General features: G+C 52.7%; 3 protein-coding genes and 2 pseudogenes across 4 annotated transcripts; 1 reads left to right on the forward strand and 4 right to left on the reverse strand.

The window, feature by feature from the left end:
• Positions 1–7,406: 7,406 nt before the first annotated feature.
• On the reverse strand, positions 7,407–7,783 carry LOC127682445 (40S ribosomal protein S24-like; annotated as a pseudogene).
• Positions 7,784–19,805: 12,022 nt separating this feature from the next.
• LOC127682456 (high mobility group protein B1-like) lies at positions 19,806–20,873 on the reverse strand (annotated as a pseudogene).
• Positions 20,874–37,003: 16,130 nt separating this feature from the next.
• Myh14 (myosin heavy chain 14) lies at positions 37,004–97,827 on the forward strand. 2 transcript variants are annotated; one of them, XM_052164097.1, is made up of 42 exons: positions 37,004–37,055; positions 42,073–42,468; positions 46,929–47,085; positions 49,698–49,725; positions 49,913–50,015; positions 50,534–50,557; positions 52,422–52,514; positions 52,857–52,920; positions 54,075–54,173; positions 55,890–56,030; positions 63,309–63,404; positions 65,800–65,918; positions 67,612–67,764; positions 67,870–68,043; positions 68,572–68,745; positions 69,167–69,281; positions 72,357–72,544; positions 73,239–73,360; positions 73,794–73,863; positions 74,256–74,416; positions 75,066–75,174; positions 75,866–75,997; positions 76,595–76,801; positions 77,342–77,479; positions 77,776–77,899; positions 78,024–78,195; positions 79,208–79,420; positions 80,681–80,825; positions 81,019–81,225; positions 81,787–81,891; positions 81,982–82,134; positions 82,976–83,224; positions 84,045–84,257; positions 87,433–87,645; positions 88,282–88,443; positions 89,357–89,485; positions 90,041–90,129; positions 90,239–90,362; positions 92,001–92,209; positions 95,134–95,242; positions 96,815–96,987; positions 97,271–97,827. In XM_052164097.1, exons 2-42 carry the CDS (start codon positions 42,076–42,078, stop codon positions 97,425–97,427), a joined length of 6,006 nt encoding a protein of 2,001 aa, XP_052020057.1. In that variant the 5' UTR covers positions 37,004–37,055; positions 42,073–42,075; the 3' UTR covers positions 97,428–97,827. The 2 variants fall into 2 exon arrangements, with proteins under 2 accessions (XP_052020057.1, XP_052020064.1); XM_052164104.1 differs by lacking the exon at positions 50,534–50,557.
• A 1,319-nt stretch (positions 97,828–99,146) lies between these two features.
• On the reverse strand, positions 99,147–112,560 carry Kcnc3 (potassium voltage-gated channel subfamily C member 3). The gene is given in 7 exon segments (XM_052164116.1): positions 99,147–102,739; positions 104,605–104,710; positions 104,712–104,731; positions 104,962–105,156; positions 105,906–105,935; positions 107,233–108,340; positions 111,679–112,560. Coding segments are annotated over 7 exon segments (2,358 nt in total). The 3' UTR covers positions 99,147–102,722.
• Positions 112,561–116,443: 3,883 nt separating this feature from the next.
• On the reverse strand, positions 116,444–128,265 carry Napsa (napsin A aspartic peptidase). The gene is made up of 9 exons (XM_052164127.1): positions 127,987–128,265; positions 121,537–121,672; positions 121,332–121,455; positions 121,073–121,191; positions 120,279–120,478; positions 118,483–118,605; positions 118,243–118,387; positions 117,776–117,874; positions 116,444–116,745 (listed from the first exon to the last, which is right to left on the reverse strand). The coding sequence occupies exons 1-9, from the start codon at positions 128,064–128,066 to the stop codon at positions 116,506–116,508; spliced, it is 1,266 nt and encodes a 421-aa protein (XP_052020087.1). The 5' UTR covers positions 128,067–128,265; the 3' UTR covers positions 116,444–116,505.
• Between the last annotated feature and the right edge of the window lie 6,597 nt (positions 128,266–134,862).

Here is a 134,862-nt window from a genome sequence, read left to right on the forward strand (position 1 = left end):
TGGTCTACAGAGTGAGTTCCAGGACAGCCAGGGCTACACAGAGAAACCCTGTCTCAAAAAAAAAAAAAAAAAAAAAAAAAAAAAAAAAAAAAAAAACAACCAAAAGCCAAAAAAAAAAAAAAAAAAAAAAAAAAAAAGCAAAAAAGCAACAGGTGTTCTTGCCTAGGGATCTGAATTTGGTTCCCAGTATCACAAGGCAGCTCTAGTTGCAGGGGCTCTGACGCCCTCTTCTGGTCCTTCTGGGCACTACACCCATGTGCACTTACACATCATTTAAAAAAAAATTTTTTTTTTGGGGGGGGGCGTCCCTTTTGAGACAGGGTTTCTCTGTGTAGCCCTGACTGTCCTGGAACTAGGTTTGTAGACTAGGCTGGCCTTGAACTCAGAGATCTGCCTAGCTCTGCCTTCCAAGTACTGGGATTTAAGGCATGTATCACCACTGCCCAGCCTTAAAAATAAATTTTTAAAAAGTAGACTTAGATTCTGTGTTGTAGAACTTGGTGTGTTTGGGACACCTGGAATATGTGAATCTGCTTCAAGTGAGAATGTTACAAGCTAAGAATATGGACCACAAGCTTTTATGACAGTGTGGTGACATACTGACACACAGAAGAGCTGACTCACAGGAAACAAAGTAGAGCTATGACAATCCCTCTGCTGGCTACTCTATAAACCTAATGACTGCAATAGCAATGTCCTGAACATGATATATTTAAATAATTCTGAGAACTGATGTTACATTTTTGAGTTTTTAAAACTAATTTTCATTTACACCTCTCTCTCTCCTCTCCTCTCCTCTCCTCTCCTCTCCTCTCCTCTCCTCTCCTCTCCTCTCCTCTCCTCTCTCTCCTCTCCTCTCCCCTCTCCTCTCCTCTCCTCTCCTCTCCTCTCCTCTCCTCTCCTCTCCTCTCCTCTCCTCTTTTAAGACACTGTTTCTCCTTGTAGTTCTGGCTGTCCTGATACTCTGTAGACCAGGATGGCCTCAAACTTAGAACTCAGAGATCTGGCTGCCTCTGCCTCCTGAATGCTCCGATCAAAGGCATGTACCACACGCTTTTGTTAGTTTATGTGCACCACCTGCCTGCAGTGGCCTCCAAAGAGGTCAGAAGAGGGCACCATATCTCCTGGAGTTGGAGTGGCTGTGAGCCTTGCAGTGTGAGAACCAAAGTGAGACCTTCAGTGCAAAAGCAGTGAATGCTCCTATCTGCGGAGCCCTCTTTGCAGCCCGCAACCCCATCCTGCTTCCTGAGGGCAGGGCTTACAGGGCTGGGTCTCCACATGTCCTGTAGCATCCTAGCCTGGCGTCAAGCACTCTATTGACTAAGGTGCACCCTCGCCTCCAGACCCTGAGGGATTTTCCTCCCATTTTTTATTTTGTTTTAAGACATTGATTTGTGTTGGGAGAATCTATTTTGTACACTCTGTGAAGGTGTTTCTCTGTCCGTCTAATGCATTCTACAATTGGTTTAATAAAGCTTTTGCAGCAAAGCAGGGAGGATAGGCGGGACTTCCTGGCAGAGACAGAACTCTTGGAAAGAGTATGGAGGAAGCAGGGAGGAGAGATTTGCCAGCCAGACGTGAAGTGTAGCCTTCAGCGGCTACAATCGAACCGAGTACCTAGGAAGGAAGCTGGGGATAACTAGGAAGGCAGCGAGAAAGAGACGGAGACCAGGACAACGCAATTGCTGTTCGAGGCCCAATTTTAATGGGTGGCTGAGAATTTAAGGTTTGGGGGCGAGACCCTTCTCCCCAAGGTTCAGGCGACTGCTCAGGGGTCAGCTCCACTGCTCCACAATGCTCGGCGGGGAGCCTGCTTAGTTCTGGAAGAACAATGGGCCTCACCTTGGTCCCAGCGCTCCGCCCCAGACGGGAGAGGCTTGTGGCTAACTGAGGTCTGGAAATCCCCGCTCAGAGGACTGGGGGGTGGGGGGGGAGGGCACAGTGAAGAAGCAGGTGCAGAACTGGAGCTGTGACTGACTGCCACATCGCGGGTTTGCTTAGATGGTTAGGTTTCCGCAGTGAGCAAGTTGAGAGGCTGCCAAGCTGAGGCCTAAAGCGTTCATAAAGACATAAAAGGTCTCTGTGACATTATTTGGGGGCTGGTGAGCCAAGAAAGTCACGTCATAAATTTGTGTTGTGGATTGCCCTGGTGCTGTTTGTGTTTTGATGCTAATTCTGCTTTCCCAAGAGCAGCTGTCTGGGATGAGTGAATCACGTACTCAGGTGACGTCATGTGAACCTTCTCCCATTTTGTAAAAGAAAGGCTAGAACTGGTGACTGGGCAGTGGAAGGAAGGTGGAGCTGAAAAGTTTTAGGGAGAGCAAGAAGAGAGGGAGAGAGAGAGAGAGAGAGAGAGAGAGAGAGAAGAAGAAGAAGAAGAAGAAGAAGAAGAAGAAAAAGAAGAAGAAGAAGAAGAAGAAGAAGAAGAAGAAGAAGAAGAGGAGGCCCGGAGAAACCACGTTACAAGGGGTCTGTCTCATAGCTGGGGAAGATGGTAGTGTAGAGGGGGATCTGACCAATCTAGGTGCGCAGCTTGTATTCATACTAATTGAGTTGTGTTTTCCTTGCACAGGCTTATTTGGGTTGGAGATTTAGCGCAACAATTTGTTTTAAGAAAGTTTTAAGTTTGAGGCCAACCTGGATTTCTAAGTGAGTTCCAGGACAGCTGGAAAACTACACAGAGAAACCATGTCATAAAAAGAAAGATAGAGGAGAGAGAGAGAGAGAGAGAGAGAGAGAGAGAGAGAGAGAGAGAAAGTACAAGTACTTTTCACAATATTTATTATTATTATTTATTTATTTTGTTTTTTTTTTGAATTTGGTTTTTTTTCAAGACAGGGCTTCTCTGTATAGCCCTGGCTGTCCTGGAACTCACTCTGTAGACCAGGCTGGCCTCGAACTCACAGAGATCCACCTGCTTCTGCTTCCTGAGTGCTATGATTTAAGGTGTGCACTACCATACCCAGCTGTAAAATTTTTATTTATTTTTATGTGTGTAAGTGCTCAGTTGTATGTATGCTTGTGTGCCACATGCATGCAATGGCCACGGATGCCAGTAGGGGGCATCAGATACCCAGACCTGGAGTTACAGTTGATTTTGAATTGCCACGGGGATGCTGGGAATTAAACCTGGATCCTCTGCCAAGAGCGGTCCATGCAGGCAAGCCATCTCCCTAGGAACTACTTTATTTTTCTTTAAAAGTTAAACACTTACAGAGCCGGGCGGTGGTGGCGCACACCTGTAATCCCAGCACTCTGGGAGGCAGAGGCAGGCAGATTTCTGAGTTCGAGGCCAGCCTGGTCTACACAGTGAGTTCCAGGACAACCAGGGCTATACAAAGAAACCCTGTCTCAAAAAAACCAAATCCAAAAAAAAAAAAAAAAGAAAAAAGTTACATTTACCTGTCTTTGAGTTGGGAGGTATGCCTGTGGAAGTCAGAGGGCAAATCTGGGAAGTCAGTCCCCTCCTTCCACCTGGGTCCTGGGATCAAGCTCAGCTCCTGAGTCTTGGTGGCCAGAGCCTTCGCCCACTGAACCATCTTGTCCAAACCCCGTTCACTTGAAATGGGTTTCACCCTGCAGCCCCGACTTGCCCGGAACCCTGGAACTCACTGCATAGCTCAAGCTGGCATGAGACACACAGCAACCCTCTTGCCTCCGCAACCAAGGGCTGAGCGGACAGACATTCTCTGCACCAGGCTTGTTTTCTTTTCCTAATGTTAGGAGACACTTTCCTGAGTCTAGACATCTTGGAAACAACTTCCATCTTGATGGCAGACTCAAAACTGAGTTCATGTTCTCAGTGCCTGGAACCCAGCTCCTCTCCTGCTTCTTCAGGTGTTTCACGTTTGTCTGCTAACCACTAAGGGATGTAAAGAACGAAGATGCTCTTATCCCGTTATCTAAACCAAGGCACACAAGGCACACATGTGCTGCCCGTCTTGATGTAACTGACTGCATGTGACTCGCCCACGCCTTTGTTCCCTTATCCGTCTAACATTCCACATCAGAGTCCAGGAGGGGACCTGACTGCAAAAGCTGAATAGAGGACCCCGAAACCAGGTGACCTGGATAAACCCAATCCCCTTGTGTCAAAATATGATTGATTGGTCAGTGCAACAGACCACCCTGATCCCTGTCTCTTTGTGTTCCCATCCTATACAATTGTTATACAGTCTCCCTTGGGGATGCGGTTCAGATCCCAAACTGGTTGCCTCCTAGAGTGCTCAGAAAATAAAGCTTTATTATTCTTTTTTCGAGACAGGGTTTCTCTGTGTGGCCCTGGCTGTCCTGGAACTCACTCTGTAGACCAGGCTGGCCTCGAACTCAGAAATCCGCCTTCCTCTGCCTCCCAAGAGCTGGGATTACAGGGGTGCGCCACAAAAGCTTTAATTTTTAAACTTCCATTTCGGAAGTGAGTTTTTGTAGGGGTAGAGAGTATGCTGAGATCCTCTTCTCCAATTGGTTTTTGATCTGTCAGTAAAGAAGCCATAGGCCAATTTCTGGACAGAAGGATTTAGTGGGACTTCTGGGCCCTTGGAGGCAAGTGGAGAGACACAAGGGAGGAGGGACAGAGTTCGTCGTGCTAATGAGGAAGAAAAGTTGACCAGCGGCTATGTGAGATCTTGAAACAGAGGCTGCTTCCACAAGCGGGTGGTCAGGGATGCTTAGCAGGGACTAGGTCCAACCGACCAACCAGAGTTAGGTCAGGTGTGAGGTGCAGAGATAAGGATATTGGTAAGGGCAAGCTTTTCCAGGTAGGAAGAGCCCACTATCGGAGCCCAGCAGCTGTGCCATAAGGCAAGTTGAAACTGAATAACTGTGTGTCTAGGTCATTTATCCATGAATTCAAGGGAAACTGTTTTCCCTTGGGGGCTGGTAGTGCGGGGGGTAGAAGGTGGGGGGCAGGGGGTTGTTCCCAGAGCAGTGGTGGGGCAGCAAAGCTACACACAATGAGTTTTCTTGGCTCCGGCCCCATACCCAACACCAATGTGGCTAGTGAACAGTCTGAAGTTACAGATGTAGCTGCTATAATATTGTGAACTGTGAAAGAATTATATATTCTAGCCAGCTGGTATAAAAGACACACAAACCTGGTATTTTATTTACAAGCCCAGATCGGGCATATTCAATGCTATTCTCATCTATATCCAAACCATATGTCCCTTGGTACCTGGTGGTTTTAGTCTCACCCTGGCTGTTTTGCTCCCTCAGTCTGTCAGGATGCTCCTGTTTTCACATCTTCCTTCTCCCTCTCCTTCACCCCTCATTCCATCCTCAAGTCCTGCCTTCCTCCACTGCCCAATCACAGGTTCTAGCCTTCTTTTAACCAATTAACTTTAAATCGGGGATCAAAGTCCTCCCCACCATATCTTGGGGTTCAGAATTTAACATTTAGATACATAGCAGCAGATCACCCCCTAACAGTGAACAGATATGGCTGGTTTAGCACGAGCTGGTGAATTGAATTAGATGTGATTGAGATAGCTAAGAAAATGATCGAGGACACCCAGGGTGTCATTGTGCCGATTCACCACTAGAGGGCGCGATCACACTATCTAAACTTTATCCCTCCTGCGCTAGCTAACTCGGCTTGCTGCAGCCTGCACTTGTGGGTCCCAGGATTACCTAGCAGAGTCGCAAACGTGAGACCACTCTCTGAGATAGAAGCCAACCTGCTGACTTGTGGGCGCTTTTCCTCTTACGCCGTCAAAGTCCCCCTTTAGGACAGTGAGCTGCACAAAGGCTACAGATTGCTTAGCTTCTAAACCCGGAGCTCTCAGATCCAGGGATGAGGCTGGAACTGGTTTGGTTTCTCTGATGTGGCTACAGCAGAGTAACTTAGTACAGCACAGATGAATTAAATATGATCCGATATCACACCCTAGGATTTTACATTTCAATAAAGAAGGCTGAAGGATTTCCCACACTGAGCTAGACCCCAGCCAGCATCAGGGAGGCTGAGGCAGAAAGATGGCCAGTTCTGTGCCTAGAATCCCCCCAGTGAGGGGCTGGGGCGGTTCAGTGGTAGAGTGTTTTTTAAGCTGGTGTGAGGCTCTAAGTCAAAAGAAAAAACAAACAAGCAAACAAACAAAATAACAGCCGGGCAGTGGTGGTGCACGCCTTTAATCCAAGCACTTGGGAGGCAGAGGCAGGTGGATTTCTGAGTTCAAGGCCAGCCTGGTCTACAGAGTGAGCTCCAGGACAGCCAGGGCTATACAGAGAAACCCTGTCTCAAAAAAACCAAACCACCACCACCACCACCACCACCACCACCACCACCACCACCACCAAACCCCAGACCTTCATGGTCCTGAGGCTGCTCAGGGGGCCATCTCTAGGTCGTGTGCAATGTGCCGCCCCTCACCAGTGTGCATTCACTCAAATGCACAGTGCACAGTGATCACACGCAGTGTACCTCACGTCCCTGGCCCAGTGGGAGGATTTGTTTGTTTTGTGGATAAAGTTCCCTTCCAGGATTCTTTCTGTGCCATGCAAGTTTTTAAAACAGACTTTATTTATAGTTTTGTGTGTGATTGTCCTTTTGAACCACACAGCTGCTACTTGGAGAATTCAGCTGTGGCCCCTCCCAAAAGGATCGGGACAGCGGGCTTGCTGACTCATGGAGGGGTTGGGGAAGGTCAGGAGCCCCTCACCTGAGTGCCCAGCTGCCTTGTACCACTCGTTGTATGTGATGCTGCCTTCACTGCATGGGACCCCAGGGAGTGGCTAGAGGGTTCAAATAGATGAGGATTTGGGGAATCTCTGTTTATGGAGCTGTGGGACAAATCTCATCCTTACTGGGTAAAGGTTTTTCAGGTGCAGTCTGTTAGGGGAGGAGCACCCACATCCCTAAAGGCAACTCCTCACCTGTGCTTTGTAAGGAAAACCAAGGTTTAGCCAGCGTGACCGCAGTGGAGCCATGCCTCAGTTTGTCACTGTGAACCTTAGGAAGGTTGCAGTGGCTGATTATCCCTGCTTCTGAGAAGGAATTTTACCACACACATGTACGTATATGTGTGCCTGACAGCTGCCTGAGGGTGCCCATGGAGACCAGAAGATGTGGGATCCCTTGATATCGTAGTTATGGATGGTTTATGTACTGCCTGACAACATGGGTGCCGGAAATTGAGACCAGGAGTTTTGCAGTGTGTGCTTTTAACCACTGAGCCGTTTCTCCAGTTGCCGTCCCCCACCATCAGTAGATTCAACTTTACAAAAGAAATACCTATTTATTCATTCATGCTAGTGCTTGTGAATGTATGGACTCCTGTGCGTATCTGTGTGTGTACAGTGTGTGCAAAGGCATGAAGACGCTGGATGTCGTCTGACACTCTGTCTCTGTCTATTCTTTTTTTTTAGTTTATTTGTCCTCTTAGAAATATGCACATGTATCCAGTCTCCACTCACTTTTTGCCAGCACGGACATCAGCCTTTGCAGTTCCCCTGACCGTCTTCATTCTGTTCTTGCGTTCCTTTTGCTGTTTTCGGGAGGTCTTTTTCTTCTCTTAGAGGCCATGTCTTGTAAGCTCATTTGTTTAGAATGTTTGCACAATGTAAAGAATCATAGATCACTGGTCACCACTGAAGTGGGTTCTGGATCCAAATACAAAGATCCAAATGCATCTGGTGTGGTTTTGTGCGCTTTGGCTAGCTTTTCCTGCATTTCTGTCTTTGGAACTGTTGCCTTCCCAAGACAAAGGACATCAGTGACCCTCTGTTTCCTGTGAAGCAGATGGTTTGCCAAGAACTTCCTGGTCCGGATGGTTACCGTGTCATTCATGATGGCTCCTGTGCTGGAGCAGTAGAGGGGGCAGAGAAGTTTGCTCACTGCTGACCAATCACATCAACGCGACTCTGTTCTCTGAGGCGGGATCTCTCCATAGACCTGAACCTCACAGTTTCCCAGCAGGGCTGAAAACAAGTCCCAGGGGTCCTCGAGTCTCCTCCCACTGAATCCTGGGATTCAGGCTACCTGGCCAGTCACACAGTGGTGTAAGCTGAGCTCTGGCCCTCACATGTCACCTGCAACTCTCCCAAATGCTGAGCTATCTCTCCAGCAAGTCACAACATTTAAAACCTTTTTGTTTTTACACTGGTCAGTGGCATCACACACCTTTAGTCCCAGAACTTGGGAGGCAGAGACCAGGGGATCTCTGAGTTCCAGACCAGCCTGGGCTACATAGATGGAGAACATCCAAGGCTACACAGAGAAACTCTGTCTCTGTGCAAGGCTCTAAACAAAACAAACAAAGAAAAACAAAAACTAAAACCTAACAAACACAACAACAAAAACATTTTTTGACCTTTAAAAATGTGTGTATTTTGTGTGTGTGTGTGTGTGTGTGTGTGAGGTGGGGCACGCGTGGTGTCACACAGTGTGTGCTCAGGTCAGAAGACAACTATAAGAGCTGGTTCATTCCTTGAGGGCTCCAGGAATTGAACTCAGGTCACCAGGCTTGGTGACACACTCCTTTACCCACTGAGCCATCTTCCCAGCACCCGGATCATTTTTAATGATGTCCCTAGATGCCACGTGGTGACAGTGTCCCCACCACCTTGGAGGGCAAGAAGGCAGTTCTGTTCAGTACAACGCAGTAGCTGCTGCTGGGTTCAGTTTCAGGACTTTCACCTCAAGTTGTTTCTTATAAGCACATTTAAACACAGTGAAATTTAGTGAAGAATTTCCTGGTGATAAATAACTCTACCACGTGTGGGGCAACCTCTATGTCCTGCAGGAGGACCTAATTGAGGACTGCCTGAGAGAGCAAGGATTGCTGACGCAGACAATGCCAGCCAATCAGGAACGGCTGTTTAGAAGAGACACTTTCTTGGACCAATGAGGCGCGGGCAGAGGGTATTAAAGGAGCTCCGGCCGCGCTCAGATAAGCTTGCGTTCTCACCTGTTCACAGAGTCCGTGTCATGGACTCTTCACCAACTCTCCTCCAACCCCCAGGACAGGTAGGGTCACAGGTCACAGACAGCAGTAAAGTACATGTGACACCTTCCATAAAGATATTCTATAGATTAACGGAGAGAGCGAGCCAGGGGTCGGCTAGTGCAAAGGTCACCGGGCTGCTAACCATGTCCGTTCCCAGCCTTCTGGGTGGAAAAGGCTTCTATAGTCAGTCCTCCCTTGGAAGGGCCGGCCCTGTGTTTCTCATTCCTCGGGTGCTCCTCTGTGAGCACCAGGACCTCTGCTTCCCTGCCCGGGCATGCCAGGCAGTTTCATCTAGGGAACCTGCCGAGGACGGAAATACAGGCTCCTTCCTGCAGGCGAGGCTGGAGGCTCCGAGCTGTGCAGCTAACCGCCCCTGTGTCCCCGAGGGAGGGCCATGGCTCAGGGGCACCCGTGGAGGACATGCGCACAGTTGATGCACACAGTTGTTTGGGGGATTTATTTCACTTTTTTTTATTTTCTTTCGAGACAGGGTTTCCTCTGTGTAGCTCTGGCTGTCCTGGAACTCACTCTGTAGACCATGCTGGCCTCGAACTCAGAGATCCACCTGCCTCTGCCTCCTGAGATTAAAAGTGTGTGCCATCACTGCCTGACTTTTGTTTTATTTTTCAGTTACCACAAAAAGGGGGAGGGGTTGCATTATGCTCTCTGCCTGCACACGTCACAGTTACTTTGCTGAGTCACCTCTCATAACTCTCCCACAGACAGTTCCTTCCTGGCCCTTTGGCCCTTTTCTGTTGACACAGGGTCTTTTTCGGTAGCTCAGACTGGCCTGAAATATTGGCAACTCTCTTGCTGCGGCCTTCAAAGAGCCTCCTCATTCCACCTGCCCTCTCTTTTTGCCTTTTGTTGTTGCTGTTGTTAAGACAGGGTCTTGTGACCTAGGCTAACCTAGAACTGTCTTTGTAGCCAAAGATGACCTTGAATGTCCCAGAAGCACACCCATTTATTATATAGAGTTGAGCAGGGGGCGGGGTTGTAGTATCCAGCTGGGCCAGGGGTCAGGTAGGAGTGATCTCTGCAGGGCACAGTCTGCAGGCTGTAAATACCCAAGGAAAGAAAGCTGTGGTAGACACTTTCTGCACACACTATCAACACTGGCATCCAATCTCCAGAAGAAGGATTTGCCGTTTCCCTCTGAGCCTCAGCCCGGCTCTGAGGAAGGCTTGGTCTTTCCTTCCTGGTGTGAGGCTCTGGGGTCTTTAACATGGCCACGCCCATATGGATAGCACCTGTCCACTCAAGGGCTTCTTGTGCTCCCTAAAGACTAGTGTTTGGCACCTACCCAAGGTGGACCCGAGCGATGGTGGAATACAGTTCCCTGGCACCAGGCCGTCCGTCCGCTGCAACCCTCTCTCCTTGCTGGGCTGCAGGCCAAGCACCTCTAACCGCCCCACATTCCTTCCTGCCTACCTCACACCACCACCAAATGCCTTGAGTGTCATGTTGCCCTGACCCTGCACCTGCCTCTGTCTCTAGCTGGGTCCCAGGGAGACTGCCTCCATTCAGCCTCAAAAGGGATGAACGGGAAAGACTGCTGTGTGGATCGAGTATGCAAAAGCTGGCCTTCCTTCCAGCGGCCCACAAGGTATTCTATGACTCGGTATGCTGCGGCCAAGAATCTGCTAGGGCTGCGAAGGCCGGTACACTCTCTGGGAACTGAAACATAAACAGGAGAGACACAGAAATGCAAGGAACAGGAGTTGTTTGTTTACTTGCCCAGAAGCTGTGGAGGGAACCAGAAGTTCTCAATCTCTCCCACCGAGCCAATCCCCTGCCCCTTGCTGTGGGATTCTAGGCCTGGCCAAGGTAACTACAGCTGAGCTATGCCTTGTACCACAGTCTGAGTGTAGATCAGAGCAGGACTGGTCATGGCCTTCCTTGTCTCTTGCTCAGGTCTGCCTGTGCCAGGCGGGCTGACTTGTCAGCTTTAGGTAGTTCCTGTCTTCACCCCGCTTCCCCCAGGAGAGCCCCACCCCCCCCAGGTTACAGATGTGAGCGCCTCCACTGCATCCCATATATGTGAGGGTTGTGGGGACCCAAACTGATTTTATCACATATGCGCTGCAACCTACTGTACCCTTCACCAGCCTCCCTCCCTCCCTCCCTCTCTCTTTCATGTGTGCGCCACTATATGTCTGTGGCAGTCAGAGGACAACTTGTAGGAGTCTGATTCTCTCTCCATTTTGGGGTTCCCAAGGACAGAACTCACTCTGTTGGACTTAGGGTCAGGCATCTTTATACAGCCATCATTTCATTATTTCTTCTTCTTCTTCTTCTTCTTCTTCTTCTTCTTCTTCTTCTTCTTCTTCTTCTTCTTCTTTCTCCTCTTCTTCTTCCTCCTCCTCCTCCTCCTCCTCCTTCTTTCAGCATTTCACTATGAATCCCTGACTGGCCTGGATAGAGCTCATTATGCAGACCAGGCTGACCTTGAACTTACAGAGATCTGGCTGCCTCTGCCACCATCCGAATGCTGGGATTAAAGGGGTCCATCATCATATCTTGCCCATCCTCATTTTTTTTTACTCAACAAAAGTTTTTTTTAAGTGTGTGAGTACTCTGTCACTGTCTTCAGACACACCAGAAATGTGCATCAAAACCCATTACAGATGGTTGTGGGCCACCATGTGGTTGCTAGGATTTGAACTCAGGACCTCTGGAAGAGCAGTCAGTGCTCTTAACCACTGAGCCATCTCTCCAGCCCCTTGACAAAAGTTTTTATTAGCACACATTAGTCAATGTAGCCCTGGGTCTCATGATGTCATCTCTGCACATGTATGCAGTGCCCTGTGTGACCGTGGTCACCCTCATTTCCCTCTCTTGTCCTTGAACTCTGCAGATCCTCTTCCCAGAGAGGCCACCCCTACTCTCAGGTCCTTGTTATTTCTTGGAGACCCAGAGAGTCCAATTCTTCTGGACATTGGTGAGGGGTTAATTAAAGGCCCCTGGGAACCCTGGGGCGACTGCACCATGGAGGAAATGTCTCTCCCCTGCCAGCAGCCATTGCCTGTGCAGAAGACCTCAGCTAGAGGCGGGCCTTGTGAGTTCTCTATTTTGTTGGTGGTCTGAGACAGAGTCCCACACTGTAGCTCAAGCCAACTTTGAACTTCATGTATGACCCGGGCTGGCCTCAGACTGTGACACTCTTCCTGCCTCAGCCTCCCACATCATGGGGCCACAGGTGTGGGGCCCCATGCCTGGCCACTCTTCTGAAGACTTCCCTTCTGAGTGTCTGCAGCTGTGGGCGTGGCTCTCTCTCTCTCTCTCTCTCTCTCTCTCTCTCTCTCTCTCTCTCTCTCTGTGTGTGTGTGTGTGTGTGTTCTACTTCACAGTACAGAGGCCTTGAAACCACAACAGTTTACTGGCTGGAGCCATGGGTCTGGGAGTGATCCAAGGTGGAGGTGAGACCTTGGCCTGCCCTTAGACACTTCACCCCTACTTCAGATAGGGACTGGAGGCCATGCCCTAGTCACCCATTCCAACCCTGGGGCATCACCCAGCCCTGGGGTCACAGTAGCACATGCCTTTCCTGGGCCTGGCTGTGTGGCCAAAGGTTTCTGAGAAGATTAAATAATGGGTATAAAGGCCTGCTCTGGTGCAGTCACCACTCAGAAAGCATTTGTGTTCAAGGTGGCATGGGTGTGTCTGAGAGAAATAGAAAGGCCATGGCTACTAGGTATGGATGCCGGAGAAGGCTTATGGAGCTAAAAGGAGGGCGTAGCAGAGGCAGAGACCAGAGTGAACAAGGCCCCGAGCTGGGCCATGTCGGGAGACGGGAGAACACTGCCCACTGAGATCGACGGCCTGGGCCAAGAGGCCAGGAGGGTAAAGGGCAGACAAAAAGACCATGGAACCAAAATGGCTGGATTATATAGGGAAGGAGCAGCCCAGTCCCTGAGTTGGGGAAATTTAGGGGTGGGGGTGGGGTATGCCAGCCACAAGGACCCTGCAACACACTGATTCTCAACCTATGGGGTCGCAACCTCTTTGGGAACAAAATCACCTATCACAGGGGTCGCATGTCAGATACCCTGCATACCAAGATATTTACATTATGATTCATAGCAGTAGCAAAATTATAGTTATGAAGTAGCAGAGAACATAATTTTATAGTTGGGTGTCACTGAAACACGAGGAACTGTGTTAAAGGGTCACGGCCTTAGGAAGGTTAAGAACCACTGCTCTAACAGGCAGGACTGATGGATGCTGGGAGAACTTGGTGCAGGTCTGCTTTGATTATGTTAAATATGCACCTCAGCCATTTGTCTAGGGTTTGAGACCTAACAGTGTCCTTGGACCACAGCAAGCTTGTGAATGGAAGGTTCTGGGGGGGAGCACGGAGGTCGCTTCTGCCTGTCCCTTAGATGGGGACATCCAATTGGGGCTCTTGGTCCAAATTCTCTGATCTTTGTCTTTGTCTCTTACTTTCTCTGCTGCTTTGGGCTCTCTCTCTCTCCCTCTCTCCCACTCTCTTTCTTTTTCCCTTTCCCTCTGTCCCTCCCTCTTTGGTATGTGTGCATGTCTCTCTGTCTGTCTGTCTGTGCAGTTTCTCTCTAGTTTTCTGTTCTTCCCTCTCTGCCTTCCAAGATGAGTCATGACATTGTTCCCAGCTGACAGATGAGCACATCGAGGCACAGAGAAAGCAGTAAACATACTTGGAATCGGTCAATCAGGGCAGCACCTGTCTTGAGCCCAGCAGCTGGTGGTCTGGGCCTGAGCTTAAGTAGCATCCCTGTGGTGTATGTGAGCCCCCCACATACACTCTGCAGGCTAACAGCCTCAGGGCTGCTATGTTTGGCGGGGGGGGGGGGGGGGGTGGCCAGCTGCATCTTCATGTGTCCTGCGGGCTATTAAACTTGTCTCCAGACTCCTCCCTTAAATGCTGGAACATTCCTGTGAAATCCCAAGTACTTATGTTAACCTCCCCCCTTCCTCCCCCACCCGGCCTCCTGAGCTGATAGGTGGCCTTTGACCCCCTCCCCCAAGATAACAGGCAGATAAGGCACTGCACAGCCCAGTGAGAACTTCTGGTTTTGCTTTCGAGTTTCATCCTTTGGCCTTGAGAAGAGACACACACACATGTCCCATGGGAGTACTTTCAGGAGTTGGTACTGCATTTACTAATAGGTAAAGAAACTGGCCTGGGGCAGGAGGATTGCTTCAAGTTCAAGGCCCTCTTGTGCTATAGAACTAGATCCCATCTCAAAAAACTTGAACCAAACAAGGCTGGCAAGTGGTGTTAGACCTGAGGGGAAACCCATTTCCATGACTAAGTGACTAAGCAAGCTTTATTCAGAGGTGCACGCGGGACAGGCCAGAGGGCTGCCTCACCCTAAGTGGGGATTTCAGAGGTAAGCCTCTTGACAGCTCTTGGGGTCCCTTTTATGGGGTAGGGGTAGGGTTGATAGAAAACAGCTGTCCAGATGACTGGCTGTTAGCACCTGCAGAGAAGAGTTGAGGGCAAGGGGGAGCGCAGGACTGAAGGCTACCTGTGGGCCAGGTAAATGTAACAATAACATCATGTGGTAGGAGCATCATCAAGGAATCTGGAAAGACACATTTCTACAAAGCAAAAGGGAGATCTTATATCACGGATTCAGGAGTTTAGCAAGGCAGAGGGGTGGTCATCCATCTTAGGATCACAAGTTCAGTGAAGGTTGAAAAACCACGGTTTGCAGGATACATGAGGTTTAGGAAACAAAATGTTCTTGGAAGGTGTGGCGACTTAACAATGTATAACACTATATAACATTGTATAACACTATATAACACTGTGTAACAATGTATAGCGTTATATAACAATGTGGCTCCTCTTTTGGTTTCACAGTGGCTCAGTTAGTAGAGTGACTGACTGACTGAACGCCTAACATGCAGGAAGCCCCTCCCCCCTTTAGTCTTCAACATAGAACAAACCAGGTATGGTAGAGGCAGGAGAATCTGTAGGCCATCCTTAGCCACATTGTAAGCTTGAGGCCAGTCTGGACCACATGAGACCCTGTCTCAAAATAATAACAGCCTTGGGTTGGTGGCACACACAGTTAATCCTTAACATAGTTAAGGATTGGAGATGTGAAGGTAAACAGAAAACCAAAATAGTATAATATGGGTTGGAGAGATGGATTCAGTGGTTAAGAGCACTGACTGCTCTTCTGAAGGTTCTGAGTTCAAATCCCAGCAACCACATGGTGGCTCACAACCATCCGTAGCAAGATCTGATGCCCTGTTCAGGACTGCCTGAAGACAGCTACAGTGTACTTACATATAATAAATAAATAAATATTTTAAAAAATTAGCAATAGAAAGAGTATAATAGTAAAACCCAATAGTCAGGTATGATGTCAAATGCCCACAAGTATTGTTTGTCATACATTAAACAGAATGGCTTAAAAAAAAATCACTGCCAATTCCAAGTGTTGGCAAGGACATAGAGCAGTAGGAATTCCACAGTCCTTCAAGACTCAATGTAGCTGGACAGTGGTGGCACACGCCTTTAATCCTAGCACTCAGGAGGCAGAGGCAGGGACAGCTCCGAGTCTGAGGACAGCTTGCTCTACAGAGCTAGTTTCAGGCCAGCTAAGACTACACACAGAAACCTTGTCTCAACAAAAACAAAAACAAAAGGCTCAAAAGTGTGACAATATCACAAGCTCTGGGCCTTGCACCCGGTCCTTAAGTATTCTACCTCCTTTAACATCAGACAAGGTCTTGCTAAGTTTCCCAGGCTAGTTTCAAACTAGAGATCCTCCTGCCTCAGCCTCACAGGTACTGGGATGACAGGCTGGAGTTTTACAGCTCTAACCTGCACCCAGGAGGACGAAGCTTCACTTCAGAAGCAAAGCTCTAGGCAATTTCACAACCAAACCCCCAGTGAAACTTGAGGCCATGCTGGGTAGTTCTCCGTGTGCTGTAAGATGGGGGTGTAGCTTAGTGCAGGGGTGAAGAGGGGGAGGAAAGGAGGGAGAAGATGAAGACAGGAAGGTAGGAGAAGGAGAGAATGATTGGGGGAATGTGGTGTGGCTGCAGCAGTCAGAATAAAGTAGGTTGTGCTGCAGTAACAAGCAAGTCTTAAAACCCTTAGAGTGGTGTAGACAGGGCCTCCTCTTGTCCATCCCTAGCACAGTGGGCTGAGGCTGTGATCTCACCTGCTGAGCCCAGGAGGCTGAACCCTCTCCTCTCAGAATCTTGCCTCATTACTGAGCAGAACAAAAGAGAAGCCCTTCCTCCTCACCCACACGGGCTGGGTGGTGCTGTGCACCCATTCCCAGGAGATGACGATTTTATATGGGATTACTACCACAGGACTGCTAAGAACATTCTAGAAAAAAAGGCTGCCAAACGATTTCTGCATATGTAGGTATTGTTCTCCAGGTGCAGTCTCCGTTTTAATTTGAAAAGTACTAATGTTCTGTCTGTCCGTGCGGCCTGTGTGTCCAGGCACGGGTGAGGGTGAGAGGCAGAGCATGCGGAGAGATGCACGTGGACATCTGCGTGTCAGAGGACATCTGCGTGTCAGAGGACGCCTTTGTGGGATCTGTTTTTCCTTTCAGTTTTACATAGCTTCCAGGGATCAAACCCAGGGCTCCAAGTTTGCATGACAAACACCTTCACCCACTCAGCCATCTTGCCGCCTGCCCCCTTGCTTTAAGACAAGGACTCCCACTCACCTAGAGCTGGCTGAGAAGACTAGGGGTCACCAGCATATGCTTTACATATGGGTGTTGGATCCTCATGCTTGGGTCAGTGCCATCACAGAGCCATTACATCAGATCCCATTGCAGCTCTTTAACCGGCTATAACCAGTATTGACTGAATGAATGTGGCTGGGTGACAATAAATCTTTATTGACACAAATATCTGATCCACCAGATCTGGCCCTCAGGCTGTAGCTTTGCAGCCCTGTAGCATAATGGTGATAACACATACTCACTGTACACCTGTGACCCACCTCTCCTTAGAGGCCTGGACAGAGGTTAAGAAGGACTCAGCATTGTTAAACTCTGTCAAACCATTACTAAGGTGAGTGAAGGGCCTTTCCTTTAAAATAGGCTAAGATGTTGGAGACCAGGAGAGTTGATTTCTAGTCAGTGCTCATCAGACCCTTCCTTGGTACCCAGACCTGGTTTACAGGTGGTTAAAAGCTGTCGTGTGTGTGCTGGGAACCCAACCTGGGTCCTGTGCAAGACCAGCCAGTGTTATTAACCATTCCCACACCCACATTTTAAAATATGGGATCTGGTGCAAATACCTTGTTGAGCTACCTTCCAGCTCCCCAGCAGCACCACGCCCTTAGGGCCAGCCAGGGTCTGGGTATGTAGACCTGACTGGTCTGGAAAGTATGGAGAGTCCTCTTGCCTTTGGCTTGAGACTGCTGGGATCCAGATGTGTGCTCACCATGCCAGGTCTTTCTGAGAGCATCTCTACCTCTCTGGTACATTAGACCCAAGAATGGTCCCGAACCGTCTTTTCTTCCCAATTTTTATTTTATTTTATTATTTTTATTTATTTATTTATTCTCAAGACAGGGTTTTTCTGTATATCTCTGGCTGTCTTGGAACTCACTCTATAGACCAGGCTGGTCTGAAATCTGCCTGCTTCCGCCTCCCAAGTGCTGGGATTAAAGGCATGTGCCACCACTGCCTGGCTTCTTCCCAATTTTTAATTGGATGGGCTGAACTGGAGAGCAGGCAGCAGCAACAGTGGCACAGCGGCACTGACAGCAATAGCAGAGGCAAGAGGCGATCTGAAGGACCCCAGACAGCAGCCAGGGACAGAGAAAGGGAGCAGAGAGGGTGTGCAGAGGAGGTGGAGATGGTGAAGCACAGTGGAAGCAGACAGACGTCTGTATGAGCTGGGGAGATGGCTTAGTGGGTAAGAGCACCTGTGCATGAGGTTGTAAGTTCGAATCTCAGCACTCCACCCCAGGACCAGGCATGGCTGTGCATGTGATTACAGATAATCATAGCACTGGGGACAGGGACAAGCAGGTGGGTTTTGGCAGCTCACTGGACAGACAGCCTGACCACAACAGTGAACTAACAGTTTAGCAAGAGCCTGTCTCAAGGGAATAAGGTGGAGAACTGCAGAGAAAGGCCCTGAATGTCTGGGCACACACCGTATATATGTGTAACACACACACACACACACACACACACACACACACACACACAGTGGTACCCTGCTACTAGAAGGGGATCTTACCACCCTACTAGGAGCTCGAATCCACTGGCAGCACAGTTCAGTCCTGTAGCAAACACCAAATGCAATTCAGCAGCTGCAGACCAGTCCTCTAGGCAGGCAGACACCAGGCATGAACCAGCAGCTGCAGTCCAGTCCTTTCAGCAAGAAGACTCCAGGCAGCTGTAATTCAATCCTGAAGAAATCACCAGGCTCGCCAACCAGCCTGAGGCAAGGCCGAGGAAGCAGCAAGCTGCTGCAGGAACCTCACGAGCAGTTCTTGGGAGAGTTCTGTCAATGGCAGCGTTACCACAGGTTGAGCTCAACAACGCTATGTAAGGTGAACCAATACATGCGAGCCTTTAGCAAAGACTAGCGAGGCGGAACAAACCAAACCAAAGCTCATGCTCACCTCCCACTGACTGTGGGCTCATGGTTATACTCCATCACAGGTCCTTACACACGTCTGCCGTATCGAAACATCCTTTCACCCATGTCTGCTTCAGGAACACAGTGCTTGCTAGGCTGAGGCAGGAGGATAACTAATTCCCTCATGTTGTCCTCTGACCTCCTCGTGTGTGACATGTGTGTGCCCCTTCCCAATAAATATGTGTAAAACATTTTTAAGCTTTATTAATGCTTCAGACAGTGCTGCACCATGGGTGAGTGGCATCAGGGGGCTGTTGGCCTCAGCGGTCCCATTCCTGTGACGTCAGCTCAGTCACTCGCTCACAGACCATCCTACCCACACGTTCCTCTGCAGCTAGTTTTCCTTCCCTACACTGCTCATTGATGCAAATAATGAACTGTTGTTTTTGTTTTTGTTTTTTCTCAACACACATTTGACAAGCACTTTGGGCTGTGGGAATGTGTGGTCTGTAGGACAGCACTTGGTAACTAGGAGTTAATGACCAGTGTTCATGGAGTAATGAGAACCCTGGGTTGAGAAATTGCAAACGCAGGAAGTGATAGTTTAATGGGTGTGAAGACACCAGATTACGGGGGAAGGCAGCAGGGCCTAGAGGCTTCAAAGTTCCATTGCTTTTTTAAAAAAAAACATTTATTTATTTATATGTAAGTACACTGTACCTGTCTTCAGACACCTTTTCTTCTCTCTCCAGCCCTGCTCACTCTGGCCCAAAGATTTATTTATTTATTATATTTAAGTACACCGTAGTTGTCTTCAGACACACCAGAAGAGGGCGTCAGATCTCATTACAGATGGTTGTGAGCCACCATGTGGTTGTTGGGAATTGAACTCAGGACCTCTGGCAGAGCAGTCAGTGCTCTTAACCACTGAGCCATCTTTCCAGTCCCATTCCATTACTTTTTAAAAGATTTATTTTTTTTAATAAAAAAATTGTAGGGGCTGGAGAGATGGCTCAGAGGTTAAAAGTACCAACTGCTCTTCTGAAGGTCCTGAGTTCAAATCCCAGCAACCACATGGTGGCTCACAACCATCCGTGACAAGATCTGACACCTTCTTCTGGGGTATCTGAAGACAGCTACAGTGTACTTACATATAATAAATAAATCTTTTTTAAAAATTGTATTTACTTAGAAGCATTCAGAATGTCAACAAAACAGCCAATTTTTCTTATTTTTATTTTTGCAATTACAAAGTGGTATTCAGTTAACAGAACAATTATCTTCATATAACTGCATCAGAGACAACTGAAGATGAAAAAAAATATAAAACCCAAAAATAAAACCAAAAGGAAGAAAAAAACAAAAACCAAACTACTGTCCCCATATATCACTAATTTGAGCTGTGCATCAACAAGAACCTGCTTTAAATTTCCATGCCAATTTACAACCTCCAGACTGTACCAGGCAAGGCTATTGAAAATACCACCAGGACAGGGCTCTCTAAAGACACATTCGGTAGTGTGTTAACTATACAAAAAAAAAAAAAAAGGACACGTTACAGTTTAAAAACAAATCTTACACAGCCTTACATTTCAATTTTTTTCTTTAAAAGGAATGAGTTGTGTCCAGGGTAAAACGCTTTATAGACAAGAAAAAAAAAAAAAAACTGTGCTAGAACTAACTTCATCATCATCTTCTTCATCTTTGTCTTCCTCCTCTTCCTCCTCCTCCTCCTCTTTCTCTTTCTTCTTTTTCTAGATCTTCTCAGCCTTGGCCGCCCCCTCTTTCACTGCTTCCGGTTTTCCTTTAGCTCTGTGGGCAGCAATCTCCTTCTCATACTTTCCTTCCAGCTCGGCCGCCGTCTCACAGGGCTGCTCATCAACCGCTGCGGTGCTGCTCCACATCTCTCCTGGTTTCTTCGCAACATCACCAGTGGATAAGCCAGGACGCTCGCCTTGATTTAGGGGCGGCGCTCAGAACGGACCGAGAAGGCGGCGAAGGAGGCCTCCTGGGTGCGTTGGGGTCCTTGGACTTCCTTTTGGTCTCCCCTTTAGGGGGGATGTAGGTTTTCACTTCTCTTTCATAACGAGCCTCGTCAGCCTTTGCCACGTCTTCCAATTTCCCCTTTTCTTTAGCAGACATGGCCTTCCGCCTCCCTGAGCACTTCTTGGAGAACTCTGAGAAGTTGACGGAAGCATCCGCGTGCTTCCTGTGCCCCTCCCGGCACGTTTGCGCAGAGAATACTTATGAGGACGTTTTGCCTCTCGGCTTCTCAGGATCTCCTCTGCCCATGCTTAGTTGATTTTCCTCCGCGAGGCACAGACTCGTCCGGTGCCCGTCCAGCTCCCACTTGCTGTGGAGCTCAATGTACTGCAGTGGCTGTCAGATTTACTTTTTATTTTATGTGTGTGGGTGTTTTGCCTGCTGAGCCATCTGTGCGCCATGTGCATGCAGTACTCACTGAGGCCAGAAGAGGGCATCAGTTCCCCTGCGGCTGCAGTTACATGGGTGCGAGCCGCCATGTGGGTGCAGGGGACTGAACCCAGGTACCCTGCGAGAGCAGCTGGTGTTTTTAAATCCTTGAGCCTCATACTTCCATTTATTTTTAGTCACCGTCTCATGTAGTCCAGGCTGGCCTCTGAATCTCCGTATAGCTCAGTGGGTAAAGCTGCTCACTGCCGAGCCCAGCCCTGGGTTTCCACTTGCGAAGGAGGGCAATAGTGCAAGTCGCCCCCACCCCGGTTTTTTTTTTAATAAATAAATGAACATATTTTTAAATTTTATTTATTTTAAACATTTTTCACATTTATTCATTTCTATTCGTGTTGAAGGGGGTTTGGGGGAGGCAGACAGACCAGAAAGTGTGTGGAGATCAGAGCCGTCCCACCAGCCCTAACTCAACATTTCCCAAGACAGCACCGCCCAATGGTGAGCTGAGCGCTCCGTCACCTGCCCGCTGTTCCCCTCTTTTTAAAATATTTTTTTATATTTGGATTTTGAGACAGGGACTCCTTATGTTGCCCAGGCTGGCCCCAAACTTACAGCAATCCTCCTGCCTCAGACACCTAAGTGCTGGCATGAGAGGCCTGAGCAGTACACAACGCTTATACTTTTTTTTTTTTAATGTTAGCGCAGTCATTAGAAGGATACGAGTTCAAATCCCAGATATGACGCTTAGTTGGCTCTTTGTGAGCCGCCATTACCTAGGTCTCCTGCCACATGTAACTAAGTACCTACGCTGTGTCAGGCCCTTTCCAGGATGCGGTGACTCCATCAATTAAGAATTTCCCCTGTCAGGGGTGGTGGTGCATACCTTTAATCCCAACATTTAGGAGGCAGCGGCAGAGGCAGGTGGGTCTCTGTGGATTTAGGGTCAGCCTGATCTACATAGACAGTTTCGGACCAGCTAGGGCTACACAGCAAGGCCTTCTGTGTATGTAAGGCGGTCACGCTTCCGTAAGGAAGACTGGCAGGTGTTGGAAGCTACCCGCAGACAGGCTGGCGTGTGACCCACAACTTGGTGCCGACGATCAGAAGAGTCCTGGTGGGGGCTTCTCAGAAGGAGGGGTACGGTGTACGCTGAAGGTTGGAAGGAGGCGAAAGGGTCCGGCAAAGGCAACTGCTTCTGTAGAGACGAGCGTGTTCCCAGAATCAGGAGAAAGCGCCGGGGCAGTGCTGGGTACCGGGGAGCCGCAGGAGGCTGGACCCACGAGGCAGGATCAGGCCTGGGTTTAGAAGGACGGAGGCTGAAACCAGATGGGAGAGTCTTGAACCTGAGAAGGGAGCAGCAGGTACACTTAGTTACCGGGCTGGGCAGGGAAGGGCAGGAGGAAAACCAGACGTGTTTGTGTCCTCCACACTGACGGCCAAGAGGACACTGGCATTGAGAAGAATGGCCGGGGTCCCTGTCTCGGCAGGAGCGTGCGCTTCCGAGAAATTGTCCTAGGGATGCCTGGGGCCCAGGGCCAGGGCTCAAACGGTTAACGCCTCTGCGGTCTGGAGAAGGGGCTGTGGGATCGTGACAGGCAGGTGCCCGGCTTAGTAAACACTCATTACCGGGCAGGCAGCCATCTCCGCCCTGGCCAGTTAATCTCCTTCTCTCCCGGGTCCTCCCCCTACTCCAGTAATAGGAATGCAGGGTTTTCCTGTAAAACCTCATCTGTGTCTTCTCAGGGCAAAGTGGTCACTGCAATGGACAGGCCTCTCCTCACCCCTGCTCCCCAAGACTGGTGGAATATCCGTGAGGATGGAAATGTAGGATATCCATTCTACCAGCATGGAAGCTACCAGCCTTGCGGGGCCCTGGGTGACCTAACAATGTGGCTGATAAGACTGGGGATATCGGTCCACACCCCTCCCCCAGCCAGGTCTCATACTAGGACGGAACCACAGGCGGCTGGAACCAAGGACAGCTCACACCGGTTTCCCCTGTGTCCGCAGCTGCTGCCGTGTACGGTCTGCTTTAGATTCGTTAATTACACACCCGCCTTATCCACACACTCCACCTGCATTCCATCCAGAACCCGGGATCTTCTAGAGGCCCTGGGAATGCCAGCCACTGTGCCAAGCCACGGGGGAGCCCAAGGCAGGCTACACTTGAAACGGGCATAGACATAAATAAACAAGACTCGAAGCTGAGCAGTCCCAGAAGGCTTCCTGGAGGAGAGGGCCTGCAGCCAGGTCTTCCCAAAGCTCCGAGGCTGATCGCAATACAAATGGAGTTGGAAGGGCTGGAGAGATGGCTCAGTCGTTAAGAGCACTGACTGCTCTTACAGAGGTCCTGAGTTCAAATCCCAGCAACCACATGGTGGCTCACAACCATCTGTAATGGGACCCGATGCCCTCTTCTGGTGCGTCTGAAGACAGCTACAGTATATATATGTAAATCTTAAAAAAAAAACAAACAACTCCCCCCCAAAAATCCCAAATGGAGTTGGGGATGTGGCTCAGTGGGTGGAGCACTCGCCTAGCAGGCACACGGCCCTGGGTTTCATCCCGATGCCCGCGTAAACCAGGCGTGATGGCGGACATCTGTCATCCCAACAGGTGGGACGTAGAGACAGGAGGATCAGAAATGCAAGGCCATCCTCAGCTGACAATCTGAGGCTATGAGACCTGAGCAAGGCAAACTGAAGGACAGAAGCAGAGACAAAGGGGGCGTGGCGGGGCGTGGCGGGGGCGTGGCTAGGGAGAAGGCTCCATGAGTTAGGAGAGAGGTTGACAAGCCATACACGGACTCCGTGTTTGCAGTGCCTCGGACCAGATGTAGATGGATCGATTAGCTTTTTGACAGCTCTGTCTGTGTGATGGATGCTTTTCTAATCACTTCTGCACTTCCGCCTCCTGGGGAGCCTAACGCACCGCTCTATTCCTGTCACACAGGCCCTTCGGGGAAGGACTGGAGTCTGGGATGCATCTGAGCGAGGGGGGGGGGGTCTGTGGTGCGGAGAGAGCAGCGGCAGGGAACTGCATGGGTGCAGCTCCTGCCACTCGTCCACCTCATTCTCTTCCTCTGTTGTTTATGGTCCCCAGTGAGACTCCCTCTCTCCTCGTGCGCTCCCCAACGTGCGGTCCCCTTAGGCCTTCACTGTGCCCTGGGCCACACCTAGCTTGTGAGCCACAGCATCTCGTTGTATAATTCCAGCACCTAGGTTCTCCTAACAGCCTATGTCCTTAAACTTGAGCTGTAGGCCTGCCCAGTCTCATGTTGTTGCCTGTGACAGTACATTTTCACGAAGCCTTCAGGGGACTACATGGAATTTCAACTCATTCAATTATTTACTTGTTCGTTGTAGAAAGCTGAGGATCGAACCCAAAGCTCTGACATAAAAGCCAGGAGCTCTACCACTGAGCCACGCCCCCAGCCCCTCACTGGGGGATTCTAGGCAGAGGCTCTACCACTGAGCCACGCCCCCAGCCCTTCACTGGGGGATTCTAGGCAGGGGCTCTACCACTGAGCCACGCCCCCAGCCCTTCACTGGGGGATTCTAGGCAGGGGCTCTACCACTGAGCCACACCCCCAGCCCCTCACTGGGGGATTCTAGGCAGAGGCTCTACCACTGAGCCACGCCCCCAGCCCTTCACTGGGGGATTCTAGGCAGGGGCTCTACCACTGAGCCACGCCCCCAGCCCTTCACTGGGGGATTCTAGGCAGGGGCTCTACCACTGAGCCACGCCCCCAGCCCTTCACTGGGGGATTCTAGGCAGAGGCTCTACCACTGAGCCACGCCCCCAGCCCTTCACTGGGTATCCTAATCAGGTGATCTACGGCTGAACCAAGCCCCAAGCCTTCTTTATACTTTCTGTTTTGAGACAGAGCCTCGCTAAGTGGCCCTGGACTTTGATTCTCTCTGTAGCCCAGTCGGGGATTAAACTTATGATGCTCCTGCCTCAGCCTCCCAAGTAGCTGGGATGTCATCCTTTGACACGTGACCAGCCTATGAAACTGGCGAGCAAAGCTTATTAACTTGTTTCTGAGACAAGGTCTCTGAAACCTTGCCCAAGCTGTTGTCCAAGCTGACTGAGTGCTGGGGTGACAGGTGTACACCTCACATGTGACATCTATTTGATTGTGTCACTTCCCCAAGGAGCTGAACCCAAGCTGCCTCCTCACCCACAAGGCCGCTTGAGCGGGGCTGCTGTCCCAGAGTCCTCCTCCTCCTCCTTTGGAAGCTGCTGCTGTGTCCTGGGACGCATACGTCGTTCACGCTCTCCTTGCCTTTCATTGTTTACAGTGGATTTTGAAACCTTAGCAACATTCCGGCCCCAGAGAAGGGTGGAGGAGGGGACAGCGGCCCCAAGGGCCAAGAGTCCAGAGACATGAAGGACAGGTGAGCCTCTTGAGGGGCGGAACCTCTCCAGACTCACGGCGCCATGACTGTTCTAGTGTCTTCTCCCTCAGAAGGAGACAACACTGTGGGCAGCGTTAAACGACACCTATTAAGATCGTAACTGCCTTTGGCCAAGCGTTGGCCCTGTTTCTTGTATCAGGACATAGGAAGTGGGGTGTTCGCCATATTGCCATCTGTAAAGGAAATGAAATACGCAAAAGCCACTCCCGGCTCCTCCCAAGTGAGACATAGAGATGGAGAGAGGGACGGAGGTCACGGAGTACTACGCAGGGAGGAGGGGAGGAGGGGAGAGGTGGTGCACGCCTTTAATCCCAGCACTCAGGAGGCAGAGGCAGGCGGATGTCTGTGAGTTCGAGGACATCCAGGGTTACACAGATGTTGTAATTCCGTAGCTGCCTGCAGCTACTGCAAACTGTTCTGGAAGAGAAGCTGAGGGACGGATGGGGAAACGGTGAAAAGAAGGAGGCCAGGACGATAGTTTACCGATCGAGGCCCCAACTTTAATGGCGATCAGACCATTTAACAGTCTGGGCAGCCCCTCCTCCCAGACTCAGGGCTGAGTTCCGGGGAAGTCATCTGGGGATTCTTGGCTCCACTGCTCAGGCAGCTGGGTGGGTCACCTGCTTAATTCAGGAATTGGTAGACCTGGAGGAACAATGAACTTCACCTTCACTCTGAGCCCTGCACCCTAGGTGGAGCAGGATCCTGACTAGCACAGGAATCCCTGCTCAACAAAGTCTGGGAGAGGACGTTCACCTTGATCAATGTGGAGTTCCTACCAAGTGGCATGACAGCCCGTTATGGCTCTGTGCATACAGAGAAACCCTGTCTTGAAAAAAAAACAACAGAACCTTGACCTAGCCGTTTCACAGCCAGGAGCCAGCACAAGAGAACTGCAGACTCCACTCAGGTGATGGAAAGCAACAGAGGTGTTTTCCTCAGCCATTCCAAGCTTCAGTCCACGATTCTGGAGAAATTTTGTCAGGAACTCACAGATAGTCACCCTGGTTCACAGTGGAAGGTAGGGAGAAGCGAACGCACCCACCGCCTGCTTGTTTGTGCACACCCAGTTTTCATCACTCATACAGGTCAGGGTTCCCCGCCTAGGGAACAGCGCCACCCACAGTGGGCAGGGCTTCCTGAACCAATTAGCAAGCATAAGAACCGACCTGCTCTGGACCATTCCTCAGCCGAGGCTGTCTTCTCAGGAGGCTCTGGCTTGTGATGTTAGAGTGAGACTTGCGCCACAGGGATGCTGGCGAGAGAATGTGCTCCAGGTAGCAGGGATGGGTCTATGCAGGGGCCCTAGGTGTGTGTGAGGAGGAACTACAAAGAGGCCTGTGTACTCACGGCAGAGCCAGAAGGGGAAGATGGCAGAGGTGAACTTGAAGATGACCGTGGGCCGTGTCCAGCGGGGCCCTTTGGCCTGACTGAAGACTGGGGCAGAAGGAGGACTCAGTAACTAGGGTGTTGGGCAACTTGGGTTCCAACAGGACAGCTCAGAGTGCCTTGTGGGGAGCAGACATGGCCAAAGGCAGGTGCAGGAAGTGACAGTGGCCTGGAGGAAGGATGGGTAGAAGTGACAAGCAGGGCTGGGTGTGGCTGTGTGGTGAAGGTCAACTGCGGGTATTGTAGACGGGCGGACATAGGGGCTAAGGTATTAAGAGACATTCAGCATGACAGGAAGGGGTCTCTGTTCCTTGTTTATTGCTATAACAAATAGTCACAGGCCAGGGGAATCAAGCGGAAAGGTTTTCCTCTTCATGGGGTTCTGAGGGCAGGAAGCCCAGTATCACGGTCCTCGGTTTCAGTGACGCCATCACATGACAGTGTACAGTGCACCACATAGGAGCCAAGGCTGGAAAAGAGTGTGTGTGTGTGTGTGTGTGTGTGTGCTGTATGACAACCCCTGCATGGGCTAGCCTGCTCTTTCAAGATGACTCTAGGCTATCCAACCTGGAGAAGTGGCCTACTCACAGAAAATGTGATTTCCTTCAAGCTAATTATCCAAACTCGCATGATAAGTAGTTTTTTGCAGGATAATTAGTTCTCTCTGAAGATGACTTATCTGCCCCTGTGATTGTTAGCCTGCATGATCCATACGTAGTTTGCTGGGAGGCTAATCGGCCCACTCCTTTGATCAGTGTGATCCTGAGACAAGCAGCCTCGGTTTCTCTACAATTAGTCCACTCTAGTGATAGTGCATGTTCCTGGGATAGCTGATGGGCCTGTAGGATGATTTGCTCAAGTGACACGCCCTGCTCCCCGAGGTACCTGACCATGGTCTGGTGTTAATCCAGCCCCGTGAGTGTGTTTCTTGACACTTCCCCTGATATCTTCAGCGAGGAACATCATCTGGATTTCAGGGACGGGCCAGCAAAAAGGCTCAGCAGGTAAAGGTTCTCGCCTCCAAGCCTGACAAATATCCAGGATCCACAGCGTGGAAGGAGAGAGCGGATTGGCTAGAGTTGTCCTCTGACCTCCACACGCATGTGCTGCACACACATGGACACATACATAAATAAGTAAAAGCAATAAAAATCAAGCCAGGGGCTCTAGAGGGAAGCTTTAGTGGTTGGGAGCACTGGCTGCTCCCCTAGAGGGTCCTGTGATTCCCAGCCCCACGCGGCTTATATCTGCCTGTCACTCCAGTCCCAGGGGCGCCGTCAGCCTCTTCTGGCCTCCATAGGCATCAAGCAACAGGCAAACCATCCACATTAAAAAAATAAACCATTTTTTTAAAAAAAAAATCTTTTAAAACACTAAGTTTAGCCAGATTGGTGGCACATACCTTTAAACCCAGCACCCAGGAGGCAGAGGCAGGCGGATTTCTGAGTTTGAAGCCAGCTTGGTCTACAGAGTGAGTTCCAGGACAGCCAGGGCTACACAGAGAAACTTTGTCTTGACAAACAAACAAACAAGCTTCAGCCTGGGTTTGGGGAGATAATGAAACCATAGCATCCAGGCATGTGGGAAGACGCAGATTCTGTGCCCGGAGCTGTTCATCTGATCCCTCTGGGCAGTGTTTAGGGGAGCCAGGATTTTATGCCCACAGACCACCACCATCAACTGCGCTGGGTTCTCGCCTCTAAGGGCAGAGCTAGTAGGGTCTTGAGACTCCCTGGTTACTATGCCAACCCCGCCTGCCACTCCACCTATGAAGGCTGGTCAAGCCTTGTGCTCCACCAACACCCTTGTCTCCCGTGACGTAGGAGCCTTCACACGCCTGCCTTCAGGCAGCTGAGAGCTCCCAGTGAGCTAGCTCCAGAGCATGAAATATTTAAGACAGCCTGCACTCAGGATCTCCTGGTACAGGATGGCTATCACCAGCTTGCTCTGCCTCAGATAGTAAACACTCAACAAGCCCAAGGTACTATCAGAGGCCCAACGTGCTGGAGAAGCGGGGCGTGCTGGAGAAGCGGGACGTGCTGGAGAAGCTGGACGTGCTGGAGAAGCTGGACGTGCTGGAGAAGCGGGACGTGCTGGAGAAGCGGGACGTGCTGGAGAAGCGGGATGTGCTGGAGAAGCAGGACGTGCTGGAGAAGCAGGACGGACGTGGGAGCGTCACCCACAGGCAGCTAGGTTGCCTCATTGACTGAGGGGGGTTGGGTTTTGTTTTCCTTTTTGTTTGATTTTTGATCCTATTCTGTTGCCCAGTCTGGCTTGGAACTTTGGCTCCTTCTGCCTCCTGGATTTGGGGACTGAAGGTGGGACCACTATCCCAACTTACGCTGTTTTAATTAAGGACCTGGTGCTGGGAGCTGGCTCACACCATGTGACTGGGAGGATTTGACTTCAGATTCTTCAGCACCCATGAACCCAACCAGCCTATTATTCCAGAGCCTGGGAGGTGGAGGCAGGGGGATCAGAATTTCAAAGTCATCATACATTGCAAGTTCGAGGTCAGCCTATGCTATTTGAGATCAGTCTTACGAAACCAAGCCAGTTGTCCAGGCAGTGGTGACCCACCCCTTTGATCCCAGAACTTGAGAGGGAGAGGCAGAGGTTCTCTATGTTCGAGACCAGCCTGGTGTATAGAGAAAATTCCAGGACTACCAGGGTTACACAGAGAAACCTGTCCCCACCCCACCCCCCCAAAAAACCAACAACAACAACAACAAAAATAAAAACATAAAATAAACCAAACCAGTCAAACCATAAAATGAGAGCAGGCAAGGGGTGTCAGGTACTTGGAGGGTGTGTGCGTGTGAGCAGACACTCAGGGAAGATCCCCCAACCCAGAAGGGAAGGAGTGGGGCACTCCCTAGGAGGAGAAGGCAGGTACAGAGGCTCTGAGAAGAACAGAAGCCTGGTGTGTGCGAGGAGAGAACCAGAGGCCAGTGGGGCTGGAGCAGGGTGTGTTCGCGTTTGCTTTCTGTTGCTGCTAGGGTAAAACACCGACCAAAACCAACTTGGCGGAAGAAAGGGTTTATTTGATCTCAGTCCTGTGCCATAGTCTATCATGCAGGGACATCAGGGCAGAAACTCAAGGCAGGAACCTGGAGGCAGGAGTTGATGCGGAGGGCATGGAGGGGTGCTGCTCACTGGCTTGCTCCCCAGGCCTTGTTCACCCCAATTTCTTATGCAACCCAGGACCTCCTGCCCAGGGGCGGCCCCACCCACAGCGCCCAAAGTCCCCTCTTCTCAGTGGCTCAGGTTGACAAGAACTAGCCAGTAAAGGGAGAGAAGAGGCCAGCGAAGGTGAGGGGCACGGACAGCACTTGGTGGCCCCAGTGGAAACCCTGCTAGCTTTCTCAGTGTGACCAGATGGTCCCCGAGATACGCATCCAGAGTGAGAGATGAACAGGACGCGGCCAGGGGCGACCTGCATCCTGACGCCTCGCAGGTAGACAGATTAACAAGGCTTTGTGCTTGCCACCTTCCGAGAGACCAAGACTAGGCTTTCCAGTCTGCGCCCCGAGGGCCATGGTCACCCTGTGTGTATGAATAAAGCTTTATTAGGACGTGAGCTCACCCATCCATTCACTCACCTCTTGTCAGAGCCAGATAGTTATAGGCCAGCTAGACTTATTATGAATGTACTGTCGATAGACATAAGATCCAACAGCCCCCTGCCCCAGCAAGGGAGTTGAAAAAAAAAAACATTAACAAAGACAGCATATGCTATATACACTGGGGAGTCAGAAATCCTGTGACACGCTGTCTCTGCTTTGGTACCCAGAAGAGAGTGTGAGACTCTTCATGGTTTCCAAAGCTTTGGGGAGTCCAGGGTCATGTTGGGAGGAGTCCTTGGGGTTCTGCTTGGTAGAACCCGATGGGTATGAATACCTTTCCCAATCCTTGTGTCAGAGGCTGCTCCCTTGACTCCAGCTCAGATGTGTGGGCCTCGGACAACTGCCTGATCTCCGTCTCACACCTTCGATGCAGGAACCAAATCCTAATGTCTCCTTTTGTCATTCTGAATGAGGTAGCCAAGGCCTCCAGAGTCTCCTCGTTAGAGTCAGGGTCTGTCTTGAAGTGCCGTATTAGTCCCAGGAGCTGCTCAAGGGTGAACCCAGAGTTGCTCTCCGTGGAAGACAGACTTGGACTTCTCTCCATCTCAGTTTCTTCTGTCATGGCTGCGGCTCACTGAGTTCGCTTCGCAGATTAGCTGGGGAGTTTCTAATATCTTGCTTTATGCAGGAAATCTAGTTATCCCCAAATGGGAGCTGTGCCCAGAACATGGTAGGCACTCTAAATATTTCTCTTCGCAGAGCAGGGCCTGCCACTTGTCCCTGAATCACAGGAGGCTGCCAACTCTCTCTGGTCCCGGGGCTACTTCCAGCCCAGAGTCACATGGGCCAGAACAACAGCCAACAACAGAACAACTGTGATCAAAAATAATGCCAGCAGCTCCCGAGCCTTTGCCTTGGAGACCCTTCACAGGTAGAATTACAAGCTCACCCTCAACTCTGTGGGGTCCAAGGCCCCCCACTTTTCCTGCTCATTCAAAACTTTCTTGCACCATGGAATAGCCCATCCACCCCCGACTCCCCATCTTTTCTCCTTTCTGCTTCAGATTTGGGGTGGAGGGGGGCTGTACCAGTTCATCTCTCTAATTATATGTTTTAGTTTCAAAATTAGAATTGATAGGGGTTGGGTTAATTATGATATTTTCAGAAATATTTGAGGCATGCTTGTGTCATATCTAACCTGTGACTCTTGGTTTTTCTGCCCTCTTTCCCTGCACAGAGACCGACTCCCCACTCCCTCCACTCCCCCCACCACCACGCGGGTCCCTGGATGAGGTCTAGGTTATTGAACTGGGCAGCATGGACTTTTCCTCAGTGAACTGTCCTTCTCTTTACTTGTTGAGACAGGGTCTCTCACTGAACCGTCAGTTTAGCTCTCCTGGCTGACTGGTGAGCCCTGGGGACCCTCCTGCCTTTGCCTGCAGGGATTACGGGCTTGCTTCACTACAACTGGCTTCTTACATGGGTGACAGGGGTGTGGGGGAGGAGGAGGGACTGAAAGCCAGTTCTTTGTGTGTGTACTGGAAGCACTTTACTTACTGACTGAGCCATCTTCGCAGTTCTTATTTTTGCTTTTCCTTCCTTTCTTTCTTTCTTTTGTTCTTTCTTTCTTTTCTTTTTTTGCTTTGCTTTCTTTCTTTCCTGTTGTTGTTGTTGTTGTTGTTGTTGTTGTTGTTGAAACAGGCTCTCACTATGTAACCCTGGCTGTCCTGGAACTCACTATGTAGACCAGGCTAGCTTCAAACTCACAGAGATCTGCCTATTGCTGCCTCCTGAGTGCCAGGACTAAATGTGTGTGCCACCACCACCTGGCTGTTTTTTTTTGTTTTGTTTTTTTTTGTTTTTAGGAGCAATATCTCACATAGTCCAGGCTGACCCAGCACTTCCAGGAAGCCCAGGTTGGCCTTGATCTGAAGGTCTTCCTGGATTCACCTCTCAAGTGCTCGAATGGCAGGTTTGAACTGCAACACCCGAACCCTGTCTACTTTTTGTGCTATATAAGATAGTGAAACATATCATGTATGATTCTTATTTGTAATATATCTTCATCTAGAGTCTACCTGTGAGATAGAGCATGCAGCATTTGGTGTTTTGAAGCTGTCTGATCCTTTAACATGATCTGCAGTCCCATCTGTCTTCCCAGAGAACACGATTCCAGTCCTCTTCACAGTCAAACAAAGGTTCATTGTCTATGCCGCATTCTCTATCTGGTCATCTGTCGCTAGACATCCAGGCTGCTTCCACTTCCGGGTTTTTGTGACTGGAGAAGCAGCGAGCATGGATGAGCAGATGTGTCCGAGGTGTGATACTTCACGTGTGGTAGAGCTGCTCGTGTGGGGCTTTTAATTTTGGCTTAGCTCTATGATATAAAAAAAAGTTATTATTTTAAGTGCATGGTCTTTTGGAGGTGCCTCCGTGTTTTGCCTGCATAAGTAAAATCGCTTTATTATGTTATGCCTTTTGTCTGTATGTTTATAAGACATGCCTTTGCTGTGTATGCATGCCTGGTGCCTGCAGAGACCAGTAGAATGTGTTCATTGCTCTAGAATTGGAGTTACAGATGGCTGTGTGCGTCCACACAGATGCTACAATAGAACCCAGGTTTATACAAGAGCAGCTAGTGATCTTAACCTCTAGGCTATCTCTGTTGCCTCTGTTTTTTGTTTTTTAGATTTATTTTTTTTATCTTTATGTGACCCACTCATAACAATGCACACCTTTAATCCAAGCAGAGACAGGTGGATCTCTGTGAGTTTGAGGCCAGCTTGGCCTGTATAGAAAATTCTAGGACAGCTATGGCTACACAGAGAGACCCTGTCTCCAAAACCAAAGCAAAATGTTATGTGTATACGTGTACACATCCCTGTATTTATGTGCACCGTGGGAGCGCAGTGCCCTTAAAGGCCAGAAGAGGGCGCCAGATAACCTGGACTGGAGTTATAGGTGTTTATGAGCTGGAACCCAACCTAGGATCTCTGCCAGAGCAGCAATCATCTGAACAGCTGAGCTATCTCTCTAGTTCCAAGTTTTAGTTTAAAAAACAAACAAACAAACATTTGGGGGCAGAAGAGAAAACTTGGTGGTTAAGAACATGCACTGCTCTTGTAAAAGACCCAGGTTCAATACCCAGGATCCACTTGGCTGAGAACGGTCATTTGTAACTCTAGTTTCAGGAGAGCCGTGTTGTCTCCTGGTCTCTACAGGCACAGCACAAATGTGCTGCAGACATACACCATATACAAACCCGGGCATGCATAAAAATAAGGTTTTTTGGTATGTTTGTGCAGGACAGCCACAGCGACAGTGTATATGTTTAGGGCAGAGAAAACCTTTTAGGAGTCGAGCCTGCTCTTTTACTGTGGGTCAGCAGGCTTGCCAGCAGATGGTTTTCCCAATGGAGTATGCCTGCCTCCCCTCTGTATCTGTGTGTTTGCGTGTGTGCGCATGCGCATTCATGAATGAACGCAGGTTGCAGCGGCGCAGTGTGGAGGTCAGAGGACAGGGTGGGGAGCTGGTCCTCTCCTTCCACCACGTGGGCATCAGGCTTGGTGACACCACGTGCCTGCCCTTGACACCATCTCAGTCCTCATTGCTTTTCTGACCAGGCTTCAGTGTGTAGCACTGTCGGGCCCAGAGCTCACCGTGGGGACCAGCGGGTCTCACTGTGGTGGCCCTCTGCAGCCTTTGCGCCCCGGTGCGGGTGCAGGGGGTTGAACTCGGCCTATGGGGTTTGGCAGTGAGCACTTTCCCCTGGTAAGTCACTTTGCTGGCCCGGTGTTTGTTTCTTGATGAGGGCCATTCAGGGGTGACAAGGAATCTTAAATTCCAGCTCCTGCTGCCTCCACCTCCAACACGCTTGAATTACAGGTGTGTGCCGCTTCAGTTCGTGTGATGCTGGGGACCGAACCCAAGGCTTTGTGCGTGCCGGGCCAGCACTACACCAGTGAAGCCTCAGACCCAGCCCTAGTCTCTCACTTTTGTGTAGTATCTTAGCTCCTTGCTGGCTTTCCCTGAGCCTTCCAGACTACTGCCCAGGTTCTGCAGACCCAGGGCACTCTGAGGACTGGGGTTAAGAAAGCTTTCATGGTCTATTTTCTTCTCCGGCCACACATCTGGGTTTCACTCCCCGTTCCACCGATTTCCCTATTTCAGCTTCTCTGCCTGTGGGGAGCCTCGGAAGGAGAAGATCATCATCACAGACAGCCAGGGGCTCACAATATAACAGGGAGTATTCTGCAAATGATGATGATGATGGTGGTGTGTGTGTGTGTGTGTGTGTGAAGGTCTCTAAGGAGACGTGCTAGGACTTTACCACAAGCACGTATTCTGGCTGGCATGAAGATGGCTGGAGGCTTTAGAGGCAGGGGCATGCTGCGTTTGGACTTGATTCTTTGGTCTTGCCTTATCCCCAGCAGCACAATAGAGACAGGAAGTGATCTCACGGAGGCCGCTAGGTCTGTCTCTGTGCCCACCCCTGTAAAATGCATGTGGTAGCAGGACCAAATGCAGAGAGCCGGTGGGTCTGTGTTGTGGGATTTAATGATCATAGAGAGCCTAGAACTGAGTGTTCTCACTAAATATGAGCAGACATGACAGTAATACAGGCTTGCAGATCAGAGAAAGTCCCCAGCAAAGCGCAGCCCACTAAGCCGTGTGTCATTCCTACACTCTGAAGGTAAAGGCAGAGCGACCAGAAGTTCAGAGTCGCCCTCCCCTTAGGCTCAGCAAGCAGAAGGAATGCCACCGCAGGAACCAGGCCAGTGAAGACAGACGATGACATCACCGGTTGCTAGGTAGACTTAGCCTTGATCGGGTTGGTGATATCCGTACTTGGCAGGTAAGTTTGGTTGGCTAGACACCTGAGCTGTCATTTCCAAATGAACAGCAGAGTGCCAGGATGGCCGAGCTGCAGAACGAAACTCTGTCTCAGAAACAAAGAACCAGGCCTGCAGCCGTGGCTCAGTAATTAAGAGCACTGGCTGTTCTTCCAGGGGACCTGGGTTCAATTCCCAGTACCCACATGGCAGCTCTAAATCATCTGTAACTCCAGTTCCAGGAGATCTGACATCCTCTTCTGGCCTCCAATGGCACTGCATGCACATACATATATGTGGATAAAACAGCCATGCACATTAAAATCACATAACACACACACACATACACACACACACACACACACACACACACAGGAAACCAGCAAACTTAGGAGTCTGTTCAAAGCCTGGGGCAGATCCAAGTGATTTAGGGGCTATAGATCAACAGGAGCTGCGCAGCTGGGAGACAAGGGGTGTGTGTGGCTATGTGGTGATGTGTGTGATGTGTGTGTGTGTGGCTATGTGGTGATGTGTGTGATGTGTGTGTGTGTGGCTATGTGGTGATGTGTGTGATGTGTGTGGGTGTGGCTATGTGGTGATGGCCTTGGAGACTTTGGCATTTATTTATCATTGGTTTGCTGATATATTTATTTTTGCAGTAGTGTGATTTGAATTTAGTGCTTTACAGCTCAAGTGCCCTATAACGGAACCACGTCTTTTTTTAAAAATAGATTTAACTCTTTTTAAAAAATATTTAGTTATTTATTATATGTAAGTACACTGTAGCTGTCTTCAGACAGCCAGAAGAGGGTGTCAGATCCCTTTACAGATGGTTGTGAGCCACCATGTGGATGCTGGGATTTGAACTCATGACCTTTGGAAAAGCAGTCGGTGCCCTTACCAGCTGAGCCATCTCTCCAGCCCAATGGAACCACATCTTGATCCTTCCTTTTGTACTTTGAGACGGGGTCACACTAAGTTTTTCAAATTTAAACACTTTGTTTAAATCCATGACCTTGACTCATTGCAGTCCTCCTGCCTCAGCCTCCCAATGCTAGGATGGTAGGTGTGGTCCTCCAGATGAGGCTGGGGCTTTTGCTTTGTTTTCTGAACAAACAATATTTATAATCTAGGTTGGCCTAGATTTCTTTACATAAGAAGGTTGACCTTGAACTCCCGATCCTCTAACCTCCAGTTCTCCAGGGCTGAAATGATTCGCAGGTACCATCACTCCTGTTTTGCAAGGTGATGGGGTGGAACCCATGGCTTCGTGCATGTTAGGCAAACCCTCTACTGACCATGCCCCAGCCTTAGCCTCAAGATAAGGTCTCAATCGCACCAAGTTCAAGGCTTTATTGAAATTATGTAGTGGAAACGCTTCACACAGCTTTGAGCTCAAAAATGATGATTGTGACCCATCCGCCTGCATTGGGTCTGCTCACGGTCTGCATTCTACAAAAGCGGCCTCTTGGTGTACGTCCGCACGCCGGCTCCCGGGGGACCCAGGCATTCCGGCCTCCCGCCGCCCCCTACGGGTGCGCACAAAGACCTCCATTCATGCCTGTTTACAAAGCAGCCCATTCACCCCGTCCCCTTGAACCGGCAGCTGCTGGACGCTCCCCAAGCCTCTCTATTGGTGCTTCCTGCTGGCCATCAGCCCCGGGCCCCGCCTACTGCCGCACACTCTCGGCCAGGTTCTTTTCCCACGCCTGGCACGCTTTGCCAACTTCTGATTGGTCAGGCGCGTCAGGCGCTCTTTTTGATTGGGCAACACTGAGCCCCAGGGGCGAGGTCGGAGCGGGCCGCAGCAAGTGCTGATTGGCCTGTAATGCCCACCTGTGGGCGGGGCCGTGCAGCGCAGGCCCCGCCTCCTTTTCTGTCCAGGCCGAGGCCTCTGGACCGCCCTGGGCGCCGGTGAGTGTCGGGGGCCCTCCCCCCGTGGTGCGCCCCAAGGGTTGGCCATGATCTGCCAGACCTGGGGAGGCCGGAGCCGGTGGGCCACAAGGGGGAATCCTGGAGAGGGGTGGGTCAAGAATTCAACCTGGGTGCAAGCGACCCCGGGGTCGGGGAGGGGTAAGGGGAAGGTTGTAGTCACCCAGCCTGGGTTCCTTCCTACCTTGTGCCAGGCAACCTGGGGTCATCTCTGAAAGTGTCGCACGGTCTGTTGTGCAGAAGGGGAAACTGAGGCAGTGCTTGGACCATTGCATGATAGAACACCTGAGTCATGGTCTCCAGTGCCCAGCTCCCAGGACTACCCGTGTCAGATATCAGAGGCGGAAAAAGCTGTGGACCGGAGAGAGGGGTCGCGACAGGCAGGGCCAGGGACAAAGAAGAATGTTTGGCTGGGTGTCCCAGTTTGTTTTGGTTTGACTTGGTTTAGTGAGTGTTTTGGAGATAGCTTCTGAACTCACTGTGCAGACCGAGCTGACCTCAACCCCAACCTTCCTGCACTGACAACAGGAGTGTGCCACCAAGCCCAGCCGAGTCCTGTTGGCACACCCTCACGACGGACATGGGCACTTTAAGGTGTAACTAAGCTCCGCTCCAGCGTAGGAGAATGGATTTGAGGCGGGTTGTGTGGTTTCTGTTTCACAGGGAGTGAAGGGCACAGACTGGACCGAGGTGGGGATGCAGGGACCTGGTGTGCCTGGCCCTGTGGGCTTGTTTTTAAAAACATCATAATAGTAATCAAGAGTTCAAGACCAGCCTCAGCTACATGATGAGTTTCAGGCGAGCCTGAGCTACTTAAGACCCTGTATCAGAAAAGCAAAACAGAAAAATAAATTGTTCTATAAGTCATACCTCTTAACACCTCTTAAGCCACAAGTTCATCATAGACAAGGCCACCCTGTGTCTCCTCCTCAATGACCCTTGAAGAGAAGACCCCAGCCTCTGAGGTGAGGCTGGCATAGCCTTTTGACATTTTATCTGAGGATTGGGGTGTCCCACTTCCAGGGTTGAGGAAACTGAGATTCTAAGATTAAAAAAAAAAAAAAAAACCAAAAATGATAGAGATTTTTGTGGATTTCATGAGCCTCAGTTTCTAGCGAAGAAAATGAAGGTTCTGACGGCTACAGAGAGATTCGAACCCTAGTCCTGCTCAGTCGGGCTCTGTGCCAGGCCTTCCCCTTTGCCTACAGCCGCCCCCTTGGCAACAGGCTCCATTTCTGCTGGCTGCGGTGCCAGGCCCCGCCCCCGCCGAGCCTGGCAGGTGTCAGGGGACGTCAGAGCCCGGTCCTGCCTCCCGACGGGAGAGGCCCCACCTCTTGCTGGACCGCAGAGCCGGCCTCACCTGGGTGCTGGAGAGGATCTGGACTCGGAGGCCTCCCCATCTTTACCGCCAGGCGCCCAGGTAGCCTCGGGGTCCGCGGGATAAAGGAGCTGTACCACAGGGCGCTGGGTCAGGAGGAGAGGGCGTTAGGATCCAGGCTCCCGGAGCTCTAATGGCCCGGGTACCCCACATCAGAGGGAAGACGCTGAGCATGGAACCCAGTGTCTGAGGGAGGAGGGCTGAGGTCTGGACCCTAATGTCTGAGGGAGGAGGGCTGAGGTCTGGACTCATGTGGCTGAGGAAGGAGGGCTGAGGTCTGGCCTTCTGTACCTGAGGGAGAAGGGCTGGGGCCTGAACCCTGGGTCTGAGGTAAAAGGACTGGGGTCCTGACCAGTCTAGGTCTGAGGGAGGAGGCTGGGCTGGGGTCAGTAACCCTGGGTTTGTAGGAAGAGGTTGGGTCCTGGACCCCTGAGTCTGAGAGAGAAGCTGGGGTCAGGACCTCTGTGCCTGAGGGAGGAGAGCTGGGGTCAGGACCCCTGTGTCTGAGGGAAGAAGTTGGGTCCTGGACCCTTGAGTCTGAGGGAGAAGGCTGGGGCAGGACGGGATCTCCCCCATTAGCTGAGGTCAAACGCTTGGTGCTGCCGGCCTCTGCCCAGGCGGGCGGGGTCCTGGCTGCTTTCCTTTACCACACAGCTCTGCCTGCTCCTCCCAGGTGCTCTCACCTGCCTAAGTGACACTAATGAGTCCTGGCAGCGCGTTCCTGCTGCCTGAGGGAGGGGTGTGTGGCTGGGGCTCAGCCATTTGGGGCCAGGCCCCGGGCCCACCCTCTTGGCTCGATCGATTTTCCTGAACCCCACATCCCCACTTCGAACCTCTCAGTAACGTCTGTGTCTAATGGAGACAGGGCTGGAGATCCCTCTCTGGGCTTCTGGGCCTGGATTCCTGGTCTGAGGAGGCTGAGGCTGCTCTTAAGCCGTTGGGAACAGTGGAACTGAGAGGTACAAAGCCACTAAACCCTTCCTGGTCAAAGGCTACGAGGCTGGAGAGGAAGCAGGTGGGTGGGGTGGGGTAAAGTCCCTGGGATGGGGCTTGGCTCTGGGTGTATCTTTACCGCACCAGAGCCTGGGGCGATCCTTGGCCCTTTGGGCTGACCATTTGTAGAGCACAGGGGGCCAGAGTGACTGGGAACCAGGCTGCTGGGGCTGGTGGTTGTGAGGAGGGTGGAGAGGGGCCCGAGACAGGGAGTTTGCCTGTGGGAGAGGTTCCTGGGGCATGCTTGAAGTGACAAGATCTGGGAGGACACCCCTTGAACACGCTTAGGGCTTCGATGGAGGTCCCTAAGGGGTGTGTTGGAGGTGCCATTGGCCTGGTGCCCAGAGGTGCAATGGAAGATAGAGGTGTAGGTTTCTTCAGGTGTTCTCTGATTGGGGACGGGGCAGTGGGTCAGTAGGGGCAGCTTGCGGTGGGACATTTTCTGTGGGATATGGGACAACCCTGAGATGGCTGACTTACCTAGTCAGTAGCCCTGGAAGTAGGGGGAGAGGCCCAGACACCCTGACTGCCTCCTGGAAGCTTCCTTAAACAGTCTTAGCTGGGTCCATACCCAAAGACCCGCTGAAAGCAGGCCCCAGGGACTCGTGACAGGTTTCCAGAGCCGGGGCTCTGAAAGGCCTCCGAGAATGTTGAATAGACGTGAGAAAGAGTGACTGCGTGAAGCCCTGGAGACGGCGACCAACCTGTAATTATGGGGCAGGCAGGACCAGCGGGGCACAAAAACGTCAGCCATGCCCCGCCTGGGCCCCATCTCCGAGTGTGAACTGTGGTGACAACCTTTATTGTCCTCGCTGCCTCACCTCCTGCCCTCTTCTCGATTCAGCTGCAGACACAGGGCACATTCCTGCCCCAGGGCCTTTGCTTTGTCCCAGCACCCCAGTAGCTGTTAGAGTCACTCAGGTCTTTACTTTGAAAAGCAACACACTAAGGAAGGACTCTCCAGTCAGTCCAGTTAAAAATGTGAACGGCAGCCCCAGCCCCAGCGAGAGGTATAGTTCCCCTGCCCGGTACCTCCGACAGCCATTTATCACCATTTAAACCACTTACATGTTTAGAACAATGTATCGTTTTATTCTGTTTCTTGAGATGAGAAGGGTACTCTCCAGTATAAACAGCGCAAGCCAAGAATGTATCTAAGTTTTATAGTAACCACACTTGGGAGTGCGCAGGGGAAAGGCGGCTGTGTGGTTAACAGCTCCGACTGCTCTTCCGGAAGATCTCAAGTCCCAGCACCTACATGGTGGTTCAGAACCAGCTATGTGTGTGTAGCTGCAGTTCTGGGGAATCCCTCTTCTGGCCTCCATGGGTACTGGATGCTTGTGGTGTAAACATACATGCAGGTAGACACCCTTACACATAAATATGTTTTTTAAAGTGGGGTGTAGAGACCACTGGCATTTTGTAGCACTGGTTGTTCTTGGAGAGACCTGCAACCATAACACATTACTCCGGTTCCAGAGCGCTACTGCCACCTTCTGGCCGCTGTGGGAATTTGCATACGCATGGTACATATAAACTCACCCAAGCACACACACAAACACACAAAGAATAAATCTGTTACAAGATCTATTTGTATTACTTTAAACTTGTGTGTGTGTGTGTGTGTGTGTGTGTGTGTGTGACTATGTATAAGTACAGGTGCCTATGGAAGCTGGAAGCACAGGATATCCAGGAATTACAGGCAGTTGTGAACCCCCACTACAGGGACTGAGAACAAAACTCAGGTCCTCTGAAAGTGCAATGTATGCTTTCAACTGCTGCGACCTCTCTCCAGCCCCATAACAAGTGGTTTTTAAAATGTATGTATTTATTTTTAATGTATGTATTTACTTCTTTATTTTGGTTGTTCAAGAACGGGTTTCTCGCCAGGCAGTGGTGGCGCATGCCTTTAATACCAGCACTTGGGATGTAGAGACAGGCAGATTTCTGAGTTCGAGGCCAGCCTGGTCTACAGAGTGAGTTCCAGAACAGCCAGGGCTATACAGAGAAACCCTGTCTCAAAAAAACAAAAAACAAAAAACAAAAAAAAAGACAGGGTTTCTCTGTGTAGCCCTGGCTGTTCTGGAACTCACTCTGTCCACCAGGCTGGCCTTGAACTCAGGGATCTGCCGCCCTCTTCCTCCTGAGTGCTAGGGTTTAAGACAAGGGCCACCACACCTGCTTTAATTGCATTTTTTTAAAAAGTAAGGCTGGGTCAGTTGGCACAGTCTTGTCATCCCATCCCATCTAAGGCTGGAGCAGGGTGGGTTGTAAGTTCAAGGCCATTCAGAATTGACTTAGCAAGACCTTGTTTTAAAATAAAAAGTTAAAGGTCAGTGGTAGCATGCTCCTTTGATCCCCGTGCTTGGGAGGCAGAGGTGGCTGGATCTCTGAGATCAAGGCCAGCCTGGTCTATAGAACAAGTTCCAGGACAGCTAGGGCTACATCTTGTCGAGAAAAAACCAAACCAAAACCAAAACAAACAAAAAGGTCTAGGGACACAAAAAAAAAAGCCTAGGGGTACAGTATTTCTCAAGCATGCACGAGAGGTTTAAGCCCCAGTCTGACCAAAGCAAAGAAATTGGAGAGGGGACAGTCCCAACTGATGTGGTCACTCTCTTCCCACAGACCATGGCCGCAGTGACCCTGTCCGTGCCTGGGAGGAAGGCGGCCTCCAGGCCAGGCCCGGTGCCTGAGGCAGCCCAATCATTCCTGTTCACGCCCCGGACGCCAAACGTAGGTGGCCCTGGAGGGCCACAGGTGGAGTGGACAGCACGGCGCATGGTGTGGGTGCCCTCAGAACTGCATGGGTTCGAGGCCGCGGCCCTGCGGGATGAAGGGGAAGAGGAGGCAGAGGTGGAGCTGGCGGAGAGCGGGCGGCGCCTGCGGCTGCCCAGAGACCAGATCCAGCGCATGAACCCACCCAAGTTCAGCAAGGCAGAAGATATGGCCGAGCTCACGTGCCTCAACGAGGCCTCGGTCCTGCACAACCTGCGAGAGCGCTACTACTCCGGGCTCATTTATGTGAGTGACGTTCCCCGGGTGGGGTGCCAGGTGTCACCAACCTGACCTGGATTAGCAGGGAGTGGTCTAGAGTATTTGCCTCATGTCCTGTGACTGTCCTCCAAGTAGTGAAAAATTATGCTTTTTTTTTTTTTTTTTTTTTTTTTTATGGAATGGGGCAGGAGGTGGAGTTAGACGGATGCGCTAACACTGAGCCACGCCCCCGGCGCATCACTCAGGGATTCCAGGCAGGTGCTACTGCTGAGTCCTAGCCTCAGCAGGATATGGGGATTCCGAGCTATACACCCTCACCCCGGCACTGAGGGATCCTAAGCAACGGGCCTGCCCCTGAGCTCTAGCCCCTGATTGGGGGATTCTAGGAAGTTCCCCTATGACTGAGTGACTTCGCCAGCCTGCTTTCTGGGTTGTTTGTTTGTTTGTTTGCCTTGAGATGGGATCTCCCTGGTAACTGCAGCTGGCTTCCAACTTGGGCCCCTGCTACCTCATCCCTTGAGAGAAAAGGCTTGGAACCTTAAGACTGGCCCGACTTATATCTTACTGGATGACAGGAGGCTGCTGCCACCTGACTGGAGTGGCCTATGTGGAGGGATACCTTTGTTATGTTGTAATAATAAAGAATGAAAATTAATTAACAATAAGCCTATATGAATCCCATTAGTTCATCTAATTCTGTTCGGCAAGGCAGTGGCCATTATTAACCCCATTTTACTAAAAATCAAGAGAAAGAAATGAAAACAAAAACCCTCATGTAACCCAGCATGGAGAAGAGAGGAGGATCTTTAAAAAATGATAACATTTATTTATTTGGGAGTGGGGGCATGAGGTCAGAGTCCAACCTGCTGTGTTGGTTCTTTTCTTCTAACCACGTGTGTCCTGGGGTTTGAGCTCAGGTCATCAGGCTTGGTGGCAAACATCTTTACTAGCTGAGCCATCTCACTGCCTCCTGGCAGAAGAATGTTGACTTTGAGGCTAGCTGGGTTATAGAGTGATATGCTGTTTCAAAACAACAGGACAAAATCGTGTGATGAGATTGATGATGTCCAGGTTGATTAAGGTGGTCTGCCAAGCTCTGTGATCCATTTTTGATGTCTGCATAGGACATAGGTGGTGTACAAGAAGTTGTTCCACATCCTGGCTCCATGCTAAGATCATTTGGGGCAGTGTCTAGAATGTCCGCTCACTGCTTCAGACCACTACCACCAACGTGGAACTCTGGGGTGAAGGTGGGCATGGCATGAACACAGGTTTTGGGGATTTTTTTTTCCCTCTCTCTTCTTTTAAATAAGCTTGCAGGGTGTGTCTCATGGACAGTCAAAGTGTGATTAGCTTCATTGAAGAGAGAGCAAACAGGATTATAGAGTCTAACAAAGAATGTTATAGCCATAATGAAAAAAACCTGAGACTGACTGGTAAATATTTATTAAGTACTTATGTTGTACTGGGCACTGTTCTGAGTGCCATTGTTGAGTTCTTGGCTGCGGACTGTTGATGTCACCGGACATTCCCGAATGTTAAGTGACCCGGGCCCAGGGCCCACAGCCACTGAGGAATCGGGGAAGCCCATGCAGCCCTGGTAATAACCATTAGCCGGCATGCACATAGCTTCCACTGCTTGGCTCAGTTCTGAGGTCTTTTCCTAAGGAATCCTGTTGTCCCCTCCTGCCCCTCCCCCAGGCACGCAAGCAGGCGGTGAGGTAGGCACCAGACTCTCCTTTTCCCCTCAGCTTGGCCTGACAGAAGCTGATAACACTGTCACACACCATGTTGCAGGGTCTGAGCCGGGATGAGTTCCCAGTAAGCCACATTAACTTGTGTCAGGCTTTCAGCCGCGTCAGGCGGGAAGCACAGTCCTGTCCCCACTGACGGAGACTGTGATACTTAGAGAGACTACTTACTCCGGTCGACCAGTAGGAAACCAACATTCAGGCTCAGTTCCTGACTCATGTCCAGTGCGTGATTTGTGTTCATTGACTGACTAAGTGACCTCAGGGAGAGCAGTGGAAGCTGAGGTCCCCAGGGACCTTGACTTAATAAGGGAATCGGTCCCTTCAGTGGGACTGTAGAAGTAGAGGGAAGAGTGTTGGTGTTAATGACGATGTAAGGGACTCTGTACTCCATGTGACATGGGACAGCATGTCACTGTTAGAGCCCTGCTAGGAAGAAGCTTCAAACCCTGTTGTTGTCCCTTTTTCCTACAGTATTGGTGATCAAACTCAGAGCTTTGTTCTTGGTGACCTAAACCCTAGTTGGGAGGATTCTATTCAGGGGCTGTGCCACTGAGCCACGCCCCCAGCCCTCACTGGATGATTCTAGGTGGGGGGGGGGTGTCTATCTCTGAGCCACACCCTACGCTCCTCACTAAGGGATTCTAGGCAGGGCCTCTGACCACGAAACCACATCTTTAGATCTTTTTACTTTGATACAGATTCTCACTAAGATGCCTTCTGATCCTCCTGCCTCAGTCTCCAGAGAAGCTCTGTTGGCAGGCTGGTGCTTACAGTCCTGGTTGCCACTGAGTCCTTAAGGGGGTCAGCCCTTCCTGGAAGTTGCACGCAGCTGGGAACCCCAGCCTCTGGCTTCCAACCCTAGACAGTTAAAGCGCGGCCAGTTTTGGCTCCTAGGTGGGAGTGGAACCGAGCATCCAGCCTGCTGTTTGGAGAGGGAGGTGGGGCCACCTTGGCTGGCTCGGGTTTTTATTCTCTCTTAATCCCTGGGCCTTTGTAATGAGGCAGGCTGTCTACCTTTTCCAGAGGAAGCCAGACAAAGGAATGTCCTCAAACGGTGCGTGGGGTGCGGGGAGGAGCAGGCTTGTCTCCAGAGCCCTCTGGGCTAGGCAGCCCTTCCAGACCCTTCCAGGGACCCTCTAGGAACTGTGGCCACTTCCCCTTTTCCCTGGTTTGTTGGCCAGCTAGAGTTTCCATCCTGGGTGATACCCAAGCTGTGTCTGGCTCGAGGGGCTGGCATGGGGCGTGGGCTCTGGCGCCAGCGGCCATGAGATACCCTCCAAGGGAATGCGGTACAGCCGCCCCACCCTGAGACCTCTGAGAGCCCAGTGGGAGCCGCCTGAGAGACTAGGGAGACAGATACCAGGTTGACCGGTTCTCCCGCTTGTGGCCAGCTGCCCCGCCCCCTCTATGAGGAGGTAATGCCAGGCAGCCTGGTGGCCACACCCTTCTGCAGCCAGGTGGGAGGGGAGAGCAGGTACCCACTAGAGGCCGGCTGACTGACTGACTTAACTAATAAGCAGTTGTGGCCATGAAGTGTGAGCTTTCTAGCTCCTGCAGCGGGCTGTCCCCAGCGCGTTAGGCTGGTTAGCTGTTGGGCCGACTTAGCCAGAGGACTAACTAGTTCTTGGCTATCTATCCACTTCTGTGGATGGTGAGTGTTTCCTGTCGATCTCGACACCACACTTGTGAGTTCAGCAGAATCTCAGGCTGACAGCAGTCCTCCTGCTTCAGCCTCCAGAGTGCAGGGATGATAGACTGTCCTGCCATATCTGACTCCTTCATCTCTTGTTTGTTTATTTCTTTGGTTTTTTGAGAAAACAGGCCTACAGGGTTTCGTGTAGCCCAGGCTAGTCTCAAACTCCATATGTAGTCAGATAACCTGATATTTCTGCCTCTACCTCCTGGGTGCCGGGATGATGTGTGTGCCAGGCAAACGCTCTGCCGATGGAGCTACATCTCCAGCTTTCTGTTGTTGTAAGATAGGCTCTGATTCTGTAGCTCAGGCTAGGGCAGAACTCTTAGCAATCCTTCTTCAGCCTCCTGAATGACGAGGTTATAGGCACACACTGTCGCCTCCACGGCTTCGTTTCTGGCCTTGAGGCTTTAACAGATGGTCACAGGTCTTCCTTCCACGTCATCAGGGAAGCCAGAGGCCTGGGATCTGAGGCTGCCATCCCTGGCCTCACCCATCTCTGTGGAAACCTCTGTACCATCTGGGAAGGCTCACATCCACTGTTAGCAGCGTTGGCAACATTCAAGGGGGGCAGGATGGCTCGTGCCTGTAATCCTATCGCTTGGGAGTTGGAGGCAGGAGGATTGCTGCAATTTCAAGACTTGCCTCAAATAGGGCCGCAGAGATGGCTTAGCAGCCAAGGGCACTCGTTCACACAGAGCACCATCTTCAAGTGCCCACACCGCAGCTCACAACCATCCGTGCCTCCAGCCGGGGATCCAGCGCCTTCTTCCAGCCTCCGTGGTTACTGTGTGCATGTGGTACTCAGACCCACGCATAGCGACACACACCCGTAATCTCACCCTCAGGAGGCACAGGCAGGAGGATTCCTGTAAGTTTCAATCCAACCAAGGCCATGTAGGAAGCCCTTTTGTAAACCAAAATAAACGAAACACCAAGAGGACAAGGTAGCTTTACGTTGTCAGGGTGTAGATATGCCTTAGCCTTCTACAGGCTTCCTCTCGGCCCCCTGACACACTCTTCCCTCTTGCCTGCCGTAGACCTACTCCGGCCTTTTCTGTGTGGTCATTAACCCGTACAAGCAGCTGCCCATCTACACGGAGGCCATTGTTGAAATGTACCGGGGCAAGAAGCGCCACGAGGTGCCACCTCACGTGTACGCTGTGACGGAGGGCGCGTACCGCAGCATGCTTCAGGGTGAGTGTGTGGTCAGCCCTGTAGGAGGACCGGGATGGGCTCTGGGTGCTGCTGGGAGCCAGGGCTGGGCCTGAATAATCGGTTGGTAATACACTGGAAGGTGGGCAAGGATCCAGTTCTTACTATGTAGGCCCTCTGTCGAGGTTTCCCAGAGAGACAGCAACTGTGTGACATGGCGTATCTGCTTCGCAGCAGACACTCGGGTAGGGTCACGAGTAATAATGCGTCAGGTTATGTGATCTCACTCCTTCCTTGGTTTTTTGTTTTTAATTTCTTTTCAAAATTATGTATATGTGCATGGGGGGCAGTCCCCATGGGAACCAGAAGAGGGCGCCAGATACCCCTGGCGGTTTTGAGTGCTGGGAATTGAACTCAGGTCCTTCCTAGGTTATCCACTGACCTGGACATTGCCAGATAGGCTGGACTAGCTGGCCACTGAGCCCCTGCCATCCGCCTGTCTCTGCATCCATAGTAGGAGGATTACAGGTGTGCCTCACCAGGCCCAGCCTTTTGTGTGGGGCGCTGGGGCTTGAACCCAGGTCCTCGGGATTTGTAGCACGTGATCAGCTAAGTATCTCCCCGGCCCCTCGTCCTATCTTTCTGTTGTTAATTTCTGATGAGTCTGAGGCAAACCGTCTTGCATTTGGAGTTTAGCCACATGAAGGCCCCTGAATGTGCTCCCTCTTGTGGTCAGTCCTCTGAGGGTCAATCTCTGGAAGCAAGCATTTCCACCAGGTCAGTCAGGGTCAGTCCGTTTCTGTGCAAGTTATACACGTTTCTATGTAGGATAGAAGTCTCTTGGCTACATTATTTAACTTCATAATAGGCCTGTGGTTTAGTTTCTTTTATTAGCACTCATTTCCAGATGGGGAAACTGAGGCAGTACAGTTACTGCCCATGGCCACACTGAAGGGTAGGTGCTGAGGTAGGACTTGAACCCAGGGTCCTGGCCACTGTTTCCCATTTTCACTCTGGGCTGGGCATGATGTTGGATGTTTGCATTTTTGAGATGGCCTCATGCAGCCCAGGCTGGCCCCTAACTCCTATGCAGTTGAGGATGACTTTGAACTCCAGATTCTCCTGCCTCTATCTCCTGAGAGTTGGGATGATAGGTGCAGACAACACCTGGTCCATGTGGTACTAAGAACGAAGTCTAGGGCTCTGGGCATGCTAGAGGGTCGTGGGGGGTTGTGTGTACTGTGTCACCACCATCTAGGTCCTGGGCCACTGAGCTTGGTAGCAGCTGCCTCTACCCACCGAGCCATCTAAATCTTGCTTTAAAAAAAATTATGTATTTCATCTTTCTGGGAATGGGTGGTTTTCCTGCATGTCTGTTTGTGCATCAGTTATCAGAATAGGGCATTGGACCCTCTAGAACTTAAGTTGAAGTTGTGAGCTATTGTGTGCATGCTGGGAATTGAACCTGGGTCCTCTGTGGTAGCAGTCAGTGGTCTTAACCACTGAGCCATTCTCTAGCTCGTATTGAATGTGTTTTAAACATTCCGAGACTCTGACTACAGCATTGTTAGACAAGGAACTATGATGAACCCATTTTTTGCATAGGCAAATGGAGGTACAAAGCAAATCAGAGACTGGTCCAGAGTCACTCAAAAGGAGACTGGCTCGCAGGGCTGGTTCAGACACACGTCACAGACACACGTCACAGACACACGACACAGACACACATCACAGGGTGCATCACAGCAAGTTAGACGGACACCCTTGCGCTGTCTGTAACCTGACTCTGTGCACACAACACTGCACACTCACCCTTGATCTGCCCACAGCCTTCACCCATGAACATATAGATTGTATGTGAGATTCTCTAATACGGTCCATGTGGCACCCAAACATGGACGCTTCCCCTGGGACTACGCCAAAGCCAGCTGTCATGTGGCTTAAGGATTTCCAGTCTGTGCCCTAAACGATGCTTCCTTTGAGGAGAAGCACTGGAGGCTCCCTGTCTTCTCGTCATGGACTCAGCTCTGATTCAGTGTTCTTTCTGTGCTGGCCACCTAGCACTTAGTAGGTGGTCAGAGTATATAATGAGATGGTGGCACTATGCCCAGGGTTGCTGGCAGGATAGTCTAAGCGAGGCTTCTGCAGTTCCAGACCTCAGTTTCCAATTGTTCTCTTTTTGGTTTTTCGAGACAGGGTTTCTCTGTGTAGCCCTGGCTGTCCTGGAACTCACTCTGTAGACCAGGCTGGCCTCGAACTCAGAGATCCACCTGCTTCTGCCTCCCAGAGTGCTGGGATTAAAGGCGTGCGCCACCACTGCCCAGATCACAGCTCACTTTTCAATTCTTGAGTCTGTGACGCCTCGCCTGAGATGGCGCACAGTAGGGGCTCAAATTGAAGTTGACAGGTGAACTGCATCTGTATATTTTGGGTTCTTTGTCTCCACCGATGAGGAAATAAAGGTTTGGAGAGGGACAGCTGCATCTGTGGGCCTCTCAGGGAGGTTTAGTGAGGAGAGGGTATTTGAACTCAGGAGGGCTGTGCGTCACAATTCTGCCATCTCCTTATGGTTCTGGAAAGATTGTGAGATACAAAGGGGCCAGGAAACTTTGAGATTCTCCAGGTGACATGTCATTGCCTTCTGTCCCCTACAGATCGAGAGGACCAGTCCATTCTCTGCACGTGAGTTATCTTAAAGGGCTCCAGAGCAGAGGCTCCGATGACTGTGGCTCTGCACAATGGGAAGGGTACCAGTGGGTGCGGCACTGCGTCAACTGTCGGAGTGCCAGGGGGCGTGACTCTGCGTCAGTGTGGGGCAGGGGCTGCCTGGTCTCCCTGCCCACCCTACCTCCCCTTACTCCCTCCACAGGGGAGAGTCTGGAGCCGGGAAGACGGAGAACACCAAGAAGGTCATCCAGTACCTGGCCCATGTGGCGTCATCTCCAAAGGGCAGGAAGGAACCTGGTGTCCCTGTAAGCCACACAGCCTTGGGACACTCCAGACATGCCACCGGCAGCGTCTCTTAACTTGGGATGCCCTCCACATTCACAGTTGGTGCAGGGCCCTATGTCTTCCTGGGCTGCCTGAGCACCTACTGTGTGCTCAGCATGAAGCCAGGAGTGAACAGGATGGAGATATGAAGCCGAGTCTTAGCCCTGTTGGTTTGAGAACAGCCCTGGGCACACAGTACATGCTTCATCTTGAGGCCTGATTTTAGGTTTGGAGGGCGGTAGAGGTGGTACCCTTGTCTCTGAGCCCTCAGGGAGTGGTTACCAACAAATCTCACAGGAAGCCCCAGTCATGTGGGCGAGTCCTGACAGGGGGCAGAGGGAGGTGGTACGATGAGATTTAAGCCGTGAGGTTTCCCTGCCCCGTACCCGTCAGCCCCTCAGCCCCAGCTCTGCCCTAAGACCTCCAGTTCACCTACACGTCTGTCCATGTTCCATGTGCCGTGTCCTGGTTCGTGTGTCCTGTCCTGTGACTTGCTCAGGCCTCCGTCAGCACCATGTCTTATGTGAGTAGTGGGAAATCCCCCTTGCCACCCCAGCGTCAGCTAGTGTCACTTGGGGCCACCAGCCCACAGCCATCCAGGGTCCAAGAATGGCATACGTGCCCCACAGGGACCCATCAAGCCACTGTTGACAGTTCTGTGCACATGCCCGTGCCACATGGCTGCCACCTCTCAGACACACTGTGTGCATGAAGCCAAGGTCGTCTACTGTGGCTACTCCTCCCCCCCCCCACTGTGTTCAGCAAGCCATGGAAAGTCCCTGTGCACACACAACCACACGTACCCTGCCCTCACGGCAGCCCTGGCATGTGTGCGTCCCCAGGCCCGCACTGCTATGCAGTTGGGTCTCCCTGTCTACAGAGACAGCTCTCCCCCAGCATTCGTGCCAGGCCTGCTGTCGTGCGCACGTGCAGAGCTCATTCTGGCATTAATGCAGCACATGTGACCAAACCCCCATCATTATAACAGCTTTACTGTATTCACATGCTGAGACCCCACGCTGTCACTTAGTGCAGTCCTACTATGTGCCTGTAATTTCTCCCCCCCCCCCAGTATTCATGTGCACAAAGCAAGAGTGTCTGCCACCACTCAAAGTGACCCTACTATGTGCACATGCCCGGACTCCACGCTGCTTCTAGTGCAGTCCCACTGTCTGCACAGAGCCATGCCCCATGGAAGCCCTACTGTGTCCATGCAGCTATGTCCTCACTGTCAGAGAAGCCATACTGTGTGCACACCCCAGTCCTACTGTATGCAGGCCTGTACTGCCCATCATGTGTACAGGGAGAGGTCACAGATACCATCACCCAGTAACCCGGGCACCCAAGCCACTCCTCCCGGGAGGGCTGGAGAAACAAGGCCCAAGCTACAGGACTCTTACTCTGCACATCATCTGTTTTGTTTTATTTTTTTTCTAGGATAGGCTCTTATTTTAAAGATTGATTTATTTTATGTATATGAGTACAGCATTGCTGTCTTCAGAGACACCAAAAGAGGCCATCAGAATCCACTACAGATGGTTGTGAGCCACCGTGTGGTTGCTGGGAATTGAACTCAGGACCCCTAGAAGGGCACTCGGTGCTCTTAACTGCTGAGCCATCTCTCCAGCCCAGACTCTTATTTTATAGCCCAGGCTTGCCCTGAATTTGCTCTATAGCACACGCTGGTCTTGAACTTATATCAACTCTCCTGCCTTCGCGTCCCCAGATGCTGGGATTGCAGGTGTGAGCCACGGTGTGGGGCTGCATTTGTTTTTTTGTTCATTTGACAAAGCCACTAACTGGTGTAGACTGAGCCACGTGCAGACTACCGTTTACTGAGCACGCGCCTGGCTCTGACGCCGGAGGAGCTGGAAGTAAGCTCAGAATACGGAACTGCCTTCCCAGCACAAAACTGACATTTATTGAATTCCACTCTGCACCCGGGTGCTTGAAGCCTTTTCTATGGGTAGTGGAATATATATTATTCTCTAAGCTCCTCTCCACCTGTGAACTGCAGCAACGAAGCCGTCAGCAGGCGGCGGTTGACAGTTTGGTGTGCACCCTTGCAGACTGCTCTCCCTATGTTTACTACCATGCATGTTTGTAGAAATAACCACGTTTTCCGTGCTGCAGTTTCTAACCTACTTTGTTTCTTATTCATGGGAACACGACTGGTTCTGCAACATTTTCCCCCTTTGTCTGGTTGTTTTACTTCCACTCGATAGTCAATCTCCAAGAATTTCCTCTGTTCCCCTCACTCTACACACATGGCAGGCAAGACTCTTCCACCCCATATAAAAGGCCCCACCCAGAGAAGCCCGCCCGACTCCCAGGCCCCGTGAGGAGGAGCCTCCCTTTCCTGATGCACTGCCTCTTACGCCCTGCAGGGGGAGCTAGAGCGGCAGCTTCTTCAAGCCAACCCCATCCTAGAAGCCTTTGGCAATGCCAAGACTGTGAAGAACGACAACTCTTCCCGATTTGTGAGTGTGGGGGCTGCACATCTTCAGTCTGGAAGACTGGGGCCTGATTTAGGGAAGAAGGGAGGAGACGGGTCCGGGACCCCTAGGATTTGAGAGAGAAAGGCTGTGGAGGATCGCTGGGTCCGAGGAAGGAGGCTGGGGTCTGAGTCCCCAAGTCTAAGAGAGGCGGTCCTACAACCTAGCTGCTTGTGGCTCAGCAAAGTTGTCTGTCCCCGAATTTCCTGCGGAGTCCCTGCTTGGGACTCACTGCTGGTGCGAGCTTGAGGTAGGAGGGGCTACGGACTTGGGGAGACCCCTCCCACGACTTAAGCCCTGCACCTTTATTTTTTCTTTTTGCTACAGGGCAAATTCATCCGCATCAACTTTGACATTGCTGGCTACATCGTGGGAGCAAACATCGAGACCTGTATCCTCTGAGGAACCTGGGAGGGTGGGCACCCTCCGGGCCTTCACCCACAAAAGATGCCCCATGGTGACGCCCAGCTAGGGTCCGAGCAGCCTCGGGAGGGCGTGCTTGCCTGGACCGTCACATTCTTGTGTCCCTGATGTCCTATTCAGTCCGTGGTCAGACTCTTGGCTGTGTTTTACGGAGGGGGCTGGGGGCCACAGGGGTCCAGGGAGAGACCGGAGGAGATGGGTCTGGGAAAGCCAGGTGAACGGCCAGTCTTTTCTTAGTGGGGTTGTTAGAGAGCGTGCTTAACTGTCTAAACAACAACATGGAAACTTGCAGGGAAAAGTCCCCTAGGAAATCTAGGCGGAGCCTCAGGGCTCAGTGTTATGGGGTGAGGTAACCCCACTGCTCGCTGGGTGGCAATCTCCTCCTGGAACAGCATGTACCACACTGAAGCAGCCTACAGCGAGGCACGTCTGTCATCCCAGCGCTCAAAGCTCTCTCTCAAAATACCAAACAAAATGAGAGGCCCAGGGCTGAAGACATAGCTCTCCGTGTAGGTTCTGGGATCTGAACTCAGATCTTCAGGCTTAGCGGCAATCACCTTTCCCCACGGAGCCATATTGCAATTTCCCACGGATTTAAATTTACTTTATTCTGTTATTTTGTGGGTGGTTTTGCCTGTGTATATGTCTGTGTACCATGTCCTTGGTGCTGGTAGAGGCCAGAAAGGGGCAATTAGGTCTCCTGGGACAGAGTTACAGATGGTTGTGAGTCATATCGTGGACGCTGGGTATTGAACCCTGGTCCTCCGTGTGAAAACAGCCTGTGGCACAGCCTGTGCTGTTTGATCCCAGCACTTGGAGGCAGAGGCAGGTGGATCTCTCTGCGTTCAATACCAGTCTGGTGTACACAGTGAGTTCCAGGACAGCCAGGGCTATACAGAAAAATGGAAAAGCACTGACACAATAACAACAACAAAGAAACAAAACCCAGCCTGCACTTAACCGCTGATCCATCCCTCCAGCCCCAGGTTATTTTTATTTTAACTAATTAATTTATTTATCTTTGAGAGGCTGGTCTGGAATTCATTATGTAGTCTAGGCTGATCCGTATCCCAAATACTGAGACCGCAGGTGGCAGGCTCCTTGACCCGCCCACCCTCCCAGATCTGCTGGAGAAGTCCCGCGCCATCAGACAGGCCAAGGACGAATGCAGCTTCCATATCTTCTACCAGCTGCTAGGGGGCGCCGGGGAGCAGCTAAAAGGTTAGCATCACTCTTTCCTAGCCTGCTTGACCCTGGGGTGGTTGAGGTCAGGTCTCCCGCTCTCCACACCCTCATCCATGCCCAGAACGGAGGCTTTGTGTCCAGCGCTGCCGTCCCTGTCCAGCGCTGCCGTCCCTGTCCAGCGCTGCCGTCCCTGTCCAGCGCTGCCGTCCCTGTCCAGCCCTGCCGTCCCTGTCCAGCCCTGCCGTCCCTGTCCAGTCCTGCCGTCCCTGTCCAGCCCTGCCGTCCCTGTCCAGCGCTGCCGTCCCTGTCCAGTCCTGCCGTCCCTGTCCAGCCCTGCCGTCCCTGTCCAGCCCTGCCGTCCCTGTCCAGCGCTGCCGTCCCTGTCCAGCCCTGCCGTCCCTGTCCAGTCCTGCTGTCCCTGTCCAGCCCTGCCGGCCCTGTCCAGCCCTGCCGTCCCTGTCCAGCGCTGCCGTCCCTGTCCAGCGCTGCCGTCCCTGTCCAGCCCTGCCGTCCCTGTCCAGCGCTGCCGTCCCTGTCCAGCCCTGCCGTCCCTGTCCAGCGCTGCCGTCCCTGTCCAGCCCTGCCGTCCCTGTCCAGTGCTGCCATCCCTGTCCAGTCCTGCCGTCCCTTCTCCAGCCCTGCCGTCCCTGTCCAGTCCTGCCGTCCCTGTCCAGCCCTGCCGTCCCTGTCCAGCCCTGCCGTCCCTGTCCAGCCCTGCCGTCCCTGTCCAGTCCTGCCGTCCCTGTCCAGCCCTGCCGTCCCTGTCCAGCCCTGCCGTCCCTGTCCAGCCCTGCCGTCCCTGTCCAGTCCTGCCGTCCCTGTCCAGCGCTGCCGTCCCTGTCCAGCCCTGCCGTCCCTGTCCAGCCCTGCCGTCCCTGTCCAGTGCTGCCGTCCCTGTGATGCGGGAACAGCGCAGTAGCGGAGCTGCACAGCTCTGGCCTCCCAAGCCCTGCTTTCTACCCTCTGCTTCCAGCTGCCTTCTGGCTTTTGCTCCTGCCTGCCCGGCCCGCGGCGTCTGTCTGCTCCGTTCCTGCACCCCTGTTCCTCCTGGCCCTATGGTGGCTCTGCCTTGCTGTGGCCTCTCGCAACTCCATGCTTCCAGTTGACCTTACTGTGTGCCGTTGCGCCTGCCAGCTGTTCCTGCCGGCTCCGAGGCTATGCCAGAGGTGGTGCGCTCCCGTCTCCTCTTCTCCTCTCCTCTCCTCTCCTCTCCTCTTCTCTTCTTAGGTTTATTTATTTTATATATGTGAATACTGTAGCTGTCTTTACACACACCAGGAGAGGGCATCAGATCCCATTACAGACGGTCGTGAGCCACCATGTGGTTGCTGGAATTGAACTCAGGGCCTCTGGAAGAACAGTTCTCAGCTGTTGAGCCATCTCTCCAGGCCTCCTCTCTTTCTTTTTGAGACAAGATCTCTATGTAGCCCAGCTAGTCTGGAATTCCCAGCACTCCCCTGCCCCAGGCTCCTGAGGGCTAGAATGGCCTTCGAGCCACCACGTCTGACTCGGTAGTTCCTTATTCCTCTGCCTTCTGTCCACAGCTTTTTCTGTCCCTCCTGGTTCCCGGGTTTGTCCCCTGACACCCTGGTTCCAACTCTGGCTTCTGGCAGCGTGCGTGTCCCCGGGTGCTGGCCCTGCCATCTTCGTGAGCACCTGCTCTAGCCGGCCTGCCCCAGGCCCTCCCAGCCCTCAGGAACAGATCTCAGTCCTGCCTCGGCACAGCTGAGCCCGCTCTCCCTCTGTCTACAGCCGACCTCCTTCTGGAGCCCTGTTCCCATTACCGATTCCTGACCAACGGGCCCTCCTCGTCCCCCGGCCAGGAGCGCGAGTTATTCCAGGAGACACTGGAGTCCCTGCGCGTGCTGGGCCTCCTCCCGGAAGAGATCACTGGTGAGCGAGCCTGGGCCACGCCTACCTGGGAATGGGGTTGTCATTGAGAGTGTTTGAGTGTGAGTGTGCAACTGTGTGTGAGCTGTGTTTGTGAATATGTTAGTGTGAGCATGTGTGAATGCAAGTGTGTATGTGAGAGTATATGAGTGCAAGTGTGTGTGAATGCAAGTGTGTGTGTGTGAGTGTGTGTATGAGTGTATGTGTGAGTGTGTTTGTGACTGTGTATATGAATATATGTGTGTGAGTGTATGTGAGTGTGTGTGAGCATGTGCATGCGAGTGACCATTTGTGAGTGAAAGTGTGTGAGTGTGTGCATGTGTGAGTGAAAGTGTGTGAGTGTGTGTGAGTGTGAGCATGTGTGAGTGAAAGTGTGTGAGTGTGTGTGTGTGAGCATGTGTGAATGTGTGTGTATGAGTATATGTGTGTGTGAGCTGTGTCCATGAATGTGTTAGTGTGAGTATGTGTGAATGTAAGTGTGTGTGAGAGTGTGTATGAGTACAAGTGTGTGTGAGTGCAAGTGTGTATATGTATGTGAGTATGAGTGTGAGTGTGTGTGTGAGCATGTGCATGTGAGTGTGTGAGCATGTGTGAGTGCAAGTGTATGTGTGAGTGTGTATGAGTGTGTGTGTGAGTGTGTGTGAGTGTATGTGTGTGCAAGTGTGTGTGCACATGTGTGTGTGTTAGCATGTGAGTAAAAGTGTGTGTGAGTGTGTGTATGAGTATATGTATGTGTGACTGTGTGTGTGAGCATGTGTGAGTGAAAGTGTGTGTGTGTGAGAGCATGTGTGAGTGTGAGTGAGTGAGCATGTGAGAGTATGTGTATGAGTGTGTATGTGAGTGTGTGTGTGAGTGTGTGTATGTGTGTGTGTGTGAGAGATAGAGAGTTTGTGTGTCAGAGGATAGATTGTGGATGCTTCTGTTTGTTACGAGCTTGGACTCCGGCCACCATGTGTGCGTGATAAGCACATTTGCTGACTAAGCCATCTCTTCGTCTTCACTTGAACTGATGCACTACCACGCCCACCCAGCCTACTGTTTAAGTATTTATTAATAGTACTGTGTATAAAAGCTGGAGCTCTTCCAGGGAGGAGGTGGGCAGATGTCCCCTCCTCACCTCATGGAGACTACGGAAGTAAGATCAACCAGCCATATAAATGATAGGAACCTGGTCAGAGTATGGGGGGGCTGTGTAGAGCAGGGAACCAGGGGGTTGGAATTGGGGTACAGCTCCACACAGGAGGCCAAACAAGGGTACCCGGGAGAAAAGGTGTTTGGACAGAGGCCTGAGGTGAGGACCGTAGGAAGAGTATTCTGGGATGGCCTGTGCAAAGGCCCTGGGGCAGGGGAAGTGTGTGCTTGCGAAGTTGGAGCTTCGGGAGTAAGTTGGGTCTTCTTTGGATTTCATTTGACATTTTATATTGTGATAGTAGGAAGAGCTCCTGGGGACAATCAGGAAAGGAAAAGTGATGATTAACGGTGATGTGCGTCAAGTTGACAGTGTCCTGGTTAGTTTTTATTATCAACTTGACACAACCTTGAACCACCTGGGCAGAGGAACAACTGAAAACTTGTGTGGTCAGATCAGCCTGTGCGGATGCCTGTAGGGGATTGTCCTGTTGGTGATTAATGTTGGGGAACCCAGTCCGCTGTGGGTGGTGCCGTTCCTAGGTGGGTGTTTCAACTCTGTAAGGAAGCAGGCTGGGCACAGAGCAGGAAGCAGCGTTAGCCGTGGGTTTGCTTCATTTGAGTTTCCGCCCTCCCCGCAGTGATGAACTGTGCCCTGGAAGTGGATGCAAGGTAAACCCTTCCTCCCCCTCAGCTGCTTTTGGTTAGAAGGGCTTGTCACCACAGCAGAAAGCAAAGCGGATCAGAAACTGAGACAGGGTCACTTGCTGCCCGTAAACTCCCTGTGTAGCCACAGATGACTTGAACTCCTAATTCTCAGGTGTGCACCAACATGCCTGGTTTATGTGGTGTTGGGGATGGAACCTGCAACCTCATGCATTGCTAGTTAAGTACTCTGCCAACTGAACTACATGTGCAGCCTTTAAATTATTACAATGATGATGATGGTGGTGGTGACGACGATGGTGGTGATGGTGATACTGATTATGTTTGTTTCAGAAAGAGTCTCATACTGGAGCCCAGACTGACCAGGGACTGGCTATGTAGCTAAGGAAGGCCTCAAGCCTGTAGCAGTTTTCCTGTGTCAGCCTCCAGAGTATGACACTGGAAGCACTGCCCCTTTACCCAGCTGGACCACAGCCTCTTTTGAGAGGTTTTGGTATCTTCCTCTTTGGATGGACTGGGCTCTCAGACAGAGACCTCTGGGTGTGTGTGGGTCAGCTGAGCTCCACCTCACAGTTTAGTTCTCCTTGGGAGCTCAATCTAGAGTGCTGAGTCCCTGAATGTCCCCACTCACGGCCACACCCACAGCCATGGCCAGATTCTCCCCCACCAGGCAACTAGCAAACAAATTCAGAACCTGGCCATGATCACCAGCCCAGCCTCTTGATACCAGATGGCCCGTGGGACCTTCCTGCTGGGCCTGCTGTGTGCTGGGGTCCAGTGGCAGATGGCAGTTTTCCGTCCTGCAAACTCAGTTTTCAGAGTTTGAATGTGCTTACATCCCAACCTTGGGTCCCTGCAACTTCAGCTACAGTTACAGCTTCCAGAGAGTGGACCATCAAGACCCCAGAGCCTCCTGGTTCTAGGTTCCCGGTGTCCGCCCATACACATTTAAATTAACTCATTAATTTATTTTGGTGCTGAGATTTGCATGCTGGGCAGGTGCACTACCACAGAGCAGCGCCCTCAGTCTGTCGCTGGGAGATTCTAGGCAAGGGCTCTACCCCACGGCCATGCCCTAAAACCTTGGATGGTTTTGGCAGCAAAGGAACCACTTCGCTACCATCCACAAGGTGGCGCCAGTTCTCCACTCCCTAGCTCCGGACTTGCGTGCCCTCCATCTCTCTAAGAAGTTTGTATATTTTTGTTGGAGTGGCAGACAGATGGGGTCATGTGACAGCCTCCTTGCGTCTCATTTGCATGGACTAGAGCCCAACATCTTCACATAGACTCTGTTTCAGATCAAAGATGAGACAGAAGGTCAGGAAGTCTTGCCTGGGTCCCACCTCCCTCCAGAGGTGGCAGAAAGGTGGTGGACCCCATAACCCTCAGCCAGAAATGCAGATGGACGTGTCTGAAGGCAGCCTGGGACAGACAGCATTTGGGACCCAACAAGAAAGGACCTCTGTGTGTCTGTCACCTCACCCTGTACCTCTCCCTGCTAACCCTGCGAATGCCAGGCTGGGAAGCTGAACAGTTAATGGACACAGGGAACCTGAGAGACTCTTTTATGAGTAAGAATCTTGAACTCATGACAATCCTCCTGTCTCAGCTTTTCAGTTTTCAGAACTATAGATTTGAGCCACTGTACTCCACTGTGGTCCCTGGGGCTATCTCAGGGTCAGAGTGACCACATACTGACTGTAAATTATTCTGTTTTATTTATCTATACCCATGGTGGGTGGGGCAGCCACACAGAGCCAAAACTGTGCTTCTGTCACAGAGGGGGACACTGAGGCCCCATTTCCTACAGACCTGGCTGTCACCCCAGGTTAGCTGAGCGTGGCGCCCAAGCCTGTTCTGCCTGGTCCCAGCAGCACCCCGCTTTTGCCAGTCGTACAGACAGATCTCCCAGCCTTGGTCGTGGGAGGCCCTCAGAGAGTCAGCTGCCTAACACAGGCCTCTCAACACTCAGTCAGAAGCAGTCATCTCTGTCTTGGGCTCCTAGCTCGCCAGCTCTCGGCTCTGGGACCTGGGACCCGGGTGGCATGGCTCCTGTCACCTGCAGAGCTCCCAGCATTCCTGGAACTCCTGTCTCTGCCCCACCCTTCACCATCTTCCACTCTGAGAGTGTCAAATGAGAAGAGACCAGTGAGTCCAGCTCCTTCCTACTGCCCAGCTGGGGAAACTGAGGCCCAGACTAACACTCAACATTTTTTGTGCCTTTGACGTATTTAATCTGTGTGGGTGTTTTCCCTCCTTATGTATACCTGTGTTATGCCCAAGCATGTCAGTTCCCCTGGCACTGGAGGTGCAGGTGTCTGTGAGTCAGCATGTAAGTGGTAAGATTTGAACCCTGGTCCTCTGTAAGAGTGCCAGGCGGTGCCCTTAGCCACCGAGCCATCTCTCCAGCCTCCAGTCAGCAAATTCTATCTTTGAACACTGGGCTTCTGTTTAAATATCTGGTATTTTTGTTTTGTTCTTTCCCAGATTTATTTGTTTAGTACTTCCAAATGCATGCATGTGGACTTGGAGGCGGGCACAGCTGAGGGAAGGCATTTCTCTCCTTCGGCAGTGCGGCTGCTGGAAGATGGACTCAGCCAGTCAGGCTTGGCCGCAGGCCCCTTCGCCAGCTGAGCCATCTCACCTACCTTGGATTGCTTTTTGTTGTTCAGTCTGTAGTGCAGGCTGGTCTTGAATTTCTGATCCTCCTGCCTCCACCTCCCGAGTGCTGGGATGATAAGCACTCACCATCACAGTGTCTGTGTGTGTACTCGTGTGTGTGTGTGTGTGTGTGTGTGTGTGTGTGTGTGTGTGTGCCTGTGTGTTTCTGTTGATGTGCTGTGTGCGGGTACTTATTTATTCCAACTGACTGCATGACGGGCAGGAAAGCCTGCATAACGTCAGCCGGAATCCTCTGCCAACTTATGAATTGAGTGATCCTGAGTTTGTGAGTTACCTGCCTCAGTTTCTCCATCTGTCACACTGGGCTCATAGGCAGCAGGGTCCATCTCTGGAGCCGTTTTTGAAGGGCAGGTGCTTGGATTGGATGTGGTACAGGGAAGAGAAAATAACTCACTTCTGTTGACTGTGTAAACATTGGAGACTGAGCAGCTGGGGGGGGGGGCAGCACTGCTGTGTTGCTCCTTAATGGTTCCATGGAGACAACAGACACAAACACAGCTGCCACAGTGCATCACTGACCCCTGTGTCCATGCTCAAAGGACAGAATGTCTCGAGTCGTGATAGAACTGAGTCAAACCTGCAGCAGGGGCTGAGAGGGGGCTCAGATAATCTAACACGGTAAACTAAAAGTAAAGGGAAAGTTAGCAACAGTTCCCAAGTTACACAGTGGTTACCCCTCCCCTTCCCTCCCCATAGAAAACACTCCTGTGGTAAGTAGGAACTCAGATGACAGTGCCTAGACACAGGCCTAGCTGCTCCTCCGCAGTGCCCCGGGTGTCCTCCAGGGGGCAGCACAACCTCTGTTCCCGGAGCACCTAGCATTCCGCATGGAAAAACAGTGCCCTGGGTGATCAGTGCCAAGGCATTTGCAAAATCTAAGTATTTTCTCCCTAAATCTATATGTAAACCAAAGCCTACTGTGGTCAGAGATCTCTGGGGTCTGGTTGGACACCTTACCAAAAAAACTGAGGAGCTGCGGTTGGGGCCTAGTTGGTGAAGTCCCGAGTTCCCATAAGTCAGGCATGGAAGTGGAGTCTTGTCATCCTAATACTAGGGAGTAAAGATAGGAGTTCAAGGTCACATATATATATATAAAATACACACACATATACATTTATATACATACACACACATATACATTTATATACATACATACACATATACACACACATTTATATATAAATGTGTGTGTGTATATATATATATATATATATATATATATATATATATATATATGTGTGTGTGTGTGTGTGTGTGTGTGTGTGTGTGTGTGTGTGTATCCAGGCCAGAAAAAAATCAAAATCAAATCAAAACAAAACAAAATCCTAGGAAATAGGAATTGGGCTGAGAACAGATTTATTTCAAGGACAGAATACTCCTTTGTTCCATTCTGCCAGGAAGTGGGCCAGCAAGACAGCTCAGTAAGTCAAGGAGCTTGCTACCAAGCCTCAAGACCAGAGTTCAGTTCCTAAACTCTGTATGGTAGAAGGAGAGACCCAACTCCTGTAAGGCGTCTGTCTCCATGAGAGAGACAGAGACCGCCAGTCAGGAAACACGTGTGTAGCTCAAGCTGTGAGGTGGCTTAGCACAGCTTTCTGGGGACTGTCCCCTTCAGTTCCCCGAGTTTCCGGGTATTCAGCTCTAGCAGGGAATCTTCCAGAGAAATCTTAGCCCTTCAGGGTCTGTTCTTTCAGAGTGGCCACTCACTGAGCAGAGTAGTGTGGTCTGGCTTCAAGAACACACAAGCCAAGGTCAACGCAAGATGGTCAGTCTGTCAGTTCAGACTAGTGTCCTTTCCGGGCTTTATTGGTTCCCTTATCCTGGGATTTTTTTTTTTTTAGATGTGTGTGCATGTGCATGTGAGTGTGCCTGGGTGTGTGTGCCTGGGTGGGTGTGCATGTGAGCATGCCTGGGTATGTGTGTATGTGCATGCATGTGTGTATGTGCGTGCATGTGTGTATGTTATGTGCATCTGAATACCTGTGGAGACCAGGAGAGGATGTAAGATCCCCTGGAGCTGGGGTTCCAGGTCGTTGTGAGTTACCTGGCCTGGGTACTGGGAACAGAACTTGCGTCCTTTGGAAGGGCGGCAATTGCTCCTCACCGTTCTTGCTGTGTAAACTGCACAGCGCTGAAGCAAAGAGGCTTTGGTGACCAACTTTAAAACAACTCACTTCACTGTGGTGTCAACTTTAATACCCTTGGTCACAAGCTCTCTGTGTCAGAATCAGCAGTAGGCTGAGGAGGTGGCTCAGTAGGGAGAGAACCAGCTGCCAAGCACAGGGACCCGAGTTCCAGTCCTTAACACTCAGGTCAAGTGCTGGGCATGGGACTGGCAAGACGGATCCGTGGTTAAAGGGGCTTTCGGCTAAGAACGGAGACCTTAGTTTTTGAAACATGTTCTCCTACTGAACTGAGACTTGACTTTTTGGCGAGGCTGGTTGGCCAGTCACTGACCTCTAGGATCTTCCTGTCTGTCTCCTCAGGCCTGAGGTTACAGGTGTGTACCCCTGTACCCAGCTTTCTATGTGGGTACAAACTTGGGACCTCATGCTCGTTCAGAGAGCACCTTCCCGACTGAGCCATCTCACTAGGGCAACATCTGGTTCATTCTGAATAGTGTTTACATCATGTTTGCAAAGCCTGAAAACAGAAAACAGAGTGATTCTGTTGCCCTTTTAAAGGCCTAGCTGGGGTCACAGGTGAGCGCTGAGCTCTGAGGTACTGGACATAGTTTTGGGTTTCCCTGCAGTATGATTAGACAGGCAACAGAGGCCCCCTGTGACCTTCCTCTCTGCCTCACAGCCATGCTGCGCACCGTCTCAGCGGTCCTCCAGTTTGGCAACATTGTCCTGAAGAAAGAGCGCAATACGGACCAAGCCACCATGCCTGACAACACAGGTAAAACCAGGGCCAATGTCCTCTGTCCTCGCCAGAGCGTCCCCTCCTACCTCTGCCCCTCCCCCAGCAGGACTTGGACTCCTGTGCTCTGTAGAGGTCATGCCCAGGCTCCCTCCATTTTAAACGCCCTGCTGAAGAGAACCCCAACGGGTTAGCCAACTCGGCCCACGCCTGAGAAGCATCTGTCTCCCTCCAGCCTTGGGCCCTTTTCTCCTTTTAAAAAATACTTTATTTATATGATGTGCATTGGTGTTTTGCCTGCATGCATATCTCAGTGAGGGTGTCAGACCCTCTGGAACTGGAGTTGCAGACAGTCGTGAGCCGCCATGCGGGTGCTGAGACTTGAACCCGGGTCCTCTGGAAGAGCAGCCACCACTCTTAACCACTGAGCCGTCTCTCTGCTTGCCACCTTGGGCCGTTTTAATTCCTGATCTTCCTGCCTCTGCCCCTCAAGTGCTGAGGTTTCCATCTGTGCCTCCACACCCAGTTTCATATCCCCCTCCTTGTTTTGGTTAAACAATGAAAATCACTAATTCTCGCTCTAGCTTGTGTCCACTGTTTGGGACTGGGCCACATGTAGCTCAGGATGGCGCTGAACTCCAGAGCCTCTTGCATCCACCTCTTTTTATTTTACTTTATTTTTTATTTTTGTTTTTCAAGACATTTCTCTGTGTAGCCCTGGCTGTCCCAGAACTCACTCTGTAGACCAGGCTGGCCTTGAACTCACAGAGATTCACCTGCCTCTGCCTCCTGAGTGCTGGGATTAAGGCGTGTGCCACCAACATCCACCTCTTAAGTGCTGGCATAACAGGCCTGTCCCGCCACACCCAGCTGAGATGTCGGATGCTATTTTCAAGCTCCTTGAGCAGATAGAGAAACTGAGGCTTTTGTACAGATGACCTGCCCGTGGCTGTTCAGCCAGCGAGTGGTGTCAGCTGTGGGCTCCGAGCAGCTCCGTGGCTTCCTGAGGTAAAGGAAGAGCGGTGTGGCAGGGAGCTCCCCGCTTTTCCTCTTGTGCCCCCCCCTTTTCCTTTGAGACAATCTATCTTTGTAGCACAAGTAAACTGGAACCTGCTCTGTGGTCCAGGCTGGCCTTGAACTCACAGAGACCCACCTACCTTTGCCTCGGAGTGTGATACTAAAGGCACTTAGTAACTTGAAACAAAGTAACACTTGATGTTTTTATGTTTGAAGCTCTGCGAGAGAGGATGTCACTGTAGCTTGAAGCCAGTCTTCTGCCTCAACCTCCCAAGTGCTGAGATTTGGTTGTCAAGGAAGCAGAGGCAATTGCCCACAGTCAGACTCCAATGATGTCTGCGTCCTTGGGCTCTCCCTGGGGGTTTCCTACCCTGTGCCTTTCTGGCTGGAGATCTAGATAGAAATAGAGTTCACAGGCTCCCTCTGGACATCTGAAGCTCTCTGTCCTGGTTATAAAAACCCTCCAGCTCACTCTCAACTTGCACAGCTCTGAAAATCTGGGGAACTGGGGCACTGCTCCCCACTCACTCAGCCCTGCAGCGCCCACTTGTGGCCACCGGGGGTGCTGTTCACCAACCCGGCACTGCCCTGCCCGGGAGCGCCTGTTTGCTTTACTTAATTGGGGACAAACATTACATGTTTTTCTTTTTTTCTTTTTGTTTTATATTTTATTCTTTTTGTGTGTATGTTGGGGGTGGGAGGTTCGAGACAGGGTTTTTCTGTGTATATCTGGCTGTCCTGGAACTCACTCTGTAGACCAGGCTGGCCTCAAACTCTGCCTGCCTCTGCCTCCCGAGTGCTGGGATTAAAAGCATGTGCCACCACTGCCCGCCCGGCTACACTCCTTTCTGAAACCTGCTTATTTCCCCTGAATGCCTTAAAGAGTAGCTTTATGTTTTAGCCAGAACCCGAGTGCTGGGTTCAGGCAGGATCTCATGTAACCCAGGTTGGCCCCCAGCTTGCTTTATAGTTGAGGACGACCTTGAATTCCTGATTCTCCTGCCTCAAACTCTCAAGATACTGGGATGGCAGGTCTGACTCTGGTGCCTTTTTTAAATGCATTTCTTTCTAGGTTTCTCTTTTTCCTTCTGTGGGGCTGAGCGCAGGGTGAGCCTTCCCTCCGTGGAGCTGACGGGTGCTTGGAAACGTGGCTTGATTCAGGGTTTAATTCAGAGTAGAAAGGGAAACACGCCTCCCACGCAGCCTTGGCGTGCTCCGTCGCAAACATCCATCTACTTAACGTGCTAGCGGAGAGGCGCTTTTTGTGCTCGGTATTCCTGCTGAAAATGCGCAGTGGTTAGCGCACGGTGACCCTGCCAGAAAAGGCTGCCTCCGCCTCTTTGCTCCAGCGGCGGGGTACGGTGCCCCTCCCCTCCCCTCCCCCGCACTAGCCCCTGTCACCTCCTCTCTCCCTCAGCCGCCCAGAAGCTTTGTCGCCTCTTGGGACTTGGAGTGACCGACTTCTCCAGAGCCCTTCTCACGCCCCGCATCAAAGTGGGCCGAGATTACGTTCAGAAAGCACAGACCAAGGAGCAGGTAGGCGGAATCCGGCGGGGCAGGGGCCGGAAGAACTGGTCATCTTGAGATTGGTCATCCTGGGACTTTTACATTATTATTATTACAATATCTGTTTATTTGTTGGGGGGGCACATACCACAGCATGCAGGCTGGCACCCGAGGACCGCTAAGAGCAGTTAGTTCTGTCCTTCTACCATGAGGGTCCTGGGGCATTGAACTCAGGTCGCCAGGCTTGGCAGCGAGCGCGCCTTTACGGGCAGAACCCTCTTCCTAGGTCTTTAAATAGCTTTCCCCATATCTCACGAGCCTGCCCCTCCCTACTCCGTCTCCAGGCTGGGGGCGGGGTGGAGCAGTAATGAGAAGACGGAGCAGGGCTGGGAGCTGGCTCCCTCAGCAGGTGGACCCGAGTTCGAAGCCCAGAACCCAAGTAAGCTGTGGCGGTGAGCACACAGCTGGTCACTGGTTTCACGGCTCAGCGCTCTAGCTGGAGGAGCGCGCTTCAGCGTCGGTGAGAGACTCTCTCTGAAAGAGCTAGATGGGAAATGGCCCTTCCTGAGGCGTGGCGTCTGGCCTCCACACCCCCATGTGTGCTCACACGTGCACACACAAACAAAATAAAGGGGCTTGGGGTGCACCATGGTGGTTGCTCTCACCCTTCCGAATACTTCCACCCGCCAACCACACACTGTGGGGACCCCTAGTCATAGCGTTATTTTATTGCTACTTTATAACTATAATTTTGCTACTGTTTTAAACGGTAGTGTAAGTATGTGATATGCAAGAGATCTTACGTGTGACCTCTGTGACGGGTCACAACCCATGGGTGGAGAAACACTGTGCTAGGGACATGGCGACTCCACAGGTTAGTGAAAAGGATGGTTCTGCTTAGCGATGCGTCTGTGAAGGAGGTTTAGTGATGTCCAAACAAAGGACAGATGGAGAGGGTCCCTGAAACCATGATCAGTGAGGGGCAGAGTAAAGAGGTACTGTGGGAGGCTGGAAAGTGACTTGATTTCGTTTGTCCTTTATATAAAGATTCTCTGGGCTATGGCAAGAACTGATTCCTTAGAATATATATAAGTGAGCCGGGAGGTGGTGGCGCATGCCTGTAATCCCAGCACTCTGGGAAGCAGAAGCAGGCGGATTTCTGAGTTCAAGGCCAGCCTGGTCTACAGAGTGAGTTCCAGGACAGCCAGGGCTACACAGAGAAACCCTATCTCGGGGGGGGGGGAAACCCAACACACACACACACACAAGAATATATAAGCAAAGAAACTCAGGGCCACTGACAAAATCCAGGCAAAGATGGTGGCTCAGACCTCAGTGACAGAGAGGTGACCACAGGTTGGAGCCGCAGGGAACAGAAAGGACCTTGGGAGTCCCTTGATTTCTGTCTCAGCTGCAGTTTCTATAGCACAGAGAAACTAAGGCTCGGAGAGGTTTGTTCAAGGCTCTGTGGCTACACGGCCTCTGAGTAGCTACACTGGGATTCGAACCCAGACTCTTGGACCCGGAGCTCCCACTGTGCTGTAGATATTGATTTAAGAGGTGGAGGAGGGTAGGAGCCTGATGCGCAGGAGGGCTTCAGTTAGGGCAGTACTGTTGTTGTGGAAACTGAGAGGAGCTCAAGGGCCTGAAGTTCAGGGCCACCCTGCTCGATCCACACCCAGTGTCACATGGGCTGGACCTCACTTTCCATCCTACCCTGCAGGCTGACTTTGCCCTGGAAGCTCTGGCCAAAGCTACCTATGAGCGCCTGTTCCGCTGGCTGGTTCTGCGCCTCAACCGTGCCCTGGACAGAAGCCCACGGCAGGGTGCCTCCTTCCTGGGCATCCTGGACATTGCGGGCTTTGAGATCTTCCAGGTGTGCACCGTTGCCTTGCGGTCCCTCTCCCCACCCCCACCCCCACCCCCGTTCTGGTCCCCTCAGTCCCCTCACTCATCACCCTGTCCTTCAACACCCTCGCAGCTGAACTCCTTCGAGCAGCTGTGCATCAACTACACCAATGAGAAGCTGCAGCAGCTGTTCAACCACACCATGTTCGTGCTGGAGCAGGAGGAGTACCAGCGAGAGGGCATCCCCTGGACCTTCCTAGACTTTGGGTTGGACCTGCAACCTTGCATCGACCTCATTGAGCGTCCGGTAAGGGGCCAGAACCAATGAGCGGGCAACCCAGACCCTCTCAATGCTCGGCCCCGCCTACCGCCCAGACCCTAAAATCTTGCCCCACCCACTACCGGCCACTCAGCATTCAGTTCTGCCTACTGCTTAGACGCTCAAAACTTGGCTCCGCCCACCACCTAGTCTCACAAAACTTTGCCCTCCCAATGCTCAGACCCACAAAGCTTGGTTCCAACTATCCAACCCCGCCCACCTGCCACATTGCCCTTCACGGACCCAAAGAAGAAATGCCCCACCCGCAGCCATATCCCTGTGACCAGGGAGCCGGTTCTCTGGACACGGCAGGTCCCACTTGAGATCCTGGCTACAGACATCGGGTCAATGAGTCTCGGTGTTGGTGCTAGAGCCTAGCGCTTTGCTTCTGCTGGGCATGCGCTCAGCTGCTCAGCCACGCCCCAGTCCCTCAACCTCGAGCCACTCCTACGCACTGACAGCAGCAGCCTGTGGCCAGACTTATGGAATCTGACTTCTGTTCCCCTTGCTGGTCAGGCCAATCCTCCAGGTCTCCTGGCCCTGCTGGACGAAGAGTGCTGGTTCCCCAAGGCCACGGACAAGTCTTTTGTGGAGAAGGTTGCCCAGGAGCAGGGCAGCCACCCCAAGTTCCAGCGCCCCAGGAACCTACGGGATCAGGCTGACTTCAGTGTCCTACACTATGCAGGCAAGGTGAGGAGCAGGCTGGCTGTGGAGCACCACCCGAGGGTTCAGGGGTCTCGATATGGCCCCAGGGTACACTGACTCATGTGACACACAGAGCGCAAGACCAACTCAGTCACATCTTCCTCCAGACGGAGGCCACCTGTGAAATTCTCCAGAGTCTCACGTCTGTGGCCCTTTGAGGGGAATGGACTGTGCTTGAGGAACTGGGGAGGCTTATGTGGCCAGAGCAGAATGTACTAGAAGAATGTTGTAGTTGTGGAGGGCAAAAGGAATGGCTACAGGAGGGTGGGGGAAGGGTATAGAAGGAAGGATCCCGCAGGTGAGGGACAGATCAGAGCTTGGATGCAAGTTGACCCCAGTGTTCCAGTCCATGACATGCACCCGTGCGGGGAGCTCAGGCCCACGGTCGTCTGTCTGTTCCGCGCAGGTTGACTACAAAGCCAATGAGTGGCTAATGAAGAACATGGACCCCCTGAATGACAACGTGGCTGCCTTGCTTCACCAGAGCACGGATCGTCTTACAGCTGAGATCTGGAAGGATGGTGAGGTCCCCCTTCCCAGGGTCTGTCCCCAGATGCCACGCCCCTCCCTACCCCCAGGGGAAGCAGGAGCTAGAGGCTAGAGGGGCAGGGAGGAATGGCAGGTACATGGGTGACTGGGGCTGCTGAGCCAGTGGATAGATGGATGGACATATTGACGGACTGACTGGTAGATGGTGGATGGACAAGTGGATCGAAAGGATGGGCTAGCGGATGGGTGGGAGGACAGATGGATGGATGGTGGGGGGGTGGAAAGCTAGGCGGGTTGACGAGAGGGTTGGGGGTGAATGTGTTATTATGTTAAATTAGCATCTTACAGAAGGAAGAAAATGATACAGGCATACCCATGGGCATATTAGTGTCAATGACCATTTTTAGTAATAGTCTACTATGCAATCAGACCAGAAAAAAAAAAGTGCAACCATCCCTTGGGACGCGCGGGTCGCTAGGCCACTCAAAGATTTACATAAACACCATAGTATTCACGTTTGACATACACACCTTACCAAATACTTTTTTCTCTCTATTCCTATAGGCAGAATCAGCCCTCATCCTATTTATTTAACATAATGCAAATGATATGTAAATAGCGGTTACACTACTACACAGAATACGGCAGGAAAAAGCCTGTGTTGTGTTATAGACTCTTTTCCTCAGAATATTTTTAATTAGTTGTTCAGTCGCAAGCGCTGAGCCTGAATATATGGAAAGCTGAATTTATATTGATATTTTTAGCCCAGCAGGGTAGCGCAAGCCTTTAATCCCGGCACTCGGGGGTGTGGGGGGGCGGGGCGGCAAGTGGATCTCTGTGAGTTTGAGTGCAGCCTGGTTTATAATGTGAGCTCTAAGGAAGCCGGGGCCACAGAGAGGCCCCGTCTCAAACAAACAAACAAACAAACAAGTTGAACCATCGGGGAACCCAAGTTCCGGAACGGCACAGCACCCTGTCATACACACACACATGATTAAAAATCATCAAAATAAATCCTTTCTAAAACTCAGCATAGTTCATGGGCACTGTGGACACATGACCCCTAACCCTTGTCCCAGCCCCTGTGCTTGGCTCTGAGTGACAGTCCTGATCTTCTGGAGCTGATGCTAAACTAATCTTCTCCCATGAGGAGCCACTAACAAAGCTAGTGCAAAGGGCAGGGACAGGGGAAGGGTAGGGCTTGGTCCAGTTTCCATCATCTCACTCAGGGCCACCTTGGTCCCAGAATTGGACACGCTGTGTCCTAGCAGCTGGGGGGGAGGGGGAGGCAAATGAGATAGTCCCTGTCTTAGTCTGTGAACAGACACCATGACCAAGGCAACTCTTATAAAGACAACATTTAGCTGGGGCTGGCTTACAGGTTCAGAGTCCAGTCCAGTATCATCAAGACAGGAGCATGGCTGGGCCGGTGGTGGCGGCGCACGCCTGTAATCCCAGCACTCTGAGAGGCAGAGGCAGGCGGATTTCTGAGTTCAAGGCCAGCCTGGTCTACAGAGTGAGTTCCAGGACAGCCAGGGCTACACAGAGAAACCGTGTCTCAAAAAAGCAAACAAACAAACAAACAAAAGACAGGAGCATGGCAGCATCCAGGCAGGCATGGTGCAGGGGGAGCTGAGAGGTCTACGTCTTCATCTGAAGGCAGCTAGCAGAATACTGGCTTCCAGGCAGCTAGGATGAGGGTCTTACATAGCCCACACCCACAGTGACACACCTACTCCAACAGGGCCACACTGTCTAATAGTGCCACTCTCTGGGCCGAGCATGTACAAACCATCACAGTCCCCTACAGGGGCAGTGGGTATGTCAAATTAATTGTCGCGCTGCCTGGCATCCAGGGCAAATAGGACTTTCTGAGACAACAGAAGCAGACTTGGGTTCTAAGGTGTTCTGTTCTTTTCTTTGGTACTGACTCCTCAGACGACCTTGGCACCGCTGTTGGGGTGAACAGGACTTGATTAGGTCACGGGCAGCATCTGAGTCCTGCCTGCTTGCTCTGTGCTAACTAATGCCCTCTCTTTCTCCTCCTCTCACCTCCCCCCCATCTCCATACATCTCTCCCACCACCACCATCCCCCCTCCCCCCCGCCCATCCCCAGAACAAGGGGCTCTCCAACAGTTCACTTTACTTGACTCCTTCCCATCGCCGTCCCCTGGACCTGCAGGGAGGCTCAGCTATGGTGCTTCTGCTCCAGGGGTTGGGTCTCTCTGTGCACCCACGGGTGAGGTTGCAGAACACAGTTGGGGGGCTGCGGGAGGGCCTGGGTGGAAATGTTGGTCCCCCTCCTCTCTGCATGAGGTCTCCCCCCCCCTTGCTGAGCCCTCAATGGTTCTAGAGCCTTCTAGCTAGACTACATATTAAAAATACAGCACGGTGGGTCAGCGCATAAGGGTGTGTGTGCTGCGAAGCCTGACATTTTGATTTCCATCTCCCAGGACCCACATGGTGGAAGCAGAGAACTAACTCCCACAAACTGTCTGTCCTCCACACATGCCTTACACACATGTGCACACTCACATGAGCACACACACACACACAGCATAATAACATTTTAATAAAGGCATTTCCTGAGCACCTAACATGCAAACAAGGAAACAAGCACAGAGAGATTATGTAGCTTGCTCAAGGTCACACAGCCAGAAAGTGATAGAGTAGGGATTTGAACCCAGAACCTTAGCTCTTCTTTATGGTGTAGAAACCTAATCGGTGAGATCTGTCATTTTGAAAATGACTGACAGCGGAGGAGCACCACAGAGACTTGAACTCGGGGAGGGCCGACAGTGACAGGTCACATGAGGACACATTACCGGGTTCTGGCACTGGGTCTGTACAGCATCTCTGGCTCTCTGTCTGCCTGTCAACTGTCACCCCCACACCCCAGGCCAAGCAGCAATGCTCTGCGTGGCATGCCAGTCTTGTAAACAGCAAGACACTCCTCCACCTTGGCTAACTCTATTCCTTAAAGATTATTCTAAGAAGCTGGGCGTGGTGGCTCCAGTCCAGCACTCTGGAGTCTGGGGCAGGAGGATGGCATGAACTTATGGCTGGCTAACCTTGATCCCTTTTGTGCACCTCTGTGCCCCCACAGTGGAGGGCATCGTGGGCCTGGAGCAAGTGAGCAGCCTTGGAGACGGCCCTCCAGGGGGACGCCCCCGCCGTGGAATGTTCCGGACTGTGGGGCAGCTCTACAAAGAGTCTCTGAGCCGCCTCATGGCCACCCTCAGCAACACCAACCCTAGCTTTGTCCGCTGCATCGTCCCCAATCATGAGAAGAGGGTGAGTGGGAGGGAGGGGACTCGCCGTGCTCTGTGAGTGGGCACAGGTGGCCGCCGCACCTGGGCACTCTGCTTCCGTGACCTAAAGATTTTGAGTATCCACTGTGGGCCAGAAACAGAACTTGGGGACACAGTGGCAGAGTCGACAAGACGAACCTGTTCCAGCTGCTCCTGTGTCCTTCGAGGAGTTAGCAGATGAAGAGAGAACGCGACGTTCTCACACTTGCCGGTTGACAGGGCAAAGTGGGTACTTAGTAAAATACACACAACCCAGCGCCCAGAGTGAGAGTTCAGGTGACTCTGAAGGCACGAGAAGAAGGTCATGTTGGAATTTACCTAGCCGGAGTCCTAGAAGGCTCTCCGGAGGGGAAGGGACTGACTGTGTAGCCTAAGCAGTTTTCCAAGCAGAAAATAGCTTGTGCAGAGGCCCAGAGGCATGTGGGAACATGGTGGGAGGGAGGGGAGGAAGAGGGCTGCGGGCACAGGAGGAGACACAGGCCTGTCTGTTCAGCACTAGGAACAACAAGACAGAACAACTAAGTTCAGGACCAATCTCTCTTACAGCACCAGTTCAAAGACAGTCTGGGCAACCCGTGGGGGGGGGGGCGGTATGGATCGGTGGTAAACCCCTGCCACAGCCCTGCTTGTGGTGCGCCTGGTGGCCACCCCTGAGCCAGCTTGCGTCACCCCTGCAGGCTGGGAAGCTGGAGCCGCGCCTGGTGCTGGACCAGCTTCGTTGTAACGGGGTCCTCGAGGGTATCCGCATCTGCCGCCAAGGGTTCCCCAACCGCATCCTTTTCCAGGAGTTCCGCCAGCGGTGAGCAGGGCCAGCAAAGGGCTCCAGGGCTGGGCAGGGTGGGAACCAAGTCCCTACAAGTGCTAGCTCAGATTGGGGGCTGGGGGCCAGGTTACTGAGCCTCAGGACCGAGCAGTGTGAAATGGGCCGAGGGTGCCAGCTGTACAGGGTCACTTCAGTGTGTGATCCTCTATACTTAAACAGAAGTCGGAGCTGGCTGGACATAGTGCTTTTAGGAGGCAAATACAGGAGGACCTTTTGAATTCAAGGCCAGGCCTGGTCTACATAGCGAATTCCAGGGCAGCCAATGTTACAAAATGAGACCCTGTCTCAAAAAAACCAAACTTCCAAGTGTCCCATCCCAGTGGTGTGGTTTGCATTCCTGAAGCCTTGTTTATCTGGTCTCTCATGCCACGGTGGCCCTCATCCTCTCCACCCTCCCCTCTGGTTGCAGCTATGAAATCCTCACCCCGAACGCTATTCCCAAGGGCTTCATGGACGGCAAACAGGCCTGTGAGAAGATGGTATGTAGAGGCGGGGCCAATGTCTGGGGGCGGGACTGTGGAGGGACAGGCCTTTGTGATCTGAGGTGGGGCCTGCTCAGTGGGTAGGGCCTGTGGCTGGGGTGGGGAGGGGTTTCTCGTGCTGGGGGCGGGGCCTGTAGATGGAGGCGGTGCTAACTGCATGGGCAGGGCCTTTGGTGTTGGGATGAGATGTATGAGAATGGTTGGGCTTTCAGAAAGATGTTCCGGTAGACCTGAGGGTGGGGTGAAGCCCATAGCGCGGGAGTGGGGTCTGTGGCAGGTGTAGGGTCTAGACAGGGAGCCAGGTGTTTGGGTGGGGGGACTGCCCCACTGTCCTTCCTCATACAGTTTCTTTTCCTCCATCTCCTTCCCTCTCCACTCTCATCCCCCAGATCCAGGCCCTGGAGTTAGACCCCAATCTGTACCGTGTTGGCCAAAGCAAGATCTTCTTCCGGGCAGGGGTCCTGGCCCAGCTGGAGGAGGAGCGGGACCTGAAGGTCACCGACATCATAGTGTCTTTCCAGGCCGCAGCCCGGGGCTACCTGGCCCGTAGGTGAGGAAGTCAGGCTGTGTCAGGTGTTGTAGGCCAAGGCAGAGCTGAGGGCAGCGAACACTCAGAGGAAGCTGGGGTGCTGCGTGCTGCAGAAGTTCAGAAGGTTGGCGGCCAGCAGGGCCCCAACCAACTGCTCAGGACCCCAGCTGGAGGGGTGGCCTGTCTTGATGCCTGGATGAAAGCGAACAAGGAGCTAATCTGTGTGAGGGCCCCGTGGCAGGGAACCCGGCCTGCCTCAAGATGCACACGGATGTAGAATAGTCTCCCTTCCGGTAGAAGGGACGGCCCAGCCCCAGGCTGGGGGCCTTGCCACGGAACCCTGGGGAATGTGGGGAGCTGAGAGCCCAGGGCAGGGTCCGTGTGTGAGGACGGACTGAGAAGAAAGAAGGGAGGCTGGGGCCTGTGCAGAGCCAAGAGCGGGATGTGTGCGGCTGATTGTAAAGTCTGTCGTGGTGGGCATTCAGCTCACCGGGTGTGCGTCAGAGAGGCCCTGGGTCCTGTCCTCAGGGCGACATACACCTGTCATCCCTGGACTGTGGAGGTGGGAGCATCAAGAGTTCAAAGTCAGCCTGAGCTACATGAGACAGACCCCTGTGTAGAATGGCTGCTTTCTGTGGGCCAGCCCCGACTCTCAGCGGTGTCCCCACAGGGCTTTCCAGAGAAGGCAGCAGCAGCAGAGTGCTCTGAGGGTAATGCAGAGAAACTGTGCCGCCTACCTCAAGCTGAGGAACTGGCAGTGGTGGAGACTGTTCATCAAGGTGAGGGAGGCTGAGCCTGGGCCAACGCCTCAGCTCCAGGGGGAGGGGCGCCTGTCCTCAGTGTCTGCGGTGGAGCCCGGCTGCCCGCCTGTTGTTACCCGGGATCCTGTTACCCAGGATTCTTCAGCCCGCAAGTAATTTAAACTGGACTGATACAGGACCCTGGGGTGCGGGTGGGGGTGGGACCTGCGTGCAGGCTTCTCACGCTGCGGGGGATGAGCTGAGGCCTTGGCTGAGGCTGTGTGCTTGCCCAACATGCATGAAACTGTCATCCCAGAACTCAGGAAACAGGGGAAACAGGAGGATCAGGAGTTCTAGGTCATCTTTGGCTACATACAGAGTTGAGCTACCCAGGGCTACATAAGCTTGTCTTAAAAAAAAAAAAAGAGGGAGGGGAGATAATATCAAGGCATAGCAGATTAAGGGTGCTTGCCACCAAGCCTGGTGACATGAGTTCAATCCCCAGGACCCACACAGTGAAAGGAGAGGAGTGACTTCCATCAAACAAGTAAAACAACAACAAATAAACAAATCTAAAGAACAGGCAGCTTCAGGTGCAGCTGGATCCAGAACAAGCCAGCGCTCTCCAGAGCACCCGCGGGTTCACAGTGTGGATAGTTCACATGAGCAAGCGTCACAGGCCGAGCTGTGGTGGGCTCCCCTTCCTGAAGCTGCTGTGCTTTTCCCCCAGGTGAAGCCCCTGCTGCAGGTGACTCGGCAGGATGAGGTGCTGCAGGCGCGTGCCCAGGAGCTGCAGAAAGTTCAGGAGCTGCAGCAGCAGAGCGCGCGTGAAGTGGGGGAACTGCAGGGTCGGGTGGCACAGGTGAGCGGGCCATGTGACAAAGAGCGAGGCCTAGTAGGAGAGTGGGTCTGTGTGGGTGTAGCCATGGTGTGAGGGGCGGAGCTTTTGAATGGAGCCATTTCCACCGAGGGAGTCGGTGTGTAGGGCAGTGGGTGGGCATAAGGGCATGGTCAAGATGGTGAGGAGTGTGGCTTGGGGTGGGGCAGTATATGAAGGGCAGAATGAAGAGCGTGAGGAGGTGGGGCCGTGTGTGTGTGTGTGTGTGTGTGTGTGTGTGTGTGTGTGTGTGTCAGTGTTGTGCCTGGAGGGTTCGTAAGGATACTAGGCAGGGCCTGTGTGATGGACAGGATTCCTATGGTGAGCGGCAGGGGCAGGGGTGGGGTTCAAGGTTGGCCTCAGGCCTTGAGATAGGGCTTTGATGCGAACAGCAAGGTTAGGGGTTGAATGGTGAGTGTGGGTCTCAAGGTTGGAGCTATGGCAGAGCTGTGTGGACGAGGGGACGAAGCCAGGGCTCAAAGGACAGGGCCTGGCCGCACCCGGGCTGGATGGTGGGAGGTAAGAGGTGGAGATGTGGGGGCAGCGCGAGAGGGGGCCCTGACTGGTCCCCGCCATCCACAGCTAGAGGAGGAGCGCCAGCGCCTGGCTGAGCAGCTGCGGGCGGAAGCCGAGCTGTGCTCTGAGGCCGAGGAGACGCGGTTGCGATTGGCTGCCCGGAAGCAGGAGCTGGAGCTGGTGGTGTCGGAGCTGGAGGCACGAGTGGGCGAGGAGGAAGAGTGCAGCCGGCAGCTGCAGAGCGAGAAGAAGAGGCTGCAGCAGCACATCCAGGTGTGGGGCGCGAACACCCCTGTGTGCCCCAGCCCATCCAGGTGTGGGGCGCGGACACCCCTGTCCGCCCCACCGCCGACCGCAGCTCCCAGGGAGAGAGCGAGCGAGCGTTCAAAGCACAGAGACTATCTAGAGTTCATTCAAACAGTGGAGGAACTAGAATCCAGCTTCAGGTACCGCTGGATCCCTCCATTAAGTCCCCTCCTCAGGATTCAGCCTCTGTCCCCTAGCTCTGAAGGCATCTGTCTTCAGCCCTGACCCCAGCAGGCCACTGTCCTGCGACTACTCTCCCTAACCTGTTTGCACCCAGGGAACAATCGAGTTCTTTTTCTGCACCAATAGAAATCGCTACCCATCCTCAGGGTCTATGATGGTGTCTGGTATACACGAGACACTTATTAAGTGTTTGTCAAGCCAATGAATGGACAGAAAGGGGAGACTAGGAAAAGCTTGCTGCTGCCTGTCACCCACCCCCACCCCCCGCTATGGACATGTGTAAAGCCACAGCCTTGGGGTCCCCCATCCCCTCCACCCCCACAGGAGCTGGAGACTCACCTGGAAGCCGAGGAGAGTGCCCGGCAGAAGCTGCAGCTGGAGAAGGTGACCACGGAGGCCAAGATGAAGAAGTTTGAGGAGGACCTGCTGCTCCTGGAGGATCAGAATTCCAAGCTGAGCAAGGTGGGGCCTGGGCAGCACCGCATCCTGGGTCGTGGGGAGAAGCCGCTGGGGGCCATGGGCACACCAAAGCAAGATATGGTAGTTGGGCTCCTGCTGGGGTCCGGGTTCAGTGAGCCGGGGGGAGGGGCGAGGGCGAGGGGGTGCTGCCCTGTGGGGTGGCCACGCGCTGGTGGCTGAATGCCATCGGTGAGCCCCTGTGAGGTGGAGAGGAGGGAAGGGCGGAGGGAGGGGCTGGGAAGGGCAGACACTGCGGAGATGGCAGGGAAGCCAGGGTCCTGAGTCGCTTTTGTCCCCAGGAGCGGAGGCTGCTGGAGGAGCGCCTGGCCGAGTTCTCCTCACAGGCAGCGGAAGAGGAAGAGAAAGTCAAAAGCCTCAACAAGCTGAGGCTCAAGTATGAAGCCACAATCTCAGACATGGAAGGTAAGTGGCCGCGAGTCAGGGTGGGCTGTGCGCATCCCAGAGACCTGCAGGCAGAGGGTCCGCGGGAGGAGGCGGATGCGGCCAGGCCTCGCTCTGCAGCCCTCCCCTGTCCCGGTGCCCGCAGACCGGCTGAAGAAGGAGGAGAAGGGCCGCCAGGAACTAGAGAAGCTGAAGCGACGACTGGATGGGGAGAGCTCGGAGCTTCAGGAGCAGATGGTGGAGCAGAAGCAGAGGGCGGAGGAGCTGCTCGCACAGCTGGGCCGCAAGGAGGACGAACTGCAGGCGGCCCTGCTCAGGTGAGGCCCCAGGCGCGGCCCCGGCCCCTGTCTCCACCGAGACACCACGTGAGGGACCTCAAGTGTGAGGGATCCACACTCCACGCACAGTTATTGAGCTACTACTGTATACAATCCATGGTGCCTATATGAAACACATACTGCATGTCTTCCAAGACACCTTGGCTTGTGGGTTCAGCTCCATTGCAGACGGGTTAAAATGTGAACTAGAAAGGCTGGAGATAACTCAGAGGTTAAGAACACTAGCTGCCCTTGTAGACTATCCAGGTTAGGGGCTGGAGATATGGCTCAGCAGGTAAGAGCACTGACTGCTCTTCTGGAAGGTACTGAGTTCAAATCCCAGCAACCACATGGTGGCTCACAACCATCCATAACAAGATCTGACACCCTCTAGTGTCTGAAGACAGCTACAGTGTACTTACATATAATAAATAAATACATCTTTAAAAAAAAAAAAAGAATATCCAGGTTCAGTTCCCAGCACCCACGTGGAGGCTCACAACCGCCTGTATCTGCAGTTCTATGGAATCCCACACTCTGTTCTAGCCACCACGGGCACTGAAGACCTGGCACACATATGCTCATTTGCATAAAATAAAAATAAACCTTTTTAAAAAATTAAGGTGGAGAAATGATTTGAGGGCACTTCTGGCCTCCACTTGTACACACAGAAATTAAAATGGCCCAGCACTTGGGAGGCTGAGACAGGAGCATTGCCATGAGTTCAAGGCTAGCCTGAGCAATTTAGAAAGACCCTGTCCTAGGAAACAGCAACAACAACTTCCCAAAGACCCACGTAAAGGACTGTGCATGTGGCAGGAGGGACCCAGTGTCACCTAGAACTGTGAGTAGCATTCTGCCCAGGGATGCGAATAGGAAAGATTTTGGAATAAGAATCACGTGACCAGTGACAGAGCCAGGACTTGAACCCACATCTGGTCTCTCCAGTCCCTCACCCTCAGCTCTGCCTGCCTGGGCGTCAACTCCTCTTTGGTCCTTGTCACACCCCCAGGGCAGAGGAGGAGGGTGGTGCCCGTGCCCAGCTGCTCAAGTCCCTGCGAGAGGCACAGGCTGGCCTTGCCGAGGCCCAGGAGGACCTGGAGGCTGAGCGGGTAGCCAGGGCCAAGGCGGAGAAGCAGCGGCGGGACCTGGGCGAGGAGTTGGAGGCACTGCGTGGGGAGCTGGAGGACACACTGGATTCCACCAACGCCCAGCAGGAGCTGCGGTGAGTGTGCTGGGCGGGACTGGGAGGTTAGTGGATGGGACAGGAGGGTGGGGCAGGTGGGCATATCAGGTAGAGGCTACACACACACACACACACACACACACACACACACACACACACACACACAGGTACCCAGCTCTGAAGACCCAAGCCCTGCCCTCAGGCGACCCCATTCTTAGGAATCTTTTCTTTTTTAGTTTCTTGAGACAGGGTTTCTCTGTGTAAAAACCCTGGCTGTCCTGAAACTTGCTTTGTAGACCAGCCTGGCCTTGAACTCACAGAGATCTGTCTGCCTCTGCCCATCAATGCCAAATCTCTTTAAAAGAAAATATTCATTCATTTTATTTATATGGGTACACTGTAGCTGTCTTCAGACACCCCAGAAGAGGGTATCAGATCCCATTTCAGATGGTTGTGAGCCACCGTGTGGTTGCTGGGAATTGAACTCAGGACCTGTGGAAGAGCAGTCACTGTTCTTAACCCCTGGACCATCTCTCCAGCCCCAATGTCAGCTCTTAAAGTGAAGTCTAGGGGCTGGAGACATAGCCCAGTGGTTTAGAGCACTGGCTGCTTTTGTAGACGATTCGAGTTCAGTTCCCAGCAACCACATGATGGTTTACAACTTCCTGTAGCTCCAGGAGATATGACGCCCCCCTTCTGGCCTTCTTGGGTACTGCACACACACACACACACACACACACACACACACACACACAAATAAAAGAGAATTAAGCCAAGTTTGTGCTCTGGGAGGCCATTGCTGAGGAGTGGCCCTTTGAGAAGGGATTGAGGAGTAAATAGGTGATACCTCCCCTCCTTTTGTATCACCACCAAGATACCTTGGGAAATGTATTTGTTACACAACCAAATGCCTGTCAAGAGGTGACTTAAGAGGTCTGGTTTAGCTCATGGTTTCATGCCAGGGAAGTGGCTTCCACGGTGGCAGACGTGTCTGCCTGCGGGAGCTTGCAGTGGGACTGGCTCCAATCTTGACAGAACAGCAGATGGTCTCCGGGAGGAGCCCAGGCTGGCTATGACCCTCTGCCTCCCCGTGTCAGCTGGACCCCTTTCCAAGCAGCGCCTCCGGCTGAGCACGGAGGCTGGGACTCAGGAGCCCCCGGCAGTTTTCCTAGGCAGATCCTCACAAGCTACGGGGCCCATCCTCCGAGGAGATGGAGAAGGAGATCGTGTCTGGTTCTCCTCACATCCCACAGTCCTCCGCTCTGAATTCCTGTCCCCTCTCCCCTGCCCACATCAAAGGTCCAAGAGGGAGCAGGAGGTGACAGAGCTGAAGAAGGCTTTGGAAGAGGAGTCCCGGGCTCACGAGGTGGCCATGCAGGAGCTGAGGCAGAGGCATGGCCAGGCCCTGGGGGAGCTGGCAGAGCAGTTGGAGCAAGCCCGGAGAGTGAGTGGATAGCCACCGGCCACCCTCTGGGATGCAGCCTTGAATAAGTGTTAATTGAACAGCTGCTTAAACGGAGTCCTCCGTGAAAAGAGGCTATTGGCTGAAAACCCTCGGGAGTGAGGGGTGAGCCGTGGGGGAGGGGGGTCACGGGGCGCTGGGTACAGCCTCAGCAGCTCCACCCTTTCCACCGCAGGGCAAAGGTGTGTGGGAGAAGACTCGGCTCGCCCTGGAGGCTGAGGTGTCTGAGCTGAGGGTGGAGGTGAGCAGCCTGCAGACCTCCAGACAGGAGGGCGAGCAGAAGAGACGCCGCCTGGAGTCCCAGCTGCAGGAGGTCCAGGGCCGCTCCAGCGATTCCGAGCGGGCTCGGTCTGAGGCTGCTGAGAAGCTACAGAGGGCCCAGGTGGGCAGGGGCAGGCGAGTCCTGAGACTGTTCCTGGGGGGACTGTGCATAGTTTCACTCTAAATAGGCAACAAGGACAGGAAAAAAAATGACTTCAGCTCAGTCTAGCTTGGCTCGAATGTCTTTTGTTTCTGAAGCCCTGGCTGTCCTAGAACTCACTCTGTAGACCAAGCTGGGCTTGAACTCATGGAGATCCTCCTGCTTCTGCCTCCCACGTTCTGGGATTAAAGGCTTGAGCCGCCACACCCAGCTCCCTCCCTCGTCCCTTTTCATTGCTGAATAGTGTGCCCCATTCGTGTCTGCTAGTCTCTGTCGTCCGCCTTGGTGACATGGCTGTGGCTCCTTCTTGAGCACAGCTGTGCAATTTCCCCGTAAGCACACGAGCCAGAAATTCCTCTCCTCTGGAAACGCCTAATCCGCGGCCTCTGTGTCGGTACTGAGTTAGACCCTGGCCCGGCACTGGCTTCCCACCGTGCATACAGCCAGGATTTGGGACGGAGGCTTCGGTACGGCCCACCATGTTGAACTAACCTGGCCAGCGTCATCGTCTCCCTCCCACAGGCGGAACTTGAGAGCGTGTCCACAGCCCTGAGTGAGGCTGAGTCCAAGGCCATCAGGCTGGGCAAGGAGCTGAGCAGTGCCGAGTCCCAGCTGCACGACACCCAGGTGACCCTGCTCGTCCCCCCTCCCCCTCCCCCCTCCGTCCTCTGCTCTGCACCGACTCCACCTGAGCCTCGCCATCCCTTCCACCCACAGGAACTGCTGCAGGAGGAGACCAGGGCTAAGCTGGCCTTGGGGTCCCGCGTGCGCGCCCTGGAGGCCGAGGCGGCCGGGCTTCGGGAGCAGATAGAAGAGGAGGTGGTTGCCAGGGAACGGGCTGGCCGCGAGCTGCAGAGCACACAGGCCCAGGTGGGCAGTAAGACCCGCCCGGGAACCTTGGCCCGCCTCTATGCTGCCTCCATCTGCCCCCCATGCTGGGTTCCCACTGCCACGTCTGCCCCTGACTTCCCCACCCCCGCCGTGCTCCGGGTGGGTGATGAACCCTGGCCCCCGAAGCTCCTCCCCTCTCCCTAGGTAGCACAAGAACTCTGCCCACCTTTCCTCCCAGCCTGCTCTGGCTCCCAGTACCCTGGACAGAGCCTCTGCCTGTATTATCTAGAGATGGCTGCAGACCTTTGCTAGTCCCGACTTCCCTCCCGTGTAGTCGGTTGCTTGTCCCAACCATCCTCCGTTGTACTCTGGCTAAATGTTGGCCACCTTAAGCTGTGACTATTGTACCCATGTGCCTCCCCACCAGATTATGAGTCCCTTCAAATAACTGACCCTGATATGTATGTATGGCCTTAAGAGACGTCAGCAGAATTCCACTGGCAGGCTCCTATGTGTACTTCAAAACCCATCTTCAATGGAGACTCTGCCATGCTGTGGACTCCCCAGATGATCTCCTCCTGTTCTTCCTCCTCGTCCTCCTTCCTTTCTTCTTCTTCCTCAGCCTTTATCACTTTCGCTTTAGTCTGGGGACCCAAAGGCAAATTCCATTTGGACTGAGTGCTGGGTCATGCCGAGAGTGCCAGTACCTGGAAGGAGCTAGGTTGATAGTTCTCAGGGTCTCGACTGCTGTGAGGCAGGAGCTCCCAGTGGTTAGGTCCTCCCTGCCTTTAGGCTTCAGTTTACACCCAGGACATGGGTGCCAGAAGTCCACACCACAGTCCCTCACAGCCATCACTCCTACACCCTTCTCCTCCCGCAGCTCTCGGAATGGCGGCGACGCCAGGAAGAGGAGGCTGCGGTGCTGGAGGCTGGGGAGGAGGCTCGGCGCCGTGCCGCCCGCGAGGCAGAGACCCTGGCCCAGCGCCTGGCAGAGAAGACCGAGGCTGTAGAGCGACTGGAGCGAGCCCGGCGGCGGCTGCAGCAGGAGCTGGACGATGCTACTGTGGACCTGGGGCAGCAGAAGCAGCTCCTGAGCACACTGGAGAAGAAGCAGCGTAAGTTTGACCAGGTGAGTGCCTCTGTTTACCCAGCGGGCCACCCTGAAGAACTAGAAACCCATTTGAATACTGGGAGAAACTTGCTAGGGCAGGGGCATTCGAGATAAGTTTTGAAGACAGTATAGGAGTGGAGTCACAGCCAGGTAGGTGCTGACTGTGAAAAAAACAAAAAAAACGAAAAGACTCTATAAAGCAGGCCACTCAAGTGTCCTGCTGGTGCCTGTCACCCATCACTTGAGTGTCCCAGTTTCATCCTGTCTCGTGTCCTCAAGGGTGCTTGCACCCTGACTCAGTTGTCCTGTGCATTGACGCACCCATCTCAGCCTCAGTTTACTCATCTAGAAAGCAGGAACCAAGTCAAGCATTCCACATCCCTGAGGATCAAAATACTCATTGTGGTGCCTGAAGTTCACGGCCTGGCAGCATTCTGATTCTGTAGCTACCACCAGAGGCAACAGGCCTAGGAAGTAGAGAGCATTATTTTGGCTCATGGGTTCCGAGGGTTTGGTTCTCAGCCGTTGGTGCCATTGCTGACGGCTCTGCGAGTCAGTGCATGAAGTGGGAGCACGTGGGAGGCGTAAACAAGTCAGGCTGCAGGCAGCTCAGCCTCTCTAGCATCCTTGTGAACGCTGGCCGGGTGTGGTGGCCCCCTGCGGCCTTGATAGCCAGCAGAGCAAGCCGGCCAGCTGTCTCTCCCCCCATCTATTTCTCGTGTGTCTTTGTGTGTCTATTTCTAGCTCTGTCTCTCTCAAATATCTCCGTCCGCCCTCCCCTCCTCCCTTCTCCACCCTCGTCCCAGTCAACCCATGTGCCCTGCATTTTCCTCTGCAGCTCCTGGCAGAGGAGAAGGCCGCAGTGCTGCGGGCTGTGGAGGACCGTGAACGGGTAGAGGCCGAAGGCCGGGAGCGAGAGGCCCGGGCCCTGTCGCTGACACGAGCCCTGGAAGAGGAGCAGGAAGCACGGGAGGAGCTGGAGAGGCAGAACCGTGCTCTGCGGGCTGAGCTGGAGGCACTGCTGAGCAGCAAGGATGATGTGGGCAAGAATGTAAGCAGGACAGGGCACAGTGGGGAAGATTTGGGAGCACGCGCATGTATTCACCTAGCAAACATTGAAGTCATGGGTTTGCACAGCAAACACTGCAGCCATGTGCTCACACTGCAGACACTGCAGTCATGTGCTCACACTGCAGACACTGCAGTCATGTGCTCACTGCAGATACTGCAGTCATGTGCTCACACTGCAGACACTGCAGTCATGTGCTCACACTGCAGACACTGTAGTCATGTGCTCACACTGCAGATACTGTAGTCATGTGCTCACACTGCAGACACTGCAGTCATGTGTTCACACTGCAGACACTGCAATCATGTGCACATACTGCAGTCATGTGCTCACACTGCAGACACTGCAGTCATGTGCTCACACTGCAGATACTGTAGTCATGTGCTCACACTGCAGACACTACAGTCATGTGTTCACACTGCAGACACTCCAGCCATGTGCTCACACTGCAGTCATGTGCTCACACTGCAGACACTGCAGCCATGTGTTCACACTGCAGACACTGCAGTCATGTGCACATACTGCAGACACTGCAGTCATGTGCTCATACTGCAGACATGTGCTCACACTGCAGATACTGCAGTCATGTGCTCACACTGCAGACACTGCAGCTATGTGCTCTCACTGCAGACACTGTAGCCATGTGCTCACACTGCAGATACTGCAGCCATGTGCTCACACTGCAGACACTGCAGCCATGTGCTCACACTGCAGACACTGCAGTCATGTACTCACACTGCAGACACTGCAGTCATGTGCTCACACTGCAGACACTGCAGTATGTACTCACACTGCAGACACTGCAGCCATGTGTTCATACTGCAGACACTGCAGTCATGTGCTCACACTGCAGACACTGCAGTCATGTGCTCACACTGCAGATACTGTAGTCATGTGCTCACACTGCAGACACTGCAGTCATGTGTTCACACTGCAGACAATGCAGTCATGTGTTTGCACAGCAGACACTGCAGTCATGTGCTCACACTGCAGTCATGTGCTCACACTGCAGACACTGCAGTATGTACTCACACTGCAGACACTGCAGCCATGTGCACACACTGCAGACACTGCAGTCATGTGCTCACACAGCCAAGAGTCCTGCTCACCAAATGAGAAATGGGCAATCTATGCACACTTGCAGGGTATGAACAGAATCTTCCATTGTAGCTGGACTTTGGTTACTTTGCGGGTTCTTCTTCCTCCCTTCCCTACCCTTCCCCATCTCTTTCAACCCCTAACACCAAGAAGGAGAGAGAAAGGGATGGAGGGAAAGGGAGTGACAAGATCATTAGACTGCTTCCTGCTGGCTAGGGGCATCGAGTTCCTTGGGACAAGTTTGGTCTTGGTAGTCAGGAAATCTAATGTCTTCTTGTTCTTGTTTCTTCTTTTGTGCACCACTGCTTAACAAACCATGACTAACAACCAACAACCAACAACTCACCCGGCCTCTCGGGCTAGCTTTGTAGGGTAGGTCTCAGACTCAGAGATCCTTCCAAATGCTAAGATTAAAGGCGTGTGCTGCAACAACCAGCTTTCCCATTTTTTTTTTTTAAATCCCAAGTTTATTTGGAACTCCTGGCAATCCTCCTGCCTTAGCCTTCTGTGTGTTAAGGTGTGTGCCACTATACCTTGCCAGGCATATGTCACGCACAGAACATGATTGCCCCTCACATATACGTAATAGGAATGCTGTTAAACACAAGCTCACGCATGTGCCCAGGCCTGCACCTCTAGGCCTGGCTGATGGGTGTCTCAGTGTGGGTGGGTGGGATAGGGGATAGATGGACGTGGACCCTGTGCTCTGCAGGCAGGAACCCAGGAGACGTTTGTTTGTTTGTTTGTTTGTTTGTTTGTTTGTTTAATGTCTGTGTGCTCTGCTGCATGTACACCTGCACTCCAGCAGAGGGCGTCAGATCCTTTGTAGATGGTTATGAGCCACCATGTGGTTGCTGGGAATTGAACTCAGGACCTCTGGAAGAGCAGCCAGTGTTCTTAACCACTGAGCCATCTCTCCAACCCCTTTGATTTTGCTTTTCTTTTGTTGTTGTTGTTGTTTAATCTATTTATGTGTGAGAGTATTTTGCTTGTGTATGCTTCTGTGCGCCACATGCATGCAGTGCCCTCAGAGGCCAGAAGAGGGCATTGGAGCCCCAGGAACTGGAGTCACAGATGATTGTGAGCCACCATATGGATGCTGGGAATTAAACCTGGGTCCCCTGGAAGAGCAGCTAGTGTGCTCAACTCTTAAGGCATTTCTCCAACCCCGAGTGCATTGTTTTGTGACAAACTGCATCCACGGCAGGCCACATACCAGTGGGTTGCAGGTACAACACAGATGTTAGGTTTTTTTAATTTTACTGCCCTCCCCCAAGCAGTTTTCTTTTTAAATTTAGAACTTTTGGATTAGTGGGTTTCTACCTGTGTGGTGCCCGCTCTTCTACCTGTGTTTCTGAGTCTGCTGCCATGGCGACATCCCAGCAAAAGCAATGGAGGGGAGAAAGGACTGTTTACCCGAACAATTCCAGGGTCTACTCCATCACTGGCCGGTCAAGGCCAACTGGTCCCATGCACAGTCAAGAACAGAGAGTGAATACACACACCCCTTTTTAAAATACAGTCCAGGACCCAGACTGAGGCCATGGCGCCACCCACAGTGAGTGAGGTCTTTTCTCATCAGTTAGCAAGTCAAGACAATTCTTACAGCCCGCCTTGATCTAGACAGCCCCTCACTGAGACTTTCTTCCTGGGTGATTCTAGATTGTGTCACAGTAACAATTTTAGAACCCAAGCAGGGCAAATCTCTGAGTTTGAGGCCAGCCTGGTCTACAGAGTGAATTCCAGGAGAGCCAGGAAGCCAGGACACTCAGAGAAGCCCTGTCTTCAAAAACCAAAAACCAGAAAAAAACAAAAACCAAACCAAACCAAAAAAAGCAATTAAAACCAATCATCACATAGAGAGTTTTGTAAGACTCACTCAGATCATTTAAGATGACGCCGGGTAGGTGCTCAGGAATTTGGGTGAATGAGAGAAATAGCTCACCTTGGCCACTCGACCAGCTACCACTCTGGTCTCCATCATGGCCACCCCTCTACTCAGGACTCCCTTAATCCCGGCCCTGGCCTCAGACTCGCTCCCCCTCCCCCTCCCCACCAGGTGCACGAGCTGGAGCGAGCCCGCAAGGTGGCTGAACAGGCAGCCAGCGACCTGCGGACACAGGTGACAGAGTTGGAGGATGAGCTGACTGCCGCAGAGGATGCCAAGCTGCGCTTAGAGGTCACTGTGCAGGCCCTGAAGGCTCAACACGAACGCGACCTGCAGGGCCGTGACGACGCTGGCGAGGAGAGGCGGAGGCAGCTGGCCAAGCAGGTATTGGAGGGCAAGAGGCCGCAGCGCACCTGCGCAGCCCTGGCGAATGCGTGTGGGACGGGAGTTCCCCTCTGAGCATTCTCACCAGGGTCCGCTTGCCGTCCACCCCTACCCACCCAGAGAGCCATCTTCCTGCTCCGCCAGGAGGCAGGGGCACACCCGTGCCACCGTGGGCAAATCAACATTCCCTAGCACACACCGCATCCACTAAGCTCCGTGTGCAACCTCGAGGATGCCCCTGCCTCCTGCCCCTCAGTGTCAGCCTAAGTGGTATGCACGTGTCGCTAGACTTTTCCTTGGGAAGTTTAAGTAGAATTTTACCTTTGCTAGGAATGGCATGGAGTGACCATAGAAAAGATTCCAGTTTAGCTTGGTTTACTGTCGACTTAATTAGAGCTTGCTTATAGCAGTGAGGGCGACTCCAGGCTGCACTCGCTGCAGAGGACTCCACTAAGGAGCCTCCTCTCCCTCAGCTAGTGCTTACTACTGTCTGACCTCGGGGAGGGTAGCTTGTGAATCGTATAAAGGAAAGGATAGAAAACAGGGCAGGTCGGAAGAGGCTAGGAGAGACCAAAAAGGCCAAGGTAGGATGAGTCACAGAGGAGGAAGCTCTAACCTCTCTGACCCTGCCCCCAGCTGAGAGACGCAGAGGTAGAGCGGGACGAGGAGCGGAAGCAGAGGGCACTGGCTATGGCTGCCCGCAAGAAGCTGGAGCTGGAACTGGAGGAGTTGAAGGCACAGACGTCCGCGGCTGGGCAGGGCAAGGAAGAGGCGGTGAAGCAGCAGAAGAAGATGCAGGTGAGGCGGGGCTCGAGGGTGGGAGGGGCCAGGGATGAAGTCTGGCCCCCTATTCACCTGCAACAGGGCGGGGGGCGGGGCTCCAGGGTGGGAGGGGCCAGGGATCCAGGGTCGGAGGTCTGGTCCCATCTCCTTCTTCCGCTGCAGTAACTGAATTAGCTAGCGGCCTCGGAAAAAGCTGACCTCTGAGTTCGTTCTTTTTTATCTTGTATCATTCATTTTAGATAAGCTCATCATTTAATTAGATAATAAATCTAGTGCCACTGAAGATGGAACCTAGCGCCTTGAATAATGCTGGGGGGAGGGGGGTTCTAAGCCACGCCCCCGCTCTTTGCTGGAGGATTTTAGACAAGGGCCTCTACCACTGGAACCACACCCCTAGCCCATACTAGGATGTTTAAACCGCCAGGTACCTGTGGCATATTACTGTGGGGCAGCAGTTCATGCACCCAGAGAAAGGATCTCTTGTCTAATTCCTTTATCAGACATGTAATAAGAATAACTTTAGCACTATGGCCCACATTCTTTATTACTGGCTCCTCATAGCAGTGCTGAACTTCCCGTGGGTGAAGACAAAGTTTGTGTTGGTCTCTCCTCACACTCCCAGGCAGTGGCCGCAGAGCCACGGGCTTAATATTCTATTCTGGCTCACTTTAAGAGGAGGTTGACTGAGATTTAGAGAAGTGGAATTGGCCCAAGGGCACACAGCCCGCACCGGCTCTGAGGCAGACAACGAGCTCTGTGCTGGCCTTGCTCGCCCTGGCCCTGCTCGCCCTGGCCCTGCTCGCCCTGGCCCTGCTCGCCCTGGCCCTGCTCGCCCTGGCGCTGCTCGCCCTGGCGCTGCTTGCAGGTAATGAGCCCCCCTAAGGGTGGGGTTTCTAGACGCAATTTAACTAAGCCCGCACCTACCCAGGCCCAGATGAAGGAGCTGTGGCGGGAGGTGGAGGAGACGCGTAGCTCCCGCGAGGAGATGTTTACCCTGAGCAGGGAAAATGAGAAGAAGCTCAAAGGGCTGGAAGCTGAGGTGCTGCGGCTGCAGGAGGTAAGAGGTGGGCAGGTTCTAGTAGGAGGCCTCGGCGTGGGTGTGGCCTAACTGGAGGTCCTGGGGATGGGCGGGGCTTTTCAGGAGGTCTTAGGAGTGGAGACTTGGGAAGTGAGCGTGTCTCCCTGTGTCTCCCTGTGTCTCCTGCCTTCTCGAGTCGCGGACCTTGTCCCGGGGGGTGGGGGTGGATTTTGGGAGCCAGAGCAGGAGCTGCCAGGGCCAGTCCTAGAAAGATGAGGAAGACAGACAGGAGCCAAGAAGTCAGGAGCAGGAGGCAGAAGTGAAGAAAAAGTCTGGGACCCAGGGGTGACATAGAAGACCGGAGAAGGCACAGTCGGGTGGGAGGGAGGAGGACATGTGGATAGCGTGGAGAAAGAAGGGGGCCCAGAGATGAGAGATGTGGAGGAGGAACATTGGTGGTCAGCGCTAAGAAAAACGCTCCCGTAAGGGTGAGGCTCACAGGCTCACAGTCAGCCGGAAAAGGCGAAAGGACAGAGAAGGGTTAATACCAGTGTCTTGACCCCTTACCCCTCTGCTCTTGACTGGTCCTCTTAGGAGCTGGCTGCCTCAGACCGAGCCCGGAGGCAGGCCCAGCAGGACAGAGATGAGATGGCTGAGGAGGTGGCCAGCGGCAACCTCAGCAAGTGAGTGTCCTGGGGCCGTGGGCTGTGGGCGTGGGCTGTGGGCTGTGGGCGTGGGCGGGGCAGGCTCCTCTCGCAGGCCTACCCTCTGAAGCCACACCTTACCCTCTAGGACAGCCATCCTAGAGGAGAAGCGGCAGCTGGAGGGGCGACTGGGCCAGTTGGAGGAGGAGCTGGAGGAGGAACAGAACAACTCCGAGCTGCTCAAGGACCATTACCGAAAGCTGGTGCTACAGGTGGGCGAGCGAGGCAGGCAAGCGCTGCCGGCCAGGCCACCCTCCCCCACCCCAGGGTCGCGGGCTCTCTTATTCATTTGATATGAGGGCCTTTGATGTGGGTTTTGAAGCAGGAAGAGGAGTTCATAAGTCAGGAAGGCTTGACTCATTGATTTGTCAGCAAGTCTCCCAGACAGACTTGAAACAGTAATTAAAGCCGGGCAGTGGTGACTCACGCCTGTAATCCCAGCACTTGGGAGTCAGAGGCAGGTGAATTTCAGAGTTCGAGGCCAGCCTGGTCTACAGAGTGAGTTCCAGGACAGCCAGGGCTACACAGAGAAACCCTGCCTAGAAAAAACCAAAAAGAAAAAAAGAAAAAAAAAAAAAAAGAAAAGAAACAGTAATTAAGTGAACTATCAAAGTATGACAGCTCAGCTGTAATCTCAGAATTTTCCAGGGTCAGGGAAATTGTCACAGGTTCAAGGCCAGCCGGGCTACAAAATGGCTACAATGGCTTCGCAGCTCGTCAATCTATCATGGGCGGCCCAGCCAGGAGAGAAAACCTCAGCATTGCGGGTGGAAGCATAGGTTGTCACCAATAACCTCACACTGGCCTTGAAGTCATAGCAATCCTCCTGCCGTAGACTTCCTTCCGCACTGTCAATAGCTGCTCTTCTGTAGCCAGGGATTCTCTATGTGGCCTGAGGATGATGACCTTGTACTCCTGACCCCGTGATGACAGGCGTGTGCCACCAAACCAGATTACGCTGTACAGGGAGACCAGGGCTCCCTGTCTCCTAGGCAAACCCTCCACCAACTGAGTTCTTGCCAGCTCCTGTCACCATTTTCATTTACAATTAAAAATTTAAAGGCTTAAAGGAGGGCTGCTGGGCCGTGAATGTACCCTGGGAGGGGGAGGTGCCAAACTCTGTAATCAGCCTGGGCTGAAGTGTCTTCCGCTGCCCTGTGATTTCTGAGCGAGCTGAGGGTGTTGAGGTGCTATTATTAGGATCAGGACCAAGTCTACACATCTGCCAGCTGCTATGAATGGAGGCTTCACTCCTCAAATGAACCCCTCCCCCCAACAGGGCTGCCGGGGGCTCAGACTCTCCGTCGGGAGGGGCCGAGCCTGCCTCCGCCTCCTGGGCGCCGCAGGTGACCCTGGTGCAGAGAGGAGTGTGAAGGGCCTGAAATAGTCCAGTTCACAGCCACAAATTTAGAGCATTTAAGCAACTTTGTGACCATCCCTGGGACTCACTGAAATAGCACAGCTGAACCCGGATGTGATGGTGAATGCCAGTCCTCCCAGCATTTGGGAGGTGGAGGCAGGAGGATCAGTTCTAGGTCATCTTCCCTTATATTGTGAGTTTTAGGTCACCCTGAGTAACACGAGACCCTATCTCAAATAAAAATGTTAAGGCTACGTTTAAAATAATTTTGAGTACATTTAAATAAGTTTAAAACATTCTTGTTCATTAAAAAGTAAAGGGTGCGCGGTCTGGATTATTTTTCCTGGGTTTGTTCAGCGCTGTCGTTGAGTTCTTTGTACCACCAGGCTCTGGGCTGTGCATTTAACAGCCGTGAGCTCGGCTTGTCCCAGGACGTCCCTGGTGTTGTCACCAGCTTCGTTACAATGTCCCATCTCCTTTCCTGCCGCAGGTAGAGACCCTCACCACAGAGCTGTCTGCTGAAAGAAGTTTCTCAGCCAAGGCGGAGAGCGGTAGGCAGCAGCTGGAGCGGCAGATCCAGGAACTGCGGGCCCGCCTGGGTGAAGAGGATGCTGGAACCCGGGCCAGGCAGAAAATGCTGATCGCTGCTCTCGAGTCTAAACTGGCCCAGGCAGAGGAGCAGCTGGAGCAGGAGAACAGGTAAGGAACTAGGATGCTTTGGCATGGAAGTCACTCCAGTCCACGGAGGGTACCATTTATGCAACAGTATTGCAGCTAGCTACTGTGTAACAAAAATACCCTAAAACTTACAGAATTTAAAAGAAGCTTATTGTTCTGAATTGGCCCTAGCTGGTAGACTGTTTTGTGAGAGGCCTGGTTGGCCTGTCTGGTGTATCCTTTGTGATAGGAGGGTTGGCTACATTGTTTTGCTTCCTTGGGCTTGTGTACCACCTTGCCCAGGATGACTAGACCAACTTCTTCCATGTGGCCTCTCACCCTCCAGCAGGCTAACCCAGGATTGCCTGCACGGCAGAGCCGGGGTCTGAAGAATAAGGGACTCTGTCACTAGTTCTAGAGGTTTGGAGCTTGTGCTGTGGCACTTTGGCCATAAGTAGAACAAGTCTTGTGATAGCTCGAGTGTACAACCCTGTGGAAACAGCTTTTTCTGTCACCTGCCACGGGTGTGGGAACAGGAAGGGTTGAGAACTCGTCCCCCACCCCAGTCAAACCATCACGAAAAGGAATGCCTTTTTCTTACGTAAAAGGTGCTGGGCTCTGGGTCAATGCCCATGTTTTTCTCCCCTGGTCACAGAATGGCTGCAGTTGTATTTAGCACCTCGTAGCTGGGGCCATACCCATAGTTAGAGCCAAGAAGCCACACTAGGAAGATGGCTCAGAGGGTAAAATTCTTACTGTGAAGTGGGAGGACCTGAGCTCGAAACCCCAGCACCCACAGAGAAGCTCGAGTGTGTCTGTGACACAGCATTCCTACAGCAAGACGGGAGGGAGAGGCTGGGAGGCTGGGGTGCTTGCTGAACTAAGAGACCCTGCCTCAAACAAGGTAGAAGATGAGGGGTCCTCAGTTTATCTCTGTTGCTATGGCAAACGCCTGGACAAGATCAACTTGAGGGAGAAAGGGCTTATTCAGCCTGTAAGGCTGTAGTCCCTTGTTTTGGGCCCCAAGGAGGCAGCAGCCTGAAGCTATGGTCACAGCCGCCATCCAGGAGCCTGCACTTGACTGAGCTTCTCTTTACACAGTCCACCCAAACCCAGGGAAAGCGCTACTGCCTTGCAGGCTGGGTCTTCCCGTTAAGTCATTTCACCACCGTCAACACAATCCCCAGGGGAGCGGGGCGCCACAGCCCAGCCTGATCTAGTCGCTCCCTCGTCTAGACTCTCTCCATTTGATCGATTCTGTGTTGTCTCAAGTTAATCAAAAGTAGTTATCAATCCAGGCTGGCAATGTGTTTCACGCCTTTGATCCCAGCATCCAGAGGCAGCGGCAGGTGGATCTTTGTAAGTTTGAGGCTAGCCTGATCTACATGGAGAGTTTCAAATTAGCCAAGGCTACGCAGTGAGATCCTGTCCCATAAAACAAAACAAAACAACCCCACCAAACAAACAAAACTAACCAAAGGAAAGAAAACATGAAGTGCACGTCCCTGCAGGTGCCTGACAGGGAAGCACACCGAGCAAAGCAATGAGAGAGAAAGCCTGGTTCAGACTTTGTCAGCCTACATCAGACTTCAGGGAGTCTGCCCCGCACGGCTCTGTGTCAGCATATTCAAAACACAGTGCAATTTGGGGAAAAGTTTGCAAGCAAGAATCAGTCCTACTCCAGGTGCACGATAAAGCTTAAGGCGTGGCTTAGAACTCCTTTACAAAGTGTGAGTGACCATGAGAGAGGGTTTTATAGTTAAAAGGCCTAGGATCTAGTGTGGTCTCTGGCCAATAGCATAGAGGTCAACCAGCCATAAAATACGTGTGACTTCTCCCCTAAGGATAGGTTTACTTGGTATCTAAATGTAATGGTATAGCAAAGGAGAGTCTGGGATAATCAGCACAGGGGGCTTTGGATGAGGTCTGCCTCTATGGCAAAATATGCCTACATAGAGAGCAAAAAGGTCACCAGGAAGTTAACGAAGTCCACTCACAGCCTTCTGGAAAGGAAAACAGGCATTTCTGTGTGCTTAGCATTTCTGGTTTCACTAGTGAGCTGTGTGCCCCCAACAGTCAACCAAAAGATGAACCGTTTTTGTTTTAGAAAGGACTGCTTGGTGAACTTGCCACCAAGTTCTGAACACAGTTCCCAAGACCCACGGGGCAGAAGGGGAGGATCAACGGCAAGTTGACCTTTGACCTCCATAGCACATGGCATGCATGTGGACACACACACACACACACATAAATAAATGAATGAAGCAGGAAGCAGTGGCAGCAGAGGCTGAGTTTCCTGTCAATGAACCTCCCATAATACCTGTCAAGAAACATTCCACCCATTAGTTTCACCGCTAAGCCTGATACATGAGCAGTCTGGTGCAGCAGGCATCCCCTAGCTGTTGAGACACCGTGGACCACAGCACCAACAGTCTGCACCTGTCGGCCTGGCTGCCAACTATGTAGATGTGCTGCCCATCATCCTTATGTGGTGTATAGAAAACCAGATCAGACAGGCTTGTCTGCCTGTGATTCCTGATTGCCAGTTTGGCATTTCTACCTCAGTATGGAGGGCATTCAAATTATTCTGCATCCATCCAGAGGTTGGGGGTTGGGCTCAGTGGGTAGAGTGCTTGCACAAAGGCCGGGGCTTCGTCCCCAGCACTGCGTATCTGTCATCCCAGCACTTGGGAAATGGAGGCGGGAGGATCAGGAGTTCAAGGTCATCCTTGGCTGCATAGTGAGTTTGAGGCCAGCCTGGGCTACATGAAACCCTGTCTCAAAGCCATCCACATCACAGGAGAGATTCTTAAGAACATTAGTTGTTTGGCAGCCAGTGTCTGGCTGAGTGGGAGGCGGCTAGAACGTAGCAAAGGGGGAAGAGGCGCAAGGACGGGGACAGCCACCCACAATGCTACGACGACAGAGGGTTTCCTGGGCCACTAACTACCTTCTCTTCTTTTTAGGGAGCGCATGCTCTCTGGTAAGCTGGTGCGCAGAGCTGAAAAGCGGCTGAAGGAGGTGGTTCTTCAGGTGGATGAAGAGCGCAGGGTGGCTGACCAGCTCCGCGACCAGGTGAGCAGGCATCACCACAAACAGTAGCCAGTGGGGTCAAAACCAGGAAAATGCAGCAACCTGGCCTGGCATCTGGCTCAGTGGCTCATCCAAGGTATGGTGGAAACTGAGGCAGAAGGATTGCTATGAGTTCTGGGATAGCCTAGAGTGAGAGATCCCTTCTCAAACCACCAGCAACAATGAAAAATATCCTCTAGTTTGTAGGTGACAGAGCCTAGATGTGACTACAGGTCTATGTCCAGGCAGAGTCTCTGTGACCTTAAAAGCTCAGCTCTGCCTTGTTTGCTGTTCATTACACAAATGATAATTGAGTATGGCCTTTGTGCCAAGCACATTACTAGGCATTTGTAGTAAGGTGCTGGTATGTTTCCTGAAGGCCCTGGCCCTCACAGGGCTCACATTACTGGCCTAAGAAAACTATTATACATACAACCAGACAAAGATAATGCCAGACTCTGGCGAGGGCTATGAAAAAAAAGAATGATACAGAAATGGAAGCCTTGTCCAGACTGGATGCTCTGGGAAGGGCTAAGGAGGTAACATTTGAATGAAGACCTCGGCCAGGTGTAAAGAGCAGGAAGTTCAAAGGCCTGGAGGAAGTGAACTGAACAGAATGAATCAGAATATGTAGAGAGAGGAATATAAGAAATGAAGTCGAGGTTGGAGATGTGGCCCGATTGGTAGAGTGCTTACCTAATATACCAAAGACCCTGGTTTCGACCCAGCAGTGCAGTTGGGAGGTGAAGGCAGGACCATCAGAAGTTCATCTCTAAAGAGCATCTTTAGCCACATATTGAGTTCAAGGCCAGCCTATGATACATGAGGCAAATGGAGTCACATGATATGTGTTCTTACCCTGAAGAGAAGTGGCAGTGTCTGTGCAGATCAGGGTGAATATCGTGTGGTCACTGAATTCATCAGAGACATGGACATGAGGAAGACTATATTAGGGCTGGCCTTAATTAGGACAGTCTTGGGGAGCTGGTGGCAAGCTGTGAGGGGTGGGGTAACAGCTCTCAGTGTGCCAGTACCCTCCCAGTGCAGTCACATGACTTCCAAGGATCCCCGTGTTTATACAGACAGGGCCCTGACAGCCCAAGGACTAGTTTCATCAGGTCAGCTCAGTTAGCCGGTGAGTTTATCAGGGTCACTTATAGGAATGCGGTGATTCATAGACACCAACCCTCCCCACCCCACCCCAGCAGGAGTGACGGCTGCAGCCCCAGAAGCCCACCCCTCTCAACTTCCTGACAGTCTCCTAAATGATCCTGCATTCCAAAGAGCACAGACAAAGGAGTAGGGGTGGGGCGTGGCCGCAGATCTCACCGAGGGCCTGGTACTCTGTGCACCTCGTGGGATTGCTAAGAGCCCCTTCACTGCAGCTCAACACCCCCCCCCCAATCTTCTGACTATTTTGTTGCCATAACTGAAGGTCTCAGTAGGTCACCACAGCCGACCCTGGTCATGCAAAGGAGAGACTGAGGCAGGGTGGAGGCTGGTGTGAGGAGTGCAGGGTGTGTGGCAGTAGGCACTGGGGACACCATAGGAACGACCTGGTTCCTCTCCACTCAGCTGGAGAAGAGCAACCTCCGGCTGAAGCAGCTCAAGAGGCAGCTGGAGGAGGCAGAGGAGGAAGCTTCTCGGGCACAGGCTGGCCGGAGGCGTCTGCAGCGGGAGCTGGAGGATGTCACTGAGTCTGCAGAATCCATGAACCGGGAGGTGACGACGCTGAGGAACAGGCTCCGGTAAGCCTCGCACGTGGTGGCACCACTCTGGAGAGGAGTGCAGGGCCTCGCTAGGTGGCAGCATGGGGATAGGACCCTAGGGAGGGAGGGGGCTGCGACCTTCCTGTCTTCCCAATGTGCTTTGCAGGTGCTCAGGTGCCGTCTGCACCTGTTTGCCCATGTACCAACCTTGAAGCGCAGCTTTTCCTGCCCCCATCTTATCCTTTCTGCACCAGTGTTCTCCTCTCGGTCCGCACCTTTGTCCCCATCTCTCTCACCTGTACGTTCCGTTCTCCTCCCATAGGCGTGGCCCACTTACTTTCACCACGCGAACTGTGCGCCAGGTGTTCAGGCTGGAAGAGGGCGTGGCTTCTGACGAGGAAGAGGCTGAGGGAGGAGCAGAGCCCAGTCCTGCACCAACTCAGGAGCCCGAGGCTCCGCCCCCTGCCACACCCCAATGATCCAGTCTAGATGCCCCAAGGACAGAGTCCTTTCCAGTGCCCCTCCTGGTTTGCACTTTAAAATGACACTGTCCCCTGGCACTTTCCGGCACTGATGAACCCTATTGGGACCCCAGGATCCCCGCTCATTGGGGACCCCAAACCAAGGAGCTGGGTGGGAGGGAGGCAAGGATGGTCACTCTTGCTAGAGAAACAAAAGTGAACATGGATGTCAAGGATGTCCTGTCTGCTCCTGTTTTCAGCAGGCATGTCCCCTGGAGACCCCGGGCAGGCAGGGCGCTTCCGTCCCGCCCAGCAGCTTGTCCTCGTGGGGGGGGGAGGGGATCTGTGTGCTCATAGGGTAGTGCTCGTGGTCCCTCTTGCTCCAGACACTAAACAAATAAACTGGCTGGACCCTTCACCATGGCTGCGTGTCTAACTGGGGATCAGCTTCCGTAATATATGAGATCCTTCCTAGGGACAGGGCATTTACAGCACAATTACTGAAATTAAAGGTGTCTTACCGTATGCCAGGCAAACCCTTGTGTTCTCAGCATCTTTGAGCATTGCTCAGTGAGACAAAACTTCCTAGCCCTTTCAGAGTCGTAGAAACCTGCTCAGACCGGCTGAGCTTAGCCTCGGGATACCGGAAGTCTGAACCAGGATCCAACAAGTCACACACATCCTGGCTTCAGGGTTGGTAATCCGCAAGCGAAGATCCAGGTTTTGCAGTTGCATCCGCCTTGTGTTCTAGGGCTCCAGGGCACAAGCTCTCTAGATCCCAGTTAGGAAGGCTGTTCATATTTGTTATCAAGGAAACTGAGGCAGGCGCTTGCCGCAGTACCGGAAGAGGCCAAAAGATCGGGTCCCCAGGAGTTGGAGTTACTGGGCACTGGGTACAGAACTCCAGCCTTCTACCAGATTAGCACGGGCTCCTAATGGCTGAGCCCTTCTAGGCCCCTCCTCATGATTCTTTTGAGAAAGGTTCTGTCATTGAAACCTATTTTGCCAGTTGGCTAAACTGGGATATATGTCCACCTCCTAAGTGCTCCAATTACAGATGTACTCTGCTGTGCTGAACGTTTACCTGGATTCGAGGATTGAACTCATGCTAATACTTGACCAACCTTGCCAGCTCCTTTGTGGGCCTCTGCCATCTTTGTAACCTTTTTGTTGTTTATTTTTGTAGCTCTGGAAATTGAACCCAGAACCTGCCTGGAGCTGGGCAGTCTCTTTACTGCTGAGCCACACCGCAGTGTCTCACTGGGGGATTCTGAGAAACTTGGTTCCCAGCCCATTTTTACTATTTTCACCATTCTTCCCCCTCCCCCGTCCCGCCTTAACCTCTTGAGAGGCATCTTAGGCCGGGACCACCTAGCCCAGTTCCCACCCACACCTGAAGCTCTCTACATGCACCCCAAACTCAAATGAGAAAAGTCACTTGTAAATGAAAAGGAACCATTTATTGGGCTGGGGATTGGGAGGGCAGGTGGGGAGGGGCATGACACTGTTTCTTTGTGGGGGGGAGGGTTGACATGCGGCAGCTTCTGCGTGGGTGGTTCATGCACCCTGGGTGGGCGTGGGGGAGGCTTGGGGGAGGAGCCTGCCGACTCCTTCCTCCCTGCCTGCGGGTGGGCCAGGAAGACCCGCCATTAGCACCAGAGTTGCAGACCTCCCCTCCCCCAGACTCAGGACCCGCCCCCATCCCTGAGAGCGCCCCTTGGCCAGCCCCTCCCGCGCCAGGTCAGGCTAGGCCCGTCCGCTCACTAGAAGTAGAGAAACTTATTGCTGTGAGTGTGTGGGGAAGGAGAGGAGCCATTGAGCTCAGAAAGACCCCCTTCCCCTCTGTCAATCATTCCTCCCCATCGCCCCGCCCCCAAGTCCGTGCGTCCCCCCCCCAGCGCAGGAGGGGTGCGCGACGCATGCGTGTGTATGTGGGGGGGCGCGTCATGCAGCGCATGCGTGCAATTGCAGGCACCCTGGCGGCCATGGGGAAAAGGGAGACCAGGACCTGGCTCTCCCTCCCCGAATCCCACACTGTTTGGTAAATTGGGAGATGTGGAGGGGCAAAAATCACGTTTTATAGACGTTTATGACTGTAGCTTATTTTTTTTAAAAAATGCTTAACTAAAAAGCTGGATATGTGTAGGGAACTGGAGAGCAGGGGGAAACAGTGGGAAGTGGTTGGTACCCTTCAAAAAGGACTCTTACCCCTTCCCCCGCCCCATTCGTCTCTTTTGAGGGACAGGGGGGATAATAGGGGTTGTTTAAGTAAGTTGAATCCTTTGGCAATATTAGGAGTCCTCACCCTATACCCTGGTGTCTAGAGTCCCCTAGCCCTTTGCCCTGCCCCTACCAGATCCCACCCCACTCCTCAACCCCTGTCTCACCAGGGTTTAAGGTCCCGAGGGAAGGCGAGGGGTGCGGGTGGGACTCAAAATGTCCCTTGCATAGGAATTGTTGCATCAAGAATTGGGCCCAAGGACACCCCCACCGACAGTTCTGGTGACAGCGGGAGGCTTCCCTGAGGCGGTGGGAACAAGGGATTGCTAATTCTGCCGACCACCCAGCTCCAAATGGGGAGTTCGCTAAGGATTCTGGGACCAGTGTGGTCTCTGGGCTTGGGGGAGGTAGCATCCTGGAGCCAAGACAAGATTTGAGAAAGTTTTCCACCCGAGAATGTGGCACATAGTGGGCAAGGAAGCTGGGAAGGGCAGGCAGAGATCCTAGCCGAGGTGGGCGTGTCCTCTTTTCCCACCAGTCGGGCAAGAGGGGTTGCAGGAGATTGAACCCTCGGACCTTAGCACATTAAGCAAGGCTTTTAGCATTGGGTCCCATCCTGTCCTTGACTTGCTTTCATTGGCAACACCCAACTGCTGCGCTGCCAGGACGCACCAGCCGGGTGTGAGCCTGCAAAGAGCACACAAGTTTAAAACACTTGGTTGTCTGTGCACTTTGCAAACTTCAGCACACGAAGAGGGAACGGGAGTCCCACGCTCTGGGAAACTCTGGTGGCCATTAAGAAAAGTGTGTTTTGGCACCATCTGGGGGGGAGGTTGTTGAAGAGGGGCTGCCTAGACAGCGATGCTGGAATGGGGAGCTCCCTGGCATCAGACAGACAGAGCTTGTCCGTCCGAGGTGTTGTGTCAGAGGCGCCAGGAGACAGAGGAATGTGATGTCTGGGTGTTGGGGCCGTCTGGGGTTGGGGGGAGGCTTGAGGATATGGGGGTGTCTAGGCAATGTCAGGGTCTTGAGGACTGTCAGAACCCGGATGGCTGGAAGTGAGCTGGGGTGCCAGGGAAGGGTGGAAGAACTCTGTGGTGCAGTCCAGGCCAGTGGGGGATGGATGGAATGCTGGAGGAGGGGAGTGTGGGAGGTCGGAGACCGTGGGGTGTGGAAGTGCGGGGTGCCAGGGTCTATCTCCGTAAGTCTAAGGAACTAGTCTCACCTCTTGGGATAGAGTGGAGACTGCAGTGGGTAGAGGTTCTGGGCCTGGAGGGCCAAGCCCATGCAGCGAATAGAGGGAGCAGATCCCTGGAGGCGGGCGTGGGTGGAATGCACCAGCTGGCGTCCTCCAAGCCCAAGAGCAGCTGGCAGACCCCACCCCCACCCCAAGCTGAGCTCCTCGGGCTGCGGCTGATCAACCCGTCTTCCCTTTCCTACGTGGTCCTAGAGGTTTTTTGCTTTTCCTGAATCAATTAGTGATGGGTGGGTTGCCCTTGGGAGGGGGGTGACCAGGAAGACCCCTAAAATGCTAGCCCCGCCCCCAGAGGCTCCCAGCAGCCTCCCCTCCAACTTTCTGCACGCAGCTCCTGGCGGCTTATTGCTGAAGAGGGGGTCGGGGAGCCATGCAGACTGGAGTGGGTGCCCCAAGATGGAATCAGCTTTTAGTTATTTACAGGAGTCATGGGAGGGGTGTCTTATGGCTCATGGAGACCTGAGGTTTGCTTTTTTTTTTTTTTTTTTTGGAAAGGGGAGGGAGTTGTCGGGGTACAGGCTCCAGCCACGCCCCCTCTATCCTGGGTTCTCTAGTACATGGGGAGTGAGAGGCCCCGGGGGTGTCTGCTGGCATCATCTCTTTTACATAATATTGACTTTTTTTTTAAAGAACCCTTTCCCCACCCCTACTCCCAGCTCCTTTTCACCTTCCCATCACCCCCAGTCCCCCCCACAGTGGGGAGGACAGCGCTAGAGGATGGAGGGCAGGGTGGGGGGAGCTCGGCGCGTGGCCCGGGGAGAGCCAGGGGGGGTGGCGAGGGGTGCGAGGCGCAGGGACACCCCGCTCAGGCCCACAATGCTGCTCAGGCTGCGGGACTTCTCGTAACCTGGGGAAGGAGCAGAGACAAGGGTGGGAGGGAGCGTGGGGGTGGAGCCAGGGTGAGGAGAGCCCAAACAGGGAGACACAGGCAGAAAGGGGGATGGAGGGGTGAGAGATGCCCAGAGACATAGAGATAGGCGGGATGGGCGGGCCGAGGAGATGGAGAGAGGTGAAGAAATCGGAGAGTCAGTCAGCATCCACAAGAAAGGTGCAGACACAGGGAAGGGGAGAGACAGGATTAGGAGGCGGGTGGTGCCCACTGAGCCTCCCCATCCAGCCATGCCCGCCCCTCTTCCCCCTCCCCAAGGTCCCCTGGTCTGAGGCCCAAAGGCAGCAGTTGGTGAGGTGGGATGGTGGACGGCAGGGGCTGGGGTGGAGGCAGCGGCTGGTGGCTGGCGGAGGGGGCTGCGCAGCAAGGAGCTGGAGGCCTGGTGCAGGGAAGGGAAGGGATTCCTTGGGACCTTTTGTTAAGAGCCTACTGTGTAGCCCGGGCTGGCCTAAAACATCCTAAATAGCTTAGGTTGGACTCAAATTATGTCGCCTAGGCTGGCCTCAGCCTCACTCTGTAGCCCAAACCGGTCTCAAATTCAATATTTAGCCCAATCTGAGTTCAAACTCAGTAGGTAGGTGGCCTTGGACTGAGAGGCAGGAGCCGTTTAACTCGGCGTGGACATCTTTCAAGGGTCCAGGACATGGCATACAGTAGAGGTTTCCAAAATTGGCTGGGGTCTGCTGGTGACAGGAAGCAGTAAGGTCACACAGCTTGTGGGATCCCACATCAGGACCAGTAAGGGTGGTTGGGGTTCTTTTGGCTCTGCCAATACCAGGGCCTAGAATGGTTTCTCTAGGCATCCCAGGCTGGGACGTGGTACTCAAACTGCAGGAGAGAGTGTCTGGAGGGGATAGAAGCCCGGTGTCTCTAGGACACGCCCTCCCACCATTCCCAGTTGCTAACCTGGGGGGAAGGGACAGGGGGAACCCGAGGGTCTCGCGAGGTCTCAGGCGGTGACAAGAGCTGGGGACAGAAATACAGAGAGTCAAGGATGGGGGATGGGAGGCAGATGGGAGGCTCCCCAACACAGGCTCACTGTTGGGGGGACGGAGAAACGCCGGGATGTCTTCCTCCTCTCTGGTGTTTTCCGGGGGGTGATGGGAGCGGTGAAATGGGGGCAGCCAGAGACATCAAATATGGCAGGAGCTTCCGGGGTGGCTAGGAGAGGGGAGGACCGAAGGTGGGAGCAACGGGGTTGGGTATGGGAATAAGAGGTCGGTGTGAAGAAGGGTGAGTGGGGACAGGCCAGGAGGGAGGGAAGACCTTGGGGTGTTAAGGGGGGGGGGCGTGACAGATGGGGACAGGGGATGGACATTACACTAGGGCAGAGAATAGTCAGCCCCATCAGCTCTGGCCATCATTTGAGTTCAATGAATGGATTTTGGTATCATATGCAAGAGAAGCAAGGGCCTTGTCCACCCAACTGGGATCCCCAACCTTCCCCACTTATTCCACTTTACCCTCCATCCCACCAGAAACCCTCAAGGTAGGGGTGAGGAATAGAGGTCTGGGTTCAAGCGAGGGCGTGGGGTGAGATGGGAGGAGGGAGGGGAGGAGTGATGAGATGGGCATGGAGGGCTGGGGGAGGGGGGAGGGCTAGGACCCTCTGTTCTCACACCTGTCTGCTTCCCTGAGGTCTGTGGAACATGGGGTTTCATTAGGCCTTTCCTGAAATGTCCCATGTCTTGGGACTGACTATAGCACACCCTTAGGCTGAGAGCAAGGCTTCTGCATGTGATTCTATTTTGGAAGAAGGTGCTGTGTTGTTTCTAGAAGTAGACCATACACTTTCAGTCTGCTTATCGTTTACGGGAGAAGCCGGCCTCCCCCAGCACTGGGCCACCCGCGCTGCTCTCTGCACGCGTGCCTTCCCCAGATTTATCGATCATGACATCCCCACCCGACTCTGGCCCAGTCCATTTGGCCTCTGAGCCTACACACGTCTTTTTGTCCTTTACATCCAGTTCTCAGGTCACTTTCTCGGAGCTGGCTGTGGCGATACCTACCCACAATCAGGCCCGTCCACTCCGAGAGGACAGGTCACAACCGGTCAAAGAGAACCTGAGCCTGCTAGAAAAGCTCCTTATTCCTCATGGTGGGACCATGGAACGGCTGCCTCATGCGGTGTGACAAATCACCCCCAAAGTGGAGACAGCAGGGTCTTGCTTTCTAGCCCAGGCTAGTTTCAGCCTCACAATCCCCCTGCCCCAGCACCCAAGGGTGATTACAGATGTATACCACATGCCTGGCTTTGACATCCTTGACTGACCCTCTGACTCTATCTTTTCCTTTCGTCTCTGTAGACCTGGCTCCAGCTAGATACCCATCCTTTGTCCCGAGCCTCTCATCCCATCTCCCAGCCCCTGGCGTGGCCCCACTTTCCTCGTCCCTCCTCTGATATGTCCATCTGTTTTCTACTTGGCCATCAGAAACCCCCAGGGAGCTAAGTCTGCTCAGGTTCAACCCAGCTCTTAGGATCAGGGAGAACCCTCCGGCTTCACTCCGTCCGGCACTAAAGAGTGTCCAGTGCATAACCCACCTTCGTGGCTGCATCTAAAAATAGCCAGAGTGGGGCACAGACAGGTGAGAGCAGGGTCAGGGGTGGGGTTGGGGGGAGCAAGTCAGAGGTGGGCGCTGGGGCTGGGCTCGTTCTGGAGTGTAAGGACTAGGCAAATCCTGGGGGGACCGTGGGAGTCAGTGTCAGGAACTGGGTGCAGCTGTTCGCCATGGGTGAGGGTGTTGGTCAGTGGGAGACAGCATGTTCTGAGAGGTTAGTCGGGTACAGAAGGAAGGGGAGTCAGGAGGGGCCGTGGTGAGGAACTACTTACCCTGGGGGGGAGGGGTTCGTCCACTAGGGGGATATCCAGGCTGCTGCGTTGGCGTTGAGGTCGGGCAAGAAGCTTGGGGGGCCTGGCTTACGCCAGCATGGGGGGGGCAGTGGGGGAGCACCAGTGGCTGGGGATGAGGGAAGAGGCCAGAGAGTCAGGGTGGGTGGGGGAGATGGAGATGAAATAAAGACAGGTGAGGAACCTTGGGGCTCAAGGGGAGGGAGGACAGGGAAGAAGGCGGTGTGGGGCTGAGGGGCAGAATAGAGGGAAGTCCAGCGCCTCCCCCACCCCCTTTCCTTCCTCCCGTGGGCTGGGAGAGAGGAAGGGTCTCTGGGGAGCCCCTGGAGGGCACCTCACCTTTTCGGATGGAGCCATCAGGGGAAGGGGCATAGTCCGTGACAAGGAAGCAAGCTCGATCCCGGCTGTAGCGGCCCCGGCTTCCGGGTGTGATTGGGCTCTTGTCTTCTGGAGACATGGCTGGCTGGTCGATGGCGGGGCAGTCCTCGTGGGCCAGTGCAGCTGCTGCAGGGTCTCCATTGGGACGGGGGTCTACTGCAGAGGGAGAGGCCAGAGACGAGAGACATTGAAGGCGCACAGGGACTGACAGCGATGGAGAGAGGAAGATTTGAGTGATCCCGGCAGGGGGGTGGAGCTGTGGGGGTATAAGGTTGTGGTGCTGTGACTGGGGTGGGGAGTGCTAAGAGGCAGGGAGGGCAAGTGTGACTGAGAGTGTGGTCAGGCTGGCTAAAGGGCAGCGGTGAGTGCTGGCGAGTGACAGGCGGTCAGGCCTGGTGCGAATGTGCTAATGTCCAGAAGGAGACTGGAGTGCTGTGCTTGGTACCCACCGGCAGGGTAGCTGGGGCTACTGCGGGCCAGGCATGGTAGTGCACACTGTCATCCCAAGTCACTCAAGAAAGAAGCTGAGGCAGAGGGATTCCGAGTTTGAGGCCAACTTGGACTGCATAGCAAGATCCCACTCAACCCCAAAAAAGAACAATAGAAACCCAGAAAGGGTGGGCGCGGGTCGGTGTTCCGATGCAGCACTTTGGTGGGACAGGGAGGATGTCACGGGTTTCGAAGAGGCTGCTTAGAGACACGTCTGGGGTGCTGCAAAGGGTAGGATGGGGAAGGGCTGGGAAGGTGACAGGTGAGGGAGGGTGAGGTGGGGGTCCCCTAGGCTCTGACTTAAGCTATTTTTAATGGACGGAAAACTGGGTTAGCGGCTAAGGGAGCAAGATGGGGGCCAGGCAGACTAGCTCATTTTCTTGACCTACTTAAGGCCGGTTGGGGGGGGCACTCACCTCTTTCCTCCAGGACACCCAAGTCACTGCCTGCAAGAAACAGAGTCCCCCAGGACACATACAACCCGAGAAATGAGGCACAACTGCTACCTTTCTCCTCTCCTCCCTCCTCTTCCTGGCCTGTCTCCTTATTTAAAATAAATAAATAAAAAATAAATTTTTTTTGGAGACAAAGTCCAGGTTAGCAAACAAACTCCATAGTCCAGGCTAGGTCTGAACTCACCAGCTTTCTGCCTCAGCTTCCCAAATGCTGGGATGCCAGGTGTGCTCAACCAGACCCGGCTGCCTCTTCTCTTACAAGAACTCTCTGGGATCCCCAGTGTCTCCCGCTGCCCTCTGCAGACCCTGCCTGGCAGCCCTGCACCCTGACCCTTGAGCCCTCCTAAGCTGGCCTCTGCTGGTTTCAGTTTCTCCCTTTGCCTTCCTGTAGGTGGGGCCTGACTCCATTCCTAAGTCAGGAATGGACTTTCAGCCACAGACACAAACTGTGAGGTAGCCAGGCCTGCCTCTCGCTTTCCTAGGAGTCGTATGAGACTTCCCATGTCCCACACTGAGCCCCTTTCTGTTTGAGACTAGCGCTCATGTAGCTCAGACTGACCTTGAACTCCGGACCCTGCCTCTTCCGCTTCAATCCTGGAATTACATGCCTAGCCTCTCATTCTTTCTCTCCCTCTCTTCCCTCGCCTTCTCAAATAGAAATAGGAGTATCCCTAAGAATTAGCATGAGCTAGTAGCCCAGGAAGCCACTCAAGCCTTTTGTTTGTATGTATGTAGCTCAGGATAGCCTCAAACGCGTGTTGGCCCTCCTGCCTCAGCCTCCCCAGTGTTGGAATCAAAGGGAAGAGCCACCAAGCCCTTCTCTCTCTCCCTCTCTCTCTCCCCCCACCCCCCTCCCCCCTTTCCCCTCCTGTCTTTAGCTTCTTTACTTTCTTTCTCTTTCTTTTTCTTCCCCATGATTTTTGAGACAGGGACATGTAACAGGCTGGCCTTGGACACCGCCTCCTCGGTACCCAGTACCCCCAAAGGACAGGAGGCACGCAGCATCACACCTGGTTCCTGACTCTTTCTCCGAAGAGCCTCACTATGCTGCTTCTGACCAGGCCTTTGAGAGCAGCCTGGTTGAAATCCATGTTCACCAACTCTCTTCCTGTGTCCGTGGCTCCTTTTGACTCCTCTCCAGCCTTCTAGCCATTTGTCCTTTCTGCTCTGCTGTTTTCCACCCTACTCTGCCTGAACCTAAGAGAAACCCTGCCCCTGCATCCCCTCATACCCTGCCACTTTCTCCCACCAGAGCTCCCCACACCTCCAGCCCTGGCCCCAGCCTCACCTGCCCTGTTGGTTTCAATCACCTCTTCTTGAGCCAATGGGCAGGGCTCACCAGGGGCTGGCAGAGGAGGCAATCCCATGATTCCCAGTCCCCCAGCACCACCCCTGAGCAGCCCGGGGTGCGTGTGGGGTCCAGGTGGGTAGGCCCCGGCCACAGTCACCCCCATGGAAGGAGGAGTGATGGGCGGTGGTGGGCTGATGCCACCGCTGCCGTGGTGGGGGTGTGGCGGGGGCGGAGGCGGAGGGTCGGGCTTGCAGTAGTTGGGTGAGCCAGGCTGCGGAGGCCTGGGGATATGTTTGTTTTTCTTCTTTGGCAATTTCTGCTTGGCCATAGCCAGTGAATAGTACATGCCGAAGTTGTTCACGATGACGGGCACCGGCATGGCGATGGTCAGCACACCAGCCAGCGCACACAGTGCCCCGACCAGCATCCCAGACCACGTCTTGGGATACATGTCTCCGTAGCCCAGTGTCGTCATGGTGACCACAGCCCACCAGAAGCCGATGGGGATGTTCTTGAAGTAGGTGTGGTTGGAGCCCAGGATGTCGTCAGGGTCGGCCCCGATACGCTCGGCATAGTAGATCATGGTGGCAAAGATGAGGACCCCCAGAGCCAGGAAGATAATGAGTAACAAGAACTCGTTGGTGCTGGCCCGGAGCGTGTGGCCCAGCACACGTAGCCCCACAAAGTGACGGGTCAGCTTGAAGATACGAAGGATGCGAACAAATCGGACGACACGCAGGAAGCCCAGCACGTCCTTGGCAGCTTTGGAGCTGAGGCCTGACAGGCCCACTTCCAAGTAGAAGGGCAAGATGGCTACACAGTCGATGATGTTCAGACTGCTTTTGAGAAACTCCACCTTATCCGGGCAAAAGGTGACCCGCATGAGAAACTCAAAGGTGAACCAGACCACACATACACCTTCCACATAGGTCAAAAAGGGTTCCGTCTCCACCTCCACGTTGGTGATGTTCTCCGGGGGAGCCCCAGGGATCGGGGAGGCCTGCGTCACCGTCTTGTTGCTGATGTGGATGAAACCCTCGTGTGTCTCCAGGCAGAAGGTGGTGATGGAGATGAGGATAAAGAATAGGGAGGCGAAGGCCACGTACTGCAGGGGGGCGGGAAAGAGAACGGGGGTGACTGACTTGTTTATATCACTGGAGTCTAAAGAACATGCCGGTGGCCTTGCGTTCCCCACTTCAGGACCCAAATCCTACGAGAATCCAAGCGTTCCCACTAATGCTTCCACCACGTGTAGCAGTCTGCTCTGAGACAGGAACGGAGGCTCAGGGCAGGAGCTTGCCACAGTGACCCCAGGGAAGAGCCCCTTCTGGGTTCTGTATCAGGGCTCCCCAGAAGGACCCAGCTATTCTACTCGCAGGAGGGGATGAAAACGAATGCAACACTGCCCAGGTCTCAGGCGCTCGGCTCCCAGCCTGGAGCGGGAAGAGGAGAGAGGAGGTGGGGCACGGGACACTAGCCACAACCGCCTGATGCACAAGGATCAGCACTCTGCCCCCAGAGTCATCCTCAGCCCATTTTCCTTTATTTCAAGACAGGGTCTCTAACTTCACCAGGCTGGCTTTGAACTTACAAGTCCTCTTGACTGAGCCTTCTGAGTAGCTGGGAAAACAGGCCACTAAGACCGGCTCAAAAACCTGGGTTCGAATCGGTCAAACTGGAGCAAGGGTTGAGCTTTCCGAATCTGAATTTTGTTTTTTAATGGCATTGTTATGAAGATTTGGTGCGCGTACAGAGGGCTTGCTTCCAAAAACAGTGCTTGGCCGACTGCCTAGAACACAGTGAGATCCGAGCTGTTACTAGGGTACGGTGATCACTTAGTGGGGGGCAAGCATGAGGAGGTCAGAGAACGGCTAGGATCTAAGGACCTCATTGTCAGGATCCCACTGGAAACAGAAACCTGCGGGGCAGTTCAAGGATGTGGGGGGGGGGTGCTGTAGGGGGAAGGCCTCCTGGGTGCAGGCTAAGGAGAGGGAAGACGGGAAGACGAATGAGGAAGAAAGGAAAGTCTTATGGATGGAGACAGGTTACGGTTCTAGAGAGGTAAATTCAGGGGCCTAGACGACGGGCCAGAGTCCAGTAACTAGGTCCTGGGTCTTAGGATAGGCTGGGAGAGTGGTCAGAAGTGTAGACCACCGACTTGATTTCTCCGCAATGGTGAAGAGGCCAGAGGCCTCTGCAAAGCGCATGCCCGGGGCCTCCCTTCCCCCACCCCGCAGGCTGCAGCACTGCAGTGGAGGCGGGCCGACCCGGCCGGGGAGGAGGGCGCGAGGCGGCCAGAACCATGGACAGCTCCCCCAGCCGCAGTGCGCAGCCGCAGTGCCCCGAATGCCTTAACTCCTTCCAGGCTAAAGCACCGCAAGCCAGCGCGCAGCCGCAGTGCCCATGGCTTAGGTTTCGTGGCTAGAGGCCACCTATCCTACAACTGGCGTAACCCCTTCCTCCCCAGAGGCCCGAGGAAGGGTGGGCACCCGCTGCAGCGCACAGGTGCAGGGTTGGTTTCCCCTGGAGTGACTCTTAAGCAGAAGGCATGGAGGGGTACCAAGGCTCTGTAAGAAGGAAAAGAAAGGCAGAGCCGGGACTGGGCCCTGAGCTTGGAGGCGGTTTGCGGTCCCAACTTGCAAGAAGGTCCGCCTGGAGGTTGGAAAGTACCGGCACACAGCAGATACTCAAATAATTCTCAAAATCCGTGCAAATAAATAAATGAGTAATCTTCGTTACCACTCTGGATCCCTAATCTGACCGTTACCTAAAAGCTCTGGCTCTGTTTCAGCACCCTTCAATGGGGTCAAAGGAATGAAGGACTACCCAGGCCATCGAGCGGGGGAGGAGATGCTCAGAGGTCCAAAGGAGCACCTGGGGCCATGTCCCTCCTGCCCCTCTTACTTTCCCCTTCCCCCAACTCAACCCCAAATGTCGCCAATTCAGCGCTTCTCAGGGACTAAACTTTATGTGAAGCCTCCGGCCCCCCCTTTGTTCTCACCCCCAACCTCCCTCCCCGCCCCCCCCCCCCCCGCAGTACGAATGCGGCACTGCGGCTCCGCGTCCTTCCTGGCCCAGGACGCGGCACGGTGGGGGGCGGGGGCGAGAGTGGAGAATGGCTCTTCCGTTACCCACTTTTGCTAGTGCCCCCCCTTTTCCTGAACATACCCCCAAGCTATTCTCACATACTTCGCCCCAGGGTCTCTCAGCCCAAAGGAAGTTTAGGAAGAGGGAGAAACTATGGCCAGAGCTATCAAGAGAGTATTCCTAAGGCCCGGGAAGTTACTGAGGCTTACAAAGTTTTCCAGGAGAGATCTTTGAGCGACTCTGGGGTTTCTAAGAGAGGAGAGGGTGGAGAAGAGAGGAGGGCCGGGGGAGGGCTCTGGGTTTTACACCAGGGGAAACAAACAGAGGTGGGGAGAACAAGGCTGGGAGAGGAGAGCCCTGCTGGCTGAGCTAGCCCAGGATGGGGGTGGGGTGGGAACTGAGAAATTTCTGGGCTGATGACTTGGATTTGAGGTGACACAAACTTCTGAAAGTCGCTTGGCAGAATGAGAAAGTAACTGGGGAAGGAGGAATGGAAATGTGCAGTTGGAGGGAAGGGTATGCTGGTAACTGTGAGCGCTTCCGGGGTGGGGGCACATACTGGGGATGCTGGAGAGGGTGAGTATAACATGGGTCTCTTCTGGAGACACGGGAGTGGAACCTACTGGGCTCCTGCTGCACGGGAGGACGTCCTTTGCAGGACGTTGGTAAAGAGGGTGAAGAAGCCGAGGGTTTAGAAAGGAAGACGCCGCCCCCCCCCCCAACACACACTGAGCTAGGTTGTGGGGAAACTGTCCTGACTAGGACCAGTGATGTGGACGTTCAGAACGCTCCCGTGGGGGCGGGGATCTTCTAGAACTTTGAGAGCTAAGAGCAGATCACAAACAGCCAGGAGGTCCAAAGTTGGAGAGAAAAACAGATCTAGGAGTTGGAACGGGGAGAATGCGAGAGGCACCCAAGGAGGGAGAGATGGAGAAGGAGCTTCAGAGGGTCTGGAGGGGTGTGGGGCCGGGACACTGAGGGTCGGGAACAGTAAATGACTTCAGAGTGTTCAAGGGACAGTGAGGAGTTTTGGCGAGGCTGAGGACATTCTGGGGCCTGCCAAAGGTCTCAGAAGGTGTGTGGGAAAGGCAGGGTCGGACTGTCCAGGAAATCCAGATTGTCAGCTAGGGTTTTTTAGCTGCGGGTTGGGGTTTAGAAGGTCCCAGAGACGCTGAAGGGTCGGAAGGTGTCCTTGGAAGGGTGGCCTAAAGAGAGGGGGTGTGTTTGCAGGGGCCCAGAGAACTCCAGCTGCAAGGAGGAAGGGCTCCCAGAGAACTGGAGAGCTCGGGAGGAGGGACACTGGGATGGAGTGCTCCGGAAACGGAGCGGTTGGGATAATTAGGAGTGCGCGCTCACCCTGGCGGCCCGCGACGAGTAGGGGTCCTCAAAAAGCGCCCACACACGGGGCTGCCAGCGCCGCCACCACGTGCCGCCCGCGCCGCCCGCGCCCCCGGCAGGTCCTCCAGCACCTCCGCCCGCGTCCTGAAAACACAGACGCTTGAGCTCGCCGCCTGCCCCGTCCAGGCCGCCGCCTCCTGCGCCCGCCTCGTCGTCCAGGCCAGCATCGTGGGCGCCTCCGGCGTTGGCGTTGGCGTTGCCGGAGGAGTCCGGGGCCTCGAAGGAGTCCAGCGCTTCCTCAGCATCACGGTGCTGGCGGTAGGTCATCCAGCAGCAGGCCTCCACGTCCGTCTCGTCGATGCCCCAGAAGCCCAGCTCCTCCTCGAAGAGCGGCCCGCACACGTCGGCCGGGCAGTGCAGCTTGCCGGTGCGGTAGTAGTTGAGCACGTAGGCGAAGACGCCCGGGTGACGGTCGAAGAAGAACTCGTCCGTGCCCGGATCGTAGTCAAAGCGCGCGGCCGCCTCGGGCTCGGTCAGCCCGGCCAGCCGGGTCCCCGGCAGGGTGCGCAACGTGGAGCGGTACGTCTCATGGCGCACGCCGCCCACGTTGATCACGATCTTACCGCTGTCGCCGCCGCCGCCGCCGTGCCGCCCCATGGCCACCGCCGGCAGCCCGGGGCATGGCTCGGCACGCCGGCCCCCAGGCCCGCAGGAAAGCGGGGCACCCGCCGGGGAGGCGGCGGTGCCGGACTGAGAGCACTGCTGCTGCTGCTGCGGCGGCGGCGGCGGCAGAGGTGGCGGTGAGGACTCAGGCGGCTGCGGCGTTGGCGCCGGCTGAGGATGCTGCTTGCCGGTCCCCTGGCGCCCGTGGAACGACCAGACGCACACTGAGCTGAGCATTGGACAGGGAGGCGGGGCTGAGGGGGCAGGGTCTCAGGGGCGGGGCCTGGGTAGGGAGGCAGATGTGATTGGACAAGAGGAGGTGATGAATGGATGGGGAGGGTGTGATTGGGCAGGTGGAGGGAGGACACGAGCTGATTGGCCTGAGGGACTGGGCGGGGCCACGGCTAGGCAGACTCCAACCCAGCCTAGCTAGAGGAGGTGGAGTTGCACAGAGAGCTCAGGGATTGGATCCTACCTAGGAGAGGGCGGGGCGTCAAGGGGACCCTAAAAATGCCTAACTCAGCAGCACAGCGAAAATGGAGACCTCAGAGCCAGGTATGGGAAAGAGCCAGATATCGTGAAGGAAGGGGATCAGGCGTTCAAGGTCATGCTACAAAGTGAGAAAGAGGCCAGCCTGGGCTGCATGAGACTCTGCCTCAAAAAAAAAAAAAAGCCTATCAAGTCTTGGGGTGGGGGCGGGGCGGGGGGAAAATCACAACAAGAGAAGCTGACAAAAAGAAAACAAATTGACTAGAGCCGGGGCAGGCAGGACCTGCACTGAAAAGGCAAATGAACAGGAGAGTAGCAGTGATTGGATGCTGCGAACCCAAGAGACTATTAACGATCCTTATTGGGCCGGGACAATGAGGGGGAGGGTCTCAACTGGGGTGGGGGCGGTACAAGCGGACTGGAAGTGGAGTTGGAACTTGATTAAATAAAAAATTGACAGGAGACAGTCGAAGGGGAAGATACTGGGATGCTGTGGTAAAGGAAAGAAAGAGAGGCCTGGGGGCCTCTGGATGGAAGCTAGGGAGGGGCCGAGGCTGCAAGGTGTGGAGTTCTGGGAAGCCTTTAGTTTGCTATCCTCCTGCTACAGCCATAGCATCCCAAGTCGCTGAGATGACAGACAGAGGAGCACCACCAGGTCCACCTGGACTTCGTTAGATGGGGCTGGACCTGGGCGAAGAGGGTCCGGAAGAATGGGAAGAGACACAAGCGGATGGGCAGGGTCTATATCTTACAGGAAACATCTTCAGCAGTCCAGAGGAAGATGGCAAAGTGGGGTGCAATATAATGAGCATTTAGAGCGCCAGAAGCCGCCAGGCTGGTGGGATGGAGTTCGGAGAATGAGACACCTGTTAGGGGAAGGACACTCCCTGCTGGACACAGGGGTGGGGGTGGGCAGGAATAGGGAGGTTCATTGTCAGAGACCCGGGAGGATGGTCCACTAGGTCTTAGGGGAGGGGCAAAAGTTGCTGGCTGGTGGAAGAAAGGGGACGAAGCCTAGACGACAGAGATCACAGACAGAAGGGCCGAGGAGTGGGCACCAGGCATGCGGGAAAGAGCGCCACCGGGAGCACGGGCAACAGCTTCTCAGCCACGAGGTCAGACGGGACCACTGGGAAGGGGCGGGGTTTTGGAGGGAAAAGTGAGACGTCAGAGGAGAGACCTCACAACTCCGAGAGGCTAGGCCCCGCCCTCTGGGCGGTCCTAGGCGCAGGGCCGGCCGTGCGCGAGTGCGGTGGCTGCGGCGGGGGCTGCAGCGGGAGGCGGCGCCTGCGGGAACGAAGAGGGCGGGTCACGGGCTGCGGCGGTCGCTCGCTGGCTCCTCGCCTTCCTCTGCAGGCTCTCCGCGGGTTCGTATTCCCATCTCCAGACCCGTTCCCGCTAATGTGTGTCTGTCACCTTTCTCCGTTGTCTCTGACTGTCCTCCTGCCTGTCCCCACCACTCTAGGTATCTGGTTTCTCTTTCCCAAGTCTCTGTTCCTCCATCTCTGATTCTGTCTGTGGATCTCTTCTTTCTCTCTGGGTCTTTGTCCCCCTCCTCTAGGTCTCAGGCCCTCTCTCTCTAGGTCATTTATCTTCTCCATCTGGGTCTTCCTCTCCCCAACCCTCGCTGGGCTTTGGTTTCTCTCTGGGTCTCTGTCTTCCTCTTTCCCTGGGTCTTGGTTCCTCTCTGTCTCAGGGTCTCTTTCTTAGTCCTAGTCTTGCCTTAGTGTCTGTGTCTTGCTCCTGATTTTTAGTTCCTCTGTGTCCTGTTCTCTACCTCAGTCTAACCCAACCTTGGCAATAATTGAGACTGTGTCACTCACAGGAGAGTTGCAGAAATGGAGCCTGTCCTGCAGACCCAGGAGCGCGTCCTCACCCTCCCCAGACCCTGGAGCCCCCTCCTCTGGAGACTTCAATCCTTTGAAGGATTCACCAGGGCAGAAAGTAGAAAGAGGCACTCACGGCCCACCTTGTACTCCTAATGCTGGCACGTCACCGTCACCTGGAGACAAGCTGGGAGGGAGTGGGCGTGGGTGCCAGGTCAGTTAGGGATAGGGTTGCAGGGACAGGGTGGGGTCGGGGACGTTAGAGGCTGACGTACGAGCACGAGGACCTAACTCCCAGTCCTTTCACACCTCACCTCCGCCCCGGACTTTCTGCTTTTAGCAGCAGCCATGCACGGGATCCAGTTACCAAAAAAATTAGAGTTTTGTTTTTTTCCCTAAAGGTCCGAAGTTGGGAGTGAGGTGGAGGCTGGTGAGAGAGGAAACGAAGACTTGCAAGGTTAGAGGCAGGCAACAGTTTGAAACTCAAGGAGGCTTGGGAAACCCTGGTGTCGTCATCACGCCCAAGGCCTCATCAGGATGTCACCAGAGAGTCGCCTCCCTTCCACCAGAGGCTGGATGACGCTCGGTTACAGGGTGTCCAGAGTGGAACAGAATCAAGGTTGAGTGAGGGGACGTAGGAAAGATATCTGGCCCTTTCTTGAGACTCTTTTCTCAGTCCTGGTTCATCTCATCCTTTCCCGGGACATCCTCTGTCATCCCTCTGACTGTCCCCTCCCCTAGTCCGGAGGCCACGTCACTAGGGACCAGTCTTCCTTCCCCTCTTGGACTTCTAAGATTCCTTTGTGCTCCGCCCCCTACCCCCATTCCATCAGTGCAAAATCCAGAAAAAAGTCTCAGTAAATCGGAGACTATGGAAACTCACAGCATAAGACACCACACACACACACACACACCACAGCCAGACTGTGACGGTGTGCACCTTTTATCCTACACTCAGGAGACAGAGACAGGCTCTCTGAGTTCGAGGCCAGTCTGATCAGAGTGAGTTCCAGGACAGAGAAACTATGTCTTCAAAAACAAAAAGAAAACAAAACGACACCCCCACCCCCACCAGTACCTTGTACCCTTCCCCCAAGCTCAAAGTCTAGGGGGATCCTTCTCCTGCAATCTTTGGTCCGTGTTCCCTGTCTCACAAGCCTAGATGTAGTCTGTCTTCCCGCTCCCAGAGCTTGAGCCTCTGCCCCTTCCCTGTACTCACCCCAAATTTAGGCGAGGAAGGGACTGAAGGGATCTGGCGGCGGGGGAAGAGTGACCGTGCCGAGACACCTCTGGGCAGAGAGAGACTTGAGGATGGAGGCTGTGACATCACCACCGGAGGAGGGACAGCCCCTGCTCCCCACAACCCAGGGTCTTCAAGCTCCGCCTTTATGTCCGACCCAGGGGCCTTGGAATCCCCAGGAAGAGGACACACGCACAAGGTCCGTAGGATGGTGACTTCTTTTAGAGCAAGGACCGGAAAACCCTTTACCGATGTAATCCCCACTACCACCTGTCGCTGTCATCGCGACCGGTCGCCTCCCACGCTTGTTGTGGCTGTGGCCGCCTCCAGCGGGACGCCAACAGGGAGAGGACTACAAAATCCGTGATGCTCTGCGGTGTGCGGGCCTTAGACAACAGGCAGTGGGGGCCAGAGGCTTCATGGGGATTGTTGTTCCCGCACCTCTCGCGGGCGCGCACCCTGCAGAATGGGATGCTTTTCTTCCCTCCCCTCTCTTCCTTAACTCCAAAGGTCAGACATTCATCCCCCCCCCCCCCGAAAGTTACACAAATGGTATCCTTCCATGGAAAGTTGATTTTTTTTTAATTGGAAAGAAGCATAGCTGCTGTGGCCCTGTGTGTATGTACTCTAACCAGGGCGTCTTCTGAGGAACTGCGCCTGCGTAGCCCTTCTTTCTGCCGGTCCCGCTGCACGAGACCGAGCACGCGCCAGTCCCACACGCGGGCCGATGTTTTTGTCCCCTCGGTCAAAGACGGCCACATAGCGCCCCAAAAAGACGTCTCCGAGGATCCAGAGGGGTCCCTCAGGCTTGGGGATATCCAAGGCCTGGAAACCCAACAGGCAGAGGCCAACGTCTCCCTGAAGAATCTGCAAGGTGACAACACAGGACACTGTGTATCATGGGGCTCCGGGTTTGATTGTCCCCTCTACACCCAGAAGAGGACAAGGAATGTTTTTAGCTGGGCATGATGCCATCAGCCAGTGATGCCAGCGTTCCAGAGTCAAAGGCAAGAGGGTGGGGCGTTCAAAGCCAGCCAAGGCTACACATTAAACTTCATTTAAAAGGAAGAAAGAAATGAAATGAAGGAGAAATCATGAAATGCTCAGCTGGTAAAGAAAGGTGCTTGCTACTAAGTCTGTCGACCTGAGTTCAGTCCTCAGACGCCCCTCATAGTAAGAGAAGACTGGGTTCCTTTAGATTGTCTTCTGGCACACACGCAAAATAAATTTTAAAAAAAAATTGAAAGGGAGAACAGAAACGGAAGAGCAAGGTCCAGGCTGGGTGCTGGCAGGCCTTTGATCTCAATCCTTAAGAAGCAGAGGCAGGAGAATCTCAGTTTGAGGTCAACCTGGTCTGTATTAACAATTTTAGGAAGCCGGGCAGTGGTGGCGCATGCCTGTAATCCCAGCACTCTGGTAGGCAGAGGCAGGAGGATTTCTGAGTTCAAGGCCAGCTTGGTCTACAGAGTGAGTTCCAGGACAGCCAGGGCTACACAGAGAAACCCTGTCTCAAAAAAAAAAAATCCAAAAAACAAAAAATAAAACAATTCTAGGGACTGGAGAGATGGCTTAGCGGGTAAGAGCACTGACTGCTCTTCCAAAGGTCCTGAGTTCAAATCCCAGCAACCACATGGTGGCTCACAACCATCCATAATGGGATATGATGCCCTCTTCTGGTGAGTCTGAAGACAGCTACAGTGTACTTAGATATAATAAATAAATAATTAATTAAAAACAAACAAACAAACACCTCTAAGCTTGCCAAAACTACACAGTGGAAGTCTGTCTGAGGGCAAAGTTCCTGTGTTGGATACCTGGGCCTGGTGGGTCAGAGCCCCAGCGCCACCCTCTCAAGCTCAGTTTTATTACTCTGAAGTCACTATGGTAACCACCTTACCTTGATGACATAGTCCTGGCCTGTGAGGTTAAAGCAGACTCCACCGAGGCAGAACGAGACAGGGGGAAGCTCTGGGATCTTGGAACACTGAATGAGGTACTGGGGAAGAAGAGAAACCGTGAAGGGAGGCAGGTGACTCTCGCTCTCCTCACGTGCCTTAGGTGGCTCCCCAGTGCCCTGGAGTACAGCTTGTGGTGGGCAGTCAGGTATTCAGGGTCTCCTGTAGAAAAGGCAGGCCTCTGCTACTGAGTCCAATTCTACATGTTTCTCCTCTACCCACCTGAGGAGACGTGTGGGCTGCCTCTGACTGCCTTCTGCCCTATCACTCAGACCTCCAGACCCACCTGGCCTCTTTTTTAACGTCCTAGTGACCTGCTCCTGTCCCTCAGGCAGCAGCTTCCCACCAGTCTACCACCAAATTCCCAAGATCCTCCAGCGTCCCCACCGGCACCAGGAGTGGGCCTCACCTGCCCAGTCAGGAGGGGCAATCCCCCAATGGCTTTACTCAAGGCCCGGATCTCCTCGCTAGGTCCTGTGATGAGGGAGGTGCCTGTGTCCAGGATGGCACCACAGCCCTGGGCACAGAGCATCAGCCCTGTGCCAACCTTCACACTGAGGGGAGGACAGGGCAGGAGCTGTCATCAGAGGCAGGGCCTGGGTGTCCAGACCCTCACCTCAAACCCCATGAAGCCAGCCAGGGTCCTCACCTCTCCATGTGGACCTGCCAGTAGGCGGGGATGGTGACTGGTATGAAGGTGAGGGGGGGTACGTAGTGAGCCGGGTCTGAGCCCCCCAGGACCAGCTCTCCCCCATCAGACCCTTCGGAATCCCTGCAGAAGCAAAGTGCAGTTAGGAGGCTGGTGTGTCATCTGTTGGTTTCTGAGGTGGCCAGGGATGGGACTCCTTGCCAGTTGGCTTCTAGATGGGTGTGCTGGCTAGTTTTCTGTCACCTTGATACCAGCAAGTGTCACTGAAGATTAGGGAACCTCTACTGAAGAAAATCACTCAGTAAGATCAGGCTATAGGCAAGCCTGTAGGGCACTTTGTTAATTAGTGATTGATGTGGGAGGGCCCAGCCCATTGTGGGCGGGGCCTCCCCTGGGCGGGTGGTCCTGGGTTCTATAAGGAAGCTCAAGACAAGCCCACTGGCTCACTGTCATTTCCTGCCACCTTCAGATGGAGATGTAGAACTCTCTGCTCCTTCTCCTGCACTGTGTCTGCCTGCACGCTGCCAGGCTCCCTGCCGTGACAGTGCTGGACTGAACCTCTGAACGGTAAACCAGCTGTATTTATGTGTCTTCCTTAATTACAGAGTTGTCTTGGTTATAGTCTCCTCACAGCAATAGAAACCTTAACTAAGACACTGCCCTGTTTGAGTTCCTGTCCTTACTTCCTTCACTGATGACCCGTGATTCAGAAACAGAAGCCAAACAAACCCTTTCCTCTCAGTCTTGTTTTTGGTTACAGTGTTTTAGCATAGCAATAGTAATCCTTAGGGAGACAGTGGGGTGGGACGTGCAGGCAGGCCCCAGATACAGGACTGGAAGCAAAACAAAGATGAGCTTGAACTCCTGACCCTCCTGCTTCCACTTGCCAAGTGTTGGGCCAGCGGGTATGTGTGATATGAGAAGGCCCTTTGAGTGTGAGGTTGTGCCTACTAAAAGCTGGTGAGGAATGGCTGACCCTAGCTCTAGACAGGGCTCTCCAGTGAAGTGCGAGCTCTCTTTGGGGTGCAGAAGGGGTCCTTAAGTGCAGTACTCAGCGAACGGGCATGGAATTTCCTGTTTGATTTCGAAATCTGGGGCACTGTGAACGCACAGTGAGCGTTGTTGGTAAATCCCGAGTCACCACTTAGGTTGAGGGGTTTCTTCTCATTTTTCTATATCGGGTAAGCACTTTCCTGAATGCAGGTAGAAAGAAGCTCTTGTGTTGAGAGGCCGACTTCCTTCAAGGACCACCCGACTTCCTGTGTTGATAAATGGGACTTCCCGAAGGAGATGGTCGGTGTTATGGCTGTGCACCAAGCCAAACAGCCACCATCTTGGGAGTGCTCTGTTGTCTTCGCAGCAGGCCTTGTTGACTTTATACCCCTCACGGAGGGCTGGGGGCGGGGGGCACGGCATCCTCACCTGAGTGCGCAGCTGCCCCCACCCAGGCCACGCGGCTTCAGCTAACTGCTGGTGGCCTGAGAGCGGCGCTAGAGCATGCAGGACCGGGAAGGCTGGCGGAGGCTCCGGCTACGGAGCTACCGGGAATCCCTCATCCCTGCTGGGTGGAGGCTCCCCAGGGACAGCCTGACAGGGGAGGAGCTCACACCACACTGTGAGCAAGGCTTTGCCTATGCTCTGGAAGGAAGCCAAGTAAACTGATGGTTCCCCAGAGCGAACTGTGGGAGAGGGGTGCCTAGGTATCGGGATACCTTAGGAGAAGGGCAGATGCCCCTGAAGAAGGGATTTTAGCCATATTTGCACTCTAAGGTATGGAGATAATTCCCACACTGTACCTGTTGAGGTAAAAGGAGAAGATGGGTTTCTCCAGCAGCCCCTGCTCCACGAGAGCGTCCAGCGGAGGCTGAACTCCGCCCACTGCCAGAGTGGGGAAGCCGAGGCCCAGGATCCCATCAAAGCGGGCGAAGGCAAAAACCAGGCTGGGCTCCCACAGAGCCTCTCCAAATGTCACGGAAGCACTGTGGATCCCCCCGATCTAGGGGGAAATCGATGTGGGAAAAGTTACTTCTAGAAGTGCATTACTCTCTATGGCTGAGATCCTGCTTGGGGACATTGGGAAAGGAATCTAAACGGTACCCATCCCCCCTCTTCCTAAAAAGCCGTACACCGTTGCTCGGGAGGTTCCACCCCACCGTCCATCCGGGACACTCCACTTTTGAGGAGGCAATGCTTATCAACAAAGGCAGCTGCTTATCTTTTCTTAGAAGTCCCGCCCTCTTTCTCAAGAGGCCCCGCCCCTTTACAAGAAGCCCCATCCTCTTGCTAAGGAGACCCCATCTCTTTGCTAGAAACCTTACCTCCTTTCCCAGCAGACCCTGCCTGTCTCTAAGAAGCTTCATCCCTTGCCCAGGAGACTCCTACCGCCATGACTCACCCCCACTCACCCCCATCCCCCCACCCCTCACCCCCCCAGCCTCCTCCCCATTGTCACCCCCCTCCTCCCATCCACCTCTTCTTAAGAATCCCCTCCCTGTCTCTCATCAGGGGCTGCCTCGTCAAGTCCCTCCCTGAACCAGATGGTAGTGGATTCTGGTTCTAAACTGAAGCTTGTGTGACTGAAGTCACCCACAGTCAGAGTGTCCTGACTCAGGATCCCACTCAGCCGTCCGGTCCCATACTGAATGGCAAACTTGGTCCCATTGGGCCGAAAGGAGCTGGAGGTCTTGGGATTAAAACGATGGTGAAACCCTAATTCAAGAGATAAGATAGGTGTCACTCAGAGCACAGGAGACTCAGCACCCATGAGGACAGCCTAGGGAGCACTGTGGCCAAGTCCTTCCTCTTCTCCCATCGTGACCCCGTTGGCTTTCTTCCTCAGGGGAACTCACAGCAGGCCAAACTGAAGAAATGACATCTCGTGGACGGAACCCACAAGTTGGAAGAACCCGTGTCAAAGACAACTGTGAAATTCTGAGGAGGCGTTCCCAAACCAATGTCTCCAAAATACTGGACCTGGTGGCACAAGAGAACACAGGATAAAGGAAGCGCTGGGTATTCGGCTGCAGGAATGGGAACTGGGACGCTGGGACTCACATTCATGAACTTGGAGAGCGGCACAAGGGAGGGCCTGCCACCAGAGGTGGGGGGCCTAGAAAGCGCTGCGGGCTGTTCCCATCCATTCAGTGGGCTCAAGATCCTGTGTCCAGGGTGGATTCGGCGAAGAGGGACTCTAGAGAGAGAGGGGGGAATTCGAACACTGACAAACTGTTCATGCATCCAGGAGACCCTTGTGTGATAGCTGCCTTCCATAGGACCTGAAGGCGAAGATCCTGAGGTCCTGTAGGAGCAGTCATTGACCGTGGCTTCATAAGGACCCCGAAGTGCTACTGAGGGCGGCTTCACAGCCCTGCGGGAGAAAGGATCAAAGACCTGCCAGTATCTCCATGTTCCCCAGAAACCAGCATTTCCTGTGGGGTCCATAGGTGTCCCCCTCCAAAGCTGATGGGAAGGGAAGCTGGAGAGATGGTTCAGTGAGTGGTTAAGGACCCTTGGGGATCCAGCAGAAAACCTGAGCTCTGCTCCCAGCATCCATATTGGGTGATTCACAATCACCAGTGACTTCAGCCTCGAGAGAGCCAACAGCCACTTCTGGCCTCCCCCAGCACTGACCTCACCTGCACACACCCACACAGAGACTCACACATAAGCAAGTCATTAAATATAATGATTAAAAGTATATATAAATGATGGGCCAGAGCAGGGTGATATGGGGTGGGGCTCATCCTTCTCAAAGAAGAAGGGGAGGGGAATGGGGGAAGAGCTGTCGTGGGGGGGTGACTGGAAGGAGGGAGGGGCAGATATTTGGATGTAAAGTGAATAAATAGGTTAATTTATGAGAACACATATATATAATGTATAGGCCAGGCAGTGGTGGCACACACCCCTTTAATCCCAGTACTCAGGAGGCAGAGGCCAGCCTGGTCTACAGAGCAAGCTCAAGAACCACCTAGGCAGCCGGGGCGGTGGTGGTGCACGCCTGTAATCCCAGCACTTGGGAGGCAGAGGCAGGAGAATTTCTGAGTTCAAGACCAGTCTGGTCTGCAGAGTGATTTCCAGGACAGCCAGGACTACACAGAGAAACCCTGTCTCGAAAAAACCAAAATCCAAGAAACCAAAACAAAAAAAAAAGAACCAAAAAAACCCTGAACTTTTCGGTTGCCGCGAGGTGCCCGTGAGTGCTGGGAATCAAAGCTGAGCCCCCTGGGAGAGCAGCCCGTCCCCTTACCCACTGGGCCACACCTCCAGCCCTGCACTGACAGTTCTTTACAGGGACCTTGGGGAGGGGGGAACCTTTAGAGTACAGCAGGATGCGAGCAGGCACACTGATGAGGGACACGGTGGAAGGAAAGTTGTCCTTAGACCCCTCCACCTGAGCAATAAATAAATGTAATAAAAAGAAAATTTATAAAATTCGCTGCAACATGCAAAATTCACATGCAAAATAGGGTAGATAAAAGTTGATTTATAGGTTGTCTTATTTGTTCACTTTTGTTTGTTTTGAGACAGGGTCTCACTAAGTAGCCCTGGCTATGCTGAACCTCACTCCATGGTCCAGGCTGGCCCTGAAATCACAGAGATCCGCCTGCCTCTGCCTACCCACTGCTGGGATTAAAGGCATGTGCCACCACTGCTGAATTTAGACTTTTTTTTTTAAGGTAAATTTTTTAAAATAAAAAGAGGTCTTAAGAAATGGCTTGGAGGACTGGAGAGATGGCTCAAAGGTTAAGAGCCTGACTGCTCTTCCAGAAGTCCCGAGTTCAAATCCCAGCAACCACATGGTGGTTGCTCACAACCATCTGTAGCGAGATCTGACATCCTGTTCTGGTGTGTCTGAAGACAGCTACAATGTACTTATATATAATAAATAAATAAGATCTTTTAAAAAAAGAAAAAAAAGAGATGGCTTGGAGGTGGAGCCCCTGCCTGGAATCCCCCGGTGTGGGGCTGGGGCGTAGCTCAGTGGTAAAGTATTTGCTAACCTGTACAAGACTGTGGGTTTGGTCTTCAGTATCACAGGAGCAGGACAAAAAAGATGGCAACAAGAAAGAAACTGACAGGAATCAAAGGAGGGACAGAGGGAGAGAAGACAGCAGCCCGGAGCATTGACAGGGAGATGTGCTGAGGAAGGACAGGTCTGACTGGAGAGATGGCGAGCTGGAGTGGAACAATCAGAGCGGACTCTGCTGTGCCACAGCTGTCCTCACCAGTGTTACTAGACCCTCAGCATGAAGCCTGATCCAACCCACTGGAGCAGTGGTGGTGGGCGGTGGCGTGGGGAGGGAGCAGGTCTTGTTATATAGCCCTGCCCTGGCTGGCTTCCAACTTGTAGCAATCCTCCTGCCTCTGCCTCTGAGTGGTGTCTGATGACCAGCAGACAAGTATCCTGTAAAGGCTGCCCCGTCCTCAGCCTCTAATCCACACACAATCTGTGACATAAAAGGATTTCCATGTGCTCCAAACCACTCTGGCCTACAGAATAAAACTATTTTAAAGATATGGTTGGAGAAGGGGGCTGGAGAGATGGCTCAGCGGTTAAGAGCACTGACTGCTCTTCCAGAGGTCCTGAGTTCAAATCCCAGCAACCACATGGTGGCTCACAACCATCCGTAATGAGATCTGATGCCCTCTTCTGGCATGCAGGTGCACATGCAGACAGAACACTCAATACATAAAATAATAATAATGATAATAATTCTTTTTTAAAATAGAGAATGCCTTACAAACGCTATCAAGGCAACTTATGTGATACTCCTAATTAAGAACTACCAAAGTGAAACTTTGCTTTGCTGGGACAATTGATCCTGGTTTACTGGAGCTGAGAAATTAGCACTAATTAAAAAGAGACCAGGATGGGCATGGTGGCGCACACTGTAATAACATCAGCGATCAAGTGTCAGGTAGGCAGATGTCTGTGAGTTCAGTGCCAGCTTGGTCTATATATGGAGCTCCAGGATAGCCCAGACTATACAGTGAGACTGTTGAAGAAGGGGAGGAGGAAGACGAGAAGAAGAACCGGAATCATTGAAGTGAAGTCTTCTGGGAAGTGTTTCCTCAGGTTCAGCACAGAAGCTGTGCCTGAGAGGGTGCTGAGGCTGTTGCTGGCAACCAAACTCGGCAGTGTGTGTGTAAGAGTTTCCGAGGCGCTGCTCGGTTTGAAGTTGTGAAGGGGTCATGGAGAGCAGCGGAGACTTCACATTGCGAGCACTCACGAGAAGGAAGCCCTTGGTGAAGGCAGAGCAGTTGCAGAGACCCTGCATCTTGAAGATGCGAATACCATGCATGACCACAAGGGGCAGCAGCAGCTGTGGAATGGAGCCTGCCTGAGCCTCAGAGATGAGCTTCGTGTGCTGGGACACACCCTCTGGAGCCTAGATTCCGTGTCCCAGACCTCCGATGCTGAGCTTGCCTCTGTTAGAGTTTGGCTGTGCTTGGCGTTCCCTGGGCCTGTGCCCTGTCTCTTTCCTCTTAGAATAAGAAGGTACTTGTCCTGTTTTACAGATAGATGCCCATGGTTGAGACTTTGAACTTTTAAAGAGACTTTGGAATTTTAGAGAGATATGAATATTTATAGACGCTTAAACTTTGATCTTTTTTAAAAAAAACTTTTTTTTTTACTTTAAGGTTTATTTATTTGGGGCTGGAGAGATGACTCAGCGGTTAAGAGCACTGACTGCTCTTCCAAAGGTCCTAGGGTCAATTCCCTGTAACCACATGGTGGCTCACAACCATCAGAGTTCTGATGCTCTCTTCTGGCATTCAGGTGTATAGGCAGATAAAACACTATTATAAACCTAAAATAAATAAATAGAAATCCTGAGACAAGGCAAAATACTCATACAATTTTTTTCCAGTTTAAGAAAAAAATCCAAAACCACCACCAATAAAAACCAGCTCATAAGGGAGGGGGATGGAGGGAGGGACTCTATGAGGGGCCTCCAGGAAGTGGCAACAGTAATCAGGATGTAAAATGAATAATACATTATATAATAAATAAATTAATAGAAAGAAAACAGCTCATTTACATGTCAGGGAAGCAGCAAAGGCCACCGTGCAAATGAATGGGTGGGGCTTCTTTAAGACTCCATTGCAAAAGCTGTTTGAAGATATGTAGAACTTGCCTTGAGCTGAGTGTTTACTAAGCCCTGACCTACAGGCTGGCTCAAATGTAGGTCTCCAGTCCTCTCTCCTGGGGCCTGGAGTGTGTTGGGATGTAGCATATCCAGGAATGACCTGCTGATCCTATATCTACTGCTCTTGTTGTGGAGTCTGTAGTAGGGTGGGTTCAAAATTCAGCTTAAAAGGAGCTGGGGTTGTGGCTCAGTTGATGGAGTTCATCTATGACACAGGACACTCTGGCTTCCACTAAGGTAGGCATGGTGCTAAGGCAGGCATGGTCCTAAGGCAGGCATGGTGCTAAGGCAGGCATGGTGCTAAGGCATGCATGGTGCTAAACCCCTATAATGGTTAACACAGGACAATCAGAAGCTCATTCTTAGCTGTAGATCCAGTTTATGGTTAGTCTGGACTGCATGAGTTTAAAAAAAAAAAGAAAAGAAAGAAGAAAAGAAAATGAGTACTGGTAAGATGGCCCAAAGGGTAAGGGACTTGCGGCCAAGTCTGATGACCTGAGTGGAGTCCTAGGATCCATAATGCAGGAGGGGAGAACTATTCCCGAAAGGTGTCCGTCGACTTCCACTCATCTGCTGTGCCCCACACATACCCCACAACACAAGAAATAAGTAGATTTAAAACAAACACAAAGACAAAACAGCGCCCTCTGGCCACTGTTCAACCCCAACACTCCAGCCCAGTGCTGTGACTCAGCCTGAAGAGGCCCTTGCTTGTAGGGGGGAATGCTTTCTGGAAGGGCAGGCGCCCCATGGAGAGTTGGGAGATGAGAAGGGAGAAGAATCAGAGACAAGGCATTGGGGTAACTCATGGTGAGGCCTTCCTGAAACTGGCATGTTCAGAGGCTGAGAATCTGGGGATACTGAGGTTTCCAGACCACAGAGATGGGTCTCCAAGAAACAGAGGTAAAGTCAGGAGGCTTGAGTCTCAAAGCCAGATCTAGGCCTCGGGTCCAAGGAACCTTCTCACAAAATGTGTCCTTGGTGCATAAGGAGGCGTCTTTGATCCTGGGCTTCAGAACCAGAGATGTTTTCCCTTGTGGTACTGGGGATTGAATGGGGGCCCTGGTGTCTACTAGACAAATGCTCTCCCACTGGGACACGGCCCCAGCTCTTGATTTCTGCAGACTGTGTCCCATCCCCTTGAACACAGCCTTCCTGCCTCAGCCTTCCCGGATGCTGGGACTCCACACAACTTAGCCAAAGGACTGTCTTGGACCTAATTCGGTGGTGAACACTTTTAATCTCAGCCCTTGAGAGCCAGAGTCAGAAGGATCTCTGTGAGTCGGCCAGCCTGGTCTACATAATGAGTTCTAGTACAGCCAGGGCTACATAGAGAGACAGTATGTTTAAAAAAAAAATGTGGGGCTGTGGCTAAGGAGATGGCTCAGTGGGTAGAGCTCTTACATAGCATAAATCTCAATGTTCCGAGGAATTCCAGCACTTGGGAGGTAGAAGCAGAGGAATCTGGAGTCCAAGATCATTCTTTGTTATGTAGGGAGTTTGAGGCTAGCCTGGGCTACACAAGACCTAGTCTGGACAAAGCCAAACCAAACAAACAAAAAGTAAACAAGAGAAAAGTGTGGGATCTTAGGACGTGAAGGGGCCCTGGGCGGCCTGAGCGCCGCAAGCGCGGCTCTGGCAGGCCCTGCTCCTCTCCTCCATTTCGTCTGCTTTGCTAAAAATCATCATCCCTCGGCCACTTCCTCCTCCTCCTGACGGTGACTTCCTAGGTTCAGCTATCAAAGTATTGAAGTCCAGCCTTTGGGAAACACGGGGTTTCCCTTGTATCTTTATAAACCTCCATTTGCCTCTGGCCGCGTCTGTCCCGTCTCTATCCTGAGGCAGTCCTTCATTCCACTCTGGGACAAAGACCCTTCCTCTCCTCCCTCTCCCCACTTCCTTCCCCTTCTCCTTATCTGTCTTTTGCCTTTATCTCTCATTTCCTGCCCTCCATCCTCCCGTCACAAATAAATCTCCTTTGTGCTGAGAACTTGGTCCTGGGGGTCCTGAGCCGTTACTTTTCCTAACAGGAGATGTTATGTTGAATTTCTCAGGATGGAAACTTGAGAGTTGGGGACCCAGGACTTTAAGAGGACTCAGAGGGTAAGGAAGCTTGCAGCCAAAACCTCACAACCCGAACCTGAGCTCTCTCTCTCTCTCTCTCTCTCTCTCTCTCTCTCTCTCACACACACACACACACACACACACACACACACACACACTCACACTCACACACGAGTAAAATAATTTGGGGACCCTGAAAAAAATTGGATTCTTGGGGCACCAAGGCCAGCCTCAGTCTTAAAGGACAAGCGGTGGGAATCTGTCTGGAATGAGGGTGGGGTCCCCGTACCGGATCAGTGTGGCTCCATCAGGCTCCAAATTCCCCAGCAGCAGCAGGCACAGCGGCAGCAGCAGCAGTGGTGGCGACATCTCTGGGTACTAGGGCTGGGCCAAGATGTCCTGTGGCCCCTTTCTTCCCCTTGAGACTCCACCCTGTTCACACTCCACTACCTACTAGAACACAGAAGTGACGTTTTGTGTGTGTGTGTGTGTGTGTGTGTGTGTGTGAAGTCCTTCAGTAGCAGGTAGCACAGGGGCCAGAACCAGGCCGTTTAAGATATGTGCTGAGTATGTGTGTTGAGGGTCACTGGCTCCTGGCTTGCACCTTGGAGAGAGTGGTGAGGACAGACCCCGCACCCACCCACCCCTTTCCTGGCCCTCGATGGCTTTTACTTTTGACTTTCAGTTCACTTTTCTGAGACTCATTAACCACAGTTTTTTTTTTTTTTTTTTTTTCTTCTTGAGCAAGAGGGAGGGACAGGAAAGGTTTGCGAAGGGTCTGGGAGGAGACACCAATTACACTAGAGGTGTGCTGTCCTGTGGGTGGGTGGCTCTGTCAGCTTCTCAGGAGACCCCCTCTTTGTGTTCTTGACTCCTTTTTAGGGAGAAGGGGCTTCCCTCTGTTTATACATTTTAATTAGTTGGTTGATTTGTGTGTGTGTCCACACGCCACAGCAGGAATTCAGAGGACAAAGGACAGCTTCCAGGAGTCGTCCTCCTCTTTGCAGGTAGGTCTCCGGAGTTAAACCCAGGTCCGCAGGCTTGGCTGGAAGCGCCTTTACCTGCTGAGCCATCTCCCTGGCCTTCCTTTTCTTTTGAAATAGGGTCTCACGGCTTTACTGAGCTCAAGTGATCTCTGGCCTTAGGCTCCAGAGCAATGGTTGTCAACCTGTGGGTCATGACCCCTCGGGGTTACATCCCAGACATCCTGCCTATCAGATATTGCGTTATGATTTGTAACAGTAGCAAAAATACAGTTATAAAGAAGCCCTGATACCCGGGATTAAAAATGAAAGCATGTTCTTACATTTCTGTGTTTTTAAAGAAACCAAAACTCCAAAATTGTCACAAAATTGTCACAATAATTTGGGGCATTGTTTCTATTTTAGGCCATGAATTATGTTCGTGTGGGAACATTATAAACAGAGATATTTTCTTTTCTAAATTGTTTATTTATTTTAGTTTATGTATATGAGTACACTGTAGCTGTCTTCAAACACACTGGAAGACATCAGATCTCATTACAGATGGTTGTGAGCCACCATGTGGTTGCTGGGAACTGAACTCAGGACTTCTGGAAGAGCAGTCAGTGCTCTTAGCCACTGAGCCATCTCTTCAGCCTCAACAGAGACACTTTCAATGGAACGAGCGCTTTTTGGGTCAGTGGCCAAGGTTTTCAGGAGACCTCTCCTGCTCACTTTTAATCTGTATCAGTTTCAATGGTAGCCACAGATTTTGGTTTCCTGTGGATCTATAAACAAATCCGTGCCCCTAACACAAAGATTTCTCTGGCCTCCATTCTGATATTAACACATCTTTATAGTTATCAGCTGATTTAATTTCACCGTTTTTCTAAAAGCCAGTAATGTTCCCTTCTGATGGGAAACCCTGCTGCTAAGGTCTGACATTACCAGACATCCCTGAACTCAGTGCAAAATGGCGGACTCCCTCTGTCAGCCAGGCTTCCTCTTTTCTGGGGGAGGCATCCCGGACCCCACACCTGAGGAATGTCCCATAGTTCTGCAGCTGAGATCTCTGGAATACCTGTCCATGCTAATGGGGCATTGTAAGACTCTGGTGAGCTTCAACTTACAGGCGGATCCCCCGTCCCCCCAAGTGAACAATGCCGAGTTGGGAATCGATGCAAAAGCAAGAGGAATTTTATTGTTCCGGCATGCTGGGGTCACCTTACACACAAAGGCGAGAGAGAACAACCCATGCAGCCCATTTGGCAAGTTTTTATACAGTTTTCAGAGCAGCAGCCAGTGGGACTTTTAAATTGATTGGCTTTTAGGGAATGAAGTGGCAAGGACTTCCCTTGTCTGTAGGTGGCCAACAGGGCAGAATGTGTACACTCTGGGCCGGCCCCACCTGCAGGTGGCTGGTGGTTAGTCCCCCTCCCCCTGTGTCTGAGGAATGTAATTAGCCTCTGCCTTCTGGAGGGGAGGGGTGCCTATGTGCTCTATGACCTTTCTCTTCCATGTGGGGAGTTCCTGAGCTGACCTCTTCATTCCCGGCTTTTCTTTGTGCATGCTTCAACCCTGAAGCTATTGCTGGTTTTCTGATAGCTCATACCCCTGGTCTTCTCTATCTAGTTCTCTGTATCTCTTCTTTAAGACCATTAGGTGTATTGTGCCTATGTGTTCCTTAACAAAAGCGACTGAACAGTTCAAAATGCAGGGGCCAAAGGTCAACAATAGCAGGAGAATAATTAGGTGTCCTAACAGGGTGGATATGAGGGTGGTTAACCGAGGGGAGGAGTTAAACCAAGACTGGAACCAGCCCTGACTGTTTTCTCTCTTTTCCGCTTGGCTAGCACTTCTCTCCCCTTGGCCATTGACTCTTTAACAACCACGGAATGTTCTATATAAAAGCGACACCACTCAGCTAGGGCAGCACATAGCCCTCCTGTCCTGCAGTACCACTTCTGATATCACAGTCAGTGATTCTTGAAGATGACTGATGGACGTTTCTATTCTCTCTACATCTAAATCAATGGCTGCACTCAGACTGTCATAATTTTCCCCTTGTAAGACCTGAGTGGGAGTCCTGGTGGCTGCCCCGGCCATCCCCAACCCAACAGGAAGGAGACAGTGAGTGCTGTAACAGGTGTGGTGGATGGGCACATAGGTTGGGGGAAGGAACCAGAATCCAAAGGTACCACCAGGCATGAGCAAGGTCAAGGGATCTTGAGCTTGAGCAGATTGTCCATCTTCTGCACCGCCCAGTGGGGGTCTCTGGGGAGTGGAGCATCTGCAGGTTTCACGTGGGAAGCGTGCGCCCAGGCCGCAATACTGTCCACCTTGAAGGCTGTGGGAGTGGCTAGCAGCGCCAGGAAGGATTCCTTCCATCGGGTTTCCAGCGACTGTGCCTGATGCCTCCTCACATAGATCCAGTTACCAGTCTGGAAGTGGTGAGTGGCCTCTGGCATCCCTGGAGCATTTAAGGCAGACAGTTTGGGCCAAATCTCATGTTGTGGGATACCTCCTTGGAGGACTCAGTGGACACCAAGGGAGTTGGGGTACCAAAGAAGATCTCAAAAGGGGTCAGGTTAAAATGGTAGGGGCTGGGGCTGGTGAGATGGCTCAGTGGTTAAGAACACTGACTGTTCTTCCTAAGGTCCTGAGTTCAAATCCCAGCAACCACATGGTGGCTCACAACCATCTGTAATGAGATCTGATGCCCTCTTCTGGTGTGTCTGAAGATAGCTACAGTGTACTTACATATAACAAATAAATAAATCTTTAAAAAAAAATGGCAGGGGCTGTTCCAGGCTTGGAACAGGGCCAAGGGGAGGGGCACTACCCAGTCTGAGCCAGCAGTCTCCAAGGTAAATTTAGTCAAGGTCTCTCTCTCTCTCTCTCTCTCTCTCTCTCTCTCTCTCTCTTTCGAGACAGGATTTCTCTGTATAGCCCTGGCTGTCCTGGAGCTCACTTTGTAGACCAGGCTGGCCTCAAACTCAGAAATCCACCTGCCTCTGCCTCCCAGAGTGCTGGGATTACAGATGTGCGCCACCACTGCCCAGCTAGTCAAGGTCTCTTTTAAGGTTCTATTTATTTTCTCTACCTGCTCTGACCTCTGGAGACGTACACACAATGGAGCTTCCAATTAGTCGCCAATGTCTCTGCCAATCCCTGACTTACCTTAAGAGACAAAATCAGGACCATTGTCCGATCCAATTACCTTGGGCATTCCAAAACTCAGGAAAATTTCCTCTAATATCTTCTTTAGCTATCACAGTATATCACAGTAGCTGTTTCCTGCTTGGTAGGGGAATGTCTCCACCCATCCAGAGAAAACATCTACAAACACTAGAAGGTATTTGTAACCATATTTTCCTGCCTTCATTTCTGTAAAATCTCTCAATACACTCCGGGCTGTTCTCCCCTAGAGCTTTTACCCCTGCTTACTCTTTGCTGCATAAGCATTTGCTTGCTGGCACACCTTACCCTGTTCTACTGCCTCTCTGGCCCAGAACCTCAGTCCTATTACATAGACCTTAGGTCCCTTGGCTACTTGGACAAGTTTTTTACCCCTAAATGAGTCCATCCATGCATTTGGCCTAATAAGCCACAAGGAGAAGGTGAAGAGAAGGAGCAGCTGCCGTGGGTGAGGTCAGTTCTTGAAAACGCGGCCCTGTGGGCTCGCCAGTTGGAGTTAAGAGCAGCCCAGATGAAACGTAGTAAGTAATAACTCGGAGTTATCTATAGGAAAGTAGATTCTAACAGCACGGAGAGTAGATATCTGCCGAGCTCTAGTGCTGCTTAAGGCTTATTGTAAATAATAAAAGTTGTGTGTCTTTTATCCGGGAACTAAATAGTCAAAGGTGGGTTAGAAGTCCTGGATTGGGCTTACATTTTTTAAAAAAAGATTTATTTATGTATTTATTTAATGTGAGTACATCGCCGTCTTTAGACACACTTGAAGAGGGCATCAGATCCCATTACAGAAGGTTGTGAGCCAGCATGTGGTTGCTGGGATTTGAACTCAGGACCTCTGGAAGAGCAGCCAGTGCTCTTACTGCTGAGCCATCTCTCCAGCCTGTGTTTTAAAATGTTTACAACCCAAATTACAACCCATTACTTCCAGTACATATCTCATTATAGAATCAGCCTTTTCAGATCTAAAAGCAGTTTCCATTGAGAGTGAATAGGTATCTAGCGTATGGTGTACAGACTCTACTTCTCTAAAAATCTCTGAGGTGAAGCACAGCTGTCCTCCATACTTCATTTCCTTTGGTGTCCCTAGGGTTTCTTCCAGAGTGTAATGGCGGTTGGTTATACAAAGAGCAAGTAGGACATTTTCTTGTCATTTCCTTGGCTTATTGCCAGGTGATAGAAATGTGTCTCTTTAAACCTTGACTGTTAACATGGTGTCTTTCATGAAATGTTTAGTCTTCTAACACATTTCCTGTAAATAACTGGTCAGTCTTCCCTTCCTTGTGGAAATGGACCGGGCAAACCTGTGTGAGACTGAATATGGGCGATACGTAATGGAAAGTTTCTATTCCTGATTGCCTGATGTAGCTGTATAAATAACAAGGTTAATTCTGAATTGTCTGGAATAAATTCAGCAGTTGTTATATGCAGAAAATGTGGTAATTCTCACCTTTAATCCCAACCCTTGGAGGTAGAAGCAAGTGGATTTCTATGAGCTCGAGACCCTGTCTCAAAAACAAAACAAAAACCGACAAAATCAAAATCCAATTTAAAAGAATGAAATAAGCTAGTAATTACCCAGAGAGATGGTTCAGCGTTGAGTATCTCCAGCTCTTCCAGAGTCTGTGAACAACACCATGCCCAGTCCAGGGTTTGGCCAAGCTTAAAGTTGGTATTGTGGATGTTAATGCTTATGTAGAATGTTAAGGCCGGGGGAAGCAGTAACGATCTTGCCTACCATTCTGTGCTGTTACTAATAGTATAAGGAAACTTTCTCATGTGTTGTTACCAGAGAACTCTCTCATGCTCTAGTTAATTGCAGATTCTGTTATGTTCTGTGCTTTGGTGTTCTTGGAAATCAATCACAATAGAAGTCAGAAGCGTTTTGTATAGTTAGTTAGCCACAAGAAGTTTGGATCTGAGTTGGGCGGTAGTGGCACACGCCTGTAATCCCAGCACTCTGGGAGGCAGAGGCAGGCGGATTTCTGAGTTCGAGGCCAGCCTGGTCTACAGAGTGAGTTCCAGGATAGCCAGGGCTACACAGACAAACCCTGTCTCGACAAAACCAAATCCAGAAAACAAACAAACAAACAAACAAACAAAAAAAGAAGTTCGGATCTGAATCAATCACCAGGCAGCCCTTCCTGCACCTGTGTATGAGCTTGTATGAGGGTTTTTTTTTTTTTTTTTTTATTAGCTGTCCTCTGGGATGTACCCTGGCATAAGAGAGACACCTTCACCGATATGAGAAGCTATTTGGAATAAGACTTCCATTTTGAGTAGGGGTTGAGTAAGTTTAACTCCCTGGGAACTGACGTCCTGCTTGGCAGAAAGAGACACGCCCATGGGTAACTGACATCCTAGTTGGCAAGTTGGGACATGAATGCTAGGCAAGTCCCCACCACAGTTGACCACGCCAACCAAGGGGAACAAGATAAGCGTACAACAGAGACTTGTTCCTAACAAGATCCCCATCCCTAAATCCTGATTGGTGAGAACACTTGGCACAGATATTTGTGGATTTCAAGGTTTAAAAGGTGGGTAGGCTCCTGGCTTGGGGTGACAGCCAGCTCCTGAGTCTGGGCTGTGGCTCTGATCAATCTGCCCCGGGGTGACGGTTCAATAAACTATCTCTATCTGACAGATTGGTGTTCATGTGATCTGTAAGGTGACTCCTGGATCTTAACAGTGGACCTGAGAGAGAGAGAGAGAGAGAGAGAGAGAGAGAGAGAGAGAGAGCAGCCAAGAGATACCTGGAAGAGTCCAGAGCAGAGAGAGAAAGGGCTTGGCCAGGAGAGACGCAGGAGCACAACTGGGGTATCAGGGAATGAAGACAAAGAGTGTGGGCAAAGAGTCACCAAGACTGGGGATCCAGAGTAGCCAAAATAGCAGGGTTATAGGGAGAAGGGAGTAGCTTTGGGGATGGAGGCCCTCCCCCCCTCCCCCTCCCCGGAGCTAGAGGGAGTGTTGGTGGGTAGGGGTGTGGGGAGGGAGGGGCTGAGCAGAGT

Source organism: Apodemus sylvaticus, chromosome 1 (assembly GCF_947179515.1).
Source record: "Apodemus sylvaticus chromosome 1, mApoSyl1.1, whole genome shotgun sequence".
In the NCBI taxonomy this organism is placed as follows: Eukaryota; Metazoa; Chordata; class Mammalia; order Rodentia; family Muridae; genus Apodemus; species Apodemus sylvaticus.

Bases quoted from the DNA above. Each gene is read 5' to 3' on its own strand.
- Myh14 (XM_052164097.1), top strand. From the start codon at position 42,076: ATGGCCGCAGTGACCCTGTCCGTGCCTGGGAGGAAGGCGGCCTCCAGG. The intron at 74,417-75,065 runs GTGAGGAAGTCA...GTGTCCCCACAG, and splicing joins CGGGGCTACCTGGCCCGTAG to GGCTTTCCAGAGAAGGCAGC. The intron at 76,802-77,341 runs GTGTGGGGCGCG...CCACCCCCACAG, and splicing joins GGCTGCAGCAGCACATCCAG to GAGCTGGAGACTCACCTGGA.
- Napsa (XM_052164127.1), bottom strand. From the start codon at position 128,066: ATGTCGCCACCACTGCTGCTGCTGCCGCTGTGCCTGCTGCTGCTGGGG. The intron at 121,673-127,986 runs GTACGGGGACCC...CTCTCTCTCTAG, and splicing joins GATGGAGCCACACTGATCCG to AGTCCCTCTTCGCCGAATCC. The intron at 117,875-118,242 runs GTGAGGCCCACT...CTTCTTCCCCAG, and splicing joins TGCCCCTCCTGACTGGGCAG to TACCTCATTCAGTGTTCCAA.